Source organism: Netta rufina, assembly GCF_964035555.1.
Source record: "Netta rufina genome assembly, chromosome: 1".
Lineage (NCBI taxonomy): Eukaryota > Metazoa > Chordata > Aves > Anseriformes > Anatidae > Netta > Netta rufina.
Window position 1 is genome coordinate 148,601,085 of NC_140123.1, and position 144,179 is coordinate 148,745,263.

The 144,179-nt window shown below is 42.2% G+C and overlaps 3 protein-coding genes across 3 annotated transcripts; 1 reads left to right on the forward strand and 2 right to left on the reverse strand.

Moving 5' to 3' along the window:
* Positions 1-35,630: 35,630 nt before the first annotated feature.
* On the reverse strand, positions 35,631-66,032 carry LOC311221008 (tyrosine 3-monooxygenase-like; the record flags this gene model as incomplete). Its single annotated transcript, XM_084304727.1, has 12 exons — positions 35,631-35,790; positions 37,301-37,434; positions 43,031-43,126; positions 45,605-45,661; positions 47,353-47,422; positions 48,116-48,251; positions 54,001-54,146; positions 58,154-58,204; positions 59,412-59,479; positions 62,849-62,937; positions 64,732-64,945; positions 65,841-66,032. 12 exons carry the CDS (start codon positions 66,030-66,032, stop codon positions 35,631-35,633), a joined length of 1,413 nt encoding a protein of 470 aa, XP_084160853.1.
* A 6,190-nt stretch (positions 66,033-72,222) lies between these two features.
* On the reverse strand, positions 72,223-108,793 carry PAH (phenylalanine hydroxylase; the record flags this gene model as incomplete). The annotated part of the gene is made up of 13 exons (XM_084296557.1): positions 108,685-108,793; positions 104,218-104,325; positions 94,303-94,486; positions 88,028-88,116; positions 85,813-85,880; positions 82,855-83,051; positions 82,258-82,393; positions 80,617-80,686; positions 77,743-77,799; positions 76,630-76,725; positions 76,144-76,277; positions 73,002-73,117; positions 72,223-72,266 (listed from the first exon to the last, which is right to left on the reverse strand). Exons 1-13 carry the CDS (start codon positions 108,724-108,726, stop codon positions 72,223-72,225), a joined length of 1,341 nt encoding a protein of 446 aa, XP_084152683.1. The 5' UTR covers positions 108,727-108,793.
* Positions 108,794-117,458: 8,665 nt separating this feature from the next.
* Positions 117,459-118,103, forward strand: ASCL1 (achaete-scute family bHLH transcription factor 1; the record flags this gene model as incomplete). Its single annotated transcript, XM_084297913.1, has 1 exon — positions 117,459-118,103. The coding sequence occupies one exon, from the start codon at positions 117,459-117,461 to the stop codon at positions 118,101-118,103; it is 645 nt and encodes a 214-aa protein (XP_084154039.1).
* Positions 118,104-144,179: the final 26,076 nt, after the last annotated feature.

Consider the following 144,179-nt stretch of genomic DNA (forward strand, 5'->3'; position numbering starts at 1 on the left):
TCAATAGTTTAAATTCTAGATAGGTTCAAGCAAAGGAGATAAAATACTGAGGTTTAAATTAAATACAGTCTGAGTGTTCTCCTCAATGACATACCACCACCATGTGTCAGTGAAAATACACGATTATAAAAATACAGCAAACCAGTTATTTTGGTAAAGCTATAGCTCATGAAGTCTTGTTCTTGCAACAGTTGATAGTGGTCAAATTTAGCTTGGGTATTCTATGAGACCTTTGTGTTCTCAGTGCAATGTGAGATAGCAATCCTTCCTGTGGACTGAAACTTTATGGTATTAGATAGTGAATTAAAGATATGCAAACAATGATGTACTAGCCAATTTTGTATTGCAAGAGTCCTAGAAAATAACACTTACCTCTCAAGATAGAAGGGTCCTGGTTCAAATCACACTGAAAATACACGCACTTCGGTTCTTCATCAAATGTGAGCATGTGTACACTGCTTTAGTCTGGAGTAGACAGTCACTAGCTTTTAATCAAGTCAAATGAAAAAAAAAAAAGCTATGTTTTCTATAAAGTCTTTCTCTGTAGGAAACTCTGAATGATGAAACAATAATGTGGCATTCAAAAAAAGAAAGAATTGGAACTCACTAAATGTGTTTAAAAGCTCTTCGAAAAAAAGAGAAGTTGTGTTCACAGACATACTTGAAGAGTTCTGGTATCCCATGGTGCCTGGTATCTGTGATAACCTAAGAAAAACTACTCATCATGCTATTCCTGCAATATTCTCCTTTAAATCATTTCCTCCACAAATGTAAATCAGGATAGTAATGTTATTCAAGGAATAAAACACAAAAAATAACTACTACTGCATAAGGCAACACACCAGTAATTGTGTGTGTGAATTTTTAGTAGTTGCCTAGTTGTCTTTAGCCTTTTCTGAACGGAGAAGAGTTTTCATTCAAAAATAAACACTGTTTCAGTTTTATTTAAAGCCTGCTAAAGTTAGCAGTGGTTATCACATTATATGAGTACCATTCCTCTTTTATAATACTGGGAAACAAAGATGCAAAAGAAAGTAAAAAGGAGGATATATAAGTTTCAAGTCAACTGTCTGATACCTAACCTTGAAAGGAGAGGCTCATCTTAGAATCAGTTTACTTACATTTGTATTATGTTTGCTGTCAGATGTACAATAGCTGGTAGGACACAGGTGACCTAGGAAATTGCCTGGAGTTAGATCCTACAAAAATTACAAAGGAGGAATCGTGTCCAATCTATGAGAGATTGATAAATGTTTTGATAAGAAAACTTTGATTTCATTTCAGTGCTACCATCTGGTGGGCAAAATGCAGACAGCAAAAATCACATTGTTATTACACTGGAACATTCTGATACAGTGAGTTTTTGTTTTACTTTGTGAAGGAAACATAAGATATTATTAAAACAACTTGAACATCTGGTTTGGGGATAAAGTCATTTTGCAGTGCTGCTGCCAAGCCTCAGGGCCAAGCACAAAGAGAACAACCTTCCCTTCCAGCCTCTCCATAATGCTTAACACCAAACTGTAAAATTTCGTGTCCAACACAAATGAAGAACAAACTATACTGAAGCTATGGCTGTGCATGTCTAGAGAAATTCACCTGATAGCTGGAACGTCAGAGAACTATAAGAGATTAAAACTGCAGAATTACAAAAGCCAACAGCAGGGAAAGAGAATCTAGTTTATTTTACTATGGGTAAGTTAAAGACTAAGTTACATCAGGCATTCTGAGAAAAAGAAGAGGAAAGGAAAGTCACTAGGAAATCTTTGTAATTATGTATTGAAAGGCTCTGCTGAGATGCCTTAATGAAGAGCAGTGCTGTTTTCTTTGGTACACTTAGAACTTGCAATGGGAAGGTGGAAACATGGGGCAGATCTGACCTTCTCCAACTACTGCCTGAACTTTGAGGATCTGGAAGAGAAGTGACTAATCATGTGTACTCTGTTCAGCCATCTGTACACACCCAATGTGGAACTGTTGTTTAAAATGTGATTGAAATGTGATTGAAATGATTGAAATGTGATTGAAGTTGTATCATGCCATCTAGGATCATGGTAACCTTTTATCTGGTATAAATTTATGAAAATATAATCCAGTTTAGCAAAATTTAATCAATAATGCTTTTGTTGATGGTGTGTTTTTTGTTGTTGTTGTTGTTTTTGTTTTGTTTTGTTTTGAGCAGGTGTGCATATGCCATTGCTGCTTTCAGAGTTTGATACATGAAATTCTTTGGTTTGACTCAGCAGACTTTATATAGTACTCTTCTGTGTTTAGCTGCTGATAGAGTTATTTTTTGAGTTTTAGGTAATGTAAATCTGCTACTCCAGAAGGTCAGCCAGTAGGTGACTTAATGTCTCTAAGAACTTCCACTAATGAGTACAACAGTAATTCATGATAACTTCAAGCTTGGTAAGAAGGTTCACAGAGATCTGGTCAAGCATTCGAAAACTTCAGCTTCATCAGGAAATTTGTACTGCAGTTGAATGGGAATAAATAACCATTTTCTTAGATTTGTCTCATATATTGCTCTTCTGAGTTCCTGCCAGCTTGTCTGCTAGAACAAATATCCATTCTTCCAGTATAGATTAAAGTGAATTCTATTTCTCCTACTACAGTCTTGGCTCTTGACTTACAAATGATAATGATCAAATGCAAGAAAGACTGAGATAAATTACTATATTATATGCAAAGAAATGGAAACAATTTTTTTTTAACTCTTCATAAAATATGTTTCTGAGCTTTGAGCACCTCTACACATTTCATGTTGAAAAGGCAAAAAAAAAATTAGAAATTATAAGATTTTAATGCCAGAAGGGCAGAACAGAACAGCTGCTGTCCATTTAATCTGATTTCCTATAGCAGATATTTGAAGAGAATATGGAAGTTCAATGTGGCTTTGGGTTGTTTTGTTTTGCTTTGCTTGGTAGCTTTTTTTTTTTTTTTTTTTTTTTTTCCCCTTAATACAAGCTTATTATCATTATTTGTGGAAAGTTCTCCTTTTGCAGTATCCCAGAAAAGAAACAAAGAAACTGCTCCTATTGAGACCTCCTATACATAGGAAATTATACAATTCTGCTTCTCCAAGTGCCCTGTAATTTTTGTGGGCCAATGCTTTTTGGAACAGCTTTTGCAAAATGCTGAACTTGAAAGGACCTCGGGGGCAACCTGGGGGATTGCTACTGTGCACTTTCCCTGGGATTAACTGTCCACTAGGCGTCTACTCTTCATACTTCATCATACTCTTCTCTGGGCTAGGCAAAACTTCCCTGAGCCTGTTCAGACATTTGTGGCACTGTACAGACCCAGTTAACCTAGGAGGCAATATTTTGCTTTCCCTTATAGCAAAGCCACCTCAAAACTGTTGAGCCCAGAAAAGGAGCTACTGCAATCTAGTATGACATGATCTTCCCACTGTGGGAAGCATGGCTGCATGTCTCCCAGGACTGTGACCTCAGGGGGATCTGGGAATCTGGAGCAGCTGCCATACACCAGAGGCAGCATCCTGATTCCAATACCAGCCCTCATCTCCAGCTGAATTCAAAGCTTAGTATATGCTTTAACTCCCATAGAGATGGGGTCTTTGTCAGAGAGGCAACTGATTTTGGCTCTCTTTAAACTGAATTATACTGGATTCCTATCTTTCCCCCTTTATTTCAAGCCTTTCTTGTGTAACACAAGCCATAAAGTATTCCCTAGGAATTCCTTTATTTAACATATTTCTTCTTTTTGATTGCCATGGTATCTTTTAGAAGGAGATCCAGTTCTAATGTGAAGACCTGATCTCATAAGTTTTTCTTCCCCTCCTCAACATTCAGTGACCCTGATACATATGTGTGTAAGTATTTATTTCTTGGCTTAGAGACAGAATAGTGTATTGCCAGGGAAAAAAAAAACATAAATAGCATGCCCAAAAGAAAAGAATGAAAAGAAAACTATAAGGATTCCTTACTCATATTTTAGTGCCTCTTCAAGAAAAAATGTTTTTGACACTTCTCACAGCTTTTGGCTTACTCTTGTGGCAGTTTACAGTAACCATTTTGAGGTAACTGTTCTTTACAGAAAAGGACTGGATAAAGCAACTCTATCAGGATAGGATACTTGTAGTACTGTAGGATCAACATTCCTTTGAGATGACTCAGGAAACCTGCTAGGTTTTCCCTTTCAGTATGCAATTTTTTCTGATGACCCACACAGATATGAGTACATGAAGGTTGTCCTGGGCTCTGCTCATCTGTGATCTGTTTGCCACCACTGGAATGACCTGCTCCTTCACAAAGCTATTCTGACCTTCATATTTTCTTTATCACAGACCACAGTGGTATCAGTCTTGCTTTCGGTATCAGTGTTAAGAATGCTCAGAGATATTCCCAAAAGAGGCATATGGGGCTGCTTACTTCCTCCACAGGAGATCCAAGTTAATTTTTAAACTGAAATGAGAGCAACAAAGATGGAGTCCAGTAAAGACATGTCGATATGTCTAGCAATACTGGATTTGAGAGAAGCAATTTCCTGTATTTAATGTTTTAGCATGCTGAGTGGTGAATGACTATTTTCAATAACATCACTTTTTTTTTTCTTTTTTCTTTTCTTTTCTTTTCTTTTCTTTTCTTTTCTTTTCTTTTTTTTTTTTTCCTAGTGGAAGCTCATTCCCTTTTCATACAGCAGCTGTTTCCTACATGATGACTTTAAGGCTGCACACATTACAGAGAGGTATTTAAAGTGACAATGGCTGGATGTGCTTCAAATATGTCAGAAAAGAACCCTACTGGCCCTCAAAGTGCCTCGAGTGGGTAGCATGGCATCAGAAGGTGTAGAATTGTATTCCTTTCAGTTAGAAACCATAAGAGTCCATGTAACCTGGCCTTTTTTTATTAATCCATGCATTAGCAAAAATTTCACATGCATTCTGCCAGTTCCCTAGGCTTGCCTGGTTGAAGGGTTCCTTCTGCCAGATTTTTCAGCATGTTTTCTAGAGCCCCTCTCTGGAGGATCAGTCCCACCTCTGTTATGTCAGAATGGATAACCAGGCACTTACCTCAGTAAGTTATCAGAGCTTATACAATATTTCCCAGCAGGCTGCACTCTGGGCAGGCTGTCTCTGGAAAACACTAAGGATTCGTGTTATAGTCCTTTTAGAAGCTATGGCAATATAAGGTTTAGAGTGATAGTGGGTATTGAGAATTTGATTTCTCCAGTGTTATCGATGTATATATACCAACATATATATATATTAGTTTATTCCTCATTCATCTTTTTGTTTGTTAGTGATAGTATCCATTCATGTTATGAACTCTGAATGCTCTTATGATCCTTTTGTAGCCAGCAATGATGTCTGGCACTAGAATATTTGATTATGGACAGCAGAAGAGAAAGTGAAAATGTAACCTTCCTATAGAAATAGTAGAAATTTCATAGGAGAAGACATTGAGTATACAGATTACAGGAGAACTCTCCCATGTAACTGGCTGGCTTTCTAGACCTTTGCAATTTACAATTAATGGCACTAGGTCACCATTTACCTTCTTTTGCTGATTTTTTTTGAGTAGTACCACAGCATCATGAGTGAAATTCTTGAATTCCTGCACTCACTTTTCCAAGACCCAGTAGACTCTAGTGAAATCATCAACCTAGTAGAATCATAGACAGGTTTCGGCTGGAAGAAACTTGAAGATCATCTAGTTCCAATCTTTCTACCATGGGCAGTGGACACCTTCCTCTAGACCAGGTTGCCCAAGGCCCTATCCAACCTGGCTTTAAACACTTCCAGGGATGCCAGCATCCACAATGTTTCTGGGCAACCTGTTCCAGTGCCTCATCATCCTCTGAGTACATAATTTCTTCCTTATATCTAATCTAAATCTTTTTTCTTTTCTTTTTAAGTCTAAAGACATTACTCCTTGTCCTATCACTAGACTCCCTGACAAAGAGTTTATCTCATGCTTTCTTGTAGGCCCCCTCTAGGTACTGGATTGCTGCAATGAGCAGCCCATTCTCCCCAGAGTCTTCTCTTCTCCAGGCTGAACAACCCCAATTCCCTCAGCCTGGCATTTCACCATACCTGTGGAACATGTTCTAAAGATTTTCATGAGTTTACCATTACAATTCATCTCTACAGATGGAAAAAAGAAAAGGCATTTTTGAAAGTTCTGTGGCCACTAATCCCTGCTTTGGGGCAGAACTGGTTATGACTTGACATTTTCAAATGTGAGGTTCCCCAGTGTCTGAGAGCTGCTCCCTGCACTGCTGTGATGGGACAAGGCAAAGCTTAGAGTTTCACTTTCTTTTCATTAGAACACCATTCCCATGAGTCCAAACTGTCAGTGGTATAATACAGGCCGAGTATATTCCTATTGAAGTAGATTATTATGTTTGCATGTTGTCAGTAAGAACTAAACCATGGCATTTTATACACTTCTATTGAGAAGCTGGGTCCCTTTTTACAGTAACAGAAAAACCTCGTGTTTGTTGATTCATGGGAAATATAATGAATGGCTAGGGCCAAATCTTAAATGAGAGGTAATTCTGTTTTTGGAAAGACAGTTAAAAGCTGATCTTCACTGGTCAAGTCTTCTGTGCTTAAGGGGTGTTTTGCTACATGATTAACCCTCTACCACGTCATGATTCTCATCCAGCTGGGAGAAACCAACCTTTTCTTACTTATTTAGAAGATGCAGACAATCCCAGTGAAATCATAGCATCTGTCTTTGCATTCTTAACCATGTTTACTGGAGCTGGGCCTTGCACATTAAAATCCTGTTGAAACACAGAAAGTTACATTAAAGGACTAAAGAAAAACAAAGGATATGTCAAAAAAAAAAAAAAAAAAAAAAACACGGACCTCTCACAACAGGTTTCATTAGTGTTTAAGTCAACTCTTGGCACTCAAAACTCCTGAGGTGAACATTTGCATATGTTATGTATATATGAGCTTCTATTAAGACTAAAACACACAAGCCTTCTGACACTGTACTTGCAATTCTACATGGCTTTCCCTGTGCCTCTTTGCATTGAAATCAGTTAAAACCTGAATCCAGGACAGAAACATTGCCTTTCTTTAAATATTAAAAGTAAGCTTGATTATTTATTTCTTACTACTAATTAATTCAAAACACCGAAGAACTCTTTTTTTTTTTTTCTTTGGAAGTTCATAATCCAGAGTAAAAAGAAAGAATTATGTTGTGTTGCATACAATCTGGTATATTTGGCAGAATTTTTCCTTGGTTTCAGCATCATTCTTTGCTCCCTAGGTAGCGTGTGGTCTAAATGAAGCCTTCAAAATAGAGCCTGTACACAAGCTGAACTTCTGATCTACACTTCATGCTTCAGGCCAGTTTCTTTTGGAAGGTTTAATTCAAAGGGTTTAATTCAAAAAAAAGTGGATAAAAGCTACTACAGACTTCACTGAACTTGGTACCAGGATAATGAGTATATAATAATTCCAGTATATATACCCACATTTGTAGATAGAGGGTTTTTGTTTGTAATACAGGAAAACTTAGCAAGTCCCAGACATCTGTAATGCAGACAGTAGACAAAACTGCAAGTAAGCAACTAAACTTAATAAATAAATAAATAAATAAATAAATAAATAAATAATATAGACAATACATTTCCATAAAGGCAAGATAAAGTTCAAAGAGAAAGCTAGACTCAGACATTCAGTTATGAGTGATTTATGACTGCACTGGAGAAATATTTAAATATGACAGTTCCCATGCAGATAAATAAAATGTATTTCAATATCCTTATGTTAGTCTCTGTTTATGTGAGTTTATGCCAGAAGTCAGTCTAATGATAAGGATTTGCTACTGCAAGTAACTAAAAATTAATCCAGATGTTGGTGTTGGTTCTTAAGGGAGTAGAAAGTAGATACATTGAAGGCAATGAAGCTGCTGTTGATGGTTTCTTATCTTTAGTATTACATTTTATAATGTGTGGTAGGGATGAAAGCAGTGTACAGAATGGATGAATGATATTTAAATACTTGGTGCGGGGCAGTAAGAAGGAAACAGATTTTGTATTGGATGGTGGATAATCTTAAAGCATCCCGGTGACCTTCAGTTCTTATGCCAAATTTGGGTCCAGTCCTGTTTAACGTCTTTGTTGATGATCTGGATGAAGGGGTAGAGTGCACTCCCTCAGTAAATTCACAGATGACACAAAACTGGGGGAGTGACTGATTCACCAGCAGGCTGTGCAGCCATCCAGTGGGACCTTGGCAAGCTGGAGAGGTGGGCTAACCAGAATCTCATGAAGTTTAACAAGGAAATGCACAGAGTCCTGTGCCTGGAGAGGAACAACCCTTAGCACCAGAAGGAACAACCCTAGGCACCAGCACATGCTGGAGGTCACCCAGCTGGAGAAAAGGACCTAGGAGTCCTGGTATACACCAAGTTGAACATGAGTCAGAAATATGCCCTTGCTACTAAGAAGGCTAACACCATTCTTAGTTGAATTGCCAGCAAGTCAAGAGATGTGATCCTTCAACTCTACTCAGGATTGGTGAGGCCACACTTAGAATCCTGTGCCCAGTTCTGCTTCTCCACACACACACACACCCCCAGTACAAAAGAGACCCAGATACACTGAAGAGAGAGTCCAACAGAGGGCCACCAAGATGGTCAAAGGACTGGAGCACCTCTTCTCTGAAGAGAGGCTGAGAGAGTTGGGACTGTTCAGCCTGGAGAAGAGGAGGCTCAGGGGCAACCTTACCAATGTCTATAAATACTTGAAAGGTGGGTGCAAAGAATACGGAGCTAGGCTCTTTTTCAGTGGTGCTTAGTGCCAGCACAAGTGGCAATGGGCACAAACAAGTGGCTCCATCTGAATATCAGCAAGCTCTTCTTTACTGTGCAGGAGATGGAGCACTGGCCCTGGCTGCTGAAAGAAGTTGCGGAGTCTCCCTCATTGGAGATCTTCAAAAGCCATCTGGACATAGTCCTGGACAACCAGTTGTAGGTGGCCATGCTTGAGCAAGGGGGTTGGACCAGAGGACTTCCAGAGGTTCCTTCCAGCTTAGATCATTCTGTAATTTTTGATTATTCTGTAAGTTCACATCTTTATTTAAAAATATGATTCTGTTCCCTTAAAAGGGAAAACTGAAGTGGTTCTGCTGCTAAGGGTTGCTTTTTGGCCATATCTGGGAAAAAAAAAAAAAAAAAAAGTATTGCTTTTCTTTGTCAGCCTAAATACCATGTTGCAATATGGGATGAGATGTGATCCACTTGACTCTACTATAGATTATGGGATAGTGCAGGGCCAAAACAACTGCTCCTTCCTAGTGCACAAGAGGAAGGCTACTACTGATGGAGCATAACTTCCTGGGAACAATGCAAGCTGGGGGTACCATTCAGTCAGATAAAAGCACCAGTTAGTGCTTTTGAATCAGATTTGCTGAAGTAGAAATAACAATATCAGCTAAAAGAGGCCACGAGGGGCAGAGAGTAGAGAACACAGGGAGATGAACACCAAAGCTCCATTCATTCTTCCAAAAGTTTGAAACCTAATTCCAGCCTAAATTTAGTCCTAGCCAATCAAAAATCATTGACACAGTTACTGTGTTTAGGTTTTTGAATTTTTTCTCTGTATCTAGTTCTGCAGCTTCTCTTATGTCCAATGAACTTAGAGAATCATTGGGTCATCTGAGAGCCTTTGTTTTGCTAGGTTGAACATGCTGCTGTTTCAGGTCCTCTCCTGTGAGGCAGGCTCTGATCTGGGAGACTGTTCTCTGTACCTGCTTCATTTTGAATATGTCTTTGTTGCAGATGGGTGGTCAGAATTGTATTGTGTTCATAACGGAGCTTTGCCAAAGCCTTTCACAATGGCATTAATACTTCCCTTTCTTTAGTAAGACATGCTAGATTCATAGCTGTCATCTTCTTTGTGGCAGCATCTTGTTAATGACTTGTCATCAAACCTTTCCCTCTTCTCCTATCCTCATAAAAGTTGTAGCTGTAAACTGTAAGAAAGATTTCATTGCAAGGTTATGCTTGAATATTCCTGTAAAAATTTCCAATGAGAAGTTCCTTCTGTTTGTATTTTTCATGTAAACTCTGACCTCAGTAGCTGAAAGATTTTAATAGGTGCGATATTTATGGGTAAACAGTCAAACAAGTAAAGTTGGTGTTTTGTTTTTGTTGTTGTTGGTTGGTTGGTTGGTTGGTTTTGTTTCCTTCCTGTTTTTCATCCTGTGAGTATCACAAAAGATGCAGGCAGTAAGAAGAGCAGAGTCAAACTATGATAGATGGTCCCACTACCTCCATTTTGGAGGCTGCAAAGGAGTCACCAGATGAGTAGCAGAACCATGTTATTTAAGTGACCCACATCTTCCTTACAACCATTTGACTCAGTGACTGGGATGACACCAGCAAACTATAGAATGCTCTGACGGAAGGTCCTTACATAGTGCCAACAACTATGGATGAGATTGCAAGTGGTGCCTGCTCAACCCTGTGTGCCTTCCCTCTCCCAGATACCTGTAGGAGCTAACTGGGTCAGAAGAATTATTTCTGAACAGGCTCAGTGCCTATTTGTAAGGAATACAAAAACTCACAGGCATGACAGTACAGAAAAGCCAAACTGCAGTGGGGGTTTCCCCATTCTCTCACTAGCATAAACCTTGATGTTCCCTGCTATACCAAACCACCATTTCCTCCCTAATGGGGTCCAAACCCCATCTCTCAAATTTGTGATTCCAGGATGCCTATACAACTACAGAGTTGTGGGCCATATGACAATTAGTCTTATGTCTAAGAAAAATGTTTAAATTGGGTTGTGTCATTGCCTGTCCAGGGGGGTGGAACTAGATGGTCTTTACAGATCCCTTCCAACACAGTCTGTTCTGTTTCTAGGCTTTTATGGAACTGGTCTGTGTTGTTCTGCACATCACAGACTTGATAATTACCATAAGCCTGAGTTTGGGACATTTGGGTAATTACTACCAACACTAGCTGATAGTTCCATCAGAATGCTGCCAGGAATACCTGGTTCCTGCTTGACGTAAGGCCTGAGACGGTTTACCTGTATTTGTAGAGGATAAATGTCCATATTGCTAGCAAGGAATATAGAGAGTTTTCCACTAACAGGAAAGGTGAGTCCCTGAAGAGACAGGCTGGATTTTTTCTTAGTCTCTAAAGACACTTTCCTCTCTCCCTTAACCACAGAATGACAGGCATTTCCCAGACTACTTCTGTGTATCCCTCTCCAATGAAAGTACAGGAAACCAAAAGGAAACAGCTACTAGGTCAGCCCTGAGGATGGCACAGGACTGGCAGCACCTACTCCCCTCTACATTTGCCTAACTCTTCACTGGTTAAGAAGTCCACACAATCCTCTGCACATAAATTCCAGTGTTCAAGACTTAAAATCTAGATGCAATAAGCCCTAATTAAGATCCTAGGAACAGATTAGGTGGAATCATTAGTATTCACAAGAAATCCATTAGAAATTCATCAGGAATAGAGTTTATCTCCTCAAAGCCTATTGGTATATTAATGCAGTTCTTACTACTACTATAGCCACCAGTAATAATAAACATCACAGCTTATACAGTATCTGAAGGACACCTATGGCTAATATAAAATATCACATATATTTTGGATAATTCTTCAGTCGGTAATTAACCTACTGCCTGTCTGCCTCCTTTGGGCATTTGTTGTTGATGCTGGTTATCTTGCCACTGTAGCCAAAGTTCTTCTTCGAGGCATGATTCTTTGCCTTCCTCTCACGATTCATGTGGTTTGGTTTCCATCTGTTTTTTCCTGTGGGTGGAAAATTCAGCCATCAGCAACAACTTACGCTTTTTTATTTAAGACACACAGCTCTGTTTTGTGGTAAGACCACTGTGTGTGTGCAAAAGTAGCTTTACTGTTACGCGCATGCTCCCATGATCCTAGAATATTTATTCAAGTCCCTCAGTAGTTTCTTTACCACCTCAGGGTCCCTGCTTACCCTGTTTAAAGCTCCCAGAGGACTGTTTCTACAGCTGAGGAGCAGTAAGAGTATAAAGGTCTGTCCAGTTACAGTACAGTTATCTCGCTACCCTACCCAAGACAGGCAGATGATCACAATGCTACTATATCCCCATTTGCCATCCTCTATATTACAGGAATCTTTCCAAAGGCTGTGAAGCCAGGTGTGAGATGTGTTTATGTCACTGGCCTGCAGTACAGTAGTCTTGCTGGAGCTGGCAGCCCGGCCTGGATTGTGAGTGTATTCTGAGAGGCAGGCAATTCAGAAACTCAGGAGCCACTTCTTTGTGTGCTGGCCACAATTCCTGCTTCCCCTGCCAATATGCTTATGGTTTGGCATTTGTAGACACACCACAGCTGTCCAGTTGATAAACTGACACACTCTGGGTGGCCCTCATCTCCTGAGATTTTACAACTGCTGTTTGCTCCACCAGACATGAATTGAAGTCTTCCAAACTCTCCCACAGAGACTTTCCTGGTACTCTGGTGTCAAGTTCAGAACAAGAATCTGGAGCAGACATTTCATTCCTAATAGCACTTGTTTTCCTACACTGCTGCTCTCCTTTGGCTAACCGGTGCCTGTGATGACCCCACACTTTTATTCACTGATTTGGCTTGTTCAGCAGTAGTGAGGAGTTGTATACAGTGTCCCTCCCACCCAGGAGCCCTCTACCCCTAAAGGAAAAAGGACTGTGTATGTTCTACAGTCAAATCCAGGATTACAGATCAAATGTGTTCCTGCACATGCATATTTGTAAAATTATTTTGTAAATTATTTGTAAAAATCAGTTTCTCGTGTTTCCTGAATGCTTGAAAGAAATAGATACCGTCTACCTGTGTACAGTAAAACACCATTGAAAAACTCAATGTGCCTAGCAGAGATCTGGAGAAATACAACTCCTGGGTTGTCTGCATTTAAGGTAAATTCTCCAGTAGCTTATCGTTATCTGTCTTGATCTCTCATACAGTACTTGCTTTATTCACACATTATTCCTGGAATATATAACTGTTTCATCTAGTAGAAAAAGAGAATTTTTGTTTTAACAGCTTATATATGAGTTGATGTTTCAAGCACAAGGACCTGAAATAGTTTCATACTTTAGAGGCCACCATCAGAATCTTGTCAGCATTGTTCTTTTCTAGCTCTCACATAATGAAATTCAGGTAACAGTGAAAATAGATTTACGGATAAATCTAATTGCGGGCCAAGTTGACACCACAGTAGAGCAACTGTTGGATTGCCGATAGAAGGAGAGGTATTCATTTCCGTTTGCTTCTGCAGTAGATTCATTGAAATGTGTTAGCTCAGCTGTGTGCATATATGCTGATGTAATCAAGCCAGGTGCATGCACAGGATTTTCTAATAGGAGGTGGAGATGAGTCTGGATCATGTGTAGAGGAGATGGAGAGCTGAGCAGGATGTTTAAAGGTCACGAGGACACTTAACATTTTGTACCAGACACGTGAGGAGGGAAAATAGCATACAAGGGTACAGAGTCATCAAGGCCCTGAATGGCAAGAGGGGTATGGGTTAGACATTTAAAGGCATGGAGTTCCAGATCATGTTTGGTGCAAGGGATAGGAGAGGGAACACTCAACCCCCTTGTGAGTTTAGGTAGGAAAGGTTAGAGGGACTTGTTCTACTTAAAGATAGGGAATAGAGTAAGGATTAGCGAGGGAAGATTTTACTGTGCGACTTGGACCTGACCAGACTTTTTTAGTAGGCAAATGTGTTTACTGGGTCATGTTGCTTCCAGCAGAACAGACACAGAAAGAGCTCTTGTAAAATGTATAATTTTTAATTTATTTTTTTGTCATACAAATACTGTATTCAGTCTGCTGTTTTTCAAGGGAATGTGGTTTTCCTTTGCCTTCAAAGCAAAGAGAGACAGACAGAACAAGGGTGTACAAGAGAACATGCAGATAAACAAGGCTGAGCTTGTAGAGAAATCTTTCCAGCTTGATTGTTGCCACCGGAGACTTGTATACAGTTAAACTTCCTCGATATCCTCTTAGATTGTATAAATGAAAAAGGCATTACATAAAGTGCCAACATTTTTCTCTTTTTCACTTTAAGAACCACCCTTTTGCGACAGTTGTAAAGAATTTAGTAGGGTTGGCTCTAATAAGTTTCTGCAGATAGTACTCTGAAAATACAGACAAGGAGGAAATGATGATCTTTTGTCTGTTTTTGTTTTTAAACAATTATAGAATTCTACAAAAGGGATAAAATTCTTTTTAAAAGCTTTATGGGGTACTGTGGAAAATCTTTCAGTTTTCATTACATTCTATTAAGCTTTCAGTATAGAGGAGATGCTGTCAGATATTTTCAGTGGAAGTGGGTATGTGTTTTTACGTCTTGCCAAAATCTAGTTGGATTATGTGCTTAATCCCCAACCTTCCTATGATCTGATAACTACAGGCTGCTTCACTTTTGCATTCTTAATAACAGACCACTACTTTGACAGAGACTGTGACTCCATCCCTCAAAGAAATATCATTTTGCCGTGTGGCCCTGGGAAGCCTGTTTGTCTGAGTACATGCCCATTGACAGAAGAGTTGAATGAGTCATGTGCCTTCAGGCTGGTCATAAAAGACACCACTTTTCCTCTGCCATCACAAATGTCCTTTGACCACCTCAAACAATAATTCCATACGTTCACTTTTACTTCTAGATCACAACTTCAGTCTCTTGATATTGTCAGGTCCTGGATGGCTTCAGTTAGGGATCCCAATGGAAGTGGTATGTAGGAAAGAAGAAAAATAATTTTTCTGAGTTTAGTAAGTTTTGTGACCCATGAATATTTGCAAGAAATACAAATCCAGTCAATTAACTTCCATCTGAGATGGAGGTCAAAGATCATGTTCTCCCAAAGAATCAAATTTTGACATACCGTGTAATGGACATGTATTTATTTATTTATTTATTTATTTTAACCTAGAGGCCACCACTCTAGTACTCGTCACTGATCTCCATGGAAGATGTGCATGGCCTCCTACAGTGGACCTCTGTCAGCAAGTCACATATGCAAGCCCTGTCTCTTACCTGCTCTACATCAGCTCTCTCTTGTTCTCCCATGGGATTACTCAAAATCAACTGAATTATGCAACAAAAGCTGACCAATGTTTTTATTGGAAAATCCAATTATTATGCAGGCCTTTACATAATAACTCCAGGACTAGCTTTTCCCTCCATCTTCCAAGAAATTCAATAGCTAAAGATTATTACACTTCTACACTCTGTAGACACTGACTTTTCCAGATCAGTGACCATTCCCTTGAAAGTTTTCATCTGCCACTGAATGTTTACAGTGACTTTGGAAACAGTTTATTCTATTGCTTTTTACCTATACCAATCTGGTATTACCAATGTTCCTCTCAAGATCAAATCTATACCAGCATTTATCTTCATGAGTATCACCAATAACCTCTTAAGCAAATGTCTTCATAAATTACAATCTTTGTCACAGTCACTTAGAGGAGAGCAGTTCCATAGACACATGCATACACACTCTGCAGCTGGAGGAAAAAAAAAAAAAAATAAATAAATAAAATAATAATAAAAAATAAAGCTCTTCTCAGCACTCTTCTTCATGTATTTTTTTGTAGCCAAAAACTAGAGTGGGAAAGGAAAAGATAACATCTGAGTTGGGATGACCAAAGTACATAGAGAGAACAATTTAGTCTCTTAAAACAATACAAGAAGTTAGATTCCAGTAGTAATTCAAGTGAAGGCAGGGGGTTGAGCCACATCCAAATATCTATGCAGTCCCAGTGACCCAAGCTATCACATGTGATATACCTCACTTCTTTATTTTCTTGTTTATTCTGAATGACTACAAGGGCACTTGATGTGATAAAACACGGACAATGTCCTGAGTTCAGCTGGAGAGAGTCAGGATATTATCTTTCTGGAGCTTCTCCCTGCAGTAATGATGATACCCGTTTGGGGGTTAATTTTCTGTTGAATAAGCACGTCAGGTTTTAAGGCACTGGTCCAGACTGTAAACAAGTCAGTCTCTTTGGAGCCTGCTTTGGCAGCTCTGCTGAGGTTACTATTTGTATTAAAATATTTGCTAACCTATTCTTCATAAAGCCAGGTATGTTTCTGTGAAATGGAGAGGCAATGTTGACATTTGTCCTCCTGCCAGCAGCAGCAATCAGGTTACCTTGTTATCTCAGCTAACCCTCCCCCATGCTAATGTACTAAATAAGGGACTGTTGAAGCTCTGTCCCAAGGCATTTCAGCTCCATGGTCACAGCTCTGAGTATCTGTGCAAAAGGCAGGAGCAGCTTGGTCCCATCCCTCCAGTGGGACCTTAGTGCAGAGAGAAATTGGTGACAGAAAGCTCTGGAATGTAAGTTTTACATAAGGTAGAGGTTTTCATCTGTGGCTGACAAGCTATTTAAAGCACTAAGGAGGCCTCAAGACGGAGATAAGTGGTGCACATGGATACATGGACATTAGAATAATTTGGATGCATTTAGAATTTGGGATAGACAAGGAATTTGTCTCATCCCCAAGCTTTTTGGATCTGTGGCTACATTTTGGTTTTCTGCTTGTACAGAGATTTCTATAGCAAGACTGTAACCCAACTATAATAAATTATTGTAATAGCTCTGTTCATATTACAAAGTTGGGGAGTAGAAAGCAAACAATCTAAACAATGTAGGACCACCACAATTACTTCAATTGTTTTTATAGGTTACTCATAAAACTGTGGGCACTTTTCAGGCATAGAAAAAACATAGACTTGATTTAGATCTTATAGCCCAAGGCTCCAGCCCCTCGCACTTTCAAAATTCCCATTGATTGCAGTAATAGATCTAGGATAAAATGCAGGAAATCCAGAATTATTTATGCTCTTGGATTAAATGAGGTGTTTATAAGAAGAAAAAGGACTAGCTTCTGGGGGACAGAAGGTTGCTGTCTCTTCTGTATAGATGTGTAGTCTGAAGACATGAGAGGTTCTCCCATTTGCCATTGGGTAATTAGTGATATCTTTATTCTGCTTAGCTTTCCTGTTCTCCATGTCATTTCATTTGAAATACAGTCTGAGTTATGATGAAGAAATATTAAAAATAAGCAAGGTTTATTCTTAATAATAATAATAATTAAAAAATAAATAAATCAGACACGGACCCTATTGTCTGATTTTTAAATTATGGAAGAATTACACCCACAAGGCAGGTTACTTTTACGTTGAAATAGTTAAGATTTTCAGAGCACCTGGGGCTGGCCTCATCATGCTTCCACCAAAGTGAAAGGTTAAAGCTTCCACTCACTTCAGTAGGAACAAAAGCAGATAAATGATGAGTATGTTTGGGAGCAATCCCTGTCAAGCAATTACGATTCAGCATTCTGCTGGCCAGATTCTCAAGTGATTTATCAACTAATGAAAGCTGATATGAATTCATTTTACTCAGTGTAGCTGGATCAATTTGTATCTGACCTTCTCTTCCGGGAATTCCTAATTACAATATTGATGTAACAATGATGGGCTTAGTATACAGGCAAAACTAGCTCTGTGGGAAGAGGTGATATGTTTGTTGCTCCATCTTCTATTGCTGGCCAAATAGACAATCTTCAGAGTATTTAAAAAACCCTTTTTCCATTTCAGACCTGAAGTTTGACCCATATTTCTGAAGGTATGCTTGTTTTTATCTAATGGTATTAGTTCGACTGATGGAAGATATCATCCTTCTCCAGAAACCTAGATATGGAAATTTCTGGAAGACATGACTGTCTGTTACAGAAGTTTCTCAAGTATCTGTCTAACACAGGATAGCCTCCTTTTTTTCTTTTTTCTTTTTTCTTTTTTCTTTTTTCTTTTTTCTTTTTCCTTTTTTCTTTTTTCTTTTTCCTTTTTTCTTTTTTCTTTTTCCTTTCCTTTCCTTTCCTTTCCTTTCCTTTCCTTTCCTTTCCTTTCCTTTCCTTTCCTTTCCTTTCCTTTCCTTTCCTTTTTCCTTTTTCCTTTCCTTTTTTCTTTTTCCTTTTTCCTTTTTCCTTTTTCCTTTTTTCTTTTCTTTTTCCTTTCTTTTCTTTTCTTTTCTTTTCTTTTCTTTTCTTTTCTTTTCTTTTCTTTTCTTTTCTTTTCTTTTCTTTTCTTTTCTTTTCTTTTCTTTTCTTTTCTTTTCTTTTCTTTTCTTTTCTTTTTCACTCACTATACACTGCTGTTAATTTCTGCCCCTCTTCTCATCTTCACCCAACTTCTGCTCATCCCCATGCATTATGGTTCCCTTCCTCTAATCATCATGCTAAACTCTTATTTAACTTTTTCCCTTATTTGGTGGTATGGATGGGCTTGCTCTACAAAAGACAAAGTACTCCACAATATCTTTATTATTGTGTTTTAACATTTTTTGATTCTCATGTAATTATAGGCTGAGTTACTTTGATATGGACCTGATCCAACTTCTTAGTATTTTATTGGTTTGTATACTGTCAGTGTTAAAAGTGGCTTTTTTCTTTTAAAGTGACAAACTTCCCTTGTTTTTCCCATCTTGTTTTCATTAGCGTTTCTTGACAGTAGGTCAGGTTAGGTGCTTTGCCATCTCTGCTGCTTCTGTCATCTCCTAATGTCGAAACTGACTTTTACAGAGGCAGTTGTTCTTATCTTTCAGCTTTCAGAGCAATGTTTGTATGTGGGGTAGATTTTTTTTTTCTCTCACTGTCTTTTTTCTGTCTCTGCTTCTTGTCTTTTTGGTTTGTCTTTGGCTTTTGTCTTTCTGTTTTTTTGGCTCAGCCGTTCAGTAGCAGAGGCAAAGTTATTGTTAGTTCTGGCTGAGAGAAAATACAAGATGGAGAGATGTTTCTTTCCTCCACAGTTTAGTTTATTGCAAGATCTTCCTGATTTTGAATCCTACCCTGACTTTTTCAGCTGAAATTAATCCACCTGAAATTGCACAGGCAAACTTCCATGTCGGACTACTTTTTTTTTTTTTTTCTTTCATGAAAGCTTGCCTGATACTAGGCAAAACATTTGGGAGATACAGAGACATTTTTAAAAATGGGGTGATCTCACTTTTTGGATAATTTCCTAATGTTTAGTTTAAATAAATGTCATGACTCAAAACTGTCTTGACCAAGAAACTCCAAATTTGGTTTACTTTGTTGTCCCTGGCAAGAATAGGTATTTTGGACTCTTTGGGGAAGGTGGGGGTGTGGGGCAGTTATAATTTAAATATTAGTTACAACAATGTCTACATACATTAGAAACACAGCATTTTTCTTAATACCACATTCTAACTTGTGTGTTGTCTATAAACCACATACCAAAAGCCTTTGTGCTCTTTAAGCAGTATGCAGTATACACTCTTTAGGAAGCATATAGTCAAAGGCTACCAGATGCCTGAACAGTTGCTTTTCTATCAATCATGCGGGATTTAAGAAATACTCAGTTTGAAGCTTCTTCTGATCTCCACAGGAGTTTCTACAGAGTCTGTCAACTCCGCGGCCATCTTCAGGATTCTTCTGGCTGTGAAGACTGATCTGTGCCTCTCTGGGTATATCCCCGTTCCTAGCCTACCATTTGCGTGTGAGTATGCAGTATGCATTAACCACAGCTATTTAAGAAGCACTTTGACATTTCTCTTAAACCCCACAGTGCTGAAATATGAAATTTCCCTACTCTAGAAGCAATGCCAATGAAAGACCAATAGTTAAAAAGACAGGTGGGGAGGTAGATGTGCTCATAGAAAAAAGGGTAATCTTGAAAGAATGTCATATTTTGAACTCCTCAGATAATGGCAAATTAGCATACACTAGGTATGAAATAAGGGTAAGCAGGCCTTAAATGTTTTTATAAAGGCAATTATTTCATTATGCTTGAATCTCAGTATACTCAAAGGCAAATGAGCCTGCCGTGTAAGCTCTGCACAGCCTCTAAATATTCTGATCCATAATTCCTGGAGTCCCAAGTCTGACTGGGTGTTCTGGGGTGTTCTGCTCTTAACCAGAACTGATGTGGGTCAGGCAAGTATTTCATTAACTGGTATTACTATGGCATACACTGGAAGAGCTGAAGGGCAAGCTTTGATTCCATTGACTTCAAGGCAGCAGACTTGGCCTCAAGCTGCAAACAAGTGCCAGAAGGGAGAAAGAGTCTGGTCACGGCAGCAGGAAAGGCAACAGAAGCTGCAAAACGCACCCAAGACAGGCAAATTCTCTCTTTACTAAGCTCCTTGCTGTCACAGGGAGACAGCTACTGGTGCTCAAGTGAGGTTAGGTAAGGTAAGTCTGCATTACAAAACCATTCTGTCCACCATGTAGAGAAATGCTGAAGCATTTAAAAATTTCTCTAATAGCAGTACCTTTATTCACAATGAGGCTGGAAGGCCATACCACTTAGTAAAGCCAGACTCCAGACCAGTAAACCAGTAAAACCATAATCCACACTGATTCAGAGTTTAAATAGTCACAGCAATGAGATCAAACTATCAAAATAAAATCCACTCCCCAAAAAAGGAGACTAACAATCCTCCAAGACATCACATTGAAAGCTTTTCTTTTGAACATCACAATTGCCATAGAGAAAGTAGTGAAAATGATTCAGCACTTGGGATGGGGTAATTCTGGATGTATGTACAAAGAAGGGGACAAGAAACTGGAGAGCAGCTCCATGGAAAGTTACCTGGGGGTTCTGGTCAATGACAAATTGAGTATGAGTCAACTGTGTGTCCTGGCCAAAAGGGCCAAATGTTTCTTGGGCTGCATCAAACACAGCATTTTTGGGGGCTGCATCAAACACAGCACTCCTTGCTGAGGGAAGTAACTGTCCCAATCTACTCTGTACTGGTGTGACCCCACCTTAAGTACTGTGTGCAGTTTTGGGCACCACAATATAAAAATAACATGAAACTGTTAGAGAGTGTCCCAACGGAGGGCAACAAAGGTGGTGAAGAATCTAGAGGGCAAGAAGTATGAGGAGCAGCTGAAGTCCCTTGGTTTGTTCAGCCCCGAGCAGAGCAGGATGAGGGGAGGCCTCATGGTGGCCTGCAGCTCCCTCACGAAGGGAGTGGAGGGGCAGGCGCTGAGCTCTGCTCTCTGGGGACAGCAACAGGACGCGAGGGAACGGCATGGAGCTGGGACAGGGGAGGGTCAGGCTGGGGGTTAGGGAAAGGTTCTGCACCCAGAGGGTGGTCGGGCACTGGGGCAGGCTCCCCAAGGCAGTGGTCAAGGCACCGAGTTACTGGAGTTCATGAAGCATTTAGGCAAAGCATTAGACACTCTCAGACTTAGGGTTTAATTCTTAGATTGTCCTTCATGGAGCCAGGAGTTGGACTTGATAATTCTTATGGGTTCCTTCCAACTCAGGATATTCTGTTACTCTATGGATATGAAATGCTGTTTCTGAAATCCCTTGCAGAGCAGTGAATTGCTGAGGAAGATAAGTCATCTTGGGAAATGAATGTACTTCTATATTTCAGGCCCAATATCAGTGTTCCACTCTGAAGGAATGAGAAACATTTAATTAACTAATGAAGTGGGTAATGGGTACCTCAGCTATTAGTAGAGACTTTCTGCACTCCAGTGATCAGTTTGGGGATAAATTTTTCCAGGTGAAAGCTAATCAAAGCTAATAAATCTAAGTTCATCTTCTGAGAAATATTTTACCTTTGGGAAGGAGATATTTTTAATGTGTTAGGATTTTCTAAAACACAGACTGTATCGCTCTTCAAAAAACAGTGTTTGCTGTTTCTTTCAAACACCATCGGAAAGCAACATCTCTTTGGGGAGAAAGGATCATTGTCTAGAGAAAAGAATACTTTGGTAAGACAAGAGGTCTCTAGCCAAATATGACAATAGTCAACATGCTTCCTTATGTACTTCACAGTTAAGAAATCTCACTGAAAGTTCGAAAGATTGGATTAAATTCCTCTTGGATTTCCTGTGATAATCTCAGTTGGATCATCTGCTCTTACGTGTTAGAGATCAACAATGTCTGACTCTGTTAAGGAAAATTGACATTTATTAGACACAACTTTCCTTTACAGACCTTCCTCATCTGGCTGGGAAAACACATGCTATTAAAAGGGCTGCCTTACAGCTAAGAAGAATCTTGTATAGAGAACCAAAAAAATAATATCAGACAGGAAAGAGCAAACTGCATTAGCCTTTTACCTCAAGGAAAAGAAAAAAAAAAAAAAAGTGATTTTTTTTTTGAGTTGGCTTCTCTGTTCATACATTGGGGTCCATTTAGCATATACTGCAATTTCAGTTCTTGTTAGCAAAGGCTAAATTCATCGTGCATTGCATTACTGCAGGATGTGGTTTGAAACATTCTTATGTTATCCAAATTCTTTACCAAAACTCTCAGAAGTGTTTGTATAGAATTGTCTTTTTCAGCAGGTGTGTGCCAGTCTGAAGGTCCACATGGAGGTTCATGACAAATAATTTGGTGAATTTAAGGGCCAGACTCCTTGGATATAGGCTTTTATTTCAGGAGATGTCTTGTGTTTTGGTATTGAGGGATAGAACATCAGTCAAATGGACTAGTACTTCTTTTGGGCAGAAAAGTTATTCTTTGCATTTGTTGTTTGTATTTTTATTGATTTTCCCCATCAGCTGTTTTTAAGATCATCTATAGTTTGAGAAGGGAGCTTATATGTTTCCTGTGTTAGAAGCTAAGTAGACAAGTACTAAATCGTCAGCTAATAGAGGTCATCCTACCTTCACTGATATTCAGTTCACTCATCTAAGGATCTGTTCTGGTCTATGTGAAGTCAGTGGAAATTCTGCTGTTGACTTTAGAGGACCAGATTTCACTCTCTATTTTAAATATTTAAACAACTATATTTAGAAATTGTGACCTTGGTGAGAGCTTTGAAAACACCTGATAAAGGAAATGAGTTTGTGATGTGTTGTTCCATGTAGTGAAAATGCATACATTGTCCTTTTGTTTGGTTTAGTCTGTTTTTACAAAGTATTTGGGGATCTTGAAGATAAATACATAAATTTGAGTAGTTTAGTCTGCTACCTAAGCAAGTGTAATGATCTCTTTTGGGCTAGAGCTTTTTGTTTTCTGTATCTCTAATCCAGAAGCTCTCTTGTGAAGATTTACCTTTATGACAGAGGCAAAGCTTGCTAATTCTGTCTGTTAGCAGATGTGGATTTTGCTTGGGCTAGGTTAAGTGACTGATAGTGATCTGTCATGACTCAAACACAAGTATGGAAGAAAGTTTGTGCTGGCTCCCCTGAAAGAATGCCTTTGCTGATTTTTATAGGTTTCATCCAAAACCCAATAAGAGAACTCTTCAGTGCCATTAGAGAAAGACAAGCATTTCCAAGAAAAAGGAAAAATTGAATATCTGCATTTTCAGCAGTGACCAGTATTGGTTATTCCTCAGTTTTGAAGTTCACAAACAGAGAATTCAAAGGAAACTTTGGAAGGAAGTCCAAATGAAAAGGGGCCCCAATTTCAGGTTGATGGTATTTTCTGCTATTTAAACTCCTCTTTTGATGTATCTCCAGTCAGGCATCTGAATCACTAGTCATTTTAGAACTCTCCGGCTCATTCTTTTCTTTACTCCTCATCTTTTTCTCTTTTCCTCTTCTCTTTTGTATTAAGGTCAAATCCTGCTTCTCCTGATGCCAATAATAAAACTCCCATTGATTTCAACATGAGCAGGAAATATGCAGTTTGCTATTTACCACAACCACCACAATGAATCTCTGGGAAGAATTCATTTACATTCATTCCAACGATACCATGAAAAATGGGCTCTTGCTATTTTATCACATCCAAACTGTTGCTCTAACTCTAACATCCTAGCTGTTGCTAACAAGTCAGTGATGATTTGTAAACCAACAATTTATGGTAACCACATTCCATCCCCATTATGATGTGTGGTTTGGAAATGGAAAAGTAATCAAGACCTCCTGTTAAGAGACTTTATTTCAGTTGAATGTTTCTGTAAATAAAAGCATTTTGAAAGGATCATTGCTATATATTTCTAACTCCAAATTGTTCATTTGATCTAGGCCCCATCTACACTCCAAATTCCTGCCAGGCTCTGTCTGTCAGGAGTGTGAGATCCCCAACAGTGGCATGAGCATGCTGGCAAAATTGTTTCCATCAGTATAAGTATTTTCACTCATTTGGATAGTTTCACTAGACTGGAACAGCAGTTCCATTTCTTGGAGACAGCTATGTCCATTCCTTGGAATACTTTATAATATTTTATCAGCAGACTATAAGGGTACACTGACATAAATAAATGCCTCCTACTACTGTTACAGTAATAGATGAAAAATTACAGTCAGACCCATGGTATGTAGTAATGCCCTTGGGAACTGAGAGCCTGCGTAGTTTTGTGCAACACTTTGTCTTGGTCATAAGGATTGTGGGCAATCACTGTGACACTAAGGAGGACTTTCCAGCACTTTGATGGGAGACCACCTAGAATTACTGGTAAATAGGCTCAAATAAGGGAATTTTGTTCAAGTACAAGGTTCTGGTACCAAATACATTGAAAACATTCTTTTGATCTCTTTGACACTAACATACAGTATCTTTCAACCCTGCGTAAGAAGCCTGCAACCTCGATTTGAGGTGAGAGTCAATATTTGTGGTAACCTGCTAAAGGAGTTATCAAATTAAGGAGTCTACAGACTGCCCTAGTTAATCAGCAGTAACTATGATGCAATATGAAGGTAGAGACCATGGTAATTAGGAGTTAAAGCTCTCATCCTACCTCTTCTTTGGCAAAAAATCTCTACTCAGTTAGCTTACATATTCCCCTGGGGGAAATCTGTCACTTCAGAGGGTTTATATGAATGCTCTGATTTTTTGTTGAATAAAAACCTGTCTACTAAAAATTATTCGTGAAATGACTTTTATTTTATGACCTAAGAAGAGTTTTTGAACAGGTATGAATCGTCACAAGGTATCTTTTTAGCTTGTCCATATTGTAATAATGGTATAAAGAATTAGGACATACTTTGTTATTAAATAACTTTCTACATAGTAATTATCATAACATCAATATGGAATACATATTTTAAAGATTTTAAAGGACGTTTTACCCTGTGTTGTATGACAGACTAAATAATACGACACAAATCCTGGCAAGAGAGCTCACTCACCATGGGGAACTACAGCCACAGATCCATGATACAAAGTGTTCATGGGCTAAACTCCAGTTTAATGTGTTCTTTCCCACTCCTGACCCTCTGCTGCAAGCACAATGCCTTCTCGTTTGTGGCAGCACAACAGTTCATGAGTCTGTGTTGTGAACCAGACCTCTGAAATTTGGCTGAAAAAAGCAGTATGTGTGAGAGAAAGAAGAATAATATTGAAGTAGTTTTTTGATCTTTCACAGTTGTGCTGCAAGATGTGGTGGACAACAATGAGCAGTGGAAAATGCAGAGAAGTTGTAGATGAGACTGAAGCCAACAGTGTCATTGCCAAAGCAAAACTATAACATAATGTAGCTTTAGAAAAGAGCCTAAATATTTCCTTAAATAGATTACCAAGAGATGGTCCTACAAGCTGCTAGATATGAATTCTGCTGGGTCTTGAAAAGACAAGTTCTGCAATACATTGCTCCGCAGCCAGAGAGCCACTCAAGTGTGATGTTAGGGCCAACTGCAGCCCAACTGGTTTCTTCCCCCTTGAGTGTGATTTGATAATATCTGAACTCATCAGTTCTGGAAACAAGGCAAAATCTCAAAGCTGAGTTGCATGATTTTATCCTTACAACTCATTCTTTCCACTTAGCCCTATTAGGCATGGAGTAGATTTTTGTAAAACTTCTTTATTTGTATAAATATTTGCTATCTCCATGTATATGTCTTTGACCTAATATATCATGCTGTTCTTTAGTTAGAAAGTTAACAAAATGAAGAACATTTTCAACATTTGTCCAGTAGTAGGAGACTGTCAGATAACTGGTCGAAAATTGAGTCATCCACCATCTTTATATTAATGTTAATGCTACGCTACCACCTTGTGGACAAAAGGTAAATAGCACAGAGCTGCTCTACGCTCGGGTACACCGTCCCTATGAAATATGGCATTCGTTGGGAAGGTGGCTGTAAGGCAGCCTAGCTGGCAAGGGCAGTACAGACTGAGCTAGTTTAGGATCTGAGAAATCAATAGAATCCAAACTGATTGTGCAAATCTGCTAGAGCTCTGAAGTGTGGTAGCAGGTGAATGGTACCCCTCAATGGGATATGACAGTCTGATTCTCCCCTAAGGTATCGAGAGAAGCACGTAGGAATGAAATCATGTTCCTGAGATACTAGTGTACCAATATCTTTATATAGCAACTCCTCTGACTGCTCTCAAATGCAACCCTCAGAGCTGCCTGCAGCTTCCTTGACTGTTTTCTATATGCTAGCTCAGTCGACAAGTCATTTGGCAGTGTATCACCTTACAGTCTCAGATCCTCCATAGTTTTCTCTCCACGTGCAGGGATTGCAACAGCTTTCTTGAATTTCAGTGCTGTGCTTCAGTGAAGAGCAGGAATCATAATACCAATTCAAAATTCATTTACTGAGCATGTTATTAATAATAGTATTATTGGTAGCCTCTTCATCCCATCAGGATATACCTATGGTACTTAACAGATTCCAAGAGAAGTACGTTCAAAACTGTCACATTCACTTTTCCCTAAAACTGAAGAAATCTCCTTGTATGTCTGAACCTGCACAACCAGGAGATGTGCCATCTGATGTCCTTCCTCATACATGAACTACAGATAGATCTGAAAAACAAACATCACTCAGACACTTCAAATACATGCCAGAGATGATTGACATGGGTCTTAATGTGGCTGAAGGCAAAGCCTCTTGGGGAGCGGAGTGGGTCTGCATCACTTGATAGTTAATATGCTAGAGATTCAGATTTACACTAATGCCAAGTTCTCTCTGCAGTTTAATGTGGTACATGAATGCAGACTGAGGCTTTTCACATCTGGCATACATGTCCAAAAAAAAAAAAAAAAAAGGAAAAAAAAAAAAAAAAAGCAATTTATTTGATACTACAGAGCAAGCGCAAGCCTTCCTTAATTGTTCTTCTATGAGAGCAATTGTCTCAGCATGAAAAATTAGTTGTCCATTGGATTAAGCACATGAACATGTGTCTTGAACATGGCAAGAAATTGCTTTAACAGACAGCAGAATTCTTTGTGATTTCCTTCTTTCTCATTTTCCCCATCCTCTAAAACTCCATAAGATAGTTTGAGTGTTTTTTTAAGGCTCACCTTTTTCAAGATCAAGAATTGCACATCTTGACATGTAGGAATGATCGCATGAGGTACCCTGCATGGATGAAACAAGGAGTTTCAGACAAAACTAAAACATAAAAAAAGGAACATGTGAAAGGTGGAATTAGTATCAGGAAACCACATCTGGAGTGCTGCATCCAGTTCTGGAATCCCCAGTAAGAGGACAAGGACATACTGAAGCAAGACTGTGGAAGTGATTCAGGCAGTATCTTATATACAGGAAAACACTGAGGGAGCTGGGACTGTTCAGCCTGGGAAAAAGAAGGTTCAGTGGCATCTTATCAGTGTGTGCAAATATCTGATGTGGAGAGTAAAGAAGACAGAGACAGGCTTTTTTGTTGGTGTCCTATCAAAGGACAAGAGGCAAATGGGCACAGACTGAAGTATAGGAAACTCCATTTAAACATAAAAGGCTTTTTTACTGTGAGAGTGTTTGAATACTAGAACAAGCTGCCCAGAAAGGTTGTGGAGTCTCTGCTCTTGGAGATATTCAAAACCTGGCTGGACACATTACTGAGCATCCTGTTCTAGTTGACCCCGCTCTCACTAGGGGGTTGGACTGTGCAAACTCAGAGGTGCCTTCCAAACTCAGTGTGAGTCTGTTCAGCAATATCTTCTTATAACAGGCACTATTCTCACATGAGCAATGCTGCTGTGTTCATCTTCTTGTTCCCTTTTTGGCAGAGATGGAAAAAAGAAAAAAAAAGAAAAAAAAAAAAACTTTTTCATTCTGCTTTCAGAATAACATCCAGCCCACAGGTACTGTGGCACACGAATGAGTCCTTATGCTCTCTTCAGCTGTTTTCCTTGTCCTACATCTCATTTTCCCAAAGAAGCTTATTGAAGCATCACAGCTCCCTTTTGGCCCCAGCTTCCATCTTATGGGGAGATGGGAAAGAGAATCATTCTTTCAGTATGGCAGAAGCACAGAGTAAGCTTAGCTGTCTTTTGCAACAGCTCTATGAGTATTGTCTGTTATTTCAGAATTAGATTCCGTTCCTCTTGTTCTGCCTCAAGCACAGCAAAATTGTTGCACAAATATACTATGAGTATAGGACTCTCTCCTGGTTAGGCCTCTCCTGTTTTTCCTTTTCTCCTCTCTTCCACTGAGAATGTCAGCTAGCTTAAAGTGCAGCAGGACAGATCAATAACGTGAAATGACACAGGTGTCATGGAGAAATGGGTAATGTACCAAAGACCTTGCTCTTAAATATGTATTAATTTCGTCTACTGAGATCTTGCTGGAGATAGATTTTCATGTTGTGCTGAAAATAACTCTTTTACAGAGGGTGGAAGTCTGGTAATGTGATAAATGCTGAACCTGCTTTTCTCTGGAGACAAAATCATAGCAGAACACTCTGTGATGATGTTGGAAGAAGAATTCAGATTTCTTGTTGGTCTTTGTTGGTGTCCCTATCCATGGAACTATATTTTTCTCACTTCTACAAGTTGGATTCCTATTTTAAAGAATAGTCTCCTTGCTTCAATTTTCTTAAATGATATAATTTATTTTCCCATCTTGCACACAAATATAAACAGGATTCCATAATTTCAAAATTGATATATTAGTCAGCACAAAACCTGAGCTTTCTTTCATGAGTTATACTCAGCATACTCCATGATACTCTATGTAGTATAGCCTAAGATAGCTCTACTGAAACTAGTGGAGCGGTCCCATTTTATTTTATCTTATGATAGGGAACTAAACCATCAGGGGGAATCATACTGAGCCAAGTCCTCTGTAATAACTAATTTTCTTCAGCTGTTAGTCAACACCTAAAGGCTTTAGTAAACTAGTGGAATGTAAAGAACTATTTGCAGAAATTAAACAAGAAGGTTTTCTTGTAGCCTATCATTGTTATGTAAGCACTAAACAGTGAGGTGCTCTGTAATTTTCTGTGTAATTACATAATTGCTTCTTTGCTTCATGTTTTCATTCTGGTTCATGGGCAAATGGAGATGTCAAGGCAATAGGAAAGTCAATTTTCTTCACACATTTTTTTTACTTTTTATTTTTTATTCTTTCTTAAACACCACTAAGCCAAGCAAGATAGCATTGCAAAAACTAATGATATATCATAAATTACTGAGAAAATGTGCTTGGATGGTTTGCCCACAACCCAAGGAAGCTATACCATAAATCCTTTACCATGTCAGTGATGGGGTGAAATTGTTTCCAAATTGTGTATGCACTTGATAGCCATATTAGATGACAGCTTTCTAAAACAAAGCCCATTCTAGTAACTTTTGGCTTGCTTCTTGCTCACAGATGAAGACTGTTAATTGGAAAAAAGTTACAACAAACAATATTGACTAGCGAGTTTCTTTTAGGAAACTTCTTCCTCCTCAAGCTCCCTGCAGCTAATACAGTGTTGCATAGAGCTAAAATTCAGAATCAGTTACAAAGCTTGCCTTTGTAGGACACCAGAGACACAAGAGTTGAGTGAAATCATTTTGTTTACTGAGATTTAAACTGAGAAATATGAACTAATGCAAGAGTCAGAACAAAATTGAAATATCTGAAGTGCAAGACTTAAACACTGTACAAAATTCATATCATCATCCAACACACATTCCATTTCTAACCCATCAGTTTTGGGATTCATTCAGGAAATACTTAAAAACAGGCTTTTTTTTTTATGGGTTCTGTTGAGAATGTTTCTAGCACTTGTACAAAACCTAATGATGATCATCTGTGTCATCTTGTGAGGCATTCTTGAAACACAGCATTTGTTAATTAACAAATAATAGGTATTTTCCTTCTGTGAGTTCATTTTAATTGGCTATTTATGGCAGAGTATTTAAGTGTTCCTGTCTACCACTTCAAGGAATATTTCTATAGTTCTGATTTTTTTTTCTCCCCTCTGTCAGTAAATATAAGTGTATGAAATGCAACACAGAAATATGACTGTAAATTGATCCTTTATTTTTACTTCCACATAAACTACTACTTTATTTAATAGGAATTTTGCTGTTTATTCAGAATTTATAACTGTCTTCACCAAAGTGAAAAGCATATCCTATTTTATGGCATGCCAGCTTCAAACTCCATGACAGCAGAAGTAGGCCCAGTAGCTGAAAATAGTACCCAAAAATGCTACAACACAGATAATTCAGATATTGAAGTTCCAGACTGAAGGATTTTTCCAGTTACTTTACCTGACAGGTATTATGTGCCATGTTTTATCATTAGCAGTTTATGTTTGAAACTGTCACGAGTGACTTTGTGAAAGATGTACTTTGAAGACAAACACTGTTAGTTGTAGGTGGAAGTAGAGATTTGTTTTGGATATGTTGGGTGACAGCTGTCACTCTTTTACCCAAACGTAAACATTTTGCCAGGTTAATTGTCTTCAGCAAGGGCCAAGTTGAAGCTCAGGAGGGCCCATTTTTTCCTCAAGTTCTACCCAAAACCCAGGGAAAATAATAATAAACTTTCCTGTGTTCGGTGACATAATTTTCCCTGTTGGCAAGCACAAGTAAAAGGGATTAGCAAACAGCATTTTAAATAAAGGGAGAAAAGAAAACTCATGAGAAAATAGTTAAGTGGAGTGGAAGATAGTACTGTATAGCTCTAGCAATAACAAATTTACAGTCTTCTGCTGGGGAGGCACTGCTTTGCCAGCTGCTTTTTTTCCCCTTCTAAGGTAGTCTTCACTCAAAGTTTAGGATTATTGAGTCTTGCAGGGCAGCAAGGCCGGGGCAACTTCAGCTTTCCCATGCACCATGGAAAAATACTCTTTTCCAAGACCTCTTTTCTACTTGCTAACCTTTGTACCCCATGCTGAAAGCAAATGCCTTAGATAAGGCTAACACTCCTTAGGCACAGTTAAAAAGGCATAACTGACTTTGATTTCTCTACAGTCTTGCAGTTACAAACTTTTCTCCTTTATGCTAAACCTCCCTTTATTTTTTTTTCCTCAAACATTGAAACAACATATGCAAAACAAACGTGTTTTGGGCCTGTCTACCAGTCCTTTCCATTTATTGCTCCTTTGCTCTCCCAGTTGTCAGCCAGACTCCTCTTCTAGTTTGGCTTTCTTTCCCCTGAGGAATTCTTGTGGTGGGAGAGAGTGCCAGAGATTTGCTTTCACATTGGGCCTCAGCCACCAGTGTTACCCAAAGTTAATGTATATTTAATACGAGACAGACAGTAACCCTTTCTGCCAGCCTCTGACCATGCACCAGATGGAGAATGCTGCGAAGTAATGTCTTCTAACTAAATCTAAAAGCCCATGTATCAACTCCTGATTAGTGGTAGGGTGAGATTACTAGCAATGTATGTCTATACCCCTCTGTTTCTTTGCCAGTTGGAATTTATCCATGCTGTTGGATATCTACAGAAGCAGACTCCAGAGAACCTTCTGTTTTTGCAGTAAGGCAAAGCTACTAGAGGTTTTTTTCTAGTAGCTTTATTTCCTGCTTCAAACAGTCATGTAACACTTCTGTCTGTGACTGATGGTCACGATTTACTGGGTACGAAGTTGTAACTTCTCCACGGTGGCTGTAAGATGATCTTCAGGTGTGTAGCTGTACATTTAATGAATTTAAGTTGCTTTAGGAATACGCTATCATTTTCATGGAAGTTTGATTTTTTATATTTGTTTATTTGTTTCTTCCTTCATGGGTCAGCAGAGACCCAATGCAATATAGTGCTTTCTTTCTGGGAAGTCTTTTGGTTTTTTGTTTAATTTATTTTGGGATTTCTTTAATCAGTTAAATACGGTTTTAAGTTCATCAGGTAGTAAAAAGGTTGAAATACTAAAGGAGCCAGAGAGAAGTGACTGAGAAGGTCTTTTTGAGGATGACAGTTCTGCCTTGTAATACAATACTGTTTCTCATGGGAGTGGGTGGGAGGCCTGCCTAAATTTCCTCTTCCTGTTCTGCCAAATTCCCCAAATTGCATAACTATGTATTCTCCTTACGCAGTGGTACCCTTGGCATCCCTAGTAAATCTGCAGGGAAGCAGGGAAGCAGCTGGAGGCTTGAGGGTGGACCAAAATTGGTAGAGGACAGACTTGGTTAGCCAAAAAAACAAAACAAACCCAAACCCACGAACCAAATTTACTAACTCTCCCATGTATAACAGAACAACACAATACAGATTTAATAACATACACTATTTTGCTCTAAATGCACTCCATCTAGGAAAAATAAGTTTATCGGGATAAGCAAAGGACCCATGGGGAGTTCATCAGTTCAGTTTCAAGTCACAGGATGTGTTTTACTTGGCTTTGGAGCCTTCTTGTGCAAGATTAATGTGAAACTGCTGAAATGCAAACTGACAAAAAGACATATTTTTACTGGTTGGTGCTTTTTCCTTTGTGCCTTTATTTTCATAGGGAGGCCCGATCAGTGCCTTCCCCATCACCCCGTCTTAGACCAACAAGAGTATGAGGTACTTCTTGGCTTCTGTGAAGAAATGAAAGAATGGCTGTTGGAAGAGCAGCCTGACCAGTGTACCTCATAAGGATGTAACCCTGAAGTCTTTTGTATTGTAATATCACTGAATAAGAGTAGAAGAATTTGGACCTCATTAAAGAGGAGTGTCAATCATAACTATCCAGGGGTAAGGTTTGCTTGAGTAAGAAAGGAAAGATTTGCCTCCTTTGGAAAAATATTTCTGGCTCTTAACAGTTCAAGTAGTGCAATTCATTACTTTTGAAGCTTTGCTAAGCTGTACTGGAGCCTACCCTAGCCATGTATGCAGACCGAATATCATTAAGACAATAAAAAAGCAAGTACACCCACAGAGGTTTTGACTGCTCTGACTTTCTGTACACAGCACCTTAATAGGCTCAGTACTGTCACTGGGATTATTCAAGAGATCAGGTACTACTCAGCATGTGTAATGATTGGAGAATCTGGCTCCAAATGGTTTCTTTTTCTCTCATTGCTACAGGAACTGGAAAAGACAAGGGTGCGTGGGCGGGCCTGGAGTCCCTCCAAGGAAAGTGTGAGGCCTTGGGCAAAACAAATCCATCAGGTCTCTCATTTCTTCCAAATATAGGTCTGTTCTGAGCGATAGCCAAACTCAAGTATAAACTCCACATTCAACCATTTCAGAGGGAATACATGAAAAAGGCCCTATGGCCTACAGAATCCATCTATAGAAAATATTTTGATAGCTCTTCCGCTCTGGCATTATCTTCCACTTAAAAAGAAAGAAAAAGAAAACACACAAAACTGGAGCACATGGTTCCATTTTCAGTGTAAAATAACTGGTTGATGAAAATAATATTTCTGAAAACAATCTGTTGTGAGCTATCAAGCATTTTTGCCTATGTACCATTTGGCAGGAAGTACACAGATAAATTATTACAATATGTAACAAAACAAATCGCTCTGAAGAGAAACAGTATTTGTGTGTGTATAAGTGGGATAAGTAGAATTAAATCCATAAAAGTATGTTGAGAGATCATCATTCATCACAGCAGAAATACCCTGGAAGCAAAAGAACTCACTTCAGCTCTGTCCCTGTCTGAATCTCTAGCAAAACAGGTTTTACAATATGCAAAATTTTTCCTGAAGTAAAACACAAAAATCCTATATTTCAATGAAAAAGAAAGAGCTCAGGATGTTCCTGCTGCTGAGAGAAAGGGGTCTCACAGATATTTTGCCAAGATAGTTCCAAATTTGTCAGGCATCACCGCATTTTAATAAAATGGAGCCATTGCAGCAGCTCCCTAGGTCTTGAATACGCTATTAGTGCCCATGGGAGAATTTTCTGAAGTGCTTATGGACATGAAGATTTAAGAGACAAAATCCCATTAACTTCCAATAAGACAGTTTCTTTAGAGCCTGGCACATGTACAAATTACAGTGAGATAAGCTCTGTATGAAATAACAGCATGCAAATTGCTCTGTTGTGACTTTCTGTGTACATGCTGTTATCCCACAGTGACCAGTTAAGGCAGAGTTGATGACTCCTTTTCCATCAAGAGCCAAACCACCTCACATTTACATCAGAGTTCAGGCCATGTATGCTGGTAGTTAATGGACAGCAGTGGACAAGCTGCAAGCTTGCTCTCTGCCTTATCCTAAATACACTTTTGAAAATACAAGTAGGGTTTCTTAGCTGCACGGAATAAATCTACACTGACGTCTGTGGATTACTGTCACCCAACTTCAGCCATGAGATCCACATTGCCCCTACTTATGTCATATCCACAGCCTGCTTCAATGTTGTCTGTTTGTGCTGCTGCTAAGCAGAGAGGGAATCCTTCCAGGCATAAGCCTCCTTTTCTTTTCCCAGACTAGTCTCTATTTGTAGATAGTGGAGGAAGGAAGGATTCTAAAAGAGCATGAAAGTCTGGAAAAGGCAATTAAAGGATTGTTTCTGTAAAACATGACCTACAGAGTGGAGATAAATTTCAGGCACATCTGAGAAAGGAACTAGAGCAGGAAGCAAGATGAGTTGGATTACGTGACTGGTATTGTATCCATAGCAAGGCTATATGGCTACTTTTGTTTGATCTTAGGATTTGCTCCATCAATAATAAATATACTTCAATTTTTGGTTATTACTAAAAGTCATTATAACGCCAATGAAAAACAAAAATCTTTAAATGTGTTTACGACTATCTGCATCACATGATCTACACCTACATCAATGGGACTCACTCCATTTCTTATAGGCTTCTTTGAAAATATTTTCATACATTTATCTTTCCTCTCTCCAGAATCCAAAATTCTGTTTCAAATCAAGCAGGTATGCCACAGAGCCACAGCATCACAGAAATCAGATTTTCTGCCCTTTTTGCCTTTTTTTTTTTTAATCCAAGAATACATATTCTGTGTTCTCAAATATGACAGGAAATCATTTTGCCACATTTGAAAGCTACAGAAAAATAAGACTGTCTAAAAAATGAATAGCAAGCAGAAGTAAAAGGTCCTTCTTACAAACTCTTGCATTTGTACATTGTAAAGGAATCATTCATAGTTTGTGAACACAATAGCTGATAGTAATTGCTAGCAGAAATGAGCTAGCTGCAAGGACTGTAGGCAGCTGGCCAGCCTTAAAGATTGTGATCTTGTCATTTAAGCAAGAAGTAAAACACTTTGTGACAGAAGAGTTATTGAGTTATTTTGTGACCAATAACTTCAAAAGGCAGCAGGTGAACAAAAAACCTGTAGAGGTCCAATAATAACAGATAAGTACACACCAAACAGCTGCAGCTTATATCACCTACCAAAAACTGGAGTAATTTGAGCTTTTTTGTCATTTAAATATACTCAGTAGGAATGCATTAATGTGGCTAAGTCAGCAGCCTAAATTACAGTGAAAAGATTAGCTTGAGAGAGCTGTTTGTGGGTTAAAGGTGCATGCAGCTGCATGTTTGCATGCACCTACAACTTCATCACTAAATCTCCAAGTGCTGCAACTGCCTACATATATATCAGTTCCAGATGAGATGTACTGCTGCAGTTTTAAGAGAGATTTTCAAGGGCCAGGCAGAGATTTTTCAGGTCCTCTTTCATTTGACTGAGTGCCCTCTCGACTTTCTGTGGTGTGTTCAGAATCTCTACGCTGCTGGTGAATGGATCATAGTGCAAAGAAAAGGGCTTCTTGATCTTCATTGAGTAGTTTCTGTGAAGGAAGGAGACAGACCTGCTAGTTCAGAAGACACTTCTCCACATATAAAACCTGCAGGACCTAATTTATCCATACGTAGGCGTGGATTTATCAGGGTAGCCCTGGCTACTGTGACACCCTCATCACTGTCACTCCATAAGGTTTTCTGGTGCATTATATCCTCCCCACAGCTGAACTACTTGCAGCCCAAAAGATCTGCAGTGCCTGCCTCTCAGCATGGCTGGCTCAGATCCGTCTGTGCTCTTACAGCTCTCCGTTAACACAGTTCAGAGTTATTACAACCACAAGCTAGAGGAATGCAGAAACACAGCATGTCTGCTGCCTTCACTTCCAAGAAATAACCTGGAGTAGCTCTTTCTGCATAAAATCCTAAAAACTTATCCATACTAGGCATACTGGACTATTTTGCCATCTCTCTTGAAAGGAAAAAAAATATATAAAAAAATTGCTTGCCATTTTTGACAATGTTTCCATTAAGTACATGCTGGTAGGAACCCCCTGTACTGATGTTGCCTTATGTTTTCCATTCTGACAGATTCTTGTGCCTTCAGTTATTTTGAGCAGCTTTGGCTGAACAACCATCCTGAAAAATGTATGAAAAACTTTAAGTTTGAGAATGGTGTTTTCCTTGTCCTTTTAAGTTCTTTTCAGGTCTGCCTGAGTCAAAAGCTCTTGAAAATCTCTCTTCTGCCAGTGAGTTCTCAGCTGCATTTTAGCACAGTGCCAAGATAATAGCTAAATCTGAACCCGCAGATTTAAGATGAGGAGCCTAATTTGCTATTGTTATAACCTCAGCAGACAGTGTTTTGGGGCAGGAGGTGGGGGAGGATGGGAAGAAATCTGGCCCAAGTTCTCCTCTTCTAATAAATTTCTCATTTCAGCTCCTGCATGCTCCCCAGTAGCGCCAGCTAGAATTGCTCTTGTTATTCTAACTGTTGGAGATTGAGGCCCAGAATTTTAAACCCTTTTTAAAAACAACAACTTATTACATAACAGTCACAGAAATGCATTTAGAAACACCTCAAGCTAATTTGAAATAATATTATTTAGATTGCAGTCAGCTACTTGGTAGAAATCAGTCTGCCTGTGAACGCTGATTCTGCATTCTTGCGCAGATATAATCAGAGGAGAAAGGCAATCTTGTTTTTAAGACCCCTGCTAATCCATGTTAATTCCCAAGTCTGCTATAAAATTTCTGTGTGACCTTGGGTAAGTCAGTTCTTCGTGACCTCCCATTTGTCTGGAATAGCGCATAGGCACCCTATTTGTGGGATTGCACTCTACTCTCACTGTTCAGTTGCAGAACTTACCTCAGAAGTTGATAAGATGAAGTATTGCTGAGACAAAGTATTGGACAGGGTATAGCAATACTTAGCTATGGCTTTTCATGAAGTTTTTCTCAGATAAACACTTTCACATCTAAAAAAGCCACTGTGCAGCAGAAATGTGTGTTCAAGCTGGTGTGTGCCCCCCCCCCCCCCCCACCACCAGTGAAATTACTTACTGGAGCTTGGCCTTGGCATCTTCAAAACTTTCTGCTATGAAATAGACAGGCTGGAAGGCTTGATCCTGATACGGGTGAACTGCAGTCACTTCTGGATCAAAAGGCTTGTACTCTGGCTTGTTTGATAAAGCGTACTTTGTAACAGGAACAACAAAGGTTAGAATAGGTAAATGAACATAGCAAGAATCAGTCTTTACTGGGCTGTGAAATACTCATGGAATAGCTAAAGGCAGTATCAATTCATGTTCTTTCACAGGTGAAAGCTGTTTTTCATAAATAGCAGTTAATAAGTTTGTTTTTTTTTAAAAAAAAGAAGGAAGAAGAAGAAGAAGAAGAAGAAGAAGAAGAAGAAGAAGAAGAAGAAGAAGAAGAAGAAGAAGAAGAAGAAGAGATTTTCTGTATTACACTGATGTATTATTAGATACCATAGACACATTCACAAACAGGAAGGGGGAAGTCTACGCTACAATATAAAATATAAATATCTACCAAAATATAAATATCTATCAGAAAAAATAATCTCAGCATCATGCTGTTTTCTCAGCCAATAGCACAGAAGAGTCTGCACACTATTTTGAAGTCCCCAGACCATGTTAGGAAGCTCACATTTCCTGCTGAAATGAAAAACAGAATGATCTTGGTATTTTCTGCACAGCTCCCATGACATTTAAGCAGCACTAAAGTGTCCCTGAAAGCCAAGCTATAATTGTACACTATACTTTGCACGTGTATGTTTGTGATTTGGGCCCATGGAGTTTCTTCTATAAGTTCTGCTTGGGTTCTTCTACATTTTACCCTCAGGCAGATGGTAGGATCATAGAAGCTAATTCTGTCCACACTGCAGTCTGTAGGCACCTTTACAATTTGTATAGACATACTGGAAAACCCTTTAAACCAGCCAGCAGCAGAGATGGTGGCAGTATGACTTCATAGGTATTAGTATTGGTTGTTTAGTACCTGTGCAGGGTCCTAGGAAGGCAGCACAACTAAGGTTCAGAAAAAGTCCCTGCACAGTTTGTCTGCCTCTGCAACCCGAGTCAGATAGGTTAATGCTAGCTCAGTTACAGTGCCATTTGAACTGTGCTGTAGATGTGCCTCAAAGCTGGTCTGGCCTCCAGTTAACCATGATGGTGAGTCCCATGGTCACTTCAGTGAAATGTCCTGTATATAAACAAAAAGGAAAAAGGCAACACCTCTCAGGCAAAACCAAGGCCTTTTTTTTTTCCATCCTCAGCCTGTACAATGGGCCCCCATTTACCTACAGACATCTGATACATCTTATAGTATCAGCCCATTTTTGCTGTCTGCCTGTTTGTCTTTCTCTCTTTTTCCCCAGTCTTCAGAAGGCTCCTTTCACTATTTCACAATGCAATCACCAACTCCCATGATACTTGTAAAGGGCTGGTAAACTGGGTGATGCTTTTCAAGATTTTGTTCAGACAGTACCCTTAAGCACATTTTTAGATGTTTTACTGAACTGAGCCTGAACTCTCCATCATTGGAGGCCTGCGTTAACCAGTAGGTCAATTTGCTGCAGAACTGGTGCAGAAATTCATATACACTTTAAAAAAAGAAAAAAAATAATAAAAAAATAAAATAAAATAAAATATATATATATATATAAAATGCTAAAAGATGATGTTTTTCCTGTTATTCATTTGCAGTGTGTAATTGAAGAATAAACCTTGGAGAGCACTCATACAGTCTAAGATGGATGGTATACACAAACATAAGGCTGCTCTTATAATCTTAGAAGCTCAGGGGACTAATGGGAAAAGATTTTAGAAACTCAAAACCTGACAGGGGTCCCGCTATGCTGTCAGTGCTGAAGCAGAGCTGAAATCCCATTGATTTTAGTGGAAGTTCTGCTTGAAACCGGATGGCCTGAAAGGCCTCTATAAGTTAAGTACTTGTTGTGCTGCAAGAAAAGCATATGTAGCACTGACTGCTGCCAGAAGTGTGGTATGAGCCATAAGATTTTACAGTATGTAGGACAGAGTCCAGCTGAGTGTTAACAGGAGAAGCATTTTGGATAATGCAGAACAGCTGACAGAATATAGTGAAATAAACAGTGCAATACCAAGAGCTATTGGGGAGGAATTCTTACAGTTCAGAAGAGGCAAGGTTGGCCAGCAGTCAGACCCATTACAACTGTTCAGTTTAGACTTGGGTATGGTTATCCTGTCCTTTCCAATACCTAGCTGCTGTCTTTAAATGATTTTTTAGACAACATGGATTTAAGCACAAGTACCTTGCAGAGGGTGTTTCATCTCTACCTCTTGTTATCTGCCTTTCCCTATGTTGTTCCCCAGGTTTGGGCAAGATAAGCTCATACATAGAAAATAACTACCCAAAGTTGACTTCAAACTGGTCAGAGGGGGTGCTGTGGAGAAAAGGAAAACATTTTGAAGACTTTGTAGTCAGGATGTGGTTCCTTGGGTTACAGTCATACACTCATAGACAGCCAGTCCAGGCTGCAGTTCAGGGATGTTCCTAGACTCCTTACTGATGCTTAATTCTCAATAATATTAGCTTTATGTTACACCACTCACCCTTTCCAGCTGGTTAGATGTTATCTTCTTGCAGCCAACCATCTGGCCTTAATAACTCATGCCTTTATTGGCTCCTTAGTGCCCAAATCACCCTGCTATAACTGATCTGGAAGCCTCCAGTGATGAGGAAGCCACTCCTTTGCCCAGCTTACCGCATGTGTCTCCCTGATCACACAACCTGCAGTGAGTCTGGCTGTGCCACTTTTGCTGAGCCTCTAGATGACATGAAATTGAGTTTGGGGACTCCACACATAAGCCCACGTCTGTACTGATACAGAGAAGGCTGGCAGATAATTATCAGGAAGGACAATGGCTTTCTCCCAAGCAAGAGTGAAGCTTATCCAGACCTTTCTTAAGATCTAATCTAAGACTGCAAAATGAGCTCTTTAAGGAACTAAAGGCTATCATGAGCCTCACTATCTTCCAGTCCATGTTCAAGGAACATTTTTTATTTCATCTCTAACAAAACTGCCTAACCACTGCTGTATTTCTAAAACAAACAAACAAGAAAAAAAATAAACAAACAAACAAACAAACAAAACCCACACCCTTCTACTGAAATAGACACTGCATTACACATATTTCCTCTCTTCAGCTGCGAAAGAAACAGTTCATATATTTTTTCAAGTTTCAAGTATAGCACCTCAGCACTTCAGTGACACTGTCATGGATTCTATACTGAAGTTAGAATTAAACACTTATAAACACTACAACGACTAAATGGAACCATTTCGGGTTTTCAGTTTTGTTACAAATAAAAATCCATGAGGTGAATCAGCCAGCCCTCTAAGGAAACTTGAGCACTTAAGGCCATAGATATAAATAATTTGTGTACATGAAGTTTCAGGTGCTCAAGGTGAATTGCACAGAAACTACTAATCTGCTGTCCACAAAGCTACACAGATAAACTTCCAGAGCTTACATAAGGATTGTACATGGCGCATAGCATTATTGCTGATCAGCTACTTGCCCATCTTAGGTGTTACATGAAAAGCGGACACACTTTTGGAAGGGGTTAGGAGGGAATCCTTCTTCGTTACCTTTTGAGTATAAATGCCATCACATCTGTATATAATTTCAGAAATAAGATGGATGAAGACCCAGGTGAACCCAGCTGTATCAAAAACTTATCTTGCAGCATTACCCTTCAATTACTGATAATAAAAGTAAAGACAAGAATCAGACATTTATCAACTCAAGGACAATTATCACTCCTATAGTCAACCTTACAGGCAGGGAATCTGAGATGCACTTCTACTTTTGTGCTATATGGCACAGTTTTGTGAACAAGCAATGCTTGACTACTACTTTAATCCAAAGTGGAACAGCTTATTGGTGTCTGGTGAAGAAAAGGGCAGAAAGAGAGGAGGGAGAGCACAAGTTTGGTACATGCAATTCCAGACACTAAAGCTGAGTGTTTCTGACATGACTTTTACTTTCCAGTGTGTCAAAAGAAAACAGAAAAGAAGGTAACTTGATTCAGATAGATTCTGTGGGAATATTACTATGAAAGCTGCGTAAATATACAAGACATGATTACAAGTGCCATTTAGGAAATGCATACGATTTAAAGCTACGATTTAAAGTATTCAGGCAGACAGACTAGAATAAATGTTGCCTTTACCTGTGCTTTGATATTGGACCTTCTTGGTTTTACCAGATAAATAACAGCAAATCTAAGTATCCTGCTTACTAGCTCTAAATACCGAGGGAGTCTCAGAAAAATAGTAGCTTCAGCCTTACCCTAGAATAGACAGATACTCAAACTAAATGCTTCACTCTGGAGACTAATTTGTAGGTGATCTGGTTGATCAGTTTGAAGATAATATACATTTCACTGTTTTAAAGATTAGTGCTCATGAGCAGTCAGGCACAAGATCAGGCTGCTGTGCAAAAAGAAGGCATTCTCATTTATCTATAGGGGTAGTGAGCATGCAGATCTCAGTTTTCCAATCCAGAAAGCTCTGCAAATCTTATACAACTGAATTTTCTAACGAAACTGTCCAAATTTCAAGTGTCGGAAGAAAACTGGTGCTAAACTCACTGGTGGTAAAATGACACATGACGTCTGTGAGGGTTTCCCTTTCTATAGGTAACTCTCAGATGCACCTCTGTTGTGACTCCTACTATAAATGCATTGAGATACACTAGTGGGTGGTTTCATCCTTCCTCCACTTGACTGGGAGCAGGACTGACCTGTATAGCTTTAGGAGAGTTTTATACTGTTTTTAGTGTTACAACAATCTGTCTCTAGCCATGGAAGTCGAAGGCATGCTAATCCAAAGCCATGGTTCCATATGAATGTATCATGTAGGTAGGTGGCAGGTTGATGCATCAATATGTACCTAGACACATCTGTAGTTTGTGTGTATATATCTCCCATGAAAGTTTTGATACTTAGTTTATAAATAAGCTTGAAAAGAGCACCCTCCACATCCCCACCTTTGGTCCTTACTACTACCAAAAATCATCCAGTATTTGCATAACTTGAAGCAATTGAGACCTAATGATACCAGTTCAGGGCTTTTGCACCTATAAACTGATCATGTGCTTCAGTGTTCTGAAAAACTGAGGAGAAAAAAATGTCCCTCCTACCAACTGCCTGTATGAAGGAGGTGAAACCCATGACCTTTCTGTAAAAGTATACACTCTTTCCACAGTTTATCTCTCCAGTACAGTATTCAGCCTACATATAGATTTTCATCTATATAAAATTCAAGCTACAATTAGTTTTGAAATGTATATATGAATGTAAAATCCAGTCAGTCACTGCTTTTTTGATGTATATGTGCATCAAGGTCAATGCTGTGGATGAAGTTAGCAGTTCATAATAGGCATAATATTGCCCTCTAGTGAGTAATACGGAAAAGTACAGAAAACTTTTATGTTGAAGTTAATTCTGCATCACTACTGGATAGGAGCAGTAAGAAACAAACCTAATACTTTATAGGTTGAGTGTTTCATTGAATTTCATCTCTCTAGGTTGAAGACAGGTAGTCCTACAGCATTTTGTTCCCTACTCGGTAGCTTCCTGAGAGGAAGAACAAATTTTTTTTTCAGAAGAAAAAAGCAGTATTTTAAATCATATTGTTGTATGTGAGGAAATATTTTGCTTTTACCAGAGAATTTAGAGAAACGGATTATAGAAATATTTTCATACCAAATGCATGACACATACCATAAGCTCCCCATAAGATGAAAGCAGTCCTGCCCCATAAGCTCTGATGGATCCATTTTGCTTGCAGAGACCAAACTCCACAGTAAACCAATAAAGCTGATAACAAGAACAATTTGTGAAAATCACAGTCTCAATAGGCAATTCAATTTTAAGCTTTTCATTTTACCTTCCTTCTAAAGTATTTTATCCCTAGTCCTTAATGTTTTTGTATCTTCAAATTTTACAGCTATATATTTTAAGTAAATTACTTTTTCTCTTCAACATATAACACACACAAAAATCCCAATACATATTTTTTCAAAACTTGCCATCCTTTCCATTCTCACTCTCTCCAAAAAATAAAAAGAAAAAACTGCTAATGATACTATCTGTTTTTAAATAAATTAGCTTTGAGCTGCCTTATAGTTGAAAACTGACAGTTTTCAATACATACTCCCAAAAGCACAGGTGGACACCCACAGAGGGTTCAAGACCTTAGAAAGGTCCTTGAAAAGGCAGTTCCTTTCCTCCTTTCTCTAGCATTCATCAGAACTCAGGAATGACTTATTCCTTAGCAGCAATGTATCCTTTAAGATTATACAAATTCCATCTTCATCTTGCTGCAACAGAAAATAAAGATGCATTTTTTTTATTATTTTTTTTTCTTGCAATAAAGCATGACTGGGACCATACTTCCTTTACCTGCTGGACAGTGATGGGATAAAAGCAATTGTTGGCTCTGGTAACCTATTAGCCTTTCCTTTATTATACCATCTAAGGAAATGAACAGTGGAAGAAAAATTCTGCACAGCTTGACCCCTAAGCTGCTGGATAGTTGTTGTGCAAAACATGGAAAACAAAATACAACTCAAGAATATGGTTTTGTGCTGCAACTCTTCAGGGTTACTTTAGGGGCACATAGCTCTTTGCTGCTTCATTTGCAGGGTTCAGATTAGCATTCTCAACATCCTTCTCAAAGAGTTGCAAGCACTTCACAAAATAATGGGAAACTATATTCTGTCTATGTTGTCACTCTCTTTCTCTTTCTTTCCCCAACCTTCTTTGATATGCATCTTCTGATTTTGATGATTTTTGGGTTTAGCCTACAAATTTACAACTAAAGAAGCAGCATGCCAAGATGTTTCTTTTTGCAAAACTCAGAGCTGCTTTTACTAAAATTCCAGTGATAATTCTCCATTATTCTTGTGTTAATAATCTTGATTCTTACTATTTCCAGTGAAAAGCCTTTCAAGTATCTCATGATTTTGCAGAAAGTGACAGTGAGACATGGGACAATGCTTTAGGAGAAGGATTTTTTAATGTATTTATTGTTTTTAAGTGGTTCCTTAGATATCATTTATTTGGCTCTTAGTGAGGTTCTTTCGGTTCTTAGTGTCTTAACAGGGTACAAGACATAGTATTTGTGGCCCACTGTGGCCCACTGTGTATGGATCCACGTGCTTAGAAAACTCATGGAACTGAAGGAACTAACGTCATTTCAACATTTGTTGTATGTATGTTATAGACCATGAAAAAAGTCATGATTCTCTTAAGAAACTCTTAGGTAGCTTAGATATTGCCATATTACCTAAAACAGATAACTCTTTATAATGAATGGAGAATGATAGGGACTTCTAGAGAGAAACAAGAATTTATGGTAGATATCTATGTCTTGATAGAGAAAGCATTAAAAGTTCTCTATCTTCACTTTCTGATGAAGAAACATTAAAAAAGAGCCTAGATTAGATGTCTGAACTTTTTTAAAAAAATGAAGATTGAGTGGTTAATCCAGAACATGTTTACTGTTCTGAATACATGAATGGTACTTAGTACATGGTATTCTCATGAATCCTGAACTGCACGTAACTCTTTAAAAAAGGTTCCTTTGTTCTACCTCTCTAAACCCCAGATGACACTGAAAATTTCAGATCTAGCACCCATTGTTCTGCTAACCTTACCCTTTAAGACTCCTTTCTTCCCCTGAAAAAAAATAATCATGACAGTGAAATAGCTGCTATTATCGGAAAAAATAAAATAAAATAAAAATAAAAAATCTGGCCTCCAGCATATTTTCAGATTAAGATGGGAGCTACAGGTTGCATGAGTCATTCTCACAGATTGTATACAGCCTAGGGATTCAGAACCAAGTGGGAGTACCTGCTGCCAAAGAGCTCACCTATTTCGTGAGATTAGCAAATAAAGGGCACCCTGAATTCTGATGGCCCCCTGCACCATCGAGTATACATATAATCACATTGAGTATACAGTCAATTAGATAAATCTATAAAGTGAGTCAGAACCCTCCCATTGCTGAAACTGTAGAGGCTCAGCTTCAGGAACATATTCTTATGGCAGCAAAAAGTATAAGTATTTCCTCAAAGTGGAATCATGTGCTTCTGGGCTCCCTTGGAGGGACTCCAGCTCCTGCTCTAGCACCTCCCCAACCTGTGGATGAGGAGAAGACAATTCTGCTGCTGCTCCTATTTTTGTGTAGCTAAGCCAAGACACTAAAGAAGAGCCTTCCCTGAACAGTGAGGAATATGAAGTGAGTCCTTTGGTTTTTGCCTCTGATACTAAACTGCTGTCTGTACTTACTGTGGCTAGTTTCTCAATCTCTGTTTCAGATGATCCAAGAGAAGCCAGTCCAATATCCTAAAGCAAGTAAGCAAGCAGTCAGTGTTACACTAGTGTGATTATTCAGCCCAAGGGAGAGAAAGAGGGGAAGGGGGAGGACCACATCATTTCTAGCATGAATAGCATGAACTATTCATTGTTTTTGTCACCCAAAATGACCTTCCATGGCTTCCAGGATGCCTACCTCTCCCTGGCCCCCAGCTACATACCACTGGGAGCCACATTAGATGAGTGTTTAATCCTCAGAGTTCTCTGTGTAAAGTTAACCATCTCTTGGCTTAATGCTGGACTATCTCAGGCACAGATTTGAAGGGAGGAATGAGAAGTAAGGACTGGAAGGTGGGTTTTATTTTTTCCATACCTTTTAGTCTCTCATTCTCTCTCTGACAGCCCTTATCGGTATGTCAGATACATGCAGGGAGGATGCTGTGTACTCACAACTATGTTCTCTGTTAATTACTGTTCTCACAATAATTTACTGTAGGTGTCTCCTCTTAACTATCCTGGGAGCTGTATTGTGCAGCAGACAAACAAAGCCATTCCCTATTCCTCATTCATCTTTTCATGTTGAATGGAATAAAAATGAATGTTTATGGGGTGAATTTCAGCTGTGAAAATACTTTTTGGAAATGTGAAATGCAAATTGTGAAAATTAATTTAATGTTATTCCATGTTGTATAGTCTGTGTTACAGGCAGAGTAAGAGTAAAGCTGAAAGTTTTGAGATTGCTATAATGTCTTTTCTAAGGTGTCCTCAGTTCTGGTGTTGAACTGAACTGAGGAGAGTTCTTCCAAAGACAATTACAGACCTTGAGGATACTTTAAGAACTACTGATAATAGCCAATATATATGACCAGAATGGAAACTGGCATGTATCCAAGTTGATACAATTGGAAACCACATATTGTGAGGTGAAGTGGCTTTATTTTCAGATATTCTATCAGGGATCAACATCATATAACCCCTCTGCACTTATTGTTAGTTTCCACACTGGCCACTGATTGATAACCCTAGAATATGAGTTATCTTTATCCCTCTGCTATGGTTTTGAGGCACACTTATAGTTCTGCAGTCTTTAGTTACACAAGGTCATTGAGTTCACTTGGGTCTGACACCGACAGCTCATACCAAATGGTCTCTTTTGTACAAAGAAGCTCTGTTTTCTTTTTGGAGCCTCCTCGCCAGTGTGAGCAATGCTGTGAGAATCTGGTGAGTTGTAAAAGGAAAAACATCTCAAATGAATGACATGGTGATGGACACAATTAAAGTATCATGTGAGATAAAAAACGTACATCCAGAGGCAGAGCCAGCTTAGGGGTGTGATGGCTGTTGGTGGTTGGGTTGGTTGGTGTGGCATCAGACAGGAAGCCTGGGGAATAAGGTCTATACAGCTCAAACAAGCAGCACTGCAGAGGCTCCACTGGCATCCTGCTGCAGGCTGACTTGGCTCTCCCACAGAGATGTCCCACAAACACTGCTTGCCCTTTCTTTTACAAAATGTCCACAGGGAGCAGTGCTCCACTGTGCACCACTCCCTTGGAGTATTTATCTCTTGAGGCACTGCTAGCCCACTACTGCTGGAGGTTGTGACTCAGACACACCCAAGTCTTAAAATAACATTTCAAGCACGGTGAGCTGCGTGCCTTTGAGGCATGTCTGGCCTGCTACCCAGAGCAATTGGTTAACAGCTAGCAGAACAAGCTTCTTACCTGGGAGAATTGGGCAAACTCCTTATTGGCTAGCATGGGAACATGACCCAGCAACTCATGGCAGCAGTCTCTGGAAAACAAGTGACCTTCACATTTAATTAAAGTGGTTTGTATGTTTGTTTGTTTGTTTGTTTGTTCTCCCTGCTCTACGTGAACATCCTATGAAAGACTTTAGCCAACAGACCTCCCAAGGGAGCTAGTGTGAGGGTTGCAACTGTTTTAGTTACTCTGCAGTAGGTGCCTCCGTACCTGGCCAAGCTTTGCAGAGAGTTTGACAAAGCATTCCCTTCTGCCATGGGGATCCAGCTGCCCCCCACTACACTGGCTATTGTCTCACTTGGGATGGCATGGGCAATAGTCTCCTATGTCACAACATCTTTGAAAAGACCCTGTTTTGTCCCAGCATACAACAAAAACGTCTGTGTGAACTTGTAATTTCTCATGAAATGTAATTGCTGCTGTCTGGCCAGCACTTACTGGGAGAGTTTCACAGCAGGGAATCAAACCCCAGCAGATGGTAAATGAAGGCAGGATGAAAAGATTAAACCAGATATTCTCCAGTCTTTTCCTTCTCCAGACAACTTTGTAAGAGAAACAGAGACCCACACCCTCGCATGCATGACTTCCCCCTCTAAAACTCCAGCTACCAGTTTCTCAGATTGTTTCATTCTGTGGAATACTGGATAGAGATCCAGAGTTTCTCCCGAGAGAATAATTTCCAACACATTCAAAGGACAGGATTGTGCCATGGTATCAAACTTACGGTTCTGGGGAATGCATAGGAGATGAGAAATGTCTTATATACTGTGTGCACTGGAAGACACGGAATGCCAGGCTGGCAAGGAAGTCACGAGCAGACAGCAGCCCTGCTACTGGTCTCAGCTGGAAACCTGTTCTTTCTGCAAAGGAAAGTGAGATAGAATTTAGGACTTCCTATGGTTACTTGCTTTACACACCCACTGTAGGTAAACAGTTTTAGTGGGCCTTCAGGTCCTGTTGCAGTAGCTCCTTCCACTAAAGGATAGTAGGAACATCCTGGCTTACCATTATCAACATGTACCTTTTGTCATTATGGGTCCAGTTAGGGTAACATCAAAACAACCAACTGCTCATCCTTCTCTGAAGATATTTAAGGCCCATCTGGACGCCTACCTGGGCAGCCTGCTCTAAGGAACCTGCTTTGGCAGGGGGGTTGGACCCGATGATCTAGGAAGGGACCTCGAGGTCCCTTCCAACCCCTTCAATTCTGTGATTCTGTGTTTAGTCACACAGCAGTGATGTGAGGTACAGAAGTCCTACTAACGTCAGTTTACATTTCTAGCATGTTAGCACACATTTGTCATGTCAATGATGTGTCTGAGGTCACACACGATCCCTGTGGTCAAGCAGGGAACAGAACCTGCATTTTCAGTCCTTGGTTAGTTTACTAATCCTAGGGTTCTCTCTCATTTCCTCTACAGCACATGGAAAAGATGATAAACAGGAGTTTGGTAAGAGACACTCCCCAACCCTACCCTTGTCTGAGAGCACCTGGCTCTTCTGTGATGCTTGTTCACTATTTAAGCTGGACCTGTGGAATTTCTTATTCCCCAGTATGAAATCTCTGGTACCTCACACACTTGAAGATAAGGGTAGATAAACAATGAGTCTGACCCAGTCTAGGCAATTCCTCTATTCATCAATGCACCTAGTTCAAAATGCCCCAGCAGTAGAATTGGAGCATACTATTCAACTTCTTCTCAATTTGTCAGTGCATGCTGATACAAACTGCATAAACTATCTCAACCCTGGCAAGCCTCCCTGTCAATTTTAGCTTTTGGTCTGAACTTCATTAGAACAGGAACACTCAGGAGGAAGAGCAAAAATGTCCTTGTTAGAGATGATGCTGGAATTTGGCCTTTAGCCATTTAATGTCAGATTTTTTATTAGCTATTCTCAGCTACTTTTCCCCTCTGATTTTTTCACCATTATATTTGCCTAGAACAGACTACATACCCTCCCAGTGATGTGATAATACACATTTTGCTCCACAGTTGTCCTCCATAGAAGAGGTCAGAAAAACACAACACTTTTGCACTTGGATTTTACCTGGTGTTACCAATATTATCCCTGAGCATCCTGCATTACTGTGAAAGGTCTTTGAGAGATGACTGGCAAAATAAACTGTCCTATGGTCAACTGAATGCGTAATCTTCTTTTCCATGGGAAACATGTTGGTGGTCTGCAAAGCTAAGAAAATTGAAAATCACTGCTTTTAAAGAGAGCCAATGGTAATCTTTTTGAAGTCCTATACTCAAAATCTGTGTTGCATTCTCAGCTCCCATAAATGACATTTCATCCGCTTTAAAGCATAAAACTGCATTTTAAAAAATTCAGAAATGGCTTTTTTCTCCCTTTGCTATCCATATCCTATTGTGTCATGAAGCCTGGAACCTAATTTATTTTATGTAAACAAACAAAAAAATCCCACCCAGAAACCAAGCCATTTACAAGATTTGTTTTGTTTTGGTTTTTAATGTTTCTTCCAGCATTTCTTGTCTTGCTCTGTCTGGCTATTAGCACTTTTCTCAGAAAGAAACAGAGAGAGAGAGAGAGAAAAAGATAAAGAAAATGAAAGAGAAGGAGAGAGAGAAAGAGGAGGAAGGGAAGGGAAGGGAAGGGAAGGGAAGGGAAGGGAAGGGAAGGGAAGGGAAGGGAAGGGAAGGGAAGGGAAGGGAAGGGAAGGGAAGGGAAGGGAAGGGAAGGGAAGGGAAGGGAAGGGAAGGGAAGGGAAGGGAAGGGAAGGGAAGGGAAGGGAAGGGAAGGGAAGGGAAGGGAAGGGAAGGGAAGGGAAGGGAAGGGAAGGGAAGGGAAGGGAAGGGAAGGGAAGGGAAGGGAAGGGAAGGGAGATAAAAAGGCCTTATTCAAAGACATAGAAATGACAAAACATCTCAAACTGTCCAGGACAAAAAAAAATGAGTGGAGAGTAAGGAATTTTTCTACCTGACAGTGTGAGGGACTAGGTGGCTAGTGTTTACCATGCTTATCTTCTATTGCTTGACCATATTAAAAAGGTAATGGGTACAAAACTGACACAAAAGATGAACAGCAAATAAATCTATGGAGATTATGTCTTTTTCTATATGCTGACCAAAAGCATCAGAGTTAACCAGGGAACTGGAAGTGTTTGCAAAGCTGCTTCCTGTTCTCCTCCCTCCCAAGTTAGGAAAGCAAGGTGCTATGGGGAATAGAAGACCATCAAATAGGTCTCTATGTGGACTGTCCAGGAGCTAGAACAAAAAGGGCATTCCCTTTCTGCTGACAACATACTAAGCCAATCAGAAAGAACATGAAAAGCTCAGAGTCTGATAATCTTTGGACTACATTCTGAGTCTGAGTGAAATGACAACTGCACCATCTGAAAAATATATCAGACCATTACCAAGCCTTGGAGTAACTCGGTTTTGGAAGGACTATGAGAAAGTCTAGGGAAATTTATATTGTTTTAGCATCCATGTTGAAGGAGCAGAAAAGAAATGAAAATTACAGCTTATGTTCCATGAGATGCCTTTTAAAATACAGGCCAATGAATCAGACAGTCTGCTGATGGAACGGGCTTGGCAAGTTGCCTTCAGAAGCCATAGAAAAAAAAAAGTTTTCTGCTGAAGGTATTATCTGCAAAATCTGAACTTTTATTTCATTAGTGTACAATAAAACCAGAAATCAGCAGAGAACTGGGGGTGTGGCTGCTTGGACCTGCTGCCCAAAGGTCTCTGAAATCAGAAAGAGTTGAAGAGAAGGTCTCAAACAGTTGACCTCATGTGATCTGTAAGGCTTAATTCTTGGCCTAGAAAAACTTGTGCATACAGGCCTGCGTGTTGTAGTGTGAGCTTGCCTGAGTTCACTGGCTGTAATTTCTTCCAGCTGTGGAGGACAATGAATGTCTAAATCCAAACTTCATTCCTAGAAAGAAAGAAGTGCTTAGGTTCCTCTAGTTAACCCTTTAAGAAAAATTCTTGCCCTGTTAAACTGTCACATGCTTAACCTTTTAAATTCCCTTTAGGTAATTGTGGAATACTTATGATGTAGGGTTCATTTCTGTTTAAACCAACCTCACTACCAGACTAGTTAACACTTGACATATCTTGTAGTTCAACTTACATTAAAGTGAGAGGGGATCACTTGGCAGAGTTCACAGACATTGCTGTGTAAAAAAAAAAGGAAGTTCATTTGGCTGTCTGGGCTGTCTATAGCATGATAGTTTTCCCTGCAGGATATTCCTCTCTCTCTCTGCATTTCCATTTATTATATAGTTTATTATACAAGGGCTTATCATCTCATATACTAAAGAATAGTCCAGTCCTTAGAGGCAGTGTTCAGTAAAGATGCATGCTGGGATTTACATCCTAACTGGGAGTGGGACAGTTCAGGGCTCATCCAGAGCTAACCAGTGGAAGGACAAATTGCACAATGGAACTCCACTCATGGAGATGGGGTGAAATTCATCCACTGTATGCTATGGTAGTAGGTGAAATTCATCCACTAATTGCCAAGGAACTTTGGGAGACCTCACAGCCTAAAGGTTGCTTGAAGTTTAGTTGGGTGAACACTGCACACCCATAGCACAGGAAGAAGCCTGAGTACAGTGTTGATTCATGAGCTGTAGGATTAAATATTCTGGCCTTGCTGAAGATCATGGTAAAAGCCACACAGATTAATAATAAATGATCTTATTAGAGGGAATCATTGAAGATAAGGAGGATATCAATTCCAAGCACCATAAAATGGGTCTAAAATAGCTTACCAACTCTTAAATATGTCTATCTTTAACATAGTTCTTTTGAACCAACTTTGTTCTGTCTATGCTTCATAAAGCCTCCATGCTGAGCTACATATCATCTTGGTTTTATCTAAAGTTTAAGGAGGGTAGGACTGGCACTTTAGGGAGTCATTCTATCCGTTTCCTCGGACACACATGCCAGGGTGGAATAAAGTGCCTCTGACATGCCTGATTCCCATTCTCAGTCAGAGAAGTAATTTGGACAATTAGCTTACAGTAGCCGTGCCATGTTTGAAATAGTCGAGTTGAAACTCTGTGAAAATTTTCCCAGCCATTGCTAGTGGAATTTTCAGAATGACTATTTTTAGTGCTCTTTTTTTTTTTTTTTTTTTTCCTCAGAAAAATTTGTATAGCATAGAGAAAATTTAGAACTAGAGCCTACAAAAGAAGTAAGTAGACCCAGACTCAAGATAATCAAATACTGTCAACCAACATGAGCAATAGGAATAATACTATGAGAGGATATTCTTACATTGTCCTAAACTTTCCCACTTTGAAATCATCTGATTCAGTCCAAGAGTATGAATATTTGTGGTAAACAGACCAGTATCATGTGATTTCTGAAGCTCCCTGCTGTCAGCTACTGTGTAAATGAGATAAGATGAGATAAGCTACTTAATGAGAAAAATATTTATAAGCCCAATTACTACAGGAGGGATGGCTAAATGGATAGGAAAATATGTGAAAAAAATACAGGAAAAAATACATAATACACATAGAAATTCCTACAACTGGTTGGTGCTGGCATCTTCGTGAGAGTCATATTTCATATTGCATCCCTCCATTCCCTCACACTAAAATATTTGTCATCAAACAGTTTAATTTTCCGTAAAATTGGCAGTGTTTTGGAAACCTATAGAGCAACAGAAATCTCAATCAAGCTAACTAGCCTCACCTACTGATATGTGGAGCAGGTCATTTGATTTCCTGAGTACTCTATTTAAACTGAATTTATTTAAAGTTAAGCCATAGTTTTTATTTATTTATTTTGGCATAGTGAGCAGTTATTCTCCACTCTCTGGAATATTTCATTTTCACTCAGGAAGAGCAAGGAGGTTTCAAAGACAGGCTTTCTTTAGTTGTTTCTTTAGTGTTCAGCCTGTGGCTTCATAATAATAATGCAGGCTCTCTTTCTCTCCAGCCCTATATTAGCCTGCCCACAACTAACAATGGGTAGGTCAGCCCTGCAATCATATAGATTCTTCTACCTGAGGCCAAATCTTCATGCAGTTATAGCCTAGCACCATGACTTTTCTGCTCTCCTGCACACTAGGTGCCAAACAGTTTAGACTGGTATGTGGGGTCATAGGGACAGAAAGAAGCAGTGGTGTTGCAAGGAAGCTGCTTTTTATTGACTAGCAGGACCTCCTGGAAATTGTGTTCCTCTAGCACATGTTGCCATCCTGTCTCAAGCAACAGGAAAAAAAAAAAAAAAAAAAAAAAAAAAAAACACGTGGACCTGAGAGGTATTTACCTGTAGTTATGTTTGGGTCTTACTTACAGCTTAGTTGTAGAAGTGATACAGCAAAACCCACAGAAAAACTGTATGCTGAAGTCATGCTAAGAAGTGAGCTACTATGGTATTGGAATTAGCTGTTTAGTGCTACACCAACTGTAGTCACTGACAGAACAAACAAACTCAGTCACGCCTCGGTCCCTAGATATGCCTTGTATCAATGTCTTACTAACAGTCACCTTGCATGAGGGAAGTCCAACAGCTAACCAGCTCTGGTTACCATCTTGTGTCCTCTAACACAGCTTGTGTGTACATGTGGTGTACATAAATATTCAGGAAACTGTAGAATAAGCCATAATTCAAAATGACTGGCCTTTTAAAAATCTGGAGACATCCTGAAGTTGAGGTATGTTGTCCTCTTGGTAGCCACAGTATTTCTCCAACTGCTGGAAAGCATCTAGGTATTGTGTGCAAGCATGAGTAGGGTAGAGGCTGCTCAGCTTCTTGTAGACTTCTCTCCTGAAAAGCAAGAGCCATATAGCATGACCCACCTCAGTAAAGTATTTTTCTGCTCTACCTACAGATCCAGAGAGACATGGACCCCCAGCATGAGTCTAAAAATGTGAGCCTGGGACACCTGGTGCTTGGAAGATGAAGTACGGACAGATGTAACTATGCTTGGGGCATTTTGTTTCACTTTTCCTTCATAAGGAGGGTTCTGTTCCACAAATTTGCTTTATCCCTTAATATACCCTAATTCTAATTAGGTTTCTAATACTGGTTTGGAAACATTGACTAGAAATAAAGGTATCAGAGGCACCACAGGAGCCACAGAGAGAAAAGTGAAGCTGTGGCCTTCTGCATTATACTATTTATGTGTGGAATAAGTCAGGTATTTGCTCTCTAAATGAAAGTTCAGCTTGAAATGCTAGTCCCTCTACCTCCATGTCCAGCCTGACTGCTAGCCCTAAAAAATCACATTTTCTGATACTGAAGAGTACATTTGTACAAGCAAAGAGGTTCATACTGTTGCAGTTCAAAATGTCTGCCACGAGCTACGTATTTGAAACACATGACAACTTCTTGAAGCATTTAGCCCATCATAAGAAAGGAGACAGGCTGAAAAAAATTGATGTAACCATATTTTGTCACAGGTTTCAAGCCTCTTTCAGACTTGATGGTGCTTGGTCCTAGAGCTGTGTTTTGGAATACATTTAGCTGTTACAGAATAAACAAGTAGTAATAGGATGGCCAGAAACTTATAGAAATGGCTATTTTTGTTCAGACATAGCCCTAGGGTGTTAAAAATTTTATAAACATTGTTTTATGAAAATTTAGATCATTTTTGGAAGTGCTGGCTATGGAAAATGACCTTTTGTTGTTTTTGTTTTTATTTTTATTTTATTATTTTTATTTTTGTGTGTGTGTGTGATGCTATTGTTGCTATGGAGGTGATAGCCAGTCTCTAATGGCTCTCTCCATTTGTACAAATGACTTACACAGTGTGGGAGTAATGAACCAGAATGAAAGGAAACAACATAAAACAAAACAAAGCAAAAGTTAGGAGGAATAAAAATAAAAGAACAGAGGGAACCAGTGGCTGCTGTCACTATTGCAAAAGCCGCAGGAGACTGGGCCATTTCCATGGAAGAATTAGGAAAAAAATAGGATGACTAGAGTTCAAATGTTGCCCTGCCTTATTCCCCATAGAATACTACTGACTTCAGTGGGATTGCATAGGATCTGAACCAGTACACAGTTCAGCCCCAGACTGGAGTCTAAAGAGGACAGGCTTGTTTACACTTCTGCACATATGGTCTCTTTTATCAAAGTATCACTCTACTGTTTGTCCAAACGTTGTCTACCACAGAAACATAGACAGTCTCAGAGAGTAGTGATGAATTATCCAAAGTCAAGCATCTGTCCTTTCTAAGTAGCTCTAAGGCAATCATCTAAGTTTACTCCAAAGTCAGTAGAGAGTAGCAGATATTTCCAAAGGACAGTTTAGCTTGCGCTAATATAGTGTTGATGTCTTACCATGTGGAAGTGCTAGTCTGGCTGTAAAGGATCTTAGCTCATTGGCCACCTTTCAGAAAACTGAAGTAGAATGAAAATATGACTACAGTAGGTCTCTCCTATTTATAAAAACAACAGCAACAACAAACAAACAATAGTAGAGCCCAGGAATACATCTTCAGTGGGTGTTTGGGGCAAACCACTACCAACAACAACAAAAGGAAAAACAAACAAACAACTAAAAACAACAACAATCTTCACATGCTTAAGTGGTAGTGACTCTGACCCTCTATGGGGATTTGGTTCTCTATCATCACATTGTTTTCAACATCCATTGTCTCCACAATCAGAAGACCATTAAGCTGCTATTTGAGGGTCATCCAGTCCAGAGAGGGAAAGAGAAAGTTTTGAAAGTGTGGGCTATGCAACACTGCAGAAAGAAGCTTTCTATTGAAGGATGGAGCCAGTCACATGAAAGACTTCAAAGTCAATGCTTGTAGTTTGCATAAATACCCTTATTCTTTTAGATAAAAAGTGGTACTTCTCTGCTTTTTTTATGAACATGTGACAGGTGCATCCCCATAATTTTGGTTAAGATTCTCACTTTTTCTTGTGATAGCTTTTACCCACAAGACATCTTCTGTGACTACTTAGTTTCACAACCTTCCAAGAGTGCTGCTTAAAAACACAAACTCAGCTCATCTCTACCCTCTGTTTTCTGAAAGTCATATTTCTGCACTTGATTAGTTTTCATTTTTATAACCATGTTGCTACAAACTGAAGGCATCCAACAACTCTTCAGAGTGAACACCAAGGGAATTTTGGTCTGTGCTACAAATTTCCCTTTCAATTGCACTGAGCTCAATTAAGTTGTGCTGTAATGCAGCTGACCTCAGGGCACAGCCCCAGGGAGCTGTGATAACCATTGAGAGGTCTAATTTTGGAAACAGCTTCACATAACAAGACAACCTGGGTTGCTGGGACTGGTTGTTTGGGGAAATAGGCAGATACTGCTTTAAAGGTCTGTTCTGTTACCACAGTGGGACTAATTCTAGGTGGAGAAGGGCAGGAATGACGGAGGTTGGCAACAAAAGGGAAAAACAGGAAAGAACACAAAATTAAATTTTCTTAAATATGACTTTTCCACACACCATCCCATGCCAAGATTGCTGGCTGGTGGTAGCAATCATGAGCATGACACTGACTATCAATCTTTGACAATTGAAAGATGCTATAAAAACTTATTTGAGCTTAATAAAAATGTGATTGCCTGGGTGAGTTGGATGCAAGGTTTCTATGATTGTGGACAACACCCCTCAAGCTTTCTATGGCACAATAAATTTTATTTAAAGTAAAATAATCATTAAAAAAGATGGGATGACCCTGTGGTTGAGGTCCTGGCGTGAGAGATTTAGAATATGGATTTAATTTCCAGCGTTGACATTAACTTCCTGTATAATTTGGGGCAAATCAGTTAAGCTCTCACTTTTTCAACTCCACAGTTAAAAATATTGTTATCACTGTCCCCTTCTCCCACCTTTAGGCTAACTTTCCATTTATGTTGTAAACTTATCTGAACAAAGACTCTATTATGTGCACATATGGTACCTTGCACAATCCTGGGGCCCTTCTCTTAATTTGGGGCATTTGGATATATTTCTGTTTGTATTATCATAAAAATGTATAATTATTGCCCCTTACTGAGAGTTATTAAAGAGTGGGAGAAAGTGGAAACTGAGGTATATGAGATAAGAACTCCCCTTTCTTTCAGATCTACCACTAATTTCATGTAAAGTCTGCAAACATACTGTGAATTGAATGAATGTTTGGCATTTTTTTAAGTGGCAAATCTTCAGGAGAAGCAAAGACCTAATGAAGACATGCTGCACCCACGTAAAAGTTGCCCATCATTTCATATGACCTCAAAGACAATGAAAATAATGTATTCTGGAAGGACACTCCAAAGTTTCCTTCACCGTCAGTTCAAGAGAATGACACTTATTCATGTTAACAGCAAAGAATATTTGCAGAAGAACAGTGAAGGCTGGTCTGTCCTATTAATATTGGATTAGCCACATCCTGTGAGTGAGCTGCTATTCCATGAGTGGGCACTTTATCTTGGTAACAGATCTGGAGAGGCAATAGTTCTGTCACCACCAGAGGCATGATTAATTAGAAGTCAATTAAAAGAAATCCAGGGAGGAATCAAGGTTGCTCTTGAAGGTTAAGATGTTCTACTAGAAGCTCCAGGTGTTTTGTAACTTCTGATATCTTGATGTGATTGGCAGGCAGGGAGATGGTCAGGAAAACATGTTTTGCTCTATAAAGCAAATAGTTAGGGCCAGCCTAGAGAAAGAGTTTCTGCAAAACAAACGAGCAAAAGGAGTAAAATCATGGAGTAAAATTTGAGGTTTCTAAATGTGTCTTCAAAATAATTGTCTCATATTGCCTGTCCTTCCTGACACTGCAATGGAATGGCCCAGGATTCAGAGTTTAAGTAACAAACTCACCAAGTTGCAGTCTCCTGTGCTGTGTACTCAATGCGAGGCAAAGGGTCCCCTCTGTAATGAAGAGGAAATAATGCATGTTTCTAAAGGAGTTTTCAAATTCAGTCACACAAAGATCACTTCTTGTCTTGGTAGACTCTAATGTGTGTATTTTCTCCCCTGTTCAGTGTGGGGAGGAAACAGAAGAACATGGTAAGAAAGGGAGCCATATTCTGCTTCATAGAAGAAAAAAAAAACAGGCCTTCAGGCTTAACCTTATCACTGTTGAAGGCAATCAATCAACCTCCTTACATTGCATGTCTGGATGATCCATCCATGAGGATGTGATCAGCACAGTATTATCATCAAACTCATCAGCAGAGATCTGTCCAGGCATACACTGCATGCTTATCATTTAGTCCGCTGATGAAAGGTCTTATCTCCAGTTCTTCACTATTACTTCTCCAATAGTTCAGTCAGTTCAGTCTGTGCTCTTGTGCTGTTTTCTGCTAGACTAGCTGTGATATATAGTGGCAATGAGAAAACTATAGTCAAATAGAATTCTCTTCAGATCTCCTGACTTGGAAGATTTAACCATTTCTTGGACACCATGAGGCTGATAATCTAACAATTTATTTAACTCTAATATGTTCTAACAATTTATTTAACTCTGCCAGACAGCAGTGTGATTCTGAAGTTTTACCCAGAAAGATGAGAACACTTTCAATCATGCACATGGGAGATTAGAGGTTTTTAGGCTTTTTCCTCTTTCAATTAGAAAAGACAATTGCCCTGTAGCCCTGATAGCATTTCTTCAGTTAGGGAGATTTTGGTTGGGAATGGTAATCTACATGGACTTGGCCATTTTGTCAAACAAATATAGTAGTAAATTTATTTTCTTTGTCAAAAATATGTACTAAAAATTTGCCAAGGAATGTCCTAAAAATTGTTCCTCATAATTCCTTGAAAAAGATTAGCCTCATCTTAGGAGCTTGTCCTAGAAGGAACTGCAAGATTGAAATGAAAGACCTATATGGAGAAATTACCCCTGCTAACACACTGAATGAGATGTGAATACAACCCTATGACTTTTAAGATGTGTTTATTGTGTTGTGAGAAAAGTCTGCATTGTATGGAGGTAAAGTTTCTATGTCTAAATTCTCTTTTCTAATAGATAGTCCGACTGATACATCACTAAAAGATTAAGGTTTCCCTTGCACATGAGAATGTCTGAAAGCACACAGTGATAGTTTAAGTGCCTCTTCAGCAGTCTTGTACTTACTCTCTGTAATTATAGGCAAGGTCAGCAAAGAATGCCCTCCGTTTCCTGTACTCCAGGTCAGTGTATCCCTGAGTTAAAACATAATTCAAAAAAAGTTTCACATTAAGGGAGATTTCTGGGCATAAATAAATATGCTGGCAGAAGCATTCAAAATAACTAGGCCTCAGTTAGGTTGTTTTCTCTGAGGCAATGAATCTTGATCCTTATGAACAGGGCAAGCCAAAGTCTGCACTCAGTTACATCCATGACATTTTGCTGAAAATTTTGGGCCTGTGACCAGAAAGGAAAGTAACATGGCTTGGTAGGAAGGTTTGGAGTTGTTCATAAACACTGCATCACTTACCACTAAACTTAAAGTCAAATTTTAATGAAAATCACATTAAAAAAAAAAAAAAAAAAAAGTAATTGAATTGGAGGTGTCTCTTCTGCTGGGAGGGAATTGAGTCTCCAAGTCATTGCTCTCCTGTGCTAAGCACGAAGGTTTCAGTACTGGAGTGTGATGCGCATAATGGTACCAAGCCCAGTATAACCTCACCAGAGAAAGTACACTGCACCTGCACGATGCTCTGCACTTTGGAAAAAGAAGGGGTATTCATTGGCTAGAAATCAGTGGAGTCACCAGTGAATCTACGGAAAGTATATGTATTCATCTGAATCTCCTTTAGCCCATTTATTGCCATGTTATAATAAAGGCAGATTCAGTGGTGTCTGTTCAAAAGGGCAGTTTACTTATTAAAAGCAATAATTCCCTCCCCTCCCTCCTTGTCCCACCTCCCCTGCAATGTTTACTAGAAATGGAGTTTCAAGCAGGGGTCTCCAGCTATTAAATATGAATAGACATGTGGAATCAAATTCCTTTGAATTTTACATCATTCATAATAGGAATAAAATCTGAAATCTGGCACTGTATTACTAATATAACTCATAAAGCAGCGTTGATCAGCATCACTGTACAAATATTTATTATTCTAAAATATTCAGAACTTACTGGAACCACTTTACATTCTACAAGCCAACTTTCTCCCTTAGGTTTATTCACATAATTTTCAGTGTAGCAATAATACCAGTAATACTGCAGTTAATGAGTATTGTGTGCGTGAATCTGAGCAAAGAACTGGATCCCAAGAGCAAGTTTATTTTTTGTCATGTGTTATGGAAAACATGGTCATTCAAATGCCACCCTTGCTTGTCAGTAGCTATAATGTGTCCATGCAAAACACATGAAAAAGCCATTTGGCCAGAGTCTTGGTGCTATGACCTCTCAGCTTTGTCCCTGCAAGAGGAGCCTCCCCAAGGAAGCACCATACAAGTGTCAGGGTGCCCCAGCAACTGGTGTCATGGCTTTTCCAGCCATTAAAGAGGCAGTAAAGAACAAAGCAGAACTGTTGAGATGGATAGCCTAAACTGCCTATTCAGCAGTTAAATGTATATGCAAAATCTCGGCTGAGCCAGCTGTGGACATTAACGTTTGGTACTTTCCTTTAACCTGTCCACATTGAGCCATGGTCAGCAGCACAGTAACTGAGGCTGACTTGTGCCCCTGCCTGGCACAGATGAATGATTTCCAGTGCCTGAGCTAACTTGTTTCAAGTTTAGGTATTTCTACATTGCATCGCATTCTGCAGTGGTGACTGATCCCCACTCAGCACTTCAGTAACTCTACACCACTCATGCTTTCTCTCACCCTCTTCAGTACTCACACCTTCTCTTTGGTAAAGTAAAAGTAGAACGTAGATGGATTCAAGTAATTCCCAATGTGTATTCATTAATCTCATGGGAAACAACCTCAGAGATAGCTCAGGAAAAAACATAGGCAAATACTTGGAAGATTTCTAACAGAAAGATGCAAAGAAGAAAGAAAGATAGAATCACAGAATCATAGAATATCCTGAGTTGGAAGGCACCCACATGGATCATTGAGTCTAACTCCTGGCTTATGTCCTGTTTAAGCATGATATGAAGCTCTCCTAGAGATTTCTAGATTAATAAATCAAAAATAGGAGATAGACCAGATTTTTTTATTTATTTTTTAAGCTACCATACAGAGCTGTACATAGGTAACAATATAAAGATAGTGCAGGGTACTAAAAGGGTCTAAATAGAATTCAGACATTTAAAGAAGGGAAGGATGAAATCACATAGATTCCATTAGCACCCATCTAAATCTTCTTTGCACATTTCAGCACAAAGCCTGTATTTTTTCCTTTTCATGCTTCACTTCTACATGATGTTTTGCAGAACACTTCACAGCAGTTCCAAGACCTACCTTGGCAATCAGCAAAAGGTCCTTCAGATCGCCTTATTTGTCTGTACCTAACTCTTATATCTCATCTATGCTAAAGCTGCAAATCATTGCTAGTTGTTCTCGGTATTTTGTCTTAGAATTATCTTCACTGGAGAAAAATGTACTCTCCAGTGCATTTTTCATCTTCCTTTTCTATATTTTCTGCATATGGCAGGGCTAAGATTACATACATGTAACTGTTATGAGTAAAGCCCTTTCTGTGGCCCATTCTTAACCAAAATCTACTGCCTGAATCCAAGGGAAAGCCCATCACAAACATTCTAACAATGTTTTGCAAACAGAGCAGTATCCATAAATACTGCCAAAATCCTGGTTTCAAAAACCTTGGGAAAAGTCAGATATAAATAAGGGTTTTACTCTTTGAAACTTGTTTCCAATTTAAACTTCAGGTGCTTATCTCAGTAGGAATCACTAGACATTTTGAGCTTCTTCAGTCACATTTAAATCTCAGTTCCAGTATTTTGTCCACGAATCAGTGCTGCCATGTATTTATCTTATTTTCTGTCTAGACAATGTTTGCAAGTTTAAGCATCTTACTTCTCTCTGCGGGATCTGAGGATCTGGTATTTATTAGTGACTAGCTCTTTGCTGCTTGTCCTCATTACCATCCACTGTACATCTGCACTTGAATGAGATTCCTGGCATTAGCAAAATTGAAAAGGCAAATATAAAGTGTTTGAAAGGTTGAGGCATAAAAAACACAAAACATGAAAGGGTGGGGAACTTGACTGTTAAGTGGACCAGTTAATACAAAGTGGGCATAATTCAAATATAACGGGTGAAATAATAAACAAGAGATTTTTTTTTAAACTAAACAATGAAAGGTAAACACATGCTAAAGACTATATTGCATAGAAATGACTGTATCATGTGCCTATTGTTAATGCTATTTGCTTTGGAGAATCAGAGCCAATAAGTTTTTCTCATTAGATTATTCATTCTGAAATCCTAGACTCCACTGAAAATCAACCTTTATCTGGCCCCTTTTTGCTGTCTTTTCCTGGGTATTTCTTTACTTCTAAAATTCTCAAAAAAAAAAAAAAATACACACACACACACAAAAAAAAAAAAAAAACTACATAGTTTCTTTTTGAAAAACAAACCAACAGTAGCCCAGTAACCTCAAACTTACAGGGTGACTATGGTCCAAACTAGGATCGTATGTGGTGATCAGATGGTGACACTTGTCCAGATCTTGGATTTTTCTGGGGAACCAGGGCACTTAAAAGAAAGTAGAAAGAATTAAATGAGATAGGATCAAATAATTTAAAAGAGACACAGAAAATAGAAGTTATGATGAAGATTGCAAACTTTACTTTCATCAATGAATATCTAAATACTCATATGTATATCAGTTATTGAGTTCCATTTTGCTGACCAAGCTGGCAGATTGGATGAAAAATGATTCAAAATTAACTAGTTATGATAATGCATCAGTTTTAATTAACAGAAACAATATTTAAAGACAAAAATATTTCATCTTAGACCTAATGAGATGTTCTGTTTGACACAGCACAAGAAGTTTCTTTCTGTGTTTTTGGTTTCAAAAAATATTTTTATCTTGCCTAAAAAGTATCCTTAAATTTTCATACTTCTAAAAGTGAAAACAGCATTTTAAAAGGAAAATGTGAACTTTCTAGAAACAAAACAAGCCAAGAAGTATCTTGACTTCATTTCTTTCCCCTCTCTCTCTTTTTTTTTTTTTTTCCAAACAAAAATTAATCAAGCATTAGCTGAATTTCCAAATAGTTTACTTCTCCTGAAGAGAGGATCTTTTCTGGTGACTAAAAGCATATTTGTACAGTACCCATTTTAATTTTAGTTCAAGCATTTATAACCAATTAATTAAAAATCAACAACAGGGGAAAGGCAAAGTTAATGCTGCTTTCTGAGATCAGACTGATGTTGAGATCAGACTGTTGTTACAGCTGAGAAAAAGCCCTTTGGGGATTGCCTGAACCTGATACTTGACAAGAGGACACCAGGTATCTCTGTACTGAATGGAATATTTAACTTTAGTCCTATTAAATTACATCCAAGCACTGCAAGTGCACAAACGTACAAGACTACAAAAGTACACAGATGCTGGGAAATACCAGCTCTATCATGCTGTTATAGTCAATGCTGCAATGAGAAGAAAGAAATACAAGTCAGACAGGTTTCTTACATCACCCTTTATTTATTTTTATTTTTTTGTCTTTGTCTTTGGCTCTGCTAGCGGTTCTATATGAAAGTCCCTTGTCATTCCATTTGTGACCATGTCTCCTCAAAACCTATACCTGATCATGAGTCATCCAGTGTATATCCCCATATGCGTCTTGCCTATCCTCTGCTAAGTCCTGGGAGAGGGCAGACAGGCTAAATGAGAGGGGAGAAAGGACTGTAGCAGAATCCTTGACCTTGTTACAGAAGTGCACGCAGCCAGTAAAACAGGGATGGTGCTGACAGATACCAGTTTGACTGTCTCTGTCTTTGCTTCATAGAAGCAGAGGTAACCGCTGCTTTTCTCCACTTCTTTTGGTTGGTACCAAGTTCTTTTGAGTTAAAGCCATCAAAGCAGGGCATTGTCCCATCACTTTCCTTAAGCAAACTCCTTGGGAGTACATGCAAATGAAAAGTTCAGGCTATCTACCATATTATTGCATTCCCATCAAGTGTCTGTGGTCACTCCGAAGAGCCTCATAGCTCTCAGTTTTCTGTCCAGGTCTCAGCCCACAGTCCTCCTGTCACTGGGGAGTTTCCAGTTTCACCTGAGCTTCATGTTTTGCTGCTCTATCCTTCTCAGCTCCCTACTTGATGGAACACTTTTCTCACCTCAGTTTCACTACCCATGCCAAAATGCCCCCCTTTCTACACCATTGGGAATGATCCCAAGGTAAACAGTCACATGCTGAAGAAAAGTGATGTATGCTCACTTGTTTTCCAGACTGATTGAATTAATACTATTAAGAGAAAGCTAAAAAACCTACTCCAAATAGAAACAAAACAGTACTAACATATGCGTATGTTTCTTACCTTTGTCTTCTCTGCCAGTTTTCACATCCTCTGCTGCTCTCTTTAAGGACGTGATAAGGATATTAACATCAGCACTATGAACTTCACATTCAACAAAAATGTCAAGATCATCAGCAGAGTTCTTGGGCTTTTTGGCTTCCCTTGTTTCAAAGTGATGGATCTGAGTTTCAAACATCTGCAAGAGCCAGATGTTGATATGAGGCTTGTCAAAAGACTGAAAAGCCAAATAAATCTAGAAGCACTTATACAATATCTTTAAAAGATGACTAAAAGAGGTATTAACAAGAAGTACATGTTAAGCAATGAAGCCTAGAAATGCTCAGTTTAGAAGGAGCTAAAATACATGCAGGGCTAAACAGTAAACACAGTAGAATTACGTAGAGAGAGATGGAGATGAAAGATGGGATACTGTTGATTGTAGCATTTCATCTGTGCAGAAATAGCAAATGAGTGACTGGGTAACTCTTGAGAGCCTGGCAAAATGAAAGCAGATCTATTGATGTATAATAACACCATAATCATTAAATAATTGCAAACAATTAAAAATAAGTAACAAATACAATACTTTTCTTTTGAGATATTCATTTTCACAGATGAGAGTGAGCACCTGGTAGGGGTACTTCATGTGCCCAGAATATATAATGCGTATATGGTTTACAGCTCTTGTGTTCTCTATATCTCCTGCCAAATATGCAGGAAAAATCACTGGCTTCTAACAACACCACAGTCTGAGTACTTGAAATACTGGCCTGTTTTTTAGTCATGGCTGGCCACCACAATTGCTAGAAACAGACAATAGACTGGTATCTGCTATGAACAGTTCTTGCATAAAATGATGATTCTTCTAAATGATTGTGTCTAGCTGCTTCCTCCCTCCAGAGCACTATCCTCCATCTAGAGAGGCCAGTCAAGCTCTCTAAGACTCTGAAGCACAATAGGGACAAGAAGGAAGGGAGAAAGCAGACAGAGGCATAACTCAGGGGCACAGGCAAGCAGAAGGACAGCAGTAAGAGAGGGGGAGATGCAGAGTAGGAGAGGTGAAGGCAATAGGGGCAGAAGAAGTGGGTCAGTGGAGAAAGGGGATGGAAGGTGAGTGGCAGGGTCTGTACCTCAAAGACTTTGGCTGCCCTGGAGAGCTCAGTCTTCCTCACATTGCAGAGGGTGAGGGTCAGGATGAGAGTGGCTCCATCATCCTTGGAGTCAAGGCTGCCTTGCCTGTTCAAGGATTGTATGCTGCGCATCACCTTCTCCTTGCCGGCCTCTTCCCTTTGGCCTGAGATCACCCCAAAGTCAGTCTTCATTGGGAGCCAGAGCAGAAGACTGCAACTGCAAGATGTTCAGTGAAAACTTCCTGAGGTTGTGTGTAGTTCTACCAGAGTAATGGCTGGGGATTGTGATGGGACTGGAGATGCAGTGGGACTACGTGGGTGGTGAGACCAGAGCTGCCAGATGGCAGTGATGCAAGCTGGTTCCTACTGTGTTGGATGTAGAACCATTTATGTCAGCCATGCCAGACACATCAAGGGAAACTGCCTGCGTAGGATCTGCGTAAGAGCCCAAGATAACCCCCCTCTTCTGGATAACTTCAAAGCAGGACCCTCCCCCTCTGTTTGAAGGTGTCTGCAAGCCATTCACACCCGGAGATGGGCTCCTTTGAGGAGAGGCAATTAGCCTGAGTACCATTTATATTTCCTAGTCTGGACTGCCCTACACCATTTCTCAGATAGCGCTTCCTCCCCATTCTCTCTTATCTCAATGGGGACCCATCTGCATTGGCCATGCCCCCAGAGAATCAAACAGGCTCTTGCCCCACTTCCTAGTCCAATCCAAGCGGTGTCCCCTTTGCACTGACACAGTTGTGGGAGTGCCAGAAAGATCTATCTGAATCAAAATCAAATCTCATTGCCTACTTCCGAGCTCTTCCTGCCCACAGGCTGACCTGTCCTTCTCTAGCCCCACATAGGCTGAGTGCAGTCTGCCCATTAAGCTGGCATTTTAGCTGGCTTCCCAAGTTATAGTGTGCCCCTGTGAAAGTCATCTTGTAGGCCCAAAAGGAAGGCCAGCCACTGTTTTGTCCTCCCTTCACAAATGGAGCCATTTTCTGTGTGATCCTTAGCTGGTCCTGGATGGGTCTCACACCTCAGTAATGAATTTCTCTTAGCTCCTCCCTGGCCTGGGAAGTTAAATATGACCTGGAGACCATGGCCACACTGCATTTCTCCTTAGCCCATGAGGTCAGGGAAGACCTCAATCCTCCTAGCTATTCCCTGGCCAAGACAGACAAACCCAGGGCAAATTTCAGAGCACCATGCCAGGAAGGCAGGTCTCAGCATCCTCAGGAACACCCGTCCACCCAGACCTAGGGAACCCTGGGCTCTGCAGGGTGGATGAGTGCCAGCCTGGGAAGCAGGGTCCTCACAGCTGTGCATGGCCCAAGACCAGGTGCCACAGGGCCTGGCACTGCCCACGGGATGGGCAAGGCTGGCCACTGGCTGAGATCCTGAACCCAGCCAGGCTTCAGGATCTGGCATATTCGTCTGACATGGGCTGCCCCCAACCCTATACCCCTGGCCCTGCTTATGTCCCAAGGAGGCATGTCAGAGAGGTCTGTGCAGAGCCCACAGAAGCACCGGGCTTAACTGCATCTGTAAACCAAATGGGATAGGGAAGGTGGGGGGAAGAAAGTAGGCTTCAAGGGGGGGAAAATGCTGTTCCCACACCTGTGTTACCATAGTAGAGGTGGCAAGGCTGGGCATGAAGGAGCTGAGACAAGTCTGACTGTCTGAATCCAGACTGGGCCTTCCCCAAGGAAAGTGGGTTCATGCATCCCCACATTCAGGTCACAGACATGGCACAAATGACAAGTGGCACAAGCTCTATTTTTCCAGCCTTTTTCCTGAGTCCTTGCACTGCAGGTGAAAGCCCTAGGTCTTGAGATGTATGGCTATGGCACTGGTCACAAGCATTAAGAGGGCAGAACCATCAGGCTCTTATGGTTGTCTTAACCTAGTGTCAGAGTCCCATATCTCCATACTTGTACAACATGAAGCAGAATGGTCCTGTGTATATGAATTGAGGTTTCTCAGTAGACCCAGACTGGCGTCATAAGCCTTAGACAGTTAGAGCACAATAAACAAAGCTTGCAGTGCAGCTTTGTAGCCCATTGCAGATCCAGCACAGAGAGATGTGTGTCTCAAGTGGTAACATGTCCTTCCCCAGCCAGTGGATGCTCTACTGCCACCTTGGATCCACACTCGGGACAGGCCCAGAAAGGCTCCATACATGGTTTCCTGGTGTAAGTCAGCTTTTCTAGGACATCCCATTGCCAAAGTGTTGGTTTCAGCACTTTTGGGGACCTCTAGGAGTACAGGAGAAGAGGTTTCAGGTTGAATGTTGCAGTTTAAAGGGCTATGCAAGGACAGAAACACAGTGTGTCCCACAGGGACAGGCAGCTTCTCCTTGCAGAAAGTAAGTCTCTCCAACCCCAAAAGCCAGTGGGTTTATCCTCTCCTGTGCCCTGAGAGGGAGGCCATGGCTGATCACCACAGACAAGCTGTCCATTTTTGAACTGTTCCCATTCTGGATATCTCTACCATGTATGAACACAATGCTATTCATATGAGTTGGATGTGGCATTAACATTTATTTTTATTTTTATTTAGGTTAATTTAAATGGTTACATTTCAACATTAAAAAAGTTTTCTCTGCCAATTGCCAGCATGGTTTGAAGAGCAGCAAAGCGACAGGCTTTAAAAGAATGAACTCCTGTGTGCTCTTCCTGTGCTTAACCCCTCTTTCAAGATTTTCTGCATCCTTTGAGGAATAAAACATCCCTACTGCAAGGCTGCTGTCAGATCTAGGCATCTTAAGATGCCCAGAGGAGACCACATCCCTATATAACTTCATGCTGATGACTTCCTGCCTCCAACACCATCACTGGCCTTGGCCAAGGTCACTGCAAAGGAAGAGGGCCTCATGAGAGGACTTCTTTGGTTACCTGAAACAAAGCTTGGAGACAAGGACATTAAGAAATGTGAGCATGGTAGGACAGAACTGAGGAAGTTTACCTAAAAGGTAAGCTTGGGATGGGTTAGTCAGTGTAGCATACAAAGATGTACAGAGTATGCAAAGGTAAAGTAATATGTTACTGTATATTTCTTGGTAATTACACACATCCTGGGACTTTTTTTTCAAATCTCTGCTTCCTGTTAAAGCTCCATGATCTTGTCAGGATGAGTGAAACTCAGTCACTGCAGGTTAGCCTTTTTTTAATTGGAGCACACCTCAGATGGTCTTTCTCTCTTCCCTGTGTATTTACTTCTGATTAACTTGGGTGTTTAACTTACCTATAAGATTTATATTGTCCAGATAAATCAAAGAGCATTTTGCTATACAGTTTTAATTTTCTTTAGCGTGGAAATAAGAAGTGGCCCATAAAGAAGTATCATTTTAAATGAAATTTACTTTGTATTATTTAAAGCACATTAAAACTGTCATTTTTCTTCAAGAAAATCTATTCTCAGTATATGTCCTCTACTTTTCAAATACTAAGCATTTAACTTTTTCTCATCTCTGAGTCTTTCTGAACAGCTATGTGATGATGCTTTGGCTGAGCTATTGTTCATTTACACCTGCATTAATGGACTCAGAATCAGACTTGTGTCATCAATGTTCTTTAACCATTCCACCTGCACAAAAAAGACAATCATGAATCCTGTGTTCTTAATATTTCTATAGATTTACCACTGCTATCATGCATAACAGAAATCAAAAGCAGAGGAGCTTGGAAAGCTGCCTGTGGATTAGTTTGAAAGACTTCACCCTTGGGATGAAATTGTCTTTTTCGGTACAGAGTTACCTTATGGGTCCTATTATATAAAGAGAGAAAAATATGGGTTATTTTCACACTGAAAATACATGCCAAGAACTGAAAATTCTACATAGACCTTGTCATGGGAACAAAAAAAAAAAAAAAAAAAAAAAACAGAAGAAGAAAGATACAGAGATAAAAAAAAGCTTACTTCAAAGCACCTAAATGATTCCATTTTGCATAAGTATACTTCTACAGAAAAGGTTTCCAGCTGGTATCCATAGATTAATGTTATTAGCCACCATAAATATAATGGAAACAGCTGTACTTTCTGTCTTCCTAGAGGATGATGCTTACACTGAAGCTCCACTGATTTTCAATCTATAAATACAAGAGTAGTACAATAGTAGGTACTGAACTTATGAATTTTCAAATCCCCCTTCATCTTTGGATCTTCTAACAAAAATATGACTCTTGAATCATGTTGGCATCATAATGCAGTACTGTTTCAAGGTGGAAATACTGTTCTGCATTTCTTTGGTCGATTTAGTTCTAATATACAAGTGCTGATCTCCTTTCTTCAACTGGGGAGCTACAGGAAGGTATTATACAATGTGGACCAGTCCAAGAGAGCATTTAGCTGTCTTGAATGAAAGTTATTGGAGAAAATACAGAAATAGGCTTCTGAACATCAAAGGTCTTCTATCTCTATGGCTCATCTGGGTTAAACTAGAAACACCCTTGTTTCCATTTTCTGCCTCAGTCAAGCTATACTCCAGGCAGAACAAAAGTGCTTTAACAAAAGGAGATTAAAGCTCAGGTGGGGGAAGGGAGGAGACTCCAAAAAGCATAATGATTGAAGATTTGTCTTGAATTATTCTGTCTGTGAATTTGAATACATTCAGATTGGGGACACAGGCTAACCCGTGTCTCCTATAGCGTTGGTGGGGACTCTAGCCACAGATAAGGTGAATTAGGAATCAGAAGGCTCTGATATCTTCAGCTGCATTAAAAGACACAATTCTCCTTCATTTCCAACAGGAAGGGTATTGTTATCCACCTGGATTATAAGCCCAAAAAGTTTGGAGATACCTTGCAGCAGTGCTGAATAAAGCACCCACTCTCAGGACACGTACTATACAAGGTAACCTTCACACCTCAGCTTTCCTCAGTGAGTAGCTGAGTAAGTCAATTCAGAGAGCTCTCCCCTTTCTGTCAGCTTCTTGAATCAGCTCTAAGACAATTATGTTACACAAGGTTACAGCCATCACAGCTCTAAGATTGGGCTAATAAGGCCTTGATGACATGCTAAAACTTCTGCATGTTTTTTTACTTGCACAGAGTATTGGCAAAGTGACCTAGCATCCAACAGCAAGAAGCCACACAGATGTGTCTTTAGGTAACTGTTCTCTGAAAAGGCCTTTTTGTGGGTACTGTACTGAGGCATGGACCCCATGCTCTGGATAAGCAGTCTCAGTGCCTTGCTTAGGGACTCCATTCTGCAAATGGCAATGCAATGACAGAACACAGCATAAAGTATTCTTGACCTACACAGACCTTTTGGGGACTAATCATTGTGCAAATACAGTATATTTGTGTGTGGCAATACATCTTTGTTAATGAAGCTGCAGTATATTTGCTGTTTTTTCTACTAGCATCTATGCTGTTTATCAATGGCAACATCACACTTCTAGAAAAAAAAAATCACGATAGAGGTGCTCATGTGTAAAAGCAGTACAGTTTCACCAAGGGAAGGTCATACTCTACAGGGCCAAACAGCATGTGTATATTCCCTGAAACATGTAGAGTTTAGGATTTCATGGAGAATATGCACAAATGTAAGGGACTGAGGGAAAGATGAATGTGAGAGAAAAAGGGTGGATTAGTCAGTGTTAGATATTACCATCCAGTCACTGTGCCAGGTGTGGTAATGCAACCCCATGTCTGCAGCAGATTGTAGTTCTGCATGGTGGACATCTCCTCCTTCTGCCAACCTTTGGCACAAGAGATACGGAGGGTTTCCCTAGATTCCTAGAACTAAGTTGATGTTTATGCTTTAGTCAGAAAAAAAATGGATTAGCGTCTGAAGGCCAAAAGAGGCAAGGGTCACCTGCAAATGTCTCTTTCTCCTTTGAAGACAGGATGAAGCAGTTGGGGTTGTTCAGCCTGGAGAAGAGAAGGCTCTGGGGAGACCTCACAGCAGCCTTCCAGTGCCTAAAGGGGGCCTGCAGGAAAGCTGGGGAGGGACTCTTTGTCAGGGAGTGTAGTGAAAGAACAGGAGGTAATGGCTTTAAACTAAAAGAGGGTAGGTTTCGATTAGATATAAAGAAGAACTTCTTAACTATGAGCATGGTGAGGCACTGGAACAGGTTGCCCAGAGAAGCTGTGGATGCTCCATCCCTGGAAGTGCTCAAGGACAGGTTGGATGAGGGTTTGAGCAACCTGGTCTAGTGGGAGATGTCCCTGCCCATGGCAGGGGGATTGGAAATAGGTGGTCTTTAAGGCCCATTCCAACCCAAACCATTCTCTGATTCTTTGTCTGATAATCTGTGATAATTAAGATATATGACAAGCATTCAAGCAGTACACAGGAAAATAGACTGAGGCTAAGTGAAGACTGGTATTTGTATATGGCAGCTTCTATACTGTGGCTGATGATTAGCATGAGTTATAGATAATCTTCATTTTATCTTCTGAAGAGCATTGCAAAGGATGCCCATCTCACCTGCAAAGGAAATAATCACAGTAATTAATCCTACAGTTATCCCATTTCTAAAACCCCTGTATATATTTAACATTTATATTCATACCCTGGAAAAAAAAAAAAAAATAGTTGAGCAAATAAGTGCTGGATTGGACACATTTATGAGGGTCATAATGAAGTACAGATTTTAAAGTCAGTCCTTCACCTTCATCAGCCACACAAGGTTGGCTTGCAGGAATAGGAATGCTGGCTCTTAGCAGGCCAGTCAATATTAAAAATATTCCACATCAGGGAAAAAGCTAGAATGACAAAAGAAAATATGACTAAGCCAAGCTTTCCCTTTACTTCCTTGCTGAAAACAACTAGAGCCTCAGGTCAGAATCCATCACCAGGCCCTCTGGCCTTTCCTAGCACCTCCAGTAAAACTAGATATTTCAGATCACAGAATCACAGAATTTCTAGGTTGGAAGAGACCTCAAGATCATCGAGTCCAACCTCTGACCTAACACTAACAGTCCCCACTAAACCATATCCCTAAGCTCTACATCTAATGTAACAAACTATAGTCAAGTGGAAGTGCTGTTTGGAAGTTTAGCTAGAATTAGGAAGGAATTTTTGCACCATAAAGGAGATGTTTGATGACTGAATTTGGTCAAGCTCAAAGCACAAAAGGCGACCAGACAAAATCTGCTTTGTGGTTACTATTTCTGATTCAAGCTCTGAGGAATTCAAGCTAACAAATGTATAGTTCCTTACTGTTGATGGTGTCAGCTAAATTCTTCAGCTGCTTTGCATTGTCCAGGACTTCAATTCTCTGGGTATAGGGATTGTACCGAACAGAGAAAGGACGAGGGATCGTCTGAGCAAATTTCCTGAGGGAAAATACAAAAACACATGCAAACCTGAAAAGCTCCTATTTTCAGTAACTCTCTTTTTTTGATTGGTATATGCATTTGCTGGTGAGGGTAATAAGAAAATCTGTGAAAGGAAATAACTGAAATTCCTGCTGAGTGAGCTGAGACCTACAGCATTCTGTAACATGCTTGAATGTTCATTTATCCTTACCACCTTTGTTTTTCCCAAGCAGGCCTAATTATGCTATTGGCATGTCAACACTGTTCCTGATATAGTCCAACTACATAGCTACTAAGATTTGCCAAACTTTAAAACTTCTTTTTCCTTTCAGGAATGCAAAAGATAGAAATCCTGATCCATGTTTTCAATTTCTGGGAAAGCAAGTACAAGTATCTATGCCATTCTGGCATATCATGGAGCAAGCAGACTTAATTTCTGGCATTGTTAGTAGAGGCACACAGGTCATTGCAAATATAGGAGATAGTCAGTAGAGTGAAGTTGCAGTCTTGCCACTCCTTATTCTCAGCTGCAAAATAGTTAATTCCACTGCAAAAGCAGTAAGAATTCAGTATCTTGGGAAAATACTAATTTGCATAACCACAGAACTGTAGAAAGGAAGACTCTGAGTGGGAAGAGATGGTCAGAGCTATTGTTCCAGACTCCTTGCAGACCCCAGCAGGATACTGGCTTATATATCTGCTTCAGATTACTGAAGTTATTGCTGAAAGAGGAAGGAAAGCACGCAGGAATTGATTATGGAACCCCACTATACAGGCTGTGACTCATCATGTTAAATCCCATAGGCCCAGAACAGTGGAATATGCTGGATGCCACCTCCACTTTGCTCCTTCAGTTTAGTCCTAATTATTATCAGCTAAAACTCTTGTCTCAAACAGATTTCAGTGTGAGCAGGCCACAAGGTGTGACGGTAAAAAAAAAAAAATTAGGTTGGCTATGACGAAAGTGTTTTTCTAAGGGGACAGATCCACTTTAGAAGACAGTCTTCCTAAATCTCAGCTGAAAGTAAGATTCTTATTAGGAAATGAATTTCTTATTAGGAGATGAATATCTCAATATGAAATTTCCAGGTCAGCCTCAGAAGAATTTTTCAGGGAGGTTTTCTGTTACACACACACACAAATGTGCACCCAGGCATAACCCACCAACACAGGCATTGGACCAACCTGTTCACCTCTTTCAGTTTAACCAGTTCTCCAATTTGATCTTTGAAACAAATAAAGAAGACCCAAGATCCTTTTTATAGAGCAATGCAACATCTTACGTTTTTTTAAAGGAGCTTGCTTATCAGTTCTTACCAGTTCATTTCAGTGAGAAGAAGTACACAGAGAAGATAGAAAATGTATGCAGGATATTAATAGCATAAACCAGAAGAGAAAGCTATCTTTCTCAAGTATTGGCCCAGAGCAAATGGTAGGAGTAGAGGCTGTAGGATTATGATGACTGAGGAAAAAGCAGAGGAGGTAGCTAGGAAGACCCAGAAGCTGAGGAGCCTAGGACAGCAAAATGTCTTGGGTCTTGGTATGTGTTCATCTGTGAGAGAGAGAGAAAGAAAGAAGAGATGGCAGGTCTGAAAAAAGTCCCTCTATGGCATCTCATGTGAAAGATTTGTTGAGTGTGAACAAGGCAAACCCCCAGTGGCTTGGCTAACATCCAGAAAGAATGTTGTTGTTTTTAAACAAAAATAGAAATATTGCTGTGAGGTGGAACCCAAGCTGAACCACAGATGCAGTCTGAGCCAGTCCTGTTTCAAGAACCAGAACTGAACCTGGGCCATTACTTCAAAGTCTTGTTGAACTGGAACTGAATTTGTGTTTGAGTCACAGATGACTGAAACATTTACTGTGTAGCCCTGTAGGCTCATAAACACACTGCTGGTAACAAGCTGGAGGCTCTGTATTAAGCTAACAACAGAGGTCTCGGGTTGAAGGTTATTAGGCTGGCTTGGACTTTTTTTTTTTAGCTGTAATAGCAATTGTCTAATGACCATGTAGCTATTACCTAATTTGTTTTAGTTTAGCTCAATTCTGAATAATTGTGTGCTATAATGCCCACTGTTAATAATTTCTGTATAGGCAGGAATACCACGTAGTTGTGCTGTATAGAGTGAACTAAGTCTGGCCCTAAAGTAATAATGAAACATAAAGAACTACTGTCATGGGCTGATAACAGGCCTTAAAGGCATGAGCATAGGATGATGCTGTGGTCCCTGGGCTATCAGGCTATTAGCAACTCTCCAACTCCCCACTGGTCAGTTACTCATAGTAACTTAAGAGCTGAGGAAAAAAAAATAAAGACCTAAAATAATATTTATCATACATTTGTAAAGTCAGAAGTAAAACATATTTTCAGAACAATGTAGAAAAAGATATAAAGAATATTAGAGAACATAAAAATGGCCCTGAACACACCTTGGACTCAGGAGGAAGAAACAAAGCATCAAGAACATCAACACCTTCCTCCTCCTCACAAAAGAGAGACAGAAACTATTTTCATTAGTATCACAGCTCTGCCCTGAAGACCTCAACAGATGCTGATTACTTGACAACTCCACCCACCACCACCAGACTGAAACCATTGACTTTAGGACACAAAAGAAAGTGTAAGGGTGGGCATAAATTCAGTAGAAAAGGAGAATATACTGGGAGATTATTTTTTATAACAAATTTTAACTATAGCAATGTTAAAGAGACTTTTTATCTGTTAATTAGCTTTGAACCTATGTGTTACTATCAGTGCAATTGGACTTATTTTATTGGACGTATTTTTATACGTATTTTGGTTATACTGATGAAACTCAATTAGGATAAGCAGAAATTCTTGGCTTCATATAAAAGGCATGTTCCTTTCATTCCCCATAACAAAATTTTTAGTGTAACAACTGCTAAGTCTCTTTGAGCACTGAAGAATTTATTATAAAGCCTCTCAAAACAATACCTGTCAACTCAATACCTGTTATGACAATGGGTTCTATTGTGTTTGCAGAGGTCGAGAAATTGCATCATATATGGAATGACTGGATTACCTTAGCTTTTCTTTTGCATCTTTAAAACTTTCAGCAACAAAGTAGACAGGCTGGAACTCAGTAACAGGGTACTTCTGCACAGCAGTCTTCTCCAGGACAAGAGGCTGAATCTCAGGTTTACTTGATAAACAGTACTATGAGCAAAAGGGTAAGAAGTTTGTTTCAGTTTAAAAGTGCTTTAATTTGCTGTGAAAGATAGAGCTACTGCATACCACCCAGTTTCTCAGAGGGAAGACTTGCTGCTGTGGAATACCAATGACACAGTGACTTACTAGGAAAGAAGCAGCTATGAGCCCTTTGTCTATAAATACACTGACACATCTATGAGGTAGAGCACTTCAGTGAACTATGACATTATATGCTACTTGTGAGCACAAAGTGTGAAGGAAAATAAGGGTTTGAACATATCTGGAAGAGAAAATTGAGCAATTATAAAAACTCAGGTATGAACAATGTCTCATCTTCAAAATGTTTTATAGAACACACCTGTAGCTCCCCAAATGAAGACAGCAGCCCTGCACCATATGCCTTTAGTGAATCGCCTTCCTTACATAGTCCAAACTCCACTGTAAACCAATAAACCTAGAAAGAAATTTAGAGAGAAGCATATGATTCCTTGATCAAAATGGGCAGGGACGCATCATTGATTTGAATGCATTTAGAATTTGCTTTTCTGTTTCAAATATTGCAGTGTGTCAAGTATCAACTGCATTAATACAATAAACATCCTCACAGACTGAAATTCTTCTTCTGGAAGGGCCACGGTGCAAATTGAGCTTCCTGACAAATGCAGTTGTGTTTTACTGTGCTTACATTTGTCAGCAGAGCAGAGATAATGAAACTATAGCAATAAAATTTCATTTGGTCTGGCCAACTCAGTTAAGTTTGAACCTTTGATTATATAAATTTGTTTCCTGTTTTACACAGAGGCATCTAGCTGCAGCAGCACAGAGGGAATGAGCTGTTAGTGCAATAGAAGACATCGTGTGGCCTACCTTGACTTTTTGGTCTGCTACTATGTGTTTGGATACAAGGATATGTGCCCTGCCTCAGAAAAACTACCTCATCTATCAGAAACAGCAAAGATGCTGCAGTACTCTGCCAGGTGAGCTGGCACTGGGGACACTAATCTCATAGGCTAATGAGATCACTAATCTCATCTAGATTGTTAGATCACTAATCTCATCTCTCTCTCTCCTGATTTTCATTTGGAGTCGCAGAGTAGGATTCAGGTAAAGCATTAACTTATCTGCCCAGCAGGGCAGAAGAAAAGGAACACTAGCAGGTAGAACAGCTAAGGAGGCTGTCTCCCAAAATTCACTGGGGGCATGTAGTAACATGTAATCTCCTCTTGCCTAATATGTTTGTGCTGGAGGAAGTCTTGTCTGGCCCTCTGTGTTTAATCACAACTGTCACTTTGAATAAGTGGTGCCAAAATTATTTTTCTTTAATGTAACTGTTTCAGGGTGGGGTTTTCCAATTATGGACTTCACTCTGTTCCCATTCAACTCTATGGGAGTTCTATCAGTGACTTCAGTGGCAGCAGAATTAAACAACACAGGGTGCTTTGGAAAACTGGGCCCTCATTTATTAAATTACCGTAGCAAGTTTCTCGATGAAATCATCTGGAGCTCCCAGAGATGCCAGTCCAATTTCCTGTAACAATAAACCATTATTCTTCAAGCCATTTATTGCAAACATTCTTCCTGTCTTGTCTTATGTAATTTCTCACATTTTAAATGTTACCATCACTTATTACCACACACAAATGTTTACAGGACATATTCCTATCGTGCAACATCAATTTTAAACCAGAACTCTCTCCAGAAATGAACAAAAGGGTCCTGTCTAAATGTCATTTACAAGGCATAGTTCTTTGTGCTTGGTACAAAAGCCATTGAAGTCAAATAAAATTCTCCTTTTGCTTTGACAGACTTTTGATCAAGCCCACAATGCACACCCAAGAGAATGATACAGTCAAAAGAAGATAAATCAATCACATCCATACTGCTTAAATATTTATTTTTGCTTTGATGGGTCTGGATTGCAGGAGGTTTCTTGCAGCCTTGAAAGACATGTTTGTTTATTTGTGTTTTTTTCCTGAATGACAGGGCATGATTTGAAAGAGCTCATTCATACCTTGGGAGGTAATAGAAACTTTCCCAGGATGCATGCTATAGCTGGATTCAGAAGCTACATGAGACTGTATATAACCAGGTACCTTTCTCAGTTTGCTCTCGTGAGGACTGCACAATGTAAAATCAGAGCCCCCACCCCCAGTACCCTTTCCCAAACCAAAAGCATTAGTGCAGCTATTGTCAAATATGTCAAATACCAATAAGCCAAAGTGCAGTAGGGCCTATTTTGAAGGAATCCCTGGTCCTGGGGAAATGCAGAGCCCGCAGTCAATACTGAGTGCTAATAGCTACAGCAGGTTAATTTCTGTCTTGTGAGCAGGTTGTTACATAAAGGCTATGGCCCTTTCTTTCCCTTCTTCCGTACTTCCATCTTTCTGTCCTTCTTGACCTCCCATCCTTCTATCCTCAATCCTTCTTTCTGTCTTTATTTCTGTCTCTCTTTGTCTTTCTCTTCCTTCTTTTCTTCCTTCCTTCCTTCCTTCCTTCCTTCCTGTCTGTCTGTCTGTCTGTCTGTTTTTTCTTGTTTTTCTGGTAAGATGCAGTCTAAATTTACTCCTTCCCTGAGGTTTGGCTTCTTTTCCAGAGACATTAACACTAGCAAAGAGAAAGCTCTTCTCCAGCCGTCTCACACATTTGCAAATGGGACAGTTCCTCACTTGACATCCTCTGTGATAGACTTCTCTGTGACTTCAACAGAAAAATAAGTAAATAAATAAATAAAAATTCTTCACTTTCCCTAACGTTTGGGCTACAAGATGGTGCAATAACTCATTTGAATCACGAGCCATTTAACTTTCCCCGGAAGGATCAACATCTACAGAGAAGGTTTTAGATGAATTCTTTACAAAGGATTTGCCTATAAAAAACAACCCACACAAGACAAACATTTGGCGTATAGGTACGTAAGTTCACACATGTGACTTGTGTCTAGATTTCAAGCAGTAAATAAATCCTGATTCACAGCCTTCATGACATCAGCTGTTGTCATAAATGCAGCAATGCTCTCCCCTATGTTCCGGTTTGTTTCTTTACTACTCTTAGGAAGCTACCAACTGCAAACATACATCATTTGAATGGAATAGAAACATTAAGGTTGGAAAAGACTTCCAAGATCAGCTGGTCCAACCATCCTCCTACAACCAATGTCACCCACTAAATCATGTCCCTAAGCACCAAGTCCAACCTTTCCTTGAACACCCCCAGGGACAGTGACACCACCACTTCTTTGGTTAACCCGTTCCAATGCCTGACTGCTCTTTCTGAGAAGAAATGTCTCCTCATTTCCAACCTAAACCTCCCCTGGTGCAACTTGAGGCCATTCCCTGTAGTCCTATCACTAGTTACCCGTGAGAACAGGCCAACCCTCAGCCCCCCACACCTTCCTTTCAGGTAGTTGTAGAGAGCAATAAGGTCTGCCCTGAGCCTCCTCTTCTCCAGACTAAACAACCCCGGTTCCCTCAGCCACTCCTCAAAGGACTTGTGTTCCAGACCCTTCACCAACTTCATAGCCCTTCTCTGGATGTGCTCCAGGGCCTCAGTGTCCTTCTTGTACTGAGGGGCCCAAAGCTGAACACAGTACTCAAGGTGAGGCCTCACCAGAGCAGAGTACAGGGGGAATAACACTTCCCTGGTCCTACTGGCTGCACTATTCCTGATACAAGCCAGGATGCCATTGGCCTTCTTGGCCACCTGGGCACACTGCTGGCTCATGTTCAGGCGAGCATTGACCAACATCCCCAGATCCTTTTCCTTTGCACAGATTTCCAGCCACTCTGGCCCAAGTCTGTAGTGCTGCATAGGTTGTTGTGGCCAAACTGCAGGACCTGGCACTCAGCCATGTTGAACCTCATCCCATTGACCTCTGCCCATCAACCCATCTAGTTTAGGTTCCTCTGCAGGTCCTTCCTACCCTCCAGCAAATCAACACTTCCTCACTTCCCTACAGCTTGGTGTTGTCTGCAGATTTATTGAGGGTGCACTCAATTCCCTCATCCAAATCAACAGTAAAGATATTAAAGAGGATGGGCCCCAAAACCGCCCCCTGGGGAACACCAATGGTGACTGGTCATCAGCTGGATTTAACTCCATTCATCACCACTCTCTGGAATACCTATCCATGACAATCTCAGATGACAAAACAGAAAGGAAAATAGTTAATACCATCTGCTATTTGGAAAAGGAGACTCAGTTGACCTCAGTCATTCTTAAACAATAAGCTTAAAGGTGAATTTCCCTCCACACCATCCCATCCCTTGTAGCTCTTATTTCATCCTCTGAATTGCCTCAGCTCTGGTGTGTTCAGTTATAAAAATAGCATAACTGCTGAATAACTTACCTGAGAAAACTGAGCAAAACTGGGGTCAGCAAAAAGAGGTACATGTCCTAGCAGCTCATGGCAAATATCACTGCAGGAAAACATGACATCTGAATAACTTTAATTTAGGCAAAGTCCAGCCCTAGACTCCACGTATAGTCAGGAGTGCAGGGCATGCACTCCTATCAGCAAATAATGCTCAGGACTCATGGGCAAACATTTTTGCTCTAACTTGACTCTTGTGATCTTGAGGTTTGCACTCTCAAGGCTTTTTAGAGGTTTTATCCTCACAGATGCCTCAGAGGAAGGATGGTGTATTATTTATTTTCCTTTTGGAAGAAAACTGTCCTTTCAACTGTTCAGGAAGATATCATCCCACCAAAGGAAATGTGCTTTTCAATCTCAGGGGCAGGAAATAGCTCTAAATGCAGCTCAGGCAACTAAGACAACTCACCGTAGTGTCAACATACACCTCAGGAGCTCAGCCCCTGTTCAGGTCCAGAGCCTCACACTAAGAGATGGGAACTCACTTTTCCTGGGGTAGGACTCTTTTCACTACAAGTTGAAGTTGGCAGCTGAACAGGTGTGTTTGGGGAAGAGCTCACCTAGGGACTGCTAGAGTTTTCAAAGACCCAGAAGCAGTTTAGTGAGACAGAAAGGCAAGATGGATGAGACGCTCCCAGGAAGGCAAGGTCTGTGGAAGACTTCTATAGGGCAGATTTGAAGAGCAGATATTCTTGAAGAGCAGATTTTCAAGGAGATGTATGCCCAGGAGAACAGCCCAGTCAATAAGAATTAAACTGGGGATTTGAGAGGCGAGGGACTCAGAGGGAAAGATGTAAGCCACACTGTGAAAGATGTCATTCACTGGACCTTTCTGGAGACAGTGCAAGACTTGCAGGCACTGCATAACAGCAGGGGCTGTGGTAAGGCTTTCCACTCTGCAGTCAGTCCCTATTTGCTTGGGCGTTTCGTGAGGAGAGGAGACCAAGGCAGATTTCAGTGTGGCTTTGTACAGGATGGTAATAGGATGAAGAGACACAAGCAGAAAAATCGGAAGAAAAAGGAGTGGAAAAATGGAGGGGAAAGGGAGACTGTGGGAAGAAGTAGAGAGAAAAGAAATATTATAGATGGGGAGGAAGAATTGCAATAATATAAAGCAGAGGAAGAAGATAACTTTTTTTTTTCTTTTTTTTTTTTTAATAACAAGTGGAGAAGGACGGGGACAGACAGAAATATTACAATATAAAACCAAAAAAGAGAAGGGGTCACTGATCTGGGCTTCCCCTATCTTGCTGCCAGAAGCTTGCTTGCAACATGTTGAGTCATTCCTGCACTAGATTTCACACCACTGCTTTGGGTGTTAATAGCTAAGTTAAATGCTTTTGTATGCTGCTCTCCCGCCTCCCAGCCACCACACAAGCATGTCTTCAGTTAGTAGAACTGTCTGATCAATCCCAGAAGAACTTGCAGAAGAGGACACAGCTTACTAAAAAGACTAGAAATCTTCCAAAAATGTTTTCAGAAGAGTGCAGTCGCTTGGCTGCTTTCCATTAACTGTTCCCAAGAGTGCTCTGGAGTCCCACATGGTTATTATCAGTTGGCCTGACCCTATTGCTAGTCTGCTATGACTTTATGTACTTTCTGTGCCAAAGTACTTACGGCTCTGGTGTGTACATAGGTTTCGATGCATGGCGAATATACTGTGTAGAGTGAAATACTCGGAATGCCAAACCAGCCAAGAAATCCCGAGAGGAGAGCAAGCCTGCAACAGGACGCAGGCGAAATCCAGTGCAGGCTGAAGAGACAGAAAGGTGGCATGTTAAAAGCAGCTGCTGTACTTGATTTATCCTTATCTGGACTCCTCACAGTAGAAGAAAGTTAATTGTTTTCTTTGCCCTCACCATGTTTTCTATGTCCTCACTATATGAATTGAGTTTAGTTGTGAAAGAGCAGGGAATTTTCTACCCATATGTACCAGCATCATAGTACCTGAACATCCATACCAATGTATTTCTGAAAGTTTTCAAGAGGGACCTGAGGCACAGGCTAAAGAATGTGCCCAAGTGCTCACACAAAGCCTACAATTGAGCAGATACTGCTTGTCCATCTGTGAAAACACCATCCCAACTGACAGAAGAGGCATGCTTATATATATATATATATATATATATATTTATATATATATATACACACATGTATATATGTGTTTTGTTTGTTTGTTTGTTTGTTTGTTTGTTTTATATGCTTCAAACTTACTCTGCAAGAATTTTGAAATATCTTCAAGCTGGGGAATGTTATCCTCCCGGTAGCCACAGTACTTCTCTAGAAGTGGGAACACATGGTTATGTTCATAACAAGCATGAGTTGGATAGAGACTCTTCAGCTCCCTGAAGACGGTGCCCCATGTTTTCTTTTCTTCTTCTGTGTAGGTGACTCGAGGAATAGGTTGGCCACTGAAAACAAATATGGATATTCTCCATAGGAGTGACAGAAAAAGTGTCCTATGCCACCAGCATCATACTCAGGAGCTCTACATGGGCTGGTCAGGAGCTGCTGGTGCAGGAAGGGAGATGCCTTTTCTTTGACATGGAGGTGCAAAAGGAGTCTCACTTGCCCCTAGGCACTGACTGAGAAGAACTCTACCAACCTCAGGTGCGATACTGGCCTTTAGCGAACCCTTGCATTACTGTGATACAAATAAATTAGTGCTTATTTGTCTTATCAAGACATTCTTCTAAAAATATTCTCTGGCTGATCGTTTCAATTTCTTTCCATTTCTAACCATGGAACAGCTGTTGTATTTCTTGCTCTAATGCACACTATATTAATTGTCTTTGTTACAACAGGGAAACCACCAGCTCCAGAAAAGTCTGTTTCATGGCAGTCAGAGAAATTCTGAGCTGTGCTTTATGCTGCAACAGATGCAGACTTCAGCCAGTTTGACTCTTTTTTTTTTTTTTTTTTTTAATTGTAATGAGTAATTTTGTGTCAAATCCCACCCTCAGGCCTCCATGTACTTAGCTCATGTTGAAGCTAGCACGAATTAGACAATCCCAAGCAATGTGTTTTGGCCTCCTGTGAATAGTCAATTTCTTAGCAATAATGATAGGGCCATAGGTGAATCCAACAGCTTTGAAAAATCAAAGGGTTTTAAGTAACTTAATAGGGTTAACATCACTGCTGGAATAATGCCGGAGCTTTCCAAGCCCCAGAGACCCATTGTTAAACTATCGATGACACCCTACCATCTCCCACCCCCTCATTTTCCCCTTGAGCCTCAGGGCAGCTCCTCTGGAGTACCATAATTTTCTGCATCTCTGTATCAGCCCTTCTTTGATTTGTGGAGCTTTAAACATCACATTGAATTACGAGGATTGCTTGGGGATTTTTGTTCCTATAACACTCCTAAGTAATCCTAAGTAATCCTCAGCCACCTTCCAGAGCTACAGGGGAAAATTATTGGCTTAAAAACTTTTCAAATTTCAATTAAAAAATTGCAAGAATAAACAGGGCCAGAAGCTAAGGAAGGCAAGAAGAAGGCAAAAAGAAAGAAGGCAAAAGAGCAAAGGCAGAGAGGAGCAAAGAAAGCAGAGAGACACAAACAGGAGGACAAAAGAAGTGCAAAAGAGGGGGGACACAGAAGAAGATTAAATTGATAAGGAGAAGTGTGAAAAAACTGACCACAGACCTACCTCACCTTTGTAGCTGACTTCACAAGCTATGCATTTTGCTTTTTCAGATACTTTCCATAATGCCTCATAGTTTTGATTGTCCCTCTCTTCCTGCCCAGTTCTCTGTGCCCCTGTCTCTCCCTTGCAAGAGACACTCCCTTGGCCTCTGCTCGCCTGCTGCAGACCCTGTAAGTCATCTGCCATGTGTAGCACCCAGGGCAAGAACATTACCCATTTGGTTCTTCCTGAATCAGCATCCAAAGTCACTGAATACATGTACTTTCTTTCCACAAGACCCAAAAGCCCAAATGTGGGCTTTCACACTCTGTTCATTACTCTGTTACTGAAAGACCTTATTGAAAAGTCCAAGAACTTCACAGAGGTCCAAGCCTGTGTAGCCTTCAATGCGTCTGAGGATCTGGATATCAGACTAAATATTAAGTAGTTGTATCTTGGAATATAATGGTTTCATCTTCCTAAGCTGGTTTGCTGGTTTCAGGTTGAATACTGGAGGGGGGGTGGTTTAGAAGATGTGGGTATTATCTTATTTTTGTTTTATTTCTCTAGGATTTAACTAAAGCCTACTAACTAGAGACTAGAATTTGCTATCTGTTAAGCAGGAAAGGTAAATGTTCTATGGGATACATATAAGTGGAAACTAGAACCATTCATATTTGGCCACAAAGCCTTATCCAATTTTTTGAGCCACAAAATGGGCTCCTGACTTTTTTCACCTGACTTTTTTCACTTTGCATCAATCAGACCAATTTTGTCTCATTTTATGAGCATTATGAGCTTTTTGGCTCAGAGACTATCTTTTCATCACAGTCCTGTGCGAAGTGGATCCCTAAATGTACAACATATGTTACCTTATCCTTTGCAATCACAATTTTTACCAGTCTCAGCAAGAGTCAGGCCCAGTATTACTGATGTAAATGTGTGAGTGGCTCTGGGAGCAGAATTTTATCTCCTCCAGATTTGATCACTGAAAGCAATCAAGCAAGCCTGTTCTAAATGAATTTATCATCTCTATTCATTTATTTTTCTTGGGAAATGAGAGCCCAAATTGCTGATTGCAGCTGGGTCAGACATGATAAAAGTAGAGTATCAGGCACTGGATTAGCATCAGAACCATAAGTTATTCATTATTTTAATAGTGCATGCAGCTCCTGCTTTAATGTAAATGATAGGCACTCCTCCCCCAGTCCCAGTTTAATGGGGAGGATACCAGAAGCAGCTTTATTCAATGCTCAGGTCTTTGTAGTAGCAACTGAGTCTGCTGCTCAATTAGACAACAAAGCCAGGAGAAGAGGGGTGTTGTGGGGAAAGAGGGGAGGCAACTGAACGTGTGCCTGCAACAATTTACTTTTGTTTTACTGCTATTTGGGGATAAATACATGAACAGGAAGATTTAAACATATGCCAGAGAAAAGCCAGCAGCAGGAGGATGCTTGTGGAAAAACAGGGACTGCCAGCAGGACATGAGCCCCAGGAGAGAGCAGGAGATATAGGCTAGCTTTTTGCCCACACACTGAGCACTCACTGTCTGTAGTTGTAGGCGATATCTGCAAACTCCTTCCTCCGGGCCCGGTACACAGGATCTTTGAACCCCTAAAGAGAAACAGTGACATTCAGTCCCCGTGTAAGTGCAGGTGGTAAACAGCCTTCCTCCTGCTGAGCACCCTTGGGCATGGCTGGTCCAAGGGAGCAGCAAGCTGCCTGGGGAGCGACAGAAATGTAGCAGGAGGTGTGGGAAGCTGCCTCCATCCTGCCTGGCTCCCCTACACCTGGCTTGCAAAGGGCACTGCTCCTTCCCTGTCTGCGGGGCAGCTGTTCAGCTGCAGCCTCCCAGCCCTTCTCACCCTCAAGCCCTTTTGTTTTGTCATTTCCAATTGCTACGAAAAATGGAAACACTCTCCTTTACAACACAGGCAGGGTGCTACCACAAGAGCAATGCACCATATAAACAGCCCTCAGATAAAGACGCCCTTCTGGTTTGTCATGAAACTTGTCGCAGTTGCCAGCACAGCTTGGCTGGTCTAAAGAAGCAGAGCTAAACCATATTAGAAACACACTCATCAGTTCAGGCAGACCTTTTAGGTATTTTTTTCAGCATGAACAATATTTCAAGGTGCTTGTTTTCAAAATGTTAGAAGAATGGTAAGCACCTAGCTAACCAAAAAGCCCTATTAGTGCTACAAAATCAATCATTTGAAGGGGAAATGATTACTATAGAGAATGTGTAATAGATTTTGTGGTTGTCAGTTTGACCTCTGCAGCTAATTATCTGTATTACCAGAGATAAGAAATATAATCTGTAAATCTTCTCCTGGAATAACCATTCTCCTGTCCCAATGTGCCATTTAGTATAGGTTCCTCAGGGCTAGGAGTGTCTTCACCACCTAAAGTAGAGAAATGTCCTTCCCAGATAGAAGACATTTCTGCAAAGCAAATAGCAACAACTCCGTGGGCACCGCTTCAGTTCATGAATGCACCTCAGAGGTGCATGGCACAACAGGACTGATTGGCCACGAAACACAACCAGGTACAGGAGATAGCTAAAGCACAGTGCAGATCAAAGAGTGCTAGGCAAACAAAGGCAGCCAATAGCCTAAAAAAATGCACTGTCCTGGATTAACCTGGTATTTGTGGTTAAATCCCAACACAGGCTCTTTTAATTTATTTCTTTCTGCACACTATGTGCTGTCTTGCCTATTTACCCCAGCACTTGGGCTTCTTTTTAAGGTAACCTGGATAAAACTGCTCACAAAATAATTCTAGGAACTGAAGCAGAGATGCTTTATTCCTTTTCATATCTATATATATTATTTTTTTCAAATACAGTCTTGGTCTATTCCCACATGACACACAAGGGGGCCATTGACTCAGTGTATCTCCTTTCATTCTGCCTTTCATACGACTGCACTGAATATCATGAATCATTGTATATGATACATAACACATCTTGAATTAAGCAATAGGTAGTGAATGACTAATCACCTCATCTCAATTAAACTAATAGCAGCAATTTTTGTTGCGCTGCATGTAATTTATTTATAATCATCCTATCTCAATTAAACTAATAGCAGCAATTTCTGTTGCTCTGCGTGGAACTCGGTGTGTTTTGACAAATGAAAATAAGTTGTTGTTTGCTTGGAGAGGGAGTAGAAGCAGCAAGTATTCTTGTATTTGGAAGAGCTGAAAAACCACTGAAGTAATTTTTTTTTATCAACTAGGCCAGCAAACGAAACTATCTGACACTACCATTTAAACCACAAACTTTTTGAAACAGTGACTTTTCCTTTTGTTCTTTCTCACCATACAAAAATCATGACAGATTTAACAACCACATAACAATGCACAAGCTCGATAGTTACCAACCACGAAAAAGCACTCTTCCTATCTCCAGGATATAATATGCTGCTCCTGAAGTTTTTGTTACTAGTGATTCACTGAGTCTGAAGTCACCATCAGAGCCATGCGGGAAAACCAGAAGTGTTCCTGTGGTGGCCTTGTACTCTGTGATGTCTGTGACTCTTTATGTCTATTAGTATTTGTTTAAATTAAAGCAACTTTTGGTCTGCTCAACTTCGTAGCAGGGATTGGGCTGATTCTAACCCTAGAAATGTGGTACCTTTCTTGTCCAAAAGCCTGAGACTTAGTCGGCTATATTTGTCTTAAGGAAGAGCAAACGTAAATCAGAAGAACATCAATCCCCAAACTAGAAACATGTTAAAAAGCAAAGCTCTGTTTCTTACAGGATGGTCAGCATCCAGTTCTGCTCCATAGCTTAGAATCTGATTGGCAAATCTGTCCAGCTCCTGGATACTTCTTGGGAACCATGGTACTGCAAAACAGAAAAGAAACGGAGACTGGTATGCTTCTTTGTTACTTGGTTAGGGACCTCCTTTTGGTCTTTCCATTTCTTCATCATAAAAATAAATATGTAGGGGTCTAACTTCTGACAGCATTGGCCTTTCCTTGTAATAGAAGGCAAGAGCAAACCCTGCAAATTTTCTTGAATTTGTGGCTGTTTTGTACTGTTGGAATAATACAGAGCATCAGGAATGTCTAGCCCTTGGCACAGAGCTGGTTTGTAATGTTTATGATTTTCTGTTTATTATTCTGCTTTCTTGGCTTACCCAAACAGTATTTTTTCCAGATTATCCTTGCTTTCACAGTAGCTAGAATCAGCCATTTCAAAGGAACAGCAAGAAATCCCACAATAAGATGGATACAAGACTATTTGACCCCCTGAAAATCTCTTTCTAAGACTTACTTGGTGGGCTCACTTAGGCTAGGATGATGAAATAAAATTATATATGTCAGCCTGATAACTCAGACTAGCATTGTATTACTGCATTTAAAACTTGATTATTTCATTTGATGTTAACTAATTCCTGCACACAGACTTCATTTGTCCTTACCTTCTACAGGACACCTAGGATTTTATAGCTCCCTGTCATTTCCTCCATCTATTATCCTTCAACCTGGCTGACACTTTGCCTATGTATTTCTAGCACAGAAACCACAGCCTGTTCTTGAGCACTCTCATCACTTCTATGTACTGCTTCCAGTTCTGCCATACTTTTGCCGAGGAACAGGAACAGGCCCGTTTAAAGTTGCACCCCATGCTCAGGCCCTGTAATAATGTTCCATGTGCTCTCTATACCATATATAAATCAACTCCATGTATCATGAGGCTAATAACACCCAATGCTCTGTTGCTTTAAGCCCAACGTCTCTCAGAAGTCTATAAATAAAATGTTGGCAATTCATTTAGTGACTTTCTTGTGTGAACAGGGGTGACTTGCTCAGGCAGAGCTAGCAAAACTGCTCTTTGCTCTGTGTGGCTCTGCTCAGCTGGGAGCACTGCCTCTGAGCCCTACCTCCCTCCCCATTTGATTTGTGTTTTGTCCCAGGTGAACCTGATTCCTAGGAAAAGCTTCCCTCTGAGGATGGAGCCCCTGAGCAGTCTGCCAGCAGCTGCTACACAAGCTCCCCACAGTGCTTTGCTGACATGGCTCATCCTGGACCCTGACAGACCACCTATGGGATAAGAGGATAACTCTGCCTCCTGGACTATTCAGCCTTGCTCTTTCTGCTGCACGTCACAGCACGGAGGGTACTTGTGGTGCTGCGTTTCTGTGAGACACCTGCACCAAGGGGCTGGAGTGGCATGGGGAGCTCCTTTTGTGGCCACAGCTCAGCCCCACACAGATGGCTTGCTCCCCTGACCTGCTGTCCCACCACCAGCCCGGCTCCAGCCAGCCTGGCTCTATCCAACGCTTCTGCTGCGAGCCATAAGACTCATTTCCAGCAGGCCGGGCAATGCAGGGGCCTCCCCTAGCTCCTTAGTCCTTTCTGCTGTGCCTCCCCTTCTTCCTCCCAGCAAAAGTGGGCTTTGGTACCTGACTTCAAGCTGCACAGCCTTCTGCTTTGCCCTGACAGACAGACCAGCACAAGTCACTAGATGGCAGCAGCAGGCCCAGGAAAAACTTCCTCAAGTGACTGCTGAGTTTATTGCTAGCTCTCTTAGTTTCCCCACCTTGCTGTTAGTAACCTTCCTGCACCTCCAGCCCCTCGAGTTAAAACAGCGTGAGGGTGATTAGAAAAAGGGGTGTCTGAGTTCTAGAGAGGAGTCAGTAGAGACATACCTCATGAATGATGAGCCCACCCTACCCTCTTGCCCCTATTTTCTGTACACACAGCAGGGCAGGGGGTTCATCTCCCAGCTCTGGCAGTGGCCTTTACATGAAGGTAGGGGGATTGCTTCACTGCTTTGTGCTTCAGACTCACCACTGCCAGGGAAGCTGACACCCACTATCATCAGTGAAGCATCCTGATAAATGTTTTGGGCACTGGAAAAAAGCTGTCTGAGAGCCCACAGCAAAGCACTTGTCAGTGTTCAAGTGAGGAATCACTATTCTCAGGGAAGTATCATGATCTGAAAGGTCCAGACTGTGCAGACAAAGCAGTGGAGGCTGAGGCCTGCAGTGGATTTCAGCAATGATATCTGTAGGGATTTGCTGCCTGGGGTCAAAAAGGTCTAGGTGGGCAGAGTTTGAAATATTCCAGCTTCAGGAAGCCATAGAATAGATGTATGAGAATGAATTGTTTTCATTAAACATATTTTATTCTTAAGCTTCCCAAAGCACTTGGTGCAGAGGTTGTGATAAACTCTGGGACAGACTGATGCACTGTCAGTCTCAGACATGGAGATGGGTGGCTTGCTTTTCCTCTATGTAGGTGCAGCAGATTGTATAGGTACTGGACCTATTTTCAGCAGATTTCTGCCCACCTCCCAGCCCCCCCAGACACTGGTGATAGCTCCAGGAGTGCTGCTCTGAGAGCTGCTCTGGGTGAAAAGGTGCAAGCTGTAAAAGAATCATGAAGATTCTTTGTGCTATTTGCACCAGCATAGCTGGACTTTAGTCCTGAACATTCTCAGCTCTTGTGGCAACAAGAATCAAAGATGCTGAGCATAGCCCTGGCCCAGCCACCAAGCCCATACAACCCTGGCAACAGGCACCAGGGTGCAAAAGAGCTACTGCGTCCTCTGTGTAGTTGTGGTGTGCCGGGAGGCTGACCCCAGCCCCCCCTGCAACTATTGAAAAGATCAAATCAAATTATCCCCTGGCTGAATCTCTCCCATATTTTGTTTGTGACATCCTCCTCCAGCCCCGTTCACCAGACTCGCTGTCTGTCTGCACGGCCATTAATGAATTGCCAGAGCAAGCTGTTGCAACACTGGGCCTCTGTGAAGGTCCGAGGAGCAAACGTGGGCTGATCAGTAATAAATATTGATTTGTCTGTAAGTGAAACGGCAGCATTTATGAGATTGTGCTGGACACCCAAGTGGTGACCAAATTACCATGGGGTCAAATGCTTAGCAGAATGCTAATAAGCCATTTATATGAGGGGCAGCAAAGCAGGGGCAGTGAGGACTTCTGCAGAACTCCTCCATTTGGACCATTGTGAGGAGGGTCAAAGACAGGTCTATGCAATTTATAGCAGTTCAAGGCCCAGGTTTAGCCCTTTTTTAAACAGTCCCAAATGCTTTGGCCAGCCTCAGGGTTTAGCAAACAAGGACCCTACAGAACATCAGCCTCCAGTCTGTCTCAGAAATGCAATAAATTGTCTGCATTTGCCTAATGCTACAACAGAATAATATTTAATTATTTTTATTCATGGGCTCCAAGTGGTCTGCAGATATCTAGCTTGTTTCCAAAAAGAGCTATGAAGAGATGCACTGTGTTTTCAGAACAAATCTTCCCATCTCTACAAAAGGCTTTTGGCCCAGTGACTGCTAGACCACCTCGAGTTCTGAAATTACCTTTGGATTTATGGCATTTTGCTGGCCTGCTCACAGCTAAAATTATACTGTCAATCCAAGCCTCCTATTTGTAACTCTTTGGGTTTGTAAAGGGAAACCAAAACTATATTTTGTTTTTGAGAGAGTAAAGACTATTAACAAAAAAAAAAAAAAAAAAAAAAAAAAAAGAGTGTTCAGGTTAAAAAAGAAGGGGGGGGGAGTTTTCATTAACACTTTGGCCAAAAAAGAATACATGTATGTTTAATGCTAAGCTATTCAGGAGGGAAAAGGCCAGTAATTTCCTTTGACTTTCCGCAAAGCACTGCTTCAGGAATGGCACTGTGTGCTTCCTATGGGAAACTGAGTAAAAGAAGAGGTTTTGTTCAAATCATGAGCGTGAGCTAAGTGAATCCCTAACAAGGAAGGACTGAAAGCATCTTTAGGCAGTGGTGAGAGAACTGGTCCCATGGGACCCCAGACTGGCTCCAAAAGAAAACATTCCCAGCTTTACCTGACAACCTATCAGAGCATGAAGATATCCCCATGAACCATCTGCCTGAGATTTTGCTCCCTGGAGGTGTATTGCTCTCATTCTGTGCTTTGGGAATAATATTTCACAAAAGCATGTCTGTAGATTACAACCAGATTTGCCAGGAGGATACATTTGAAAGGCAGGCTGACCTAAAAGGCACCATGAGGCCTATTAATTGTTAATGCCATCACAGATAAAGGACAACATCTTACCACTCTTCCTACAGTTCAGTCTGCTCCCATTTCAGTCTGCCCATGTAGCTGCCTCAGCCCAGAATTTGCCACCCACAGTTCATCCCCTAAGCAGTGCTTCTTTGACCTTTTGAATATGGCTCTTTGGGGATTTCAGTTTGACTGGACCCTTACTACCCATGAGAGAAGCTGAAATTGAAAGAAAAAAAGAAAAAGGAAAAGGGTAAGAAGAAATATCAATCTTCCTCTCTTTCCTTGGCAGTAAATTGCTCCCACTTTATGCTATTTCTGAGTTATTGGAACTAACAAACAAACACAAGTTATCCTCTCCAACGGAAGGGGATCAAGTCCCTTTCTGCAGCACTGACAGGATAATCTAACTCAAAAAAATGCTTTGATCAACACAGTAACATGCAGTGAAACTTAATCCTACAGCAGACCATGGGAGTTCTGACTTCTGTGAGGTCAGAATTTCAGTCACTAAACCTTCCTGGCTGATATTTAGAGCTGCATCTCTTTCTGACTCTGGCTTCTGTTTATATATAACTTCAACGTCTTCTTAACAGTAACTAGAAAAACAAAATAATGGTAAATCCTGCTAGGCCCTGTAGATTTCTCCTGGAAATAAAAAATCCCCAAAGAGAAAATGTCTTTGATTTGACATGATCATAAATCAGCTAATCAACCCTTTGTCCCTCTATCTCATGAATGGAGAGAACTGACTCCAAAGAGTATTTGCCTTCTTCTTTTTCATCTTCAAATGCAATGTCATGGGGAAGACACAAAGGAGATGGTAAAAGGATTACCAGCACTGATCTCACAAAGGTATTAATGTTCTTTCATGTTGTTCCTAGGAAGGAAGAGGAAGATCCAGATCTAAAGTATTTAAAGTCTGAAATCCTATTAAAATCACATCTGTTATCTGAAGAGGCATTTAAGTATGTCTCAGACTGGGTGCTGGGCAGCCACCTCTGTACCAAGCAGCCTCAACTCCATCAAAAATTAGGAGTGTGGACAACTCAGAAAATCTTATTTCCATCCAAAGGCAGGATTACTACTGGTCTCCCCAGGATTTCTTCCAGCAAAGAAGAATTATGGTCCCACTGAAGTGGGTGGCAGAGCCTCCCTAATTTCTATAGCAGGAGCGAGGGGGATCCCCAAGCAAAAACAGTGGAAATGTGGACAGTGTTGGACTCGCGTGCAACTGTGCAAAGGAGAGCAGGGGAAGCTGGCCACTGCTGGGGACTTTTCCTCCCCTCTCAACTCAGCCCAGAGGTTCATGGGCCCCAAAAGGAAGGGTCTTCAGAGGCCTGCTGACAGAGCCCATGAGACTGAAATTGGAAAGTAAATCCAGGTGTTCAAAGGGGTGTACCAGCCCCAGGGAGCACAGGAGGGTAAGCCCTCCCCTTGTCCCCGGAAGATGCATGGGACAGGGCTCTTGTCACCTACGCTACACTACAAGGTTTGTGCCATGGTGATTTGTGAGGTCCCAGAGACATTTGTTAAGGGGGAGGCACTGCAACAGTCAGGGTTTTGCTGTCACTTTTTGTTTTGTTATGCTGCCCTTTGTCAGCAGATCCTACCTGAGTAAGGAGAATCTGGAAGGTGGCTGGACTTTGAAGGAAGGATGCATTGAATAAACAGTTTGTAAAGAGTCAGCAAATGAGCAACAACTGGTGTATCAACCCACTGCAATAAAGCAGTCTTTAAGGGACTGGGAGGGATGTCAGCAAAACAAACAGATGAAAATATAATAGTGTAACAACTGTTGCCAGGAGACCTTGTCAAAATCATGGCCAAAAATGGAGAATGGCAATTTATATTGACAGAAAATCTCCGTATGAAAAAGCTTACAATATGGACAAAATAGACAGTGGAAGGGAAACTTAACCATATAGGTCCAAAAGTAACTCCTTTGCTAGAAGAAAAAGAAGTAATTTAAGTATGTTACATAAATATTCCTTCTCAATATTATCCTTGCCAGTATATGCTTACCGGTGTCCTTCTTCTTGGTTCGTGAAAGCTCATGCACCGTTGCACCAATATCATTTCTCAAGGACTTGATGATCTTGTCTAGTGCTGGCACATTCTTGCCTTCCAAATTAATGAAGAATTCATATTCATCTTTGTTGAGACGGGAAGGCCGAGACTCAATGTGTGTCAGGTTTATACCTTTTTCCTATGAGAAAGAGATCTTGGTTACACAGGGTTTGGGGGAAGAAATGTGACATACAGGCTAGCTAAAATTCGTGTCAGTCAACAACCCATATCATACAGTATAAATAGCTCAAAAACAGAGACTTTTCTCTGGTAGCCACTGGACTGAGGATTTTCAGAACAGGGCGAGAGATGAAAAGGAAAACTGAAAAGACTTACCCCTGTGCAGAGCATTAGCATAAGGACCATTTCTACACAAACCTTTGAAAAAGGTGACAGCAGGATACAAGTTGCAAATAGGCTTTGTATTGTAAATGGTGACACCAGTACTGTGAGTAGATATTGGGAACTTGTCTGTGTGGACAAGAACATTTCCACTGGATCAACACAAGAAATAGGAGTTTCACCTTCTTATGAGAAAGTGATTGCTGCATTTATGAGCATCTTTGAAGAAGGTTGGAAAAGCAAGGAGTGGGCCATCCTGTGAGCTAAGCTTCTGCCAAGCCACTGCACAGTCACCTGCAAAGCCACCTGCACACACCTGTGAGCAAGTATTGGGCAGAGATCAAGCTAAACAGGGATCTGCACCAAAAAGGTAGCCCATGGTTATGGGAAAAAAAAAAAAAAAAAAAAAAAAAAAAAAACAAGTGTGTTTTAGGATCACAGAATCACAAAATTGCATAGTCACTGATGGTGGATGGGTCCTCTGGAAATCTTCTAGTCCAAACCTCTGCTCAAGCAGGCTCCATGAAAGCCAGTTGTTTAGGACTGTTTCTAGCTAGGTTTTGAATGTCTCCACAGTTAGAGACTTCACTTCATAGCCTTTCTGGGCAACCTGCTCCAGAATCTGGTCACTCTTAAAGCACACACACACAAAATAAATACCTTTTTTTTTTTTTTTAATCACAGAAAGTCAAATTCTGTCTCAACAAAGATCTTCACTGACAAGCAGCAGTGCCTCCTAGCTCTCAAGAAAGGGACTATTGGCAACCATAGCTGTGACAACCATGGCCTGTTGGAACCTGACTTCATTTGCTGCTATAACAATGAGTAAAGCAATAGGTAACTAAAAATCATATTCACCCAGTCATCTAAGTGCAAGCCCAGGAAAATAGAGCTCAGTTTAGCTAAACTTCTGAGGTTTTCCTGAGCACTGTAATTCGAATATAAAAATATTATTTTTTTTTTTCTTTTGAGAAAAACCTTTTAAATAGATTTCAGTCAGTGCTGACCTTTCTTCAGGCTCCCACTGCAGCTGCAGTCTTGGCTGGTTCAGTCCTTCTGTCCCTCACAAGGAACAGTTAACCCCATGAGGAAATTTTGGCCTGAAGAGCAACCCCAAAAGTGCCAGAGGAGCTGACACATGGTGCTCAGCAGCCCTGGAAGAGCTTCTGTTTTGCTGCTTTCAGGCTTAGGAAGACCCTAACCTACATGGGGTGAACTGACAGTCCCCACTGGTGTCAGTGTCAAACCTCTACAGTGAGGTCAGGATTTCATCCATGAAGAAACGCTGCAAGGATCTATTTGTGACCTGCAGGGAAGAAAGAGGGAGCGCTTTTTTTTTTTTTCTCCCTCTAGCTTGAGCTTCTCAAGCACTTTAAGGTTTTCTTTGCTGCTCTCAGTGCTTGCACAGTGCAGGGGGGCATCTGGCTATCAGCAGCAAAGGCCTTATTCACTCCACCACAAAAGGCAGTTTATTACTTGGTAGGAAACAGCATGCATGTCATTCCTCTGTTTCCTGAGTGTCGCACGCTACAGATGAACTTAAATTGTTTGGCTAGATACCAATACAATAAGTTGAAAAGGTCAAAAGCGCATTCACCACCAACTGCTGCTCTTGAGAGATGCTGTCCTCGTGGGGCTGTCTGCAGGCAGAGAATGGCTGTCACTGTGCTGGGCCCCGAGGACAATTTGTTTTAGGCCTCCAAAGCCCCTTTTCACAAAAGAACTGTGCATTGTACCCTCAGCTTGGTAAGGCACTGGGTGGTGGAGTGGCCGGGAGCTGGAAGCTCAAATGACTCCAAGCTGGAAAGCTTTGGGCAGAGTGCAGGCATGGAGGGGTCCCGGCCCCTTCAGCACAGCCGTGCTGCAGAGATGGGTGCAGCACCACAGAGCTGGCACCCATCCAGCAGAGCCACCCACAGAGGTGGAGAGTGGGCACAAAACGCCCCCCTGAGCAAAGGTTGGGCCAGGCACACCTAAGAGGGGAATTAAAAAAGAACTACAAAAAAAAAAAAAAAAAAAAACAGGGAAGACGGAATTATGTAGAGAGTCATCTCTTTTTTTTACACCTGGGATGAATACGATAGCTTTCCTGCAGGGTGTGAAGCCATTTCAGCTGGTTATTCAGGGAGTGCTTGCAACTCAGCAACATGCAAAACTCTTTATCTCTTTGTGATGAGGCTTCAGGACATAGAAGCAGAGCAGCTGAAGGGAGAACCCTTCTGGTGACTGTTTTTAAAGCAGGAGTTCAGCAGCGTACATCCCTTAACTGGTGCTCTCACAGAAGCATGCTCTCATACCCTGCGTATTGCTAATAAGCAATACCCAATTTCAAAATATTTACAGTGGCTCTGTTACTAGCGTTGCTTTACAAATCTCAATTTCATTCTAGTCCAACTACTCCATCTAGTGTTTAATCTTCATAGCTTCACATTATTCAAAACTTGTATCCTCAGTATTGCCAAATCCTGCAATTGCATCATATTTCTCACAGTAGTCAATGTTTTATTTGAAGCTCCAACTTCTGGAGCCAAACGGTTACCATAGAAAGGTGGTGGGGGAAATTTTTAGTTTATTTGCTTATTTTGACCAGTTTTCAGTCTCTCTGTGTTTTTAGGAGTTTGAAATCTTAACAACATATGTCCTCAAAAGACAGATAAGAAGTTTGAATTTATTTATTTGATGAGACTCCATGATTTCTGCGTTAATTTCTGTTGACGAAACCTAACTCCAGGTGTTGGAAGATCTGGCCTGTCACACATTTGGGCTTTGATTTACATCCAAACTGTTAACACTTCTGCCTTTCCTATTTTAGAACTGGTAGAAATCAGCTGAGCCCAAGGCTTGAGATTAGACATGCCTTTGCTGAATCTGACCTATTTTGTTCATCACACCTGCAAAGAACTTGAAGCAGGTTGGTACTTCCCTGTTTCTACTTAGGTTTATGGACTGCATGAAGGGTGAGTCTCTTGTATCCTGTGATGCAGCCTCATACCTTCTGGAGTGCCTCTGAGCAGGTAGAAGGGTAGTTAGCTGCTCAATTTGTATTTAAGTAATAGTGTGAACATCACAAAACAGATTCTGCTTTGAGAACTGAGAGAACATTTAGGAGTAACACTTATCCAAGATCACAAGGGTACAGTATTGGCAGACCCCTTGAAGTTATCAGAAGTCACTCCAATTTTCTTGCTTTTTTTTCTCAAAACCTGCACTCCTGAGGGTAACAATTCTCAGCTTTCATTATTTGAATATCCACATTCACTGTGTCTCTTATTACTCCCCATTAGAAAAAAGTCTCAAGACATGCTCTCAGAGCTAAAAAAAAAAAAAAAAAAAAAAAAAAAAAAAAGTTGAAACTAAGCCTGTTTTGTGCAAGTCATGATTTTTCAATGACAGGGTTTAGCCATAGGGATGTTGATTAACAGCAGAGGTAATAGAAGACCTTGGGGGAGATTTTCCATTTCCCTGCCTACCATTCCCCAGAGCTGGACCTCAGCCTTGGCTCCCTCTCAGAGGCCATGAAGCAACTCCAGCTTCTTCCCCAGATTATGGAGGAAGTGTCTTGCATGCAGCAGCAGCCACACAATGGCAGTAGATCCCTACACTACAGATATTATGCTACGTCAACAATCTTGTGCAGCTCACTGGCAACAAAAATTGACTACTCCCTCTAAGAGATTAATGGCCTGATTGCTAGACAAGTTCTGTTTTCACAGCTACACTGGGAAACTCTGAGTGGGGACAGGTACTTCCTAAAAATGTTGTGGGCTACTGGTTCCCATGGCATTTTTACATCCTTTTGTTTATGCATTAATAAATGCTCCTCTACATGGTTGCTGAAACTAAGCAGAGCTGTGAAATGCATCCACAGACTGTTTATGTGAGTATTGTCATTGAGTAAGTTTGGCTTCATCAGGATACCCACATTATTACCAGATGAATAGCAACAGTGCTACAGCGCTGTTAATGAACATTCAGTGAAAATTTGAATGAAATCTCCCAGAACAAGGATTTACTCACATTTCCTGTTACAATAAATTGATGTCTTGTTTTAACCCTTACCACAGACTAGTTCAGTGCTTCCAGAACAAGACTTTCAGAAGCACTGGTAGAAACTCAGTGCCTAATTTTCATAGATCAAAGAAGTTAGGAAGTCACAGAGGTGCCTTCAGCCACAGTTTCCCAAAGTAAAGACCAAGACACCCATCATGTTCAGCTTTACTCTTCAAGGAACAGCTTCTCAGCTGAGCATAAAGTTTCCCCATCTTCTCCCTCACATCTGCCATGGTCTTCACTTCATGAACAAGCTTCAGGAGGCAAAGGGACCCAGAGGGGTCCCTGCTAACATATGGCTCCAGTGGGCAGCTGGCCCTTAGTATCCATCACTTCTCACTTCTTCTCCAGCCCTAAAGTTTGCTATAAGGTGTTCAGCACAATAAAGCCACAAAATGCCTGGAGTGGGACAAACAAAAAAGCAAACAAGAACATGTGGCACCCCACAATCACATAGGAAAAGGGCACTCCTCTCTTTAAAATCTTGTCATATCAATCACTGTATCCAGGATCCCTGCTCCCCTGGCCTAGGAAAGAGGAGAGCACAGTGTGAAAACATTGATTTGAAGCACTGAGTTTAGATGTAGTAAAGACAGTCGTAGCTGTGGCTTATGCACACTGTGGTGTAATGGCATGCCTCGCGTGTTCACCTATCAGTGCAGACACCTCCAACACACCCCCTGGCCAAAGTGACTGCCCGCCTCTCCTGATTTGGAAACAAAACGCTGCCGAGCCAATACCTACCCAAGGGATGAAGGGATATCTGTCACTTTGGACTTTCTGTTGAATAAAGTAAGCTACAATACAAAAAAAAAAAAAAAAAAAAAAAAAAAAAAAAAAAAAGGCACAGTCATCTTTGCTGGCTCTGAAAGCTCAGAGTCATGTTCAGTGCAGGCTTTAATCCCAGCCAGTCCTCCCATGGTGTAGTAATTTACTCTGAGAGTAAGAGTTCTACCTGATGCAAATCAGCAGGGCAGCTTGTGAGCTAGAGCCCTACTGACTGGAAGTAGCACTGGTAAAGGCTGGACCTTGTACTGAAGTCCTTCTCTGTTCTTGGGAAGGTCATGTCAGTGAAGAGGAGATGGAAGGCTCCTGTGTGATGATGGGTTGAGCAAATATTTAATATTTTCCTACACAATGTTTGACATGTACTACAGCTGAGATGTCTGCTACTACTTGTAAAATAATCATAAAAAAAGACCTCAGAGGAAAATAATGTTTTTATAAATTCATGTGGAAAAAAAAAAATCGACTCAAACTAAGGGCAATCCTTTTTATATATTGAAATGCTTAGTTCTAGTTTTTGTATATTAAATTTAAATTTGGAAATACTGATCTTTTGGCAGAAGACTTTTTACTTTTTTTTTCTTTCAAAATGGACTTTAAAAGAAAAAAAGTGATCTCAATTTCAATAAGCTTTTATCACTAGAGAAAATAAATATTCACATCAATTGTAATCTTATTTTTCAATTTTGATAAGAACCCTGGAAGATTTCGGTGGGGGGGGGGGAGGGTTCAGGGGCTTACACTCTGTAGCTTTCTTATTTGTCCAGTGAATCAAAAAACATAACTCCACAATGACTATGATTTGTCTTCCTGATTTTAAGCATGATATTTTGTTTATGTTATGTTCTGTGTCAGATAGATGTTCATTCCAGTTTTGGATTCCTAGCTACCATCTTCTGTAACACCATAACTCAGACAAACAGTGTATGGCTGTACCAAGCAGTGCCTTAGTTTACAGTCAAATTAAAATAAGGTCGGCATAAGGGCTCTGCTGATGGGTTTATGTTGTCTCTACAGCCACTCTCAAGCCCACAAAGAGGACAGATTTTCCCAAGCAGAACCCATAGGGAAGCCGCATCCACACTGTGTTGGATAAAGATTATGTATAAAAAGGCTTTTCAAGTGAAAATAATTGGGTTTAATTATTTAACCAAAAAGCAAATCTTTACCACATGCCAATATACATACAGAATAGCTAGAGTGAAAGGAAAGTCGATCCAGTATTAATGATTTGTTTATTGCTAGACATGACTGAGCTGCTATTACATCTGTTTTTTCTTTTCAGAGGTTATGCATAAGTCCAACACTGAAACACAGTAGAGAAAATGAATAAAGAATAAGAGGAACATAGACATAATAAAGAAGATTTTGGACATAAAGCCAGCAGACATAAAGAGCTCAGTACATGGAGGAGATTCCTCAAGGGAAAAAAAAAAAAAAAAGAAAGAAAAAAAAATCCTTCAATCTACATAGTCCTCACTTTAGCCACAATCTTGAGTGTAAGTGGGACCTCAAAAGAAAGCAAGAGTTTGGGTCTCTGAGCAAAAAGCAGATGTGAGAACAAGTGGCACTCTGTCAGCTGCATGAGCAACATTGAGGGATGTTTGTGCAGGACAAATAATAGATTATTCATCAAAACACAGTGAAATTCCCTTAAGTTTGATGTCACAGTTGTAATTCTGGATGCAAGTCTGTGCCAGGTGCATGTGCTCTGTAGCAACTGGCCTTGTGCCTTCACCTGCCTGCATAGGTGGCTCCCCTACCTTCAGTCCACCCAAAACAGGGGCTTACCCAGTTCACTGGGCTGTGTTTGGACACCACTTCCTTCTCTGGGAGTTTTGCCTCCTGGTTGAACATGGATTACATCTGAACTGAGGAGCGGCCATGGTGCTTGATATGCCACTGGTCCTGGGCCCCGTTATCCAGGCCTCCAGGCCCAATTGCGGGGCCGGGCTGTAGAACAGCACGGTTCCCCTCGGGTTCTTGCTCCAGTGGACACCGGGATAGGAGATGATGCCTGGCCCAGTGCAACCTCAGCATGGAAATGGGGCATGGGTTGGTGGTGAGGAGGTATTCCTGCATCCTGGGCAGGGACACAAGAGTGACAAGTTCTCCCAGAATAGCAGGAATTTTGCTCCAGCTGGCAAACCAAGGTGAGGATGAACCTCCCCATGTCCACATGAAGACTTGCTTTACAGAAAGGCAGCCTGGCTTCTGCTAGCACCATGAGGTCTCCGCTTTGTTGAGTGTCTTCTCAAACCCTCATGTGGCAGTCTGGACCTTGCTTCTGTGCCTTCTTTGCTCTCTTCAGAGAGGATTTCTTTTCAACACTTGCATATTTAAAGTTCTTTTAATTCTCTGCATTCCCCCCTCATGGCCCAGAGTAGTTCTGTAGGCTGTCTAGAAAAAAGGCAAAATCCTCAAAGAGGAATCCTCAAAGCGCAGGAGGCACGGCCCTTTAATAATTCCCAAGTGCCAGCTGGGAGGAAGAAAGGGCAGAGCCCTTCTCTCTGCCTACATTCCCATGCCCGAGTGCCCGGAGACACCCCGACAGCCCAGGCAGCCCCAGCTGTGGTCAGGACCAGGGAGGGTCCAAATTCAGCGTGTGCGGCCAGCCCTCAGCCTTGGCACAAATAGCTGTGGAGGTACGTCCCTCTGCAGGGACCAGCATCTGTGCTGCTGCTTCCACTCTGGGGAACAGTCTGATCGTATTTTGTGGCTTTTGTGTTTTGTTTCCTGCTTCATGTGGCTGTGTGAGGCAGCAACAGCCAAAAGAGACACATCTCCTCCCTGTGCCACCCCTCTTAGACTTACTCGCCACATTTCCTCAGGACAGCGCCAATGTGGTGGCTGTAACCCAGGGGACAAGGCTGGGGTCTCCCTCTCCAGACAAGCCCACCAACAGTGGGTCCGGACCAGCTCCTGTAGCTAACCTGGTTCTCACAGATGATTTTGTCAAGCAGGAAAGGGATATAAGAAAATCTTCTGGAAGTTTTCTGCCTTGTCCCCATTCTTATCTTCCTTTCAGAGCAGAGAGGGCATCACCTGTGTATCACCACCTTCCCCGGCTCTGCTGTAGGTGCCTCAGATCACAAAGTCTGTCCCCCTGAGACACCATGGTCATGGCCCAGCCAGGAAAGGGTGGAGGTTGTCTCAGCCATGTAGGCTCATCACTTACACACATGACAAGGTCCATCCATTTCCCACCAAGATTGCCAACAGAATTCAAATCTTGCCCAAGAGCACCTATGCCAGGCCTTTTGCAACCTTTGCGCTGGGGGAGGCTGCAAGTTGGCCCAGGAAGAATTGGCCTCATTGGGATGGGAATCTACCTGTCCAACAATGCAGAGCTCCTAAACCTGAACTTCTATCCCCCCTGTTGCCATCAGAGTTGCAGGGGAAAACCATGATTCAGCTTGCCTAGTTTGGGTACCTGCTTTGGGGCAAGAAGAGTCACATCCTAGATGCAGCTACTTCTCTCCCTCCTACACCAAATCCCATACAGAAGAGTTGGTAATAATTTGCTTAGTAGATGGCAATCCATTTAACAAGAAATATCAACAGCCTTCCTTAGTTCATTTACACCTACTGTCAACATACAGACATTTTGCGGGACTGTGTTACAGTAGTCAGTTCACAGATTTAGACCAGCTCTGCTGTCATTAGCATGAAATCTCCTTTATCTTAATGATTCAAATATGGCCTATAACTCATAATTATTTTCTGTTTGTACTAATAGTGCACAAATCTTTCATTTCCCAGTCAGTTCAGTTTATGAATGGAAAGTATGCAGACCACAACTTATTACACTGTAGTATAGACAGAACTGCTTTCAGGCACAACTATCACGTGATGATGTTTGTTTTGTTTTTTTTAAAAAGTTGCAAAACCAATATAACAGAGTGTGGGAGCACAGAGTACACAGCTGTATGTGTTGCAATACAAGCATGCTGAATTACAAGGATTTCGTGCTTTTTAAACAGCATCCATGACATCTGGGAAATATTTCTTCAAGAATAAATAGGCACACAATGTCCTGAAAGGTAAATGTCTCCTTGTTTCCCCCAGAGCTTTCCAACTCAGCCAGTACAAGTTCATGAGTTCCTTGGGAGTGAATAAACTAAAAAATGCTGTCATTTTGGTGCTGTTTCAGAGGTACCCTCTGTGCCCTCTGTAGAAATACCAATACTGGAAAGTGGTGAGTTTGTTTATATCAGATATACTGAGGTGGACAAGAGCTATGAGGACAGTTGCTCCCTCCAGTAGAAATGCTTCATGCCCCACAGCTCATGTTCGGGTTATATTTGCCTTTCTATACTATACATATACCTACCCAAATGCCAACCCCAGATTATGACCCGATTCACTTCTGCATCTTATTCTGGCAGTTACAGTGGAATACTTCCTTATTAAATGTAGAAAAATGCAATTTATTTTTTTTTTACCCTTGTGTCAGTTAAAGGTGAAGGTTTTAATTTAAAAGCTAGAAATCTAACTTTTCACTTAAAAAGGCATCTTGAGCTCCAGGACTTTAAGTGATTTTAACTTCAGAAAAGATACAGTTACTGTTTACCCCATTATGGCAATGAAATGGGATTAACAACGTGATGATAAACACCCTGAGCAAATGTTTCTGCAATGGAAAAATTTAAAGACATGGTTGGGTCTCCTGAAAAAAAAAAAAACATTTACCTCAAACGTGCGCAGAACTTTAGCCAGTGCCCCAACTTCTTCTTTCAAAGAGAAGATCAAAGAAATAACACCATTTTTATTTGAGGGCTCTTCAATATACATAGATTCCTGAAAGAAAAGAACGAGAAAATCTTTAAGTTCACCCCAGGAGCCAGGTTTACCTTTCTCCACCATCATTTTGCACTGAATCACTGATGTAGAGAGGACATACAGATGCTTTCAGTAGGAATCAAGGAATTGTTGCTTCCAGGGACAGCTCTGGGGCTGCTCTTATTTATCATGGTAGAGGCACAAAACCCATTCTTGGAAACTATGTCCCATGTGTGAGGAAGGTATTCAAAAATGGGGGAAAAATAGCCTAACTCCATTTCAGTGCTGTGTCACTTCTCAGGTATACCAAGCTCAGGGAAAACTGGAAACATTACTGTACTTTGGTTTCAGCTATGGTGAAAGATCTTCAAGCTTCATTTTCATTAATGCTCAGGATTAAGAAGAACAAGGTAGATTAGCTCTGTGCAGAGATACAGGCCATGATCTGCATTTCCCTTCAGTTCTGTTTCCATCTTCCAGGTAACATCAGGAGAGGTGGTATTCACAACAGGGATACGGAAATTGGTTTAAAAACAAAATAAGATATCACCACCACCCCCCAAAAAAAGGAGGGGGAAGAAAATGCTATCACAAATTTTAATTCTTCTGTAAATCCTGCAGTGATTAAAGACTCAGAACAAGACATGTTTTCACTTATGTTTGTTCCTGACTCTTACTGATTTTCTGCTCTGCAAATTCCAAAACACAATTTCCAGTACTCCCAAGCAGGAGGAATGTTTGTTTTAATTGTTTTCATGTCTTAATATGTCTCTGTACATGTGTTTCACAAAATCTTGGTTATGTACAGAAGAGCTATTTCACCACTTTAGGAACAGGAAACTCAGTCATGGAGTGGGGCCAGTTTTTCAAAACTACCTGAGTACCTGACATGGAAGGTAACAGCCTGATGATTTCCAGAATTGCTTAACTTTTCCACTGTCAGCATAAATGGGGTAAAGTTGTGCCAGAGGAGGTTTAGGTTGGATATTAGGGAGAACTTCTTTACTAAAAGGGTTGTTAAGCATTGGAATGGGCTGCCCAGGGAAGTGGTTGAGTCACCATCCCTGGAGGTCTTTAAAAGATGTTTAGATGTAGAGCTTAGGGATATGGTTTAGTGGAGGACTTAGTGTTAGGCCAGAGGTTGGACTCGGTGATCTTGGAGGTCTCTTCCAACCTAGATGATTCTGTGATTCTGTAAATCTGAAGCACAACCACCACAAACTTTTGGAAGTCACAGTAAGATCTTATTTGTGTGTCTGTGGCCTTGGGCAAATCACCCCTGGATGGCATTTCAAAGATCACACCAGACATCAGCAACACAGAGGGTTGTAACAGAGGCTGATGTAACAAGTCCTAGGTCAAGGCCTGACTAAAAGTATCCACCCTTTCAATTTTTCTTTATTAAGACCTACATTTTCAGTCAGAGTCCATCCCCGCTTTAGCTATTGCTAAATTTAACATATAAATCAGAGCATAAAGAGTCTCAGTTCCCAAATATTGTCCTTAGAAATAGCAAAAGCAGTCTTTGTAGCAGACAGATTAATGAAATCCAGCTGCACAAAAGCCATAAAACTCTTGGTGGGACTACATTTTCTGAGGCAATGTTATAATGAATTGCCTTTTTTTTTTTTTTTTTTTTTGTAAAATAAATAATTCCTGATTCTTCAGGCTGACTTTTAGGCTGCTGCTAATGTGAACATTCATTGCTGGAGTCTGACAACAGATTTTTCCACCTAGTTTTATTTCCAGTGGTCACACAGATTATCTAAATGATTTCCATCCTTACAGGGAAACTCTGGTGGGAACTGTAGTAGAAAGATTGGTCTTATGGACCAGAGGGAAGATTGTCACCCACTCAGCTGTGCTATGTCTTGGAGTATCTCCCTATTCTCTGGTTTCTCAGCCAACCAGGGAGCTGGCCTTGCTCTTAGCTGGTAGGGACCAAGAGGAAAAGCAGTCAAGAATGGTGCAGCAGCTGGCTAATGAAAGCCATTTGACATCTGAAGCAACCACAAGGGTTGACAGTGACAGGAGTCTGTCAAAAAGCAAACAAAATGTCAGTAGCCTGGAAATTTTATTATAGTTAGTGTAACCAAAACTGTCATCTGAAATTGTGGTCCTGCATGGCTTTGCTGTTACAATTTCTCCATCTCAACAAGTTAAATTCACCCTAAGGACAGAACTGAGTTACGCCAGTGTCTGCTTAGTGGACCAAGAATTTGGTTTTCATGGTCTGCTCTAGAAATGTTTTAAAAGACTTGTAGTCACATTTTTTAAATGTTCTTGCCAAGGCATGCCTCATGGAGCAGCTTCTGTTGCAGGTTCTCTTGACTCTGTGTGACAAAGGAAGAATTTGTGTTTTGAACATTGGCAGAGGATATAATACAAGGCTCAAGTCCTACAAGGTAATTTTGATATTAATTAATCTCTTTATACAGTGATAGATTCTCATTGGTCACTAGCCTTGATATGCTGAGATCAGCCACTTTTAGGCTATTCTCACTCATTTTCCCACTCTTGCAAATTAGTTTGTGTTGTGCTAAAAAGTTGCAGAAGGCAGTAGGCACTAATTTTGTAAACACGGTGACAATTGCTTAACATTTTGCACATCTGCATGTGAATGTAGATCACTGGGATGGTCTTTGTACAAAAGTCAGTGCATGCCTAAATCTGTCCAGAGAGGTGGAGGCTTTCAGTGCAAGATGGAGACTAAAAGCGTTATTTTCCTGACAGGTACCCAGATCTTATCGATATGTATGGAGGCACTATACATCAATAGACATTGGAGCCAACGCATCAACACAAATGCAGGCACTCACATCTATTGCTGAGCTTTTTGTCATATATATGCGTATTTTTTAACTGTTGATCATGGCTAATCTGTTCTCAATCCTAATTCTAATTTCTTGTCTCTCAATCTCTTATATAGAGATGAAATGCAGCTTTGGGACAATTCTGTTCTTTTACTACTGTTATTGTGATTAAGAGTTGAACAAATTGTTTCATTGTCATTGAAACACTGTCTATATGATATGTATGTGACCTATTAGTGTATAAGAACCAGTTGACAAATACAGACAACCATTTCTGGACCTAGCAGTCTCTTACATCAGTGATGTGTAGATGCAGGGACAGTTTGCCTGAGTGCAATGCAAATCTATGTTCTTAATTAACTACTTCACACAGAGACTGATATTTCCTTTCTGACACATAGCAGTTTGGGAGGTCAATAATACAGACCTGTCAGCCTTCAAACTCATTTCTGAGTTGTTTAACCCTTCAGTGTGAATTCCAACACTGCTGAAGCTAGAAGAAGTTTTTTTCTGTAGTTTCAGAGAAAGTGAATAGTATACAAAATAGTATAGAAATAATAGAAATATAGAAAAAAAAATGAAAAAAATATTTCAATGGAAATAAGATTCCAAAGTTACTCTTAAAAATTGAACAAGTTTCCAAGCCATTTAGAGTCCATTTCTTAAGGTAGCTAGATGCTCAGCTCCCACAGATCTCACTGGGACCAAACAATTAGGCAACTTGGAGAAACAGCAAGGTGGAATAGTAGCGTATCCCTAGGGGAGTTCAACCTCAGCACATGAAGCAGTAGGAAACCAGGCTTCCTTGGTTGCTCTGTACCTAAAAAGACTTGTAGGAAATGAAGCCCGTTTTTTCATATCTTCCACAGCTTGTCCCCAGCTTCAGAGTCATTGCACAGGACAGAATTCGGTCCTAATAATTAACCAGGCTGGCCTCAAATTATGTCACTTGCTCCTACATTATCTATAGTGCCTGTAATCGAAAGTCATGGGTTTCAGTACTTTCCTGTATTTTCCAAAATAAAGAGTTCAAAGTAAGTCAGTAAACATCCAGGGGAAAAAAAAAAAAAAAAAAAAAAAAAAAAAAAAAAAAAAAGGAGCGGGGAGGGAATATATGTCAGAGTGCTAAAAGTTAACAAATAGCTCCACCAGAAGAGCACATAATTTCCCTAAACTAAAGAAGACAGCTTGTTCTCGTCACACAGGTTTAAGAGACCTCTAATTATTTGCTGGTCTTTTCTGCTGCTTCTTCTATTTGCCATGTACGCAAGGATACATTTACAGAGGTCCCCTGACCCTGATCTGTTGTCTCTCCTTCCTTTCCCCTGTTGGAATGTTTTCATTTTTGCTCTCACCACACATTTGTGAGCACAATTAACTCCAGACAAGCACGCCAGCTGCCAAAGGGAACAACGGTGGCATCCAAACACCAAAAACTGTTGAGACAGGCGCATTGTTTCCTCCCATCTTGGGCATCTTAGAGAACGGGAAACAAGATTTGCAAGCATGGAGGGGCACAGAGGGACTCCCTGCAAACAGCAGGCACACAGGCCCCACCACTTACCTGGAAAAGTTCACCGTTCATCTTGCAGTGCTGCGCGTCCATGTTGCGGAGGCGGCGATGCCCACACAGGGAGGCTGCGGGTGAAGCCTTCTGACCTTACCGTGGTGGCCAGAGCTCTGTGCAAAGGTATTTAAAGTGGAGGAAGCGAGGCAAAGCCATCCCCTCCTCCAGCTCCCTCCCCCCAGATGCTGTGCCAAGGGGGCGTTCTCCCTCCACGCCCCCCACCCACCCAGCCCTGGCACATGGACAAGCCAGCCCCTTCGGTCCCCCCCAGCATGTAGCAGCTCTCCAGCATATTGTTTCTATCTGTGCCCAACGTGGACGAATGGCATGCTTTGAATTAGCAGCCTTCCTTCCCCTGATCAATGTCAGCCGCTGCTTTCATTCCTGTACATCAACGCTTTGACTTGGGTTCAGCCTTCCCCCTCGTCTGTTCCTGTGGCTGTGTGTGTGTTTAGTGACTGGTGGGTTTCCCTTCCATGTGATTGGAGATCAGATGTTCTCCAGGAACCTGTCTGCATGCCAGACACGGGGCACAACTCAGCAGCAGCTGGACTGTTTGTCTTTTAGAGAGGCCCTTTGGGCTGCATCCAAGAGGTCAGAGAGCAGGGGACAGCTCTGCACACCAGCCACTGGACACAACAGAGGCCCAGTATAAAGCATTAAACAGGTGTTAACTTCATGAACCTTTCTCTGGGATATGGAACTCAACATGGAGAAAGGGAAGGAGGTAAAGGAAGAAAAGGAGCAGGGAGGAGACAGAAGAAATGCAGAAGGTGCGCATGTGTTTTTAGGTATGTCAGCCATGGAGAGCTACAAGGGGAAGAGGGGGAACATGAATGAATTCGGAAATGGTTAGTAAAGGGTTAGTACAAACCAGCCAACACTTGGATTGGAAAGAGTCACCATAGAGACTGAAGGAATGAAGGAAAGTTATAGCCTGATACTAGAGGGCAGGTGAAAAGAAAAAAAAAAAAAAAAAAGAGAGAATGATCAAGGTCTATTTTGTTATTTGGAAGGTTGAAGTTTACACTAAGACAGGCTATGTCACAGCAGGTAATCTTGCTGCATTTTTCTGATGAAGATAACTTCTGTGGAACAGAAGAATCAACCCTTCACAGTTATTTGAGCCTCGAGGGAAATTCTACCGCATGCTCCAGAACAAATTCAGACTGGTAAATTTCAACCAAGACTTGCCATGAATTATTCGTAGTTATGAAATCTGATCAGTAGGGAGGCACTTGCAAGAATCTTAGCCCAAACCCATGTTCAACCCTATGATCATCAAGTCAGAATCCAGCCCAATGAAATTATGTACTGTATGATGTACATCTGCAGTAACTCAGAGCTTTAGACACAAAACCTACATTTTTCAGAGAACCTTCTTGTTTGTCCATCCTATGGCCATATGCACAGGTAGAAAGTGACTTTCTGAGATGAACTGCAATCCTATGTTATAGGCTAGCATCAAGGTAGGCAACCAAATATAATAAACATGTGCCACCCTGGACATTGCTGTCACCAAAGCATCAGGCTGGGGCAAGGAGAGCTGGTGCAGTAGGTGAAGGGCAGGTTGACCTTGCTACCAGTATTAAAACTACTGCTTTTGAACTGTTCAGCCAACAGGTTCACTATGGGAGGCAGCATTTTGTGTCCTGTGTTTGTGCAGCACCCAGCACAGGTCTGTCGATGCCAGGGACATTGAAGGCCACCTCGCAAAAAAAAAAAAAAAAAAAAAAAGAGAGAGAGATGAGGATGGTGATAACACTGATTATAGTAGTCCCTGTGTAGGACAGGACAGCTTCCAGTAACTGTTCTTGTTTGCTTTTTGCTTTGCCCACATGCCGTGCCTCTCTACATGGTATGTTTTTCAACTAGATTTTAAAACAGATACATGTCCTAAGTCTGAACAAAACAGCTATGTCAGCAAAAGTCATAATCTTTTTTTTTTTTCAATCATTTGTGCCTTCCTTTTTCTTTGTTTTTCTCTTTCTACTAACCTTTGTTCTTCTTTTCCTTCTCTGTGGCTTTCACATGCACTGAGTCCTTTTCCTTTCCTCCATCCCTCCTCTCCTTTTCTTATGTTTTGCACTTTCTGTTCACTCTACCTTAACAATAAAGACAAAGTAAAGTGAAATACTGGATACACTAAATATTGCTTGTGCTAAATCCTTGTAATTTGTTTGTTGTTTTTGTTTTGGTTTGGTTTGTTTTTTTACGACTCCTCCCACACTCTGTTTTTTCTATTTATATTGCAAGCTTATTTCTTACTCTTATTGCTACATAATCATAATGATATCACTAGTGTGTTGCCACTGGTTCACTGTTTAATCAGCCTGGACCTTCAGAAATTGCCAGGTAGCAAAAGGCATTGGCTGAGGGTAGCAAAGCTCCTTCTTGCTAGGAGGAATTCCCAAATTCTCTTGTTCTGGAGCAAAGTAGTGTGTGAGTTTGTGTGTGCGTGCATGCACAAGCTAGCATTTACTCCAATGCCATTGCAGCATGAACATGATTGCATCAGTTCTGGTTACTTTGGACCGTTTCTGAATCCAGATTGCCTGAGCACTCTTTGAAGTCGTAGTTCAGCCTACCAAGTGGAAGTTCTTTGCCCTGCCATGATATTGCAAACTGGGATTTCCCACTTGTGTTTCAAGTTGTCCCACGGCTCTGGTTCCACAGCCCCTGGGTGAGCACCTGAGCCTTGGGCTCTGCTGGTCCTGCTCTGGGCTCTTGCTGCAACACCGTGCAACCCACTCCTTCCCTTCCAACCATGTGCAGGTAGGCACCGCTGTCCTGCATTGCCTTCATCTGAAAACACCTTTCGTCACCCAGAAACACACGCCCCACACACAGCCATTTCTGGCCGTGCTGCTCAGCCACAACTAAAAGGGCTCTTTGCACTGAAACTTGGCTGGTTCCCTGGACGGCATGCTGCAAGTTCAAAGGGCCACAGACTTTGGCTGCTTTTCAGACTGCTTTCTCCCCTTTCTGCCTTTAGGCAGAGTTTGGAGAGCAGCATCTTACCCAGAGCTGAATTTTTTCTGGCTTGGGCAGGGATGCGAGGACACCGGGACTATCCTTGGCCTGCGGCTCCCTGTGGGTTCGGGGTGTCCCCATTGGGCTGAGTGAGCAGCGAACGATGGACAGGGGCTTTTCTAGAAGCTGCTGAAAAATTCCCAAATGATGACTGAATGAGGATGTGTAAACAAGGCAGAGGGGTGTCCCAGGTCGATATTCTCCATGGATTTCCCAGAGGTCTCCCAGTGCAGTAGCTCCCCTTAGGCACCAACCGAGCCTCCTATCCTCCCGCCCTCCGGCTGCAAAACCTCCGGGCCATGTTCCCCGCTCCTGGCAAGAGCCGGGCTCGCCGCCCGCTCCTGGAAATGCCTCATTTCCCTGCCAGCCCCGCTTACCCCCGCGGGTGGCCGGGAGGTGGCACTGTGTCCCCGCGACAGCGACCGACGGGTCGGGGAAGGGGATGCGGACTGGGATGGGGACTGGAATGGGGACAGGGAGGCGGCTGCACCCCCATGCCCCGGGGGGGGTCCGCCTCCCAGGCTGCATGACCCCAACCCCTCTCCATCCCGCGGACTGCGACCTCGGAGGGGACAGCCTGGGGAACCCACCCCTACCGCCCTCCGCTCCTCCGTCCAAAATTTTCCTGTCCAAAAAGTGTGTGTTGGAGGGGTTGGGCGGCGTGGGGGGGGGGGGGGAGGAGAATGGGGGGGGGGTCAGCCCGGTGTGATTTATCCCGGCCGTGATGGACGCGGGACGCGTGGCCGCACAATGGGGCCACCGGCGGGCCAGGGGCAGCGCTCGGCGGGCGTGGGGCCGGGGGGCGGCAGCGCCCTGCGGGACCCGCGGAGGGGACATCGGGGACGGGGACGGGCTGGGGTGGGCGGCTGGGTTGGCTGCTGCTTTTTCCCCCCCCGCCCCCGGTTCCTTTTTTTTTTTTTTTTTTTTTTTTTTCTCGCAGCCCTATATGCAAACTGTCACTTCAGGTTAGCACAAGACCTGATGTAGCTCATTAGCATGAGCTGTATCTAATATGCTTAAAACCTCTAATTATTTATTATGCCCTAATTGGCAGCCCAAGAAATGTCTCCAAAGTGATGAGGGTTCATCCCAAAGCGCCTTTTCGAGAAGAATTCAGCAGTGTCCCTGGTCAAACGTCATTTTTAATTCTTCATCAGTGGTGCAGGTTGTATTCCTCTAGTAGACGATACACCAGAAAGCTCCTGCAACTTGCTGTCCCGGGAAGGAGCTTCCATCCACCCTGGGCAGGACGGGCAACAATTAGTCACCAACACGTTTTAATGCTCAAAGTCCTTCTTTCTTTAAAGGCATGCTTAGAAAGAGACATTTAAGTCTATCAAGTATGCAAAAATGTATGCAGATGCTCCTTGAAAATGGCTTACCCGAAGGAATAGTCACCAGGAAAAAGTCACTTTCCTGCGTCCTAAAAGTAGGAAAGTTTTGAAAATTATATTCACATAGAAACTGTTTCAAAATAAGTTCACCACTCTGGGGTCCCCCGCCCCCTCCCCTGCCTCCTAATTGCCTTTTTTTTTTTTTTTCCTTCCAAGTCTGTATTATGTTTCTTTGGGTTGCGCCAACTATTTATTTATCTTTATTCTTTCCCTCTTTCTTTTCATTCATTATTCTCTCTCCCTCTCTTTTTTTTTCCTTGTGTGTGTGGCTTCTCGGTCTGATCTGTAGCTTGTTACCACCCACTGCACGCTCTCTCCTGCAGCCGAGGTGTTTCTATACAAACTTCAGCGTCCAGTTGTCATATTAATTATTACACTGAGTAATGACTGAAATAGTCAAAATAAGGGGAGACTCAAGAGAGCTTTTTCTTGCTGCTCAAAGATTCAGCAAAGAAGCCTTGCAACAAAGCACTAATTGGTCCCCAGAAATACTCTGACAAGGCATGGAAGATAGGTTTCATAAAGCCCAGCAATTGTGAAGGGGAAAAGATCCTTGAATAGACCCCACGCTTCTTTTCTAAACTCTCTTGCTGAGCAAAAAATGGACTGCTTCTTGAATACTGGACTGATCTTGAATGCTATACCCAGCAGAGAAAAAAATGCACCATTTATTGTAAGTTTTTTTCCAGCTATTCATGTGTTCTATGTGGAGAATAAGCTGGTTTTGTTTACCATGAAAGACCTTTTACTTTATTTTCACTCTTGGGGGGGAAGCTGGAAGAAGGGGGGGGCGAGGGGAGGGAGAGAAACACATGTGCCCAAATCCAGACGAGCTGCCTACTGTAACAAAATGGAGTGTAACAAATCCTACAGAAGTCCCGAATGTATCGATTCTTTGAAGATCTATATAGATTAACGACTTTCGTTCTGCCTTTCCAAGACAGCATTTAATCATAACGTAAATGGCCTTTAAAAAAGAAAAGGGGTAAAAAAAAAAGCATACCAAAGTGTGTTTTTTTTTTTTTTTTTAAAAAAAAAAAAAAAAAAAAAAAGGACTTCAAAAGACCTCATGAGTGTGGCACACAAAATTTAGGCACATAAAAAAGACACTATAAAGTAATGACAATTCAAGATTAAAAAAAGTAGAAGGAAAAAAAAAAAAAAAAAGAAAGAAAAAGAAAAAGGGGAAAGTCCAATAAGACCAATGAAAAGGGCAAGAGCTATTTATCATTATGTTAGAATTAAGAATTTCAAGGCGCAGGTGCAGGACTGTGCATACAAGTGAGTGGAGGCTGGGGACCCTGAAACACTATTTATTATCTATAAACCTGGCAGCCCCAGGCCCCTTACTCTGTGAAGTGAGCAAATCAGAAAGATGCCAAGATTGGCATTACCTTAGACAACACGAAGGATGAGCTTGTTCCGCTGTGGCAGCGGCTGGAGTGGGACATGCTCAGTAAAGGGAGGAAAAGGCTCTTCCCCCATTGCCCCCCAGGCCCAGGGAGCCAGGGGAGAATGGAGCTTTGGAGGTGAAATTACATGCAAGTTATACGTGGTGACCTCTGGGACTCACGCCTTTTGCCTTTTTAAGAGCTCTTGTTCAGAGCCCTCTGAGACTCAAAAAAGGGGGGACCCAGAAACTCTGGTCCTCTTTGCCATTTGGGGAAAAGGGCAGGAATTTCCATGCCGCAGTCTTTTTACACTAGTTCTGGCAGTGGACTACTCCGTAAGTATTACTCTACGTACATATATAGTCTACAAGGCTGCAATCAATTTGGTACTTCATTTTCTGATCTCTGTTGCCACTTTCTAATGCCACTGGTGCATTGCTGTTCTCTCGCTCCTGTAACATCACAACGTGAAGCTGATGATGCAACTGCTACTTCCAGTGCAGTGAGGTCAGACAAGGGATGTCCCTGACTGAATCATCCAGAAAACTTGGAACTGAGAAGAGAGAGCTTCCTATGCAGAGAGCAATACTGAATGCTGCATGCCGGTTGTCCTGCCTAAAAGAAAATAAAATCATTTGGTAGATTTGGTGTTTGATGAGACAGCAAGCTAAAAATTAGAAAGATACTCGGTGGCCACTGAGGGGAACCCTGAAATAAGCAGCATGACAGAGGTTAGACCAGAAACTGTCTTTATCATCATGCATCTGCATTAAATGGTGCCATGCTAAAAATTGCTAAGTTGGCAGGTGCATATTAATGTTCTGCCGCACAGAGTTGCTGCTTATAGCTGTTAAAGCCACGTGCCCAGCAAGGGTCAGGGCTCCACGGGCAGAGGAGGTGATCTGTGCAGCCTCAGCTGCTGTAATTGAGGCCAGCAGCAGGGCAGGGCTTGTTTTTGCACTCATTTCCACTGACACCTGAACAGCTCAGGCTGTGCAGGTCCATTCCTGCCACGTTTTGAGGCTGGTGTGAGCATTGGGCATGACAACCACTTGCCAGGGACTCCCTAGAGCCATATTTCCTCCAGTGGCAAGGTGGTAAGGCAATGGTCCTACTTCTTTTGAGGGTTAGATTGTACGTATCTCTGAGTTTTCAGAGTGCAGAGGTGCAGATCATACAGCTGGAGACAGAAAAAGGAGTAACAAGCTTGAACGAACAGGTGGGTATGTGCAAGGCAGGAGGGCGGGGATAGAAAGACGTGCTGGGCTCCTCGCTGCTGCATGCACCAAGATCAGGGCCACCAGCGTGTCCCAGTGCTGAGCCTGGCGGTGTCACCCAGGCCACCCACATTCCCACAGCCCCAAGGGGCGGTGTGACCCCCAAGTCATGCCAGCTCCAAGCTCTCAGCCTCAGTGCTGCTTTTACACAGTTAGACCTAAGCCTCAAGCAAGACTTTGCCTGGCAGCAGGGGGAATTTCCCCCTGCGTAGGGCAGGGCCACCCTGAATCCCCAGTTGCAAACAAATGCCACTTGCATCGGGCAGCGAGCACAGTGTGGCCTGGGGAATGGGCTGTGTGGCCAGGAGAGAGCTGTGTCTGCACATCCACCTGCTCACCGTGCTCAGCACACCCCGACTTTATGGTGCCCCACAAAAGAAACCTCCCGCTGCCGCGCTGACAGCCATAGGACATCCACTCTGGACTCATCCAAGTGCATGCACTTCCCTCTTTCCCTCCAACCACGCTCACCCCACGGCCCCCCACCTTCCAAACACCCACCTCGGCTCATCCCCCGGCACTCCACACACACTCCTTCTCCCACCACCTCCCAGCTCCCCTCCTCCTCCCAGCCCACCACCGCGCACCTCCCTCCTCTCTCTTCCCGCACCCCCTCTTCCCCAAATCCCCAAATCAATCCCCAAATCCCCTTCACCCCCCTAGACGGACCCGGTCCCCCCAATCGGGGCTCCCCAGCCCCGCGCATCCCCGTGCGCGCCGCCTCCCGCCCCGTCGGGCCGCGCCCGCCGCCGCCGCCGCCGCCTCCTCCGCGGCCGCCGCCGCCGCCGGCGCCCCGGCGCGGGTGTTTGCTCAGGGCCGGGAGCGCGGCACGCGCCGGGCGCACGCACTTGCAACAACAAAACCCGCCGGGGGTGGGGGCGGCGGGGCGGGGGGGAGGCGGGGGGAGACGGGCACCGAGGGAAAGGGGAGGGGGGGGGGGAGAAAAGGAGGGGGAAAAAGGGGGGGAGAGGCGGGGCCGAGCCGGCGGCCAGCGCGTGTGCGGCGGGGCCCGAGGGCTGCGGGAGGGGGGGGGGGGATGTAGAAAAGGGGGGGTGTTAGTGTGTGTGTGTGTGTGTGTGTGTGTGTGTGTGTGTGTGTGTATGTGTGGGTCCCCCCCCTCCCCTCCCCGCGCTGCAAAGGCGGCGGCGCTCGGCAAAGCCCGGGGAGCGTGGAAGGCGCAAGGTGCAGAGCGGGCGTGTGTGCGAGGGGGAGGGCGGGGGGGCAGCGAGTGTGTGTGTGTGTGTGTGTGTGTGTAGGAGAAGGGGGGGGTGAGGGGGGGCGAGCCCCGTCCGCCCCTTATAAGAGACACAATCCCCAGCCACTTTTTTGCAAAAGGGGCTTTGCAAAGCAGCCTGCGCACACGCGAGCGCCACGAGCCTCCCCGCGGCCGCCGCACGGAGGGCGAGAGGGAGGGGGGCGGGCAGAGCCGCCCGCGCTCCCCGGCCGCCCGCCCGGCACCGCCGCCCGCTCCCCTTTGTCGCCGCGGCCCCTCTCCCCCTGCCCGCCTTCTCCCGTCTCCTTCGCTAAGCGACCGCCGCCGGCTTTTTCCCCCCTTTTACACACGTCTCTTCTCCTTTTTCTTTTATTTTAATTTTTTTTTTTCCATCTTTTTGCCGCCGGGGGGCACGGGGAGCGGCCGCCCCCCCGCCTCGCACGACGCCCCCCGCCCCTCGCCCATGGCCAGCGGTAGCCCCGCCGGGATGGCGAGCGGCGCCGGGCAGCCTCCCTTCCTGCAGCCTGCCTGCTTCTTCGCCGCCGCCGTGGCCGCCGCAGCCGCCGCCGCCCCGCCGGGGGCGCCGCCGCCGCAGCTGAGCCCCGCGGGCGGGCAGCCGTCCCCGGGCGGCAAGCCGTCGGCGCCGCGGGCCGCCAAGCGGCAGCGCTCGGCCTCGCCGGAGCTGATGCGCTGCAAGCGGCGGCTGAACTTCAGCGGCTTCGGGTACAGCCTGCCGCAGCAGCAGCCGGCCGCCGTGGCGCGGCGCAACGAGCGGGAGCGCAACCGCGTGAAGCTGGTGAACCTGGGCTTCGCCACGCTGCGGGAGCACGTCCCCAACGGCGCGGCCAACAAGAAGATGAGCAAAGTGGAGACGCTGCGCTCCGCCGTCGAGTACATCCGCGCCCTGCAGCAGCTGCTCGACGAGCACGACGCCGTCAGCGCCGCCTTCCAGGCCGGCGTCCTGTCGCCCACCATCTCGCCCGGCTACTCGCACGATATGAACTCCATGGCGGGCTCCCCCGTCTCCTCCTACTCCTCCGACGAGGGCTCCTACGACCCGCTCAGCCCCGAGGAGCAGGAGCTGCTCGACTTCACCAGCTGGTTCTGAGCGCCCCCCGACGCCCCCCGCGCCCCCCGCGGCAGGTGGGTGCGCGCCCGCGGCCGGCCAGGGGGGCTCGGGGGGCGCGCAGCCGTCGGGATCGGGGAGGGGGGCGCGCAGCCGTCGGGGTCCCGCCTGGTCCCCGCGCGGCTCTGACCTCCTCTCTCTTTTCTCCTTACAGGCCGGTTGCAAAAAAAAAAAAAAGGGAAAAATATCACGCACGCGGGCGCGGAAAGCCGCCGCCAAGCCAGGACCTGTTGCGTTTCGCTCTCCCCCGCCGTCGGAGGGCGGTGCGGGCACGTCTCCCGGCGGGACGCTGCGCCCCCCGCGCACAGCGCTGAGCGCCGCGGGGGCCCCTCGGGGCGGCCGGAGCCCGGCCGGCCCCTGCGCACCGCTCCCGGCCCCGCCAGCACCGAGAGAGCCCGGCGGAGCCGCTGCACCCTCCCAATCCCCCCCCGGGAACGGCGACCCCGGTCCCCCGCGGCCGGGCGCTGCGCTCCTCGGGGCTCTTCCTCCTGCTGCTTCCCCCCCGCCAGACGGGAGCCCCCCTCCGCACCCCATCCCGGCCACCTGCAGCCCCGCACAGCCCGGCCTTCCCTGCTCTGTGGACGAAGTTAGTTTGCTGGTGTTCGTGGAGATTTTGAAATTAAGCTATGCTGTACTCAAAGACACCCCCCCAACCCTCAAATCCCGGCTCTCCCCCTCCCCCCACCTCCGAGCTTTTCCTCTCGTTTTCATCATAGGATGCTTCCAATCTTTTTTTTTTTTTTTTCTTTGTGAATTTTTTTATTATAAGAAAATCTATTTGTATCCACCCTAACCAGTTTGGGGATATATTAAGCTATTTTTGTACATAAGAGAGAGATTTATAGAGGTTTTGTACAAATGGTTTAAAATGTGTATATCTTGATACTTTTTTTAATATGTAATGCTTATTACCTCTTCATGTTTAGACGTGTAGTCGACATTACCTTACAACTGCCATTTTTGTATGTGGTTTTGTAAAGGACTTGGATTTCCTCCAGATGTACTTTAGCACCAACGTGTCTTACTTTATAGAAACTTTGTTAATGTATTAATAATGTTATTAAACAATGTTCAAAGTGAACAAAGTTTATGCAGCTATTGTCCAAACGCAAAATGGTAGCCATTTGTTTTTATATGCTGCCTTTTGAAGAAAAAAAAAAAGAAAGAAAGAAGCAAAAAGCAAACAACAAAAAAAATCCCTGATGCCACTGCCTTTTCTTACTGTTTTATTACAAACTTACAAAGGTCCTGTATAACCCTGTTTTATACAAACTAGTTTCGTAATAAAACTTTTTTTAATTAAAATGATCAGCTGCCTGCTGCATGTAATTTTTTTTTTCTTTCTGCCATTGACAACAATGAATGTAAGGACAAAATGTTAAATGATGTTATGCCAGAGCTGAGTTGCATATGAAGTGTTTGTATCTGATGGATGTAACATATATATCTTTATCTATCTCTATATAAATATGCAAAGATCTCGCGCTATCACCATTGTTTTCTTGCCCTTCTGGGTTACAAACGTGTATCCAAATCAAAAGGCGAGGGGGTGATTAATGATTGCATTGTCCTTCCCGAAATCACTGCACATTAAAGAATTCCCCCAAAAGACCGGGTCCTAAAGAGAGGGCGCCCTGACCCCGTCCTCCGCAGCTCTCCCCCGGCGGGGCACGAAAACACGGGGGAAGGCGCAGCCGCCGCCGCCAATAACACGGGCGACTTTGTTGCCTCCGCGAAGATAGCGGCTGGATAAATAAAACCGTCGGGGGAAGACGGGAAGCGAGCGGCGAGGGGGGAGATGAAATGAAATAAATAAATAAAGTAGTAGAAATGGGTGGCAGCTCGGAGACACTGGTCTTTCTAAGCTTGTTATTCTACCCAAATAGCGTGATCTGCGTGTAAAAGTACCCAATTACCAAGACTCAAAAAGAAATTGGACCCCCCCCTCCCCTTTTTTTTTTTTTTTGGCTAGCCTGCTTGTTGTCAGTTAGCAAGGACGTGACCAGAATTCGCCTCCTCCTTTGCGCCTGGCTCCTGCATCACTTGCAAATTCAGTTTGCGTGCACCAAGCCAAGCGGAAAGCGAAGCGCAAAATGCATCTTACAAAAAAAAAAAAAAAAAAAAAAAAAAAAAAAAAAGGTGGGGGGGGGAGAGCCAGTGTGCCGTACGGAGTTACGTGCCTCCGAGCTGCAAGGGATGCGCTGGTTTGGAAAAGAGGAGGGAAAAACTTCGGTGCACCACCCGGGTTTTGGGGCTGTACGCCTGTAAATCAGTGTGCACACACTCACGTCGTGCGGGCACACAGTTGCACAAACATCCACGCACGGATCAGCGTACAGGCCTCTCCGCATCGCCCCAAAAGTGTACTCCCCTTTGCCTCCTCGTCTCCTCCCCCACGGCCCGAAATGATCCATATGGGATTTAACCCGGGGAACCGGGGACGGGGACCGGGGTCACGGATTCCCTCCTTGGTGCGGCACAAACACTCGTTGTTTTAACCGCTCGTGGAAGTAATGTTTAGTTATGAAAATAATAACCGTTATACGCCGCCGTCCGCTCTCCCTTTACAGCATCTCCTTTTTATTTACCCACTTTTGCAAGTGTGCAGATAAGGTATGCAAAGAAAGTGCAGCGAGTAATTTATAGCTATGAATATAACATTAGGATAATGTTTCATTCTGTTACAAAGGCGAAATTTCTCTTCCTTGTGTAGACAGGTGTTCTTTTTTGCTCACTTCTGAATAGTAAATATCCAGACTCATTAAACTAAAGGCAAAGTTACGCTGTTGTTCGCTACAATGTATAAGGCAGGCTCAGAAATTCACCACCTCCTCCCTCCCTTTTCCCCTCAGCCCCCTCCCCAAAAGAAAGAAAGAAAGAAAACACACACACACAATTTTACTGAAGATAGGGAAAGGGCAAAGCAGGATTGGGGTAAATCTCATTACATCTGCTCTAATCGCTTAGCAACACAAAGCCTTTTCTTGTATTAGTGCGGAGAGCCTTTCAGCGCTGCCTGACAGACAGTATTCAGTTAGCATTAGGAAACTCCATAAATCAGGGACTTCTTTGGGCGCACTATAAGTTTTAGAGCTACGCGGGGCGGGGAGGGGGGGGGGAGCAGGGGAAAGCGAGGAGGGGGGGCTGCAGATGGAGGTTGCGGGGCCGCCTATTTATTGATGCACCTATCTATTGATTTATCCCAATGCCGGAGCGGCGCCCCGTTAACAACCACTTCCCTCCCCCGAGGGGTTTTCCGCCCCCTCCCCAAACCAGCCCTCCCTCGGCTGCCCCCCCAGCCCCACTCCCAATTTTGGGGGTCCCCCCGCATCCCCGCGAAGCATCCGCGCCCTAAGGCGCTCCCGGAGCTCAGGTAGGACCCGGGGGGAGCCACGCCCGGCCCTACAACCCCCTCCTCGACCTCTGGGGAGCCTTTTATAAAACTTTATTTTCCCTTTTTTGTTGTTTTTCCCCCCGGTAAGCGGGCACCTGCCCAAGGGCAGGCGGGCGCTGCAGCGCCGAGGGGACTGGGGCTGGCTCCATAATGCAGCGCCTGTTACTCAGTGCATTCAGGGATTAGCTCGCCTTGAAGGGCAGGGGGCATTCTCTGCCTCCTCCACCCCCCCACCCCCCCCAACACCTCCGCCCTTTGCAAAGGGGAGCGGGGAGAGCCCCCCGCCCCCGGCCGCCACCTCGCTCCGTCCCAGCGCGCAGCAACTTCTTGCTCCCAAGCGGGCTCGTTTTTAGCGTGTCAGCCCGCACAATGCACAGCTAATTCCTGCTGCAAAAGGCAAGTGGTGAGGAATCAATCGCAGGCTTTATGCAATCAAAAGGGATGATGGGTTTGGGTTTGGGATTTTTTTTTTTTCTTCTTCTTCTTCCCCCAAGTTCCCTGCCCCAGACTGAATTTTTCCTGCTCCTTACCCGCGTCCTATTAATAATCCCATGCAGGCGATTGCAGACCGAGGTAAACCTATCATTTGTATGCGCCTGAAGATTAATTTCCCCCATGTACCAACTCAACGGCATAGTTATCTCTTTAACAGGGAAAACAGTTTGGCTCCATTGTCGGGTTGCCAAGACCGCCTTTTGAGAAAGGGAGCCCGGCTAGCCTCTGATCAAACTCAAAGGTTAGTTAAAAGACAAAAACAGCTGAAAATCTTCATGAATAATGCTGTTTCCCCGAGCCCAGTGTAGTGCAAGCGCACATTTCAATGCCAGAGCATTTTGTTATGCTGCTCGCCTAAGTCAGAATTTCACAGAAAAGGCAGAGAAGAAAAGCTCCAACAATTAGAGGGGGCCTGTCAGAAAACATTAACGCCTTCCTCGCCCAGCCTGTCAAGCATGCTGGAAATAAAAAACTGGCATAGCGAATCGCACCTCCACCCTCCCGAGCTGCGGGAGGGGAGAGAGAGGGGGGTTAGGGACAGAGAAGTAGGGGGAGAGACAAATGGACGGGCCCAGGCTCTTAGCAGACCCCCTTGGCTTTGCAGTTCAGCTGAAAGCTGGAAAAAGAAGGGAAAAGAACGTGCAGCTGGATACTGCCTTCAGGTATTTCTCCCTGTTTCGTGCACCCAAACAGCATTTCAGGACCATAACGCACACTCGCATCATCTCTCAGCATCTTCAGCTCTTCCCTGCATTGCTCCTGCAAAGCACAAGTGAGATGCCCGATGAGACAGCACCACAGCAGAGCTCTCAGCCCCCTTTGCGTTCTGCTGCCCCCACAGTCCCACATCCAGGCTTCCACACTTGTGGCCATGAAGATGCCAGGTGTGGCTGATCCTCAGCTGGACAGCACCAGAGGTATCTTCCCCTTTTTTAGGAAAACGGATTAAAAATGCACACCAGACCCACTACCCACATGCTCAAATCTTTTTTCCCTAGTGCAATACTTACAGAGTTATTTAAACCCCACCCCCCTACACTGCCTGTAAGTGGACATCTAGGCTTGGACTTTCCTGGCCAAAGCATGGATTTTCCCCAGAATATAAACTACAAGAGAGCTCTGTGCCTTTTCTTTCTGTAGGCAAATTTCCAGGCCATCGCTTCAATCTGTTTTTTGCCCTTGTTGCCTTTGTTGTCCCCATTGCACATATGTGTGTATGGTTATATCTGATAACGACCAGGTCAGTACCATGCAGCTTCTATAGGCAGCCCTTTTGCTGGGGGATGGAGGGCAGGGAAGAGTACTGTTGTGTAGTGTAGGCATCGTGTCACCTGTGGGTTGAAAAAAAGTACAGCAAAATATTAAGTGACTGAAGAACAGAGTATCTCCACACCCCTTCTGAGATGTTCTTGGAGGTTATAACTGTAAAGGGACACTGCACAGCTCGGACAACATGTGAAAATAGACAGGTCAGACTTTGCCCACAGTCAGAGTGCTTTGTGGTTGCTACTTATCCCATGGGGAAGGAGCTCTGACTTTGGGGATGGAAGCTCTCCATCCCACACACGCCCTGGAGCAGTACAACTTATCTGAGTAGTATGGAGCTTGCTGTCCCTTTCAGCATTTCCTGCTGCTTGGAGTATCCATAGAAGGATGTAAGAAAAGGCAGAGCACCCCCCAAGCACCAGTACTTTCACTGGCTCTCATGCTTTTGTCCTGGGCAAACACAAGCAGCTAGTAGGAGAGGAGGAGAAGTTTCATGGGGTCCCTTTTCTCCCTCTACCCTGATACCTGTCCCTTATTATACTAATTAGAGAGAGAGGGGCTGACTTAAAATGCAGGGAAGGAAGGAACTAAATAAAGGAAAGCTGCTTTTTGTGACAAGATATTGGTCCTGGGTTGAAAATAGCTAAATTCATTGACAGACATGATTTGGTCCTGTCTCAATCTATTTTAGCCCGAGAACCACAAATGCAAGACAGAGGCCATGAGCAGTTCCTCACAAGTGCCTTCTGATACGTTGCAATGGGAGAACACGACAAAGCTGGCGAGAAAGGGGATCACTGAAATCTCTACTCTGCTCTTGTGCAGGGCTATGGGAAGAGCCAGTGCACATTAATACCCCGGTAAACTTTCTGTGGGGCAGATAATCCATTTTTCCTTTTGTACCATTCTGAGCAGGATTCAATCCTGTTTGTGCTCCTCACCTACCCACCAAGAGAGGAACAAACACAGATTTTTTTCCAGAAGAGTTTCACTTCCTCTAAAACTTTGCAGCAACAGGTTTCTTTCTGCTTTCATAAATTCTTAATGTGGGATTACCAATGGCACTGGGAAAGGACAGATAAGAATTGCAAAAATTCTTATAGCCAGCCCCACTAAGGCATAGGCCTTAGTGTTAGGGGTGGTGACAGTCTTCTGAAGCAGACCCCAAGCTCACTTGGTCCAGTTTCACCAAAGCCATTCACAGAAGGAGCCCACATTTGCCTTTTGGGATGGGGCCATCCTCCCTTCCCCACAGCCACACCACTCACTCTCTCTCCCCTCCTGCTGTTGGTTGGAGCTGGGAGCTATTTTAATTTACACTTGCTGAACAGGCAGGGCTGTATTACTCCTGAACAGGAAAGGAAAGGCCCTATATTAGTAAAGTGTGAAATGCAGTTTTGACTGAAAAGGGAAGCCATTTCGACAGGATTATACCGTGACAGTGCAGATTAAACCCCTGCCATATGGCCTAAGATAGGCTTGCTTTTACTTTCAGGTAACAATGCATTGCTAATTAAGTGGTGATGACATTTCTAAATGGGAAAAAAAAAAAAAAAAAAAAAAAAGAAAAAAAAGCCACCTGTACATGAAATAAAGACAGTCAAGTGAAGGGAAGACATTCATCAGCGCTAATAATACTGGAAATCAGCCCTCTTTTATCATTGCGGTTTGCTTTGAAAAGGAGATGGAATTTGTTTGATTTGTTATTGAGTAAACAATAATTCACGTGTGCACTCCGAGAAGTGACTGCGGCACTCCTGAAAGGCACCCGAGGGACAGGGCGGGAGAGCAAAGTCCCGTGTCGCATCCAGGACAAACACAGCCCAGGCAGCAGCACCGTGGGGCTCCCCTCCCTGCCCTGCCAAGAGGATGATGGAGGGTTTCTCCCTGAGTGAGGCAATGTCAACAATATCTAAGCACGTTCTTCAAAGTCTCACTGTGCTAGAGAGCTTCTTATCTGTACCTTCAGGGGTGTCCCAGCAAAGGGCTGACACAAAGCCCACAGTCCTTGCCATGTGCACGGCTGTTGGGCCATTGGATGGCAATAGCTTTCAGGTAGTACAGGATATAATGTCAGACTGATGGTCTACAAGCAAAAGGACAATTGTTATTGATAACCTTTTCGGCCTTTCAGACAGTGTTCTCCAAAGACCCAAGACTTACTTGAAGGACTTACTTGAAGTTTCTAAGCAATATCTGTGCTTATTCCTCCACAAGGCAGAAACTGCATCTGGAATTGCTGACCCAAGAGGTTCAGGAACAGGCAGTGGTAGACATTTTGCTTCATCCTGCTTTAACTTTCAGAGCAAACCATGGTTTTAGGTTACTGTAATGTGTATCAAGCTGTTTTGCCCATCTGAGGGCCCTGGTACAGCATGGAGACTTGGAGCATCTCCTATCTTGTCAAACTTGCAGCACTGCCAAAAACAGAAGCCTAGCTTTCTCTTTCACATCTTTCACTGGCAGAACTGCCACTCAGATGAACCCAAAAGTTTCATGTGATCCTCACAGATTTTTCACGCTTAATGATTTGAAGTAACATTCCAGACGGATGTACACCCATGGATGAGCCTGACAGCATTTTAAGCTTTCTGCTGAAAAATTTTTAGCTTCATTTTCCTCCACCTCTTTGCCATCCTTGGGGGATGGTGGCCAACTTCTCCCACCTCTGAGGTCAGCAGACCTGTAGGAGATGGTTAAAAACGCTGCAATCATTCCCAACATCAGAGAAAGGGGGAAGGAGTGGACCTGCACAATCACAGGATGCAGCACAAGATGCAGTGGCAGAAAGTCAGAGTAATGAGGAAAAGGAGGCAGGCTCCCAGCCAAACAGCCACGCTGTGCACTGCTGGGCACAGCACAGAATGAAGTTGCTGATGAGCACAGCACAAGCACAGAGAAACAGCATCAGTAGGCAGACACCTCCAACACCCAGGCAGGACCAGCCCCAGGAGATCACCTCCTAGCAGCAAGCAGGACCCTGAGGCCCCTGCAGCTCCTTCCCATGGTGTCCACACATACATCAGAAGAGAAATGTGGAGGAGGTTGAAGGGAGCACGAGACACAAGCACACAGGGCTAGAGGCTGCACTTGCCATCTTTAATACCTACTGATGGCTCTATCCTCCATTAACCTACCTGGTCCCTTTCCTAACCCAGATACATTTTCACCACCTACAACACTCCGTGATAATTGCCATGAAAGGATTATGATGTAGGGACAATGAGAAATAAAATAGCTGCTGGCAGAAGCAGGGAGTGAACCTCCTCCCTCCTCCCCCACTCCCAAGTTTCTTGTCAGAAGACCACCGTGGCAGCAGGGGCAGGTGATGAGGACAATGACAGGTCCGCAAGGGGCACTCTGCTTAGTCTGACTTGTCCCTTGGCTTCTCTGCATGGCCAAATCCCGTCTTCTTGGCACATCACTTTTAGTTACCACTGCTCCTTCTCACTCTCTGTGTGTGGAACTGCTACTGACCAATAGGGCATTTATAAATAGAACAATGTTTAATTAACACAACAGTAGGACAGACTTGTTGAAATACTTCCCAGACAGCAGGCAAGAGTCCTGACAAGGAGACTATTATGGGAATTTTAATGAATCCTTCCAGAGTGGGACAGCTTCCATACACCTACATTGCAATGACTAATTTTGTTTGTGAAAATTGTATTGGTAAATGATGCAGGGTGACAATAACACTGGGGACCAGTGAACTGAATAAAGTCACTGGGTGACTATGTGAAATACTGCCTACAGGACAGAGCAGAGTGCTTACTAAATGCACTGCAGTCATGGGTCCGAGTGCCCAAAAGCCCACGTCAGACCCAGCTACAAATGTAGTTTGCATAAGGCAGGCAAAGAAGCAATTAAATAACCCAAACAAGGATCTAACTGTGCCAGATGCCACCACAGCATGAAAAGAAGCAAGGGCTGCACGACTGCACAGCTACTTCTGTGAGACACGACCAAGAGCATGTGCCTTATTAACACCACTGTTAAATGCATGCCTGCTAGCTGCTGCTGCTGTAATTGAGACAATGCACATGTATCCTTGCGATCTCACCATCTAAGAAAACAGGAAATTAAAATTGGCTCCCTCAGTGGTGGGCCTGTGGAAGGTTCCCACCTAGTGCACTATAGCCTACTTCTTCTCACAGTGACGTGTGAGCTGTGAGTCAAGGGGTGCTGAAAGGACAAGGTTTACAGTGCAGTGCATTCCCTTAAGTCCACCTCCACCTGGCTCTGTAAACTCTTCTTCATTCTCTGGCAGAGACACTGCACACCATCAGTAATCTGGTGGCCATATCCAATAAATATAGATCATCTCAGAAGTTCAGAAACAGCCTCTTATCCTTCAGGATTTTAAGTAACAAAGCACCCAGGAAGACCAACTACTATGACAAATGGGTTATTCTTGACTTAGCTGATTCAGCTGTCTAATGCTGATACGGACAGCAGGCAGACTCACTGCTCTAATTCTTCTGTTTTCATCATTATGCATTTGAGGTGGTTTTACCAAAAGACCTTGCTATTAATGGACAGATTCATGATATACCTTGTTTAGCCAGGAAGCCTGGGCACAGCAAGTTTCCTTCTCTAGTTTTGCCATTTCATCCATTTCATCTCCTTTACAGGCAAATGATTTTTTTTTATTATTTTTTTTCCCCTCGAGTATTGTACATTGACTATTGAAATATGCTGCACTGCACTCCAAACAAAATGGTGTTGCAAAGTCAGTTTGCATGGTAGCATTTGCAGGAATACTAATAAGCATAGCAAAATACAGGTTTTGGTGTATTACTTCATGCATTAAGGAATAGAATCAGCCCTGTTTTATTGGACTAGACAATGGCACACGCTGAGCTGACTTAGAAAGCCAACAAAATTGTTAATGAGTATTTTAGTAACACATAAGGATTTCACTGAAGAGGAGTGAAACTTTGCAAAATGCTTGCTATAAGCCTGGGTTCACTGAAGAAAAGAGATGAGGAAGGAGAAGATGTGTCTTTTCAGCTGCTCCAGATGCTGCTGCCCTCAGAGGTGCAGGTTGTGAAAGCATTGATTTTTATCCACATGCATCTGTTTCCTGTTGAATTCTTCCTTTTGCATAATGTGGAGTCTTGTCTGACAGATTAACGCAGCGCTTCACCCCCAGACAAAAGTGCTGGCCACTGGTAAATCCATCTCCAGCACACCTAGCTCCATCAGTGGGCATATTATCAAAGGTAATGAGCTTGACACTCCCCTTAGCTCCAGCTGCTGTAGCAGCGTGTAATGAGCCCTGCTTTATGGACTCTGGCTCTCATGCTAAAATGCCATTGAGAAGTGAGACAGCATGTCCCTGAATGTAATTTACTGCTTAGCATCAGCTGGCCCCAGATGATGGAAAGTCATCTGGATGGAGGGTCAAGTGGTATAAACTGTTCCAAATCTTCCTTCTGCCCAAGGGCTTGGACCTGGTAAGACCTGGGGCAAGCAGGAGCAGACCCAATGGGGGCACATCAGATGAGCAGGCTCTACAGGCAGATTCTTTTGAGGCATCTGCTCTTCCAGATGAGGAACCCTTGTATTGACTATATCCGATCAATATTTTCAAAGTAATTTAAAGCAGATACCATGCAATAGGTCAGGTTTCCTGAAGGAGTTAATCTGCCATTGTAGTTGTTTCTTTTCTGGTGGAGTAACTCTCCCAGCTCCTTAATAACATCACACACTATTTTTCTTGTAAGGTGTCAAGGATGTTTACATCACATGGTAGCATCATTATGTTTCAAGAAAGAGAAGCTGAGGGAAGGGGTTTGAGTAGTCCAGAAAGCGCTAATACCTAAGGCCGAGGAGAAAAATAGAAGAGAAAGGAGAGCATATGATGCTCTCTTGAAGGTAGTTCTTTAAGAACATGCCAACCAAAGGCAGTGCCATTGTATTTAATAGCTCTGAGAAGATTTTCCTCTTCCATGGACCTCTGTAAACATGCTGTATGCAGCATTAATCTTTGGATGCTCTTAAAAATATGCCTGGCCAATGCAAAATCTTACAAGATTTGTTTGTTATGTTCAGCCTAAGGGTCTGATCAGGGTCGGCCACCACTGATAAAGTCTAATTGTCATCCTGTGCTCCAGAGGGTTATGATCCTGGGAGAGAGGATGGAGACACACCAGCCCGGCTGGGAGTGTGTGTGCTCCTTCCCATTGGTAAGGTTGGTAATGTCATTTAGGCATGTCCCAGACTTAAACTGAGGGATGTGATAGGTCAGTGAGAACCAGCATGGTCATAACCATGCCTCTGAAAAATTTAAGGCTGCTAGCAGGGATGAGGGCCTGTGGGCATGATGTGCTCTGGGCTATTTCTGCAGCTGCTCTTTAAGAGCAATAAAGGCACAGCCATTCAATCCCATGAGACCACCTGAAGATCAGGAAACCTTCCCAGGCAAGTAACATAGACAGAATGAGACTCCCAGGACGTAAAATATGGGTCTTTAAAATTAATCTGACGGTGTGGTGGCAGGTTTCTAGCTGGTTTTGTACCTGATGCTTGCTTGCATGCCTCTACAGCACAGTGCATGTGCTTGGCTCTGTGAAGCCCATGCATGTGTGTGTTCCTTCCCCACTTACTACACACAAGAAGCCTGGTACAGGCTGTAGACACATGGGTGGGATTACAGGGGCCCAAAGACGGAGATGCACAGCCACATCCACTTGGGCAGTCTGTGCAACAAGAAGTCAGGTGCCATTGATCTTCCTCATACTAGGATTTACTGTATGATCCAAGCAGGCATTTATGCCACTGATGTTTTTCAGCATTTCTCTTTCTTTAGGTATTGCCACCTCTTCCAACATGGACAAAGGTCTGTTTGTGAGGCTGTACTCCTTTTCTGCAGGGATGACAGGTGGGAATAGAGGTCTGATACAAATAAACCGTGATTTGAAGCAGGTTGTGAGTGGAATCTGGTCTAATTTTCCACCCCGAACAAACAATTTTACTTAGCCCGAAACTTTCTTTAAAGAGAATGAGCTCAATTAAGAAAACCACAACAACACAACTTTTAAAAAATACCGTTGTTATTGTCCGTGTGGGTTTTGGGTGGGCTGTGGAAATTGATTTACGAGTCAACCACTTTTCTCTTTTCTTGCCATCTCTCGCTTGAGTGGTTTGTAGGCCTTGGCCCTTTCTTTCACTCAAGGAGAATAAGGTTGTCTATGGAAGAGGTCAGCATTTCAAATTGGTGGAGTTCAACTGCACAAATGACATAGAACTGACAAGAAAAGACAGGGGGTTTGGAGGTCATAGACTGCATAGGTCCTGGTTAGGGTTTTCGCTTTGTGATGAGACCTGGCACCAAAATGAATTAAATAACAGGCTTAAGGACTATTGAGGGAGGGCTGAATGCAAATCAAAGATAAGTAGAAGTTTTCTTTCCTAAAAGGGGAATGATTTTTTTTCCTTACCTCCCCCTTTCCATATCTGCACAGGCAAGGTCTGCATGTTAAACATGATTTAGCAGGCATTATTCTGGAGCCTTTTCATCAGGTTTCTGCAGTGATTGCCTATCTTGGCCTATGATTAATGATCTGCTGTGCAATTTGGAGGCTATAATGACTCAACAATCCACACACAAACTATATAGTCGCATTCCTTTTGCAGATTTGCCAAGCTGTTACCAAGGGGCCCACAACCAAGCAGGATTGTTAGAGAGATAGCTAAGCATTTCTGCAAATGCCATTCTGCCCTTATCTTGCTGAGAAGTGCATTGGGCAGCAGGCTCATTTACAAAATTCAAAGCCTAGATTTCAGCGGTTCCTTTAAAAAAAAAAAAAATCTGGACTGAAATAATCATTAAAAAGGCCAGTGAGAAAAGATCTCACTATATGGCCTCTCAGTGATTATACAGACAAAATACTTTCTTTGTTTCCAAATTTTGAATCTGATTAATTGAGGCCTATTGCTATTAATGCAGTCTGAAAGAGAAAAGTTAATCTTTGGAAACCCAGGGCATAAATGAAATCTGAAAATCTAAGCAGATTTTGAAGTGAAAGCTTTGTCTTCGTTCCAGTTTCCATGTAGGAATAGGTTATGAGTATTTTTTTATAGATTTCAATTGGCTCTGCATCCAGTTAAAAACTGTAGAACAGCTCCTTTATAATTATTTTTTTTTTCATTCAAAATATGGGTCCTGATGAGAATCCTTTTGGAAAATTCACGTTTGCTGTATATGAAGTTGTTTTTAATAAAAATAAATGTGTAAAGGAAAAGTGAGGACAGAGATACAGATAGAGTCCAGCTTTCAGAAGGTCTTCGGTTATCTTAAAGAAAAATATTACAAGATAATCTATATATGTTCCTGCTTCTATTATTAATTATTAAATGCAGCCCAAATAAATCAGTCAACCGAAGTGTTCTGGTATTAGTCCATTGCAGTCACATTCATTTTAATGATCCATTCAGTTTTAGTTTCCTTTTTGTCTGGCTTGAGGAGAGGGGAACTGGAAGGGCATATAGCATATCCATCCTGTATATTGTATCATCATCATCATCACTGTTATTGTGGAAGTTCCTGGAAGTTTTAATCAAGGCTGGAGCTCCACTGTGCTAGATATCGAACCCTCAAAATAACACTGTATCCTCAAAATGAAAGGTACCTCTTAGACCTACAGGTAACACTTTGAGGCACTGATTTTGGAACACCTTCATGGTTTCAGATCCCATTGCAGGCTACAGTGACCTCTTTCTGCTCTGACTTCTTCCAACATGTTAGAGAGTGTTTGTTTAGCATTTTCAACGCTAAATACAAAAATGAAGTGCACAATATGTAAATTGAAGGCTCAGACCTGTCACAGTTTCCTGCTGATGGGGAGTCAGAAACCTCCATGTATGAGCATGAAGAATTTACCCTCCCCTCTTTGTGCAGGAGCTTTCACCCTTATGCCAAGAGTTAACCTAGAACAACACACCTACTTTTACTTTTACAGGTTTTTACTAATCTTTTCCCCCAAAGCATACGTAAATAGATAAAATCAGCTGCAAGCACACTGCTGTACAGCAATGATAGTGCTGCAGTGCACTTAAGTCTATTAATCTATGAATGGCTGCATAGCTGACACTGCCTTCAGGGCAAGGGATGGAGTAGATCAGGGTCAACAGCCTTTAAACAGTGCTATGCTAGCTTGTGGTTATCATCCCCACAGCAGAGGTTACACAGGACAGCAAGAACTCATCAGTAGCTGAAAGACACTGCCTCTCAAAGAGGCAAAACCCACTGCTGAGATCAGCCGGATCACTGGTCTCTGTGAAACAACCTCTCCTGCTGACTCAGGGCAACAGCAGGGAACCCTTAAACCTCTCAGGTTTCAATCTCAGGATACCATGGCCTTTGTTTCCCAGCCTTGCCATGTGCCTCTGAAGACCAGTACCTGTCCTCTCAACCGGACGGCATCTCCAAACCTGCTTAGAACACTTCTTTGACTTCATCAAAGTCAGGACACAACAAAAGTTTGGACTTTCCTCACAACAAAAAAGGAACAGAGCTGGTCTGTTCAGATGAAATATTTTGTCTGGAAGCCCACAAATGATCCTGAAAAGGATGAGGAAGCTGACAGACAATGAATGCTAATTTAAAGCATCCTTATTTGCTTTCTATGTGAGTGAAGCTCCCTCTGTTCCTCCCAAACCACACTGATAGTAACTTGGATGGCATCAAGACAAGGTTCCCCACTGACATCAGCACTCAACCACCATCTGTGAAAGGCTCAGTGCTGAAAGGGACACAGACTCTACAACAGTTATGTCCTTGGTTTTTCTACTGGAACCAGCTGTTTCAAATGTGGGATGTGTTTTCTGAGAGACAGCCGACTGCCAGCTAGGCAGTGTGAGGAGGTCAGCCTCATTTCACACTGGTCATCAGCTCATGCTTCCGTGTGTTTACTGACCTCAGTCTGAACTGTTTCTTAAGGGTGACTTGGACTGAGCTTTTCAGAGGTCATAAGTGAGTGTGAAGACCTCCGTGTCTAAATATGCAAGAGGGAACATTGCAGACATTTCATTTTCTTTAAGGAAGTTTTTGACACTTTCTGCAAATGAAGTTCTTTCAAGGTATCTTGCCCTGAACACTCATAATTACTAGTCAGTTTTTGAAAAGCTTTTTTTGCAAATTCAGTCATATTCCCAGTTATCTGAGTGAGTCAGCTTCACACTTGACAAGAACCACGTATGTCTACAAATTCAACAGGAGTATGGGTGAGAAAATTAGCCATTCTTCAGATTTCTTAGCACACCATCTTAGATCTAGTCAGAATAGAAGCCTGTTCAAACCAGGCCTTTTGAAGTGTTTTGGCATTTCCCTTTCTGACTCAGAAAAAAAAAAAAAGGAGCACAAACAGGAACATGTGGTAGAAAAGAGGAAGTTTAAAACATTTCAACCTTCAGAAAAGTTCAGCTGAAGTGTGGCTCAAATATTACCATTGATTATTGTCAGGAATAGGTCAGGCTTTCTTTCCTCCAAATTCTCATCCCAAGGCATTTCATAAACTGCAAGTTCCCAGGTGGTGCTTGTGTAGGTATGTGTGTGCATGCTGCTTGGTGTGAAACATCCATAAGGATGGAAAACAGAGAAAATATATAGAGAAGTAGCCATTCTCTTTGAAACTGGGTGACTTGGTAGTATGAAAGAGACAAAGCCTAAGTCTATAGGGACATGTCATACCGAGGTCACCGTCAGTTCGCATACATATTAAATGTAACTGGAAGACAGAGTTTACCTTCCAAAATGACCTGCATTTGAACACAGGAGGAATAAGAACTACTCCAACTTCACTCTCAGCAAATTTTTATAGTCCAGCTGTCCTGGGAGGAAAGATGCTGGTCTTCAGTGATGGCTCAGCACTCTTGTAGAGCCAAAGCTCAAGAACTGGGATTCATATTTTAAGTAAGTCAGAGACTTTTAAACATGGCTGCAAGGCATGTGCTAATAATGTCTTTTGGAATCTGAGAGCGACTTATACCAGCTCTCTCCTTTGATGAGAGAGAAAGCAAGCTCAGGTATAAGTAAAGTAGCTTCAAGAATTTGGACAAATATGTAATTTTCCACAATGCATTGAGAAAAGAATAATTTTCATCAGAAGCCAAAAAATCTGTCCCAGAATTACCTTACTTCAAGCATTGTTACATATATTGATGTTACCACGCCAAGATGAAAATTTGCCATGCTACCACACATGAACTGGTAGATCATTTCTTTGAAATAAGGGTAACAATTATGCTGGTTCTTGGCAAACTGTGGCTGATAGGTGTAAACAGCATTTTCATGGGTTATTTTGGAAGTCATGAATACACAATTTGAGTCAGACAGACAGGGCTGATCAGAGCTATTTCTAAGGAAACCTGTACATAGAACAGCTTGTGCAAACTGGTATCTCTTTTCGCTTGGGAACCACCATTTCTGCACAGTTTACAGAAATTCCTTCACAATGCATATCAGCCAGTTGCAAAAACAAGAGTTGGAAGTTAACCCTTAGAAATAAAAAGTTTTGAGTGATCAGTTGGTTTCTCTAGAGGGAAACCATTTTTCAATGCCTCTTTTTAAGTTACTGGGGGCAGTTTTATGTGCCACAGATAGGTAAAATGTGGTAATGGGGCTAAAATAGCTATAAAGCTGTGAGAGACTTTGAAAGGAATAGGAATATGAAGTACATTTGCGTATGTTCCAGAAATTAAAAACTTGCCTTTCCAATGTTTTTCTGCTTTCTAACTAAATGTAGGACAAGACAGGCATCTCTATCAGATCTTGTGTAATCTATTGGTTTTAATAGGAGCTACAGGGCTGGCTTTCCATATGTCAAGCTGCTTTTTTGTTGTTGTTGTTGTTGTTGCATTTGTCTTAAGTCAAGTACAAAAATCTTGAGATTAATAGAAAAAATAGCAAGGAGTAAATCAAATTATTTTTCAAAGCTAAGAACAGTTGGTTTAAGGCTAGACTGAAAATCTGAACTTCAGATTTCTGACTGATGCATAGTTAAAAGATTAGAATAAAATAAAGGGTTAATATTTGCTTCTCCAGATGTGAACTTCATTAATTTAATCTAAAACATCTTGAGACATAATAATACACATATTTTCAATTACAACAATTATTTAAACAGCCCTAATCTTGCACTTCATGAAACCATTTACATTTACTCTAATGTCAAGCTCTGCAGGGGAACATGTTAACACAGGAAATGTAGCATCTTCTAATTACAGTACTTCTATAAAAGAGAAACAAAACTGAGTTTATGAAGGCTGAGCTGCGAGCAGGGAGTATTCCATGTCAGACAGTAATGCAGTAGCACTAGGGCTGGTTGCAGACGGATGGATATACATTTTCCTTGTCTGTGGAGACACCAACACACATGTCTAGGAAAAGATGCACTACCATCACAAAATACACCTGTCATTTTGAGTAAGATCACACCCTCCTTGACTAAATAGCTTCTACAGTTATAGGTCACAGAAGGGAATTAATATGTTTTAATATGCACTGATCTTTCCACAAGCCTGATACAACTCACCACAGAGAGTCAAAACCTGAAAATCCCACACGGAAGGAATAGCATCTATTGAATATTTTCAGTTTCTTATTCAGAACAATAGAGGCAGTTCCGGCCTCTGCCATCTACTCTGGAAAGAAAGAAGCAAAAGGCAGCACAGTATTTCCCTGCCTGCCAGGCTGTCAGAAAGCACCACTCCTGTTTCACTCCTGCGGTTTGCTTTGGCTCCAAAGGCCTCAGTGATGCTCATGCCGAGGACGGCTGCCTGCATTTGGCCTCCTGCACAGCTCTGTGCAGCTCAGCTCTTGGGACCATGCAGCAGTTCAGAGGTTACAGCTGAGAAGCAAGTCTCACAGTTCTCCTCTAAAATCACATTTTGCTTGTGTTTTTATGCCAGTCTTACAAAAAAAAAAAAGTGAATTCCGCAGGTTACAGTGGGGCAAAATAGTAAATATGACAGAAAGGCAGATGCAGACAGGCTTTGGACAAGGTTTTAGCCCCTGGCTCAGAAAAGCAGCTTTGGATGTATGAAGTTCCCAAGATAAAAGAACAGAGAAGAGACAGATAGGATACAGAAAAGACTCGTCATAACAAAATCGCAAATTTGATGGACTGGGGATATGGTACAACTGCCAATGACAGTCAAAAAAGGAAGGGATCTAAGGGTTTAAAAGGAGAAACAAGGAATGCTTTTTTTCCTTCTCAAAGGTGAAAAAATTACAGATTATTTAGGGATGAAATGATGTCAGAAATAGTAAAGTGAAAGTGTGGGGAAAAAACAAAAACAACAGAACAGGTGGGAAAAAAGACATTGACAGGATGAAATACAAACAGAACTCAGTGAATGAGGGGTTGATGTTGAAGAGATATGTAGGGAATGAGCCAAAAAAAACTTAACAGGTGGAAATAAAGCATGGGGACTCGTCATAGGGGACAGCAGAAGTCCATAAAAAAATGAAGTAAGAGCAATATAGAACAATATGCAGTGAAAGCCAGGATGTCATGCTGATGTACTGAAGTTTTAAAGGATGTCAGGAAAGCTGGTATAAATTTGCAGATGGGAAAACTTCATATTATTACTCTAGACACGGTGTTGATGCTGCATCAGTGTGATGTCTTCCAGGGCAGTGGGACTGCACCCACTGCCAGCATGAGTATATGAGTGGGCAGCTCAGAGACATTCACAGTCCCTTGAAATTCACTGTCAGTTGGGAACCACACTGCTTCAACTGTCTTGGCAAATCCTGCCCTTATGTTTTCCTGTTACCTGATAAGATTTTCCCTAATGGTGACACTGACTTTAGTGCTTTGTAGCAGTCACAGTCTGAAAGTAATGTAACATTAGTAGACAAAGGTACCAGATTATGCTAGAGACTTTTACATGACACAAACAGCAGAGTATTTCTATCAAAGGGAGTTGCTCAGAAAGGCTTTTCTGTCACTACGCTCAGTCAAACATATGCATCTGTTTGGAGATGCTGCAGCTTAATTTCTCCTCTGAATTTGACTGGCTGGCTCTAGCTGACAATCTGACTGCAGAAATGCAAACACGGAAATATGTCCCTGCTGGAATAAATACCTGCATCTGTATTCAAACTCAGCACCCACAACAAGTGATTACCCAAAGCATTTGGTGGTCTAACTTAGTGGTGCTATGCCTACGCTGTCCCCCTCCCTGACCCTGCACCCCTCTTGGTAAAAGGCCATTTGCCAGCAGCCAATACAAGCAGGGCAGTTCTTGTAAGGGCTCCGGCACACACAAAGAAATCAAAATCTGTCTTGAAATAATGAAGCAATCTTTTGTGCAAAAAGTTCCCAAATGTAGCAAAGGCTCATCCACCCAAAAATACTGCCCCCCCAGCCCACCTGCCAGTAGTGTTAGGCTGGGTAGTGTTAGGGGCTGGGGCTGCAAAGGGGTGATGGGGAGGGATTTTTATTTTTTTTTCAAATTGCAATTGTTTGGGTTGCTGATCCAAGGTAAATGACAAGAAATCGAAAAACACCCCCAACACACATATTTCAACCAAAGCAAGAGCTTGGGATTATTTTTTCCCCTCTGTGTCTGTTTGAAGGTATTCTCCCAAGTTGACAAGCACGTGTTTTGGAGACCATTGAAAAGTTTCTGCCATAAATAGAGGAGGCAGCTTGGCTTAAGTGTTGCTAAGGAATACCTGGCAACAGGCAACAATAGTCCTTTTAGAGAGCCCAGGGCAAACAGTGACCGTGGTAATGGGGTGGGCTTAAGGGAGGCTTCTTGCCCAAAGCCCCTCCACTCACACCGCGCCTCCAGCCATGGGCTGTGTTCCGGAAATTCCCGGCACAAAGCCCCCCATTCAATGGGAGGCGGGCCCGTGCGTGTGCTTTCTGGTGGGGAGGGGGCTGCGGAGGGAGGGGGCCTTCTTGCCAAAAAAATAAAAATAAAATCCAAACTTTTTTTTTTTTTTTTTTTTTTTTTCAAAGGCTACGAGAAGCACAGAAAGTGCTAAGTTTGTAAAAGGCGCTGAAAAGGTTCAGAAAGGAGCATAATGGGCCAGGGGGATGCCCCGTGAATTTTGAACAGAGAGCAGAAAAGGGACTCTAAAAAGCAATTAGTGATGCCGCTTGTAGCTGAAGAGGGAGCCTGAAGGAGGTGGGAAGGCGCAAAAGGAAGAGGGCAACTCCAACCACTTCTTGAAGCCCAAGGCAAGCGGGGCAGGGCTGGGGGCTGGCGCCTCCTGCAATGCCGGCAGCGGCTGGAGGCACACGGCGAGGGCTGCAGTGAGGCATGCCGGCGGCCAAAGGCACATGCCACATGCCAAGCTGAGTCTTGGCTTTGCCTCCCCTCCCCTGCTCACTTCTTCAAATGTGGGGAAGCAGCAGGGCCGGGCTGCTCTCTCCCAGCTAGCACAATACGCCCCACTGTCCCTGCATGGAGGGCTTCCCAGCCACACGTCTGCCTGAAGGGTGAACGCAGGGGGACATGGCCAAAAGACCTCCTCCATCCTCTCCTTCCCACACCTCACTCCATCTCCAGAGCCATGTAGAGGTCCCTGTTTAGCTGTACAGTCCCCGTGCAAAATAAAAATAACACTGCCTGCTCATTAGCTGGGAGTTGTAAGAAAAAAATAAAAGGGCTGTCTGAACAAGCCTGAATAGCTATAACCTTAATGGGTTGTCAGAAGTCTGCTGGCAGCAGGGTGAGGGCAGCCAATCCCCCTCTAGTCTTTTGTCCTAGACATTGTTTAGGATCAGTGGTAGCTCATTAGGTCGGGACAGTAATATTCCTAACGATCCTGCAGGGCCGAGGCTTCAGACCGTGTCTTCAGCTGTTTTCCTGCTGTCAGTCTGGTTCACGGAGCACTGTTTACCTCAACAGAGATACTTTTGTAGAAAGTGCTATTTACCTTCCCTGTCCCAACCACTAGCCTTTGATGAAAGCTGCATCTAGAAGGGGGAAAGGGGAAGCTGAGCCCTGCCTGCATGTATGGAGGTGTGGTGCAGCGGTAGGCAGGCTGGAAAAGCCAAGTAGCTGGGGCCTTGACCTACAATTCTGCCCTACGGTTTGCCTTCTTGTATTCCAGATTCCACCTGCAAAGTAGGGATAATCACCCATTTTTGCATTCTGGGAGGTGGTGGAGAAGAAAATATTAGAGTGTGAGGATTCCAGGCAGTGAGCCAGATTAGTAGCTAAAATTAATACCTTTTCTGCATTCAGGAGTGCTAGCAGGGCTGGGTTTTATTTTTCTGGGTTTTAAATTAAAAAAAAAAAAAAAAAAAAAAAAAAAAAGTAAAACCTGCAAATAAAAATGGATTTTTTAGTGGTGTATAGTACGCATTACATCCTATATTTATTTCCAGCCTAGCAGCATGCATCTGCTGAGGAAGTGAGTAGAGTTAAAATCTCACTTCCCCTCAGGGCCCTCCAGTTCTGAGAGCCTGTATGCAGGCATGGGTTCCCCGAGCAATCGAATCCCCAGCCCTGGACACACATGCTGTCTGGTGGTGTCACAAATCCAAGATGACATATTAGCAAAGTGATGAAGCTAAAGGATAACTGATCATTCGGTAGATTTCTTTGTCATTAGGCAACACGTTATATATCCACTTGTCAATCTCACCGATGACAGAGAGCAAAGAGCATCCTCATTCTCTGCCCCCTCCAAGAGAAAACTTCGGCATTTAAGGCCTGAGGTTTTCTAAGGAATCTGAGAGTTGCATGCAGCTGCCCTGGGTCCCTATTAAAAACCAGCCAAACTAACAAATAATGACGAAACAATTTCCTTATTTATTTTGTGTTAGAAGCAGGGTGGACAATGAACTGTTCTCTGAAACAAAGGGGCAAGAACTCCTCATCCCTTTCACTCCCGTAAGAGGATGGTAAGTACGCAAAGGTCAGCAAACAGACACTGAAAGGTTCAAACCAAGAGCACAACAAGGCAATGAGAACAGCATCCCCAGATCCTTGGTGAGTGCAAAGCCCACCAGCAGCTGCCTCTGTGGTGCCCCAGAGCTGGAGCAGCTGCTGTGGGCATCCTGCAGACTTAAATAGTTTTGTCGCATTCCCCACACTAGGATCCTGTGAGGGGGTTTGCTGTCCCACAGCACACCACCAAAATACTTGGGGAGGCACAGTAAAAGGCTTATGTTTCCACCACTATTAGTTAGCTAGGATTGTGTTTGAGTAACTCTGCGATCTGGGGTGATTTGTTAATTACTATCATTAACTACAAGTTCTCCATGATGAGGCCTCCCATTACCCCAAGCAGTGATGGAATTCAGACCCAAAATAATATTTTTTGTGTGGGGGAGGGGGGATATTCCACAGTCAGTGAAATCAGGTTACTTCTTTATAAGGGAGCAGCATCCTGGGCATCAAGAGGTGCCTGCCACCAGCAGCACACAGCAGTGTGAGCAGGCTGAGTGTGAGTCTGTCTGAGAGATCTAAGGATGGATTTCTAAATGATGGACAACAGAAGAAATGCTGCCCAGGCCTGGAGCACAGCAACAGGATATACCTCATCATCTGTGAGATGGGTTTTGCTGAACAACTTTGCCAGTTTCCCCTTACTGTTTTTTTTTGTTTTGTTTTTGTTTTTGTTTTGTTTTTGTTTTGTTTTTTTTTTTTTTCTGAAACCCCAGAAACAGTTTAAATATTCAGTCCCACACCTAGGCTGCAGATAACATAGATGTCTGTACCTGTACTCACAGGAATTAATCAAACTTGGCAGCATATAGCAAAAGGTGGTAGGGAGATTGTTGTTACTCTTTTTCCAGCAAGTTGTTAAATAACTATCATCATTTCTATTACATGACTGAAACAAACAAACGAACAAAAACATCTAATGGGACAGGCTCTGCTTTCTATGAACATCAAGCAGAGAAAAAATGATCACCAGATTCACTGGAAGGTTTCTGAAACACTTCAATCTATTTTAAAACAGTCTTTCTCATTTATTTTGTGTGTAGCATTTCCAGGGGAATACAACAGGGGAAAGCTAGATACATGAAGGCAATTGTAACTTGTACTGCCTCTTCCAGCTCCTGCTGGCTTCTCTGTCTTGTTCTGGGTTCAAAAACTGCAGACCTGCAAGGAACTTCTGAAGTTGTAATGAGAGTCTCACTCTGTGTCTGTGATGATAAGACATAAAAATTATAAAACTTTTAAATATGAATATGAGAAAAGGGTGTTTTAGCTTTTCTTTTTTTTTTTTCTTCTTTTTTTCAGAGAGCATTATGACAAACAAAGATTATGACTTTTTTTGGTGCCATTTGTCATTTCAGCTACTCACTATCTTGTTATAAAAGCACACGCTTTTGAGTATGACAAAGATCAATCCACTGCCAAGGAATTAGGCATTTTAAGTGCTATCAAAATGCCTACTCATTGGAAAAATCTTCTTTCACTTATCCTGCCTTCTGTGTGAGCACAAACGTGTTAGTGAGCACACGTACACACACAAGTGTGCACACCTGCACATACCTCTGCCCACACACATACACTCACAGCCACCCAAGCACGTATGAGTGCAGATACAATCACACACACAGATGCACACAGATATGCACACAACCACACACCTGCAAGCTTATACACAGGCTTGTGTATAAGTGTGTATGCACACACTTGTACACAGTCCAGCACACACGCATGTGGACGCACACACATGCACACCTACATACACCCACCATGCAACCCACGCCGACAACACCCCCAAATACACATTAACCCCCCATGCCCCCCTCCCCAAAATGTGTCCCCCCCCGGCCGGCGGCGGGGCAGCACCACGGACAGCGCCCGCTCTCCGCAGCGCCCCGCGCCCCCCCGCGGCGCCCGCCCGGCCCCTCGCAGCCCCCCCGGTTCCTGCAGCCGGCCTTGGGAAGCACCCGAACACCCCTGGGAGACAGAGGACCCCAAAATACCCGAGAACAGACCCCTACCGAGGCCTTTTTATTTCGAATGGGATGTTCAGAAAATCACCTGGCTTAAATGCTTCGGCAACACGCTCACATGGGAACTATTCTTACAGCTAGGAGCATCAAGAGGGGTTTTATTTCCATCCTGCAAAGACATGGGCATTCACCCTGTAATGGTGATGCCTTCTTACGTACATTTTGTCACATCCAGCAGGGCCATGAAGGGCATAACAATAGTGTGACCCTTGTTCCCTAGCATGAAGCCACAGAGCAGCTTCCTCCTTCGTCAGTGAGGGTTGCAAAAGTGATGGTGTGTTTGGGACAATACTCCAAACCTGCCTTCCAGGTGAACGTGGCCGTGGGTCTCGATGGACATGTTGTGGTGGCAGAGCACTTAGTGCTGTCTGGACACAACAGCTGAAATTCACCAAGTCTCAGCACTCAATTCAAGTCTCAGCACTCAATTCGTGGCCATGAAGAAGGCTGTTTGAGCAGCAAGGCTCAGTGAGCTGAGCCCTCTGTGACGGCTGCAAAGGCAGGGTCACAGGCATGAGAGAGGTGACACCGCGTAGAAATGAGCTCCGTAACTGGCAGGCAGGTCCAACAGGCATCAGCAGACAGAGGGACTTGTTGTAAGCTGTGCTAATGCTGCATGGGTCTAAAGGAAGTGCAAGGTTCACAGGTTTCAGGTGCAAAATTTAATCTAATTTCTTCCACATCAAGGACTCGCTTAGTCAGTATGGTTGTTGATTAACTACACTGACACTCTTTTCTATCTCAACAGCACCTTTCCTGGCACCAGAAGCAACAGATTTTGGATGCTATGCAGCAGTACTCACCTGGCCAACACCTGAGCCATGCAAGACAGTGGCTGTGGGCCTGAAGGCAGGGTTAAGCCATGATTCTCAGATATTATGCCTGCTCAGTCCTCTGGGATTTTTACAACATGGGTAAGAGAAATGGTAATTGGGGTCCCTGTGAGTGTACTGCACAGGGTTTCGATTTTTGTCCAATGGCCATGTGACACTTTGTAGTGCCTTGTGTTTTTTTTTCCACCCATAAAACCTCCAGAAACTCTTAAATTAGCAACACTTATGGGAAATAAACATATCATTGTGCCAGATACAGCCTCTTTCCAGCTGCAACAGATAGATTTGACAGTCTAAACACATACAAGGTGGGAGAGGAGAAGCTTTGTAGTCACATTTGTGTAAGAAACCAACTGCCCATTCCCCAGGCAACCCAAAGCAGGGGCCCAGCACAGGGCAGGCCCAGAGCGCCCAGGGGCTGCAGGCCCATGTGGAAGAGCACGCTGCCATGCAGACGCACTTGTAGCAGGATCAGCTGTTTTATCAGCCTGACACACACACGGGCTTTTCCTCTCAGCCAGGCGTATTCACTTGGGCTCAGCACTGTCAGCACATGCATGGGCTTGGGCTAGCAAGTTCAGAGCCAACAGGGTGTCTTTTCACTGAACTCCCTCACAATACAGCCATGATCTCTCTCGCCCTGTCTGAGGCTCAGCCAAGCATGCAGATTATAAGATCCTCCACTGTCCCTCCCCCTCCTTGCTTTCCATGTGTTGTTTGAGGTAGTTTGAAGCAGAAAAAGTCACTTTATTTGCTCCTATCATTTAGCATCAATTCAAACTTTTTAGATTTCTTTGCAGTAGTCCTACATGACAAACACAGTACCAGATAGCCACTGACTTTATTACTGCATTTTTATTTTCAGACTTGTGGCTATCATCTAGCATTTGAGTCTAATTCGTGGCATTCCCACAGGGGCTGAACACAGGCAGCACAGGGCTGGGCAGCAAGGAATGCAGTGTGAGCTTGGAAAGCCTAAGCTGGCCTTGGCCCAGAGAGGAAGCAAGTTTGCAGGAGCCCAATCCTTTAAGCAGCTTATTTCCTCCTCTCTGCTGCAACACAGAGAGGTATGGTGCAGTTGGGTCTGCAGCCCCTGCCCACTGATGCAGAGCTGCCTTGGAGT